This window comes from Zophobas morio, unplaced genomic scaffold (genome assembly GCF_036711695.1).
Source record: "Zophobas morio isolate AGI-343-1 ecotype UQ-CSIRO unplaced genomic scaffold, CSIRO_AGI_Zmor_V1 ptg000044l, whole genome shotgun sequence".
In the NCBI taxonomy this organism is placed as follows: Eukaryota; Metazoa; Arthropoda; class Insecta; order Coleoptera; family Tenebrionidae; genus Zophobas; species Zophobas morio.
Window position 1 is genome coordinate 8,083,348 of NW_026972149.1, and position 144,179 is coordinate 8,227,526.

The 144,179-nt window shown below is 37.9% G+C and overlaps 7 protein-coding genes across 14 annotated transcripts in view; 2 read left to right on the forward strand and 5 right to left on the reverse strand.

Annotated features, from left to right (window-relative positions):
• Positions 1 to 3,264: 3,264 nt before the first annotated feature.
• On the reverse strand, positions 3,265 to 6,652 carry LOC135141375 (EH domain-containing protein 3). The gene is made up of 2 exons (XM_064072432.1): positions 5,123 to 6,652; positions 3,265 to 3,854 (listed from the first exon to the last, which is right to left on the reverse strand). Exons 1-2 carry the CDS (start codon positions 6,519 to 6,521, stop codon positions 3,655 to 3,657), a joined length of 1,599 nt encoding a protein of 532 aa, XP_063928502.1. The 5' UTR covers positions 6,522 to 6,652; the 3' UTR covers positions 3,265 to 3,654.
• A 2,137-nt stretch (positions 6,653 to 8,789) lies between these two features.
• LOC135141872 (solute carrier family 41 member 1-like) lies at positions 8,790 to 12,763 on the reverse strand. Of its 2 annotated transcripts, XM_064073440.1 has the most exons (6): positions 12,639 to 12,763; positions 12,415 to 12,576; positions 11,090 to 11,408; positions 10,781 to 10,960; positions 10,440 to 10,731; positions 8,790 to 9,718 (listed from the first exon to the last, which is right to left on the reverse strand). In XM_064073440.1, the coding sequence occupies exons 2-6, from the start codon at positions 12,423 to 12,425 to the stop codon at positions 9,012 to 9,014; spliced, it is 1,509 nt and encodes a 502-aa protein (XP_063929510.1). In that variant the 5' UTR covers positions 12,426 to 12,576; positions 12,639 to 12,763; the 3' UTR covers positions 8,790 to 9,011. The 2 variants fall into 2 exon arrangements, with proteins under 2 accessions (XP_063929510.1, XP_063929511.1); XM_064073441.1 differs by lacking the exons at positions 12,415 to 12,576; positions 12,639 to 12,763 and adding an exon at positions 11,458 to 12,400.
• Positions 12,764 to 12,863: 100 nt separating this feature from the next.
• LOC135141873 (solute carrier family 41 member 1-like) lies at positions 12,864 to 14,676 on the reverse strand. Its single transcript, XM_064073442.1, has 3 exons — positions 14,526 to 14,676; positions 14,357 to 14,479; positions 12,864 to 14,309 (listed from the first exon to the last, which is right to left on the reverse strand). The coding sequence occupies exons 2-3, from the start codon at positions 14,456 to 14,458 to the stop codon at positions 12,963 to 12,965; spliced, it is 1,449 nt and encodes a 482-aa protein (XP_063929512.1). The 5' UTR covers positions 14,459 to 14,479; positions 14,526 to 14,676; the 3' UTR covers positions 12,864 to 12,962.
• A 972-nt stretch (positions 14,677 to 15,648) lies between these two features.
• LOC135141871 (SET and MYND domain-containing protein 4) lies at positions 15,649 to 17,885 on the forward strand. Its single transcript, XM_064073439.1, has 4 exons — positions 15,649 to 16,013; positions 16,058 to 17,228; positions 17,278 to 17,614; positions 17,663 to 17,885. Exons 1-4 carry the CDS (start codon positions 15,731 to 15,733, stop codon positions 17,867 to 17,869), a joined length of 1,998 nt encoding a protein of 665 aa, XP_063929509.1. The 5' UTR covers positions 15,649 to 15,730; the 3' UTR covers positions 17,870 to 17,885.
• Positions 17,886 to 18,000: 115 nt separating this feature from the next.
• On the forward strand, positions 18,001 to 20,534 carry LOC135141417 (prion-like-(Q/N-rich) domain-bearing protein 25). Its single transcript, XM_064072497.1, has 9 exons — positions 18,001 to 18,103; positions 18,522 to 18,593; positions 18,647 to 18,922; positions 18,970 to 19,377; positions 19,426 to 19,578; positions 19,630 to 19,746; positions 19,792 to 19,914; positions 19,964 to 20,101; positions 20,148 to 20,534. Exons 1-9 carry the CDS (start codon positions 18,061 to 18,063, stop codon positions 20,345 to 20,347), a joined length of 1,530 nt encoding a protein of 509 aa, XP_063928567.1. The 5' UTR covers positions 18,001 to 18,060; the 3' UTR covers positions 20,348 to 20,534.
• Positions 20,434 to 107,311, reverse strand: LOC135141416 (protein eva-1 homolog C). 7 transcript variants are annotated; one of them, XM_064072493.1, is made up of 9 exons: positions 107,067 to 107,311; positions 24,874 to 25,082; positions 24,421 to 24,459; positions 23,388 to 23,526; positions 23,182 to 23,331; positions 22,494 to 22,637; positions 22,187 to 22,441; positions 21,389 to 21,583; positions 20,524 to 21,285 (listed from the first exon to the last, which is right to left on the reverse strand). In XM_064072493.1, the coding sequence occupies exons 1-9, from the start codon at positions 107,131 to 107,133 to the stop codon at positions 20,906 to 20,908; spliced, it is 1,578 nt and encodes a 525-aa protein (XP_063928563.1). In that variant the 5' UTR covers positions 107,134 to 107,311; the 3' UTR covers positions 20,524 to 20,905. The 7 variants fall into 7 exon arrangements, with proteins under 7 accessions (XP_063928564.1, XP_063928566.1, XP_063928563.1 ...); XM_064072492.1 differs by having other exon boundaries at positions 24,874 to 25,094; XM_064072491.1 differs by lacking the exon at positions 107,067 to 107,311 and adding an exon at positions 29,331 to 29,516 and having other exon boundaries at positions 23,388 to 23,511; positions 24,874 to 25,094.
• A 33,850-nt stretch (positions 107,312 to 141,161) lies between these two features.
• Positions 141,162 to 144,179, reverse strand: part of LOC135141426 (organic cation transporter-like protein) — a 3,565-nt gene continuing 547 nt past the window's right edge. Inside the window, exons 2-5 of the mRNA XM_064072521.1 lie at positions 142,756 to 143,108; positions 142,450 to 142,708; positions 141,949 to 142,354; positions 141,162 to 141,897 (exon numbers count right to left, since the gene is read on the reverse strand). Of these exons, the coding sequence (XP_063928591.1) occupies positions 141,261 to 141,897; positions 141,949 to 142,354; positions 142,450 to 142,708; positions 142,756 to 143,067 (1,614 nt within the window). The 5' untranslated portion in view covers positions 143,068 to 143,108 and the 3' untranslated portion in view covers positions 141,162 to 141,260. The remainder of the gene's footprint in view (positions 141,898 to 141,948; positions 142,355 to 142,449; positions 142,709 to 142,755; positions 143,109 to 144,179) is intronic.

Here is a 144,179-nt window from a genome sequence, read left to right on the forward strand (position 1 = left end):
CTCTACTTAATTAATCGTTAAATGTCGTAAAAACTACGCGAAAAAACTAATCGCAGTTAAATCAAACTTTACCTACTTTCTATGCACAAAATGATTCAACACTCATCGAAAAGAAAAAGTAAAACACTGATGACCTAGCTGTCGCTGGTGACTGCCGCTCTTTAAAAGATAACTTAATCAGTGCTCATTTTAAAACCCATCATCAAAATTAACACGGAAATGTGCTCCTGTTTTCGTTATTTTTGTAATATTTAAAAGCTTCGAAAATTGGCGGCCGCTGAAACTCTGCCAAATGATTCATTTTCCTACAACATTACATTTTACAGAATCATTGTTTGGAGGACCATTATCAAGAAATGGATAATAATGCAACAGGCGTTGTTTTGCATTGTCATTTTACATTAAGCCTCGTTTACACGATGTGTACACGTGAGTGGAGATTAACAAATTTCACACACTGGAAACCTCCACAGTGAAACTGCTTTTCCGACTTTCACCTTCTCTCTCCTCAAAATCATCGTACTTACGCTAACCCAAACAACAAAATTATGTTAAAAATACGAAAATCGGATCTCCTCGTCGGAACTGACAAAAAATTGCTTAACAATAAAAGTTTTCGGATTATAATTGACTGGTTTAAAACAATGTAGAACGCTTAAATTTCCCCGCTAATTAACCAGCTAACAATAGAAGATAAATCAGCGACGACTTCTGTAAAAAAAATTTTCTTTGTAAATCGGACTTCAGTTCACGTCAGCACGCTCAAAGTATGAACTTACAAATACTTCATTTATCGTCGTTTGTGTAAATCTGGTTTTAGTGGCCATTATGTAATTAACGTTTTAATTGTCTCCCCCACACATCGTATTCTTGTTTCAATTGTTCTGCCTTTACTTGTTATTGTCATTGTGTCTGTATTTGTTCTTTTAAATAATTATGTTGTTGTACACTGTCATAATTAAGGTTTTCGTTTATCCAGTGATTACTTCCTCCAGGCAATATTTCCTTCCACATTTCAACGTTTGCACTCCCTTTGCTGGTTATTACTCTACATCTGTGTTTGAGCCCATTCAGTGTCTCGTACTATCTATCTCCCTTTCACTCATTCCTATCCATATCGTCTATTCTTTCATTTTTCTTGTTATTGTTTATTATATATTTTTTAAGATGACTTGTTTGATAGTGTAAAGACATTTTCACAAAAAATTGATTAATTAAATTTTTGAAAAAGTGATAACAACTTTAGTGCGAACTATGCGTTGTATTCCGTAAATAAAATTAAAAAAAGACACCGACATCACTTTCTGTTGGGAAAATACAACCCACAACGCCGCGCAGTAGACAAAGGTTAAAATCACTGTCGGAAATATACATTATTACGTCAACTTTTCTGTGATTTTGATAGCACTTGGTAGAGATAATTTTACCGTTATTATGGTGGTAATAGTAAAAAAAATCGAGAACCAAGTTCAACATATTTTTCCATGCAGCAACGTCGATTATGATGATCAATAAGTAGTAAAAATGATCATAAAATGTCAACGTAACATTTGATAATTTAACCTTGAAACATTTGTCACTAAGTCATTATTACACAAAACACATAAAAAGTACACAAGAGACTTTTAATTTACAAATCCCTTGCAAAAGTTTATAGCGTGCAAGTAACTACTTAATCTACAACAAATTTTTTCAACATTACGTTTACACTAGTAGTTAGAATTTATAATTAACTGTAAAATACTTTATTTTTAAATGCAACCTTAGCAAATGACTGTATTTATCAACTTTGTGTAAAACACAAGTGTGTGGAAATTTTGATTTATAATAAGCTTATTAATATTGACGTTTTTATTTTCGTAGAAGAACCACCGGTTTTATGAACGTACAGTAGGCGTAAAAAAAGCCGATAAGCTCGTGCAGTGAGTAATAGTTCTTGTTTTTTACTTTCTATTTTAATAGGCGAAAAAATAACGCGCACTTATTGTGGACGAAATAGAAGATAATAATAGCATTTAACGAGTGACTTACATTTTAAAGGCTGGAAATATTATCATTATCACTGTTCAATGTTCCTGATAGCCGATTACTCATCAGTGTAATAATAATAATAATAGTAAACAGTATCAGTGACCCTTTTTAATATCACGATGTTAACGTTAATCGCTTATATAAATATATCTCCTTATTGCATTGTCAAAAAATCCCGCTGGTATATTATTCGCGGAAACATGTTTGATGATCTCACTTCTTGTTCTCATAACCACTATGTAAACAAATAATCGATGTGACATTAATCAGTGCCGTAAGCGGAACTGGATGAAAGCTTTTTTGTGCTTGAAAAGCTAATTTATACACGTTATTCATTTAGGGTTCATTGCAGTTACAAAACGTACTAATTTTTTATTTTCGTGCTTTACAACTACATTATCGTTAAAGAATTTTAATTTCGAGGACAGATAAAATTAATAAAAAGCGTAAATATATATTAAATTTTTATTGAAACGTTAAGTCCTTTCTCTGAGTCATACTACTACTGTAACGCAATTAGAGTATTTCAAAACTCGCATTTTATCAACAATTGCTGCAACATGAAGACAGCTTTACAAGTAAATTGTTTGCAAATCAATATACCAACAAACAACTGTTCTCTGTTGTAATAAAATGATCGGGTTAATTAATATTGTTTTATTTTGTAACTATACGTCCATTAGATTATACAACGTTTGTTTGGCGTTTAAATTTCGAAACGACGGTTTCTTAGTACAGTGAGATAGTAAATGGGGATTTTATTGAATCCTGACGCAAGATTGATTTTATATTCGATTTTGTGGTTTCCAATTGGGAGCAACAATGCTCAAAATTTGCGCCATTGACAAGTGAAACGACTCTTAGGTTAGGCAACCAACAATACACAATTTTGCGTCACTAGTTATAGCACATAATGAGAATGAGTGCATACAAACCCACGTATTAACGACGAATCTAAAACAGGTCTTCAGTGTATTGCACTATTTTCTGGAGGATAAAAATACTACATGATGCCAACAGTGTGGATAGATTTATTACCAAGACGAGTGCACGTTGGGTTGCCTAATACCCGTAATTAGTCTACGAAAAGGATGAGAAAGATTACGTCTAATGTACGTGGGCAAAATGCAAATGACAAAATCGTCGTAGTAAATTTGTCCATTCACCCTTGAAGTTGGCGATATGATTAAAGAAAACGGAAGTTTTTTAACTTAAATATTTTATTAACTTAAATACAACAATATAAATTGAATTCCTCAAGTGCCTATAGGATTCTATGAAGTCAATAGTAAATACATAAATAATAGAAACAGAAACCGATTGAAATCGTACGAAATTGTAACTAATGTCGTTTATAGTTATATAATACAAATATATACAGTACGCATTTTATTATCACATGTTGATATTAGACAGCTTTAGTGTTAGTTAATTGTGGCCATTCCTTACATTACGCTAAACCTAATATTGCAATATAAAGATAGAAAACTAACAAAACTAATTTTTTTGGTATTGGAATCAAGAAAAGCAAATATTCTCTTGAATTTGTACATTCTTGACTGAAGAGGCACACAGAGAATAATAATATATAGCACTTGTGGATGATGGTAAAATAATACTAATTTAACGCTTGGATGGTGGTAGGAGATGGGTTGGTAGCTCTGCTGGTAAATCGTTCCCGTCGATTTTAATATTAATTAGATGCATCGCTAAAGCAAACTCTTCGTTATCCAGCATGCCATCTTTATCCACGTCCGCCAGTTTCCAGATTTTGCTCAAAACGGTATTAGGCAACTTCGATTTTTGCATCTCACTCTTTGCAGCTGGAAAAGAGTTGGATTTTAAAACAAATATTTGAACCAATTTATGATGTCATATCAATAAATTCTTAATAACCAGGTAATATTTACTTTTGATTACTTATCTCGTTTGTTTTAGCCTCTAATCAAACTACACCTTTGAATGGTTTGCTTAAAAACACACAAACCTGGAGAAAAAGTATTAATTTAATTTAAAGTAATACATAGTTTAATTTGAATTGCTTATTTTCGGTGCACAACCAGGCCAACCTCACTCCTCTAATTACTCTGATTTAATTCGTCGGAAAATGAAATACTGTTTCGGCAACTATTATCTCCGGGAATTTTAAATCAGTCATAAACTTACTCACAGATTAAATAATTGGCTAGAAATGTGGAAAAAGTTATAAACATTCATCTAGGCTTGGAAGTGAGGAATTTCAGTGTAGCTAGCATGTGAATTTTTATGACTTTTTAACTCAGATTTTACAGCTCCAAATATAAACAAGTTTTATTAGGATATTTCAGGTGGTGAGGCTGCACATGTTCGCGAAACGCTAAAACCCTAACCGGCAAATTAATGATTCACCCGAAAGTAGGGAATGTCAATCTCGCCCATTCGCCCATTAAAAGATTCATTACGGAGGAACTCTGCGTGCCAAAACGTTTTTATTAACGTTTAGTCGACTATTTTTGTAGCTGCTGGGATCTCGCTATCACTAAAAATATTGGCAAGAAGGCAAATGCGAAAAACTTAAACCATAGATGGTTTAAAGTCATACATCGATTTGCTGTATTCGAACCCGGCCATAAATCGTCATAAATGTGCCATAAAAATTCACGTCCGACATCAAAATCGATGGATTTATGATCCAGCGCGTTTTCGATAAGTCGAGATCACGAGTATTGTAATCGTCAATTTTAAGAGGCAAACAAATCTGGGTTGATATGCAATTAAAAAGTAGTGGTTCGCGTTACGCACCAAAGATAATCCTGCCGCTGCGGTTTGAGTTTTTGTTTAAGACAAAGTGAGGTCAAAAAGCCTGGTCCAATGAAACTCGTGTCCATGCTAAGTGACAGATTTTTAGTTTTTAGTACTCTTTTGAGTCATGTCACTCCCGGACCGGCGATAAAAGCTTACGTTACAGTTGCGTAAACGGAAAGTGGGAAGCGCCGGTTTGTGGGTTTTTCATTCCAGTTGAGTGGTCTGATTAGAAATTTCGTTGAGTCAGTAATCAAAAGTACAAATTCGGTTACATAACGCTATAGATATCGGCGATAAGTAATCTTACCCATTCCTGTAACCTTCCCGTCGGCGGTAGCGATTTGGTCAAAAATTTGATCATATTTCGGTTTTTCCCTATTGACAATCCAGTCAATCTCGCCTGACCCGGCATCAATCCCTTCTCCTTTTTTGTATCCAAATGGTGACACGGTGTCCTCCACGCTAACAAAAGCCCCGCCCTTAACATTGCCCATTGTTTCCTTATTGTTGTCTTCCTCTAGCGGTATTTTAGCCATTAAATTGGCGATATCGTCAGCTAGCATTCGGTCGACGATTTCCAACAGCTTGGGTTTAAGCGGGTGGAACTTGGTGAAGTCCTGGTTAGCCAGGGTTTCTTGCATCTTCTTAATTTCGGGAAAATCCCCGGGGGAAATTTGATGTTCCTTTTGCAGTCTTTCATATATCACGCCCAGACTCTTAATAAGCTCCTTCTTTTTGGACTCCTTGCCTATGAACGAAGGCATTTCTTTCCTAAGCTCGGATATAATATAAGCGTGGACTTTGGCTAAGCGAGCTCGTTTAATTAAGTCGTTCAGCTTTCGCAAAGCCGCGTTCTTCGGCAGCGATTGCAAGTCTTTAAACAAGTCTTGTTCCTCGTCCTCGAACAGGCGTCGGTTGACGTCGTAGCGGAGGGGTTGGTCCCAGAATGAGCCTATGTAGACTCTGGCGACTTCAGGGGTCTGCAGGACTTTGCCTAGTGACCACATCAGGGCGCCGTACACGCGCATCAACTGCTGGTGGTCGATCATGTCGGCCTTGTTCAGCACAATACGGATTTTATCGTCGTGCCCACGTAAAGCTTCAATTGAACGCCTGAACTCATCAGAAATGTCCAGCTTGTGTGCATCAAACAGGAGGATTATTCTATCCACTCGTTCGGCGAACCACTCCAGAACCCCCGTGAAGTCGTAACCCCGGTCCACTCTCTGTTTCTCGCCGGAGAGTATCCCGGGGGTGTCTATGATGGAAATGTTCTGGAGCACGGGGGAGTTGACCAGGGAGCACTGCAGGCGGTTCAAGAAAGAGTTGCCGAACTTGGAAAGGGGGCGGAATTGCCTTTTGGGGTCGACAACTAGAGCATTACCTGGAATTATTCCCTCTTTGTCGTCGTACATTACGGCGATGAACCTATCGGTGGTGGGCTCCGGGCCGATTCGGATTCCCGGAAAGTCCCTCTCGAGAAGGTATTTTATAAACGTTGTTTTACCAGTCGAGTACTGTCCCACTAATAGTATCATCGGCTTCGCATCGAAATCTGAGTCTTCCAATTGCGGCGAGTGAAAGTCGTGGAACTGATAATGTTGCTCCAAAGGCAGTAGCTTATTTTTGTAAATGGTCTTAAGTCCTTCGACCACATTTGAGTACACTTCTGTCTTATTATTGTCCCTGCTTAACCAACTAAACATTTTGACACCGGTTATTTCACTGTCTAACTAATAAATAACTCTATACGACGACAAGTCGGGCCGAATGACATATCTAGTGAAAAATTAACTGATGTGATTACACGCCTGATGCTGGTGGGAGGGGACCAATTTCACTGCCAACGTTGCACTTTTAACCTAACGGTGCAGCCAACCAAACAGCAAGGATTACCCCAGCCGATCATACACTTCCAATAGGATTCCATTCTGATTTAAAAAACGATAAATAAAATAGATACAATTATGAACCGGAACTTAGGATAGGCCACCAACTATACACACTGAATGGTCCGCAACCAGTGGCGTAGCAGACGCTTTTCCCACCAACAACGTTCCAAATTTAAACACAAACAAAGTTGCCACCACTATTAAAAAGCCAAAACATTAGTACCGAAGAATTCAGAGAAGCTACAGCTTTGACACTGATTCTAATTTTAAGCTATTATGGAGAACATGTTGAAATTCGCATTCAATGTGAAGCGAAGATGAATAAATTGAAATTTTAATTTTTTGTTATAGTCTTGCAAACAACTGTCGGTACAATTTTTATGTAAATTAGGAGCTCAAACGTCAAGCTGTCTTTGGTAAAAACGGTTTATCTCCGGAATGCCAAATTTTACAACTTTAAATGATTATAGATAATATTTATTGTATTATACCCATAATTTGTTACATAAGCATATCGTTTTATTCACATCTAATGATAACACTTCCCCTGTACCTTTTTACTGATAAACAAAATGGAGTGTGAGTATCCTTGACTTTTTATTAAGGCAGCTCCTATAGAATATTGGAAAAAATTAGTCTAAAATTATCTAGAAAGAGCTGTCCTCACCTCTGACGGTGTGATCAAAAATTTTTCTTTTCTTTGGTTAGTGGGGTAAACTTACACGTCAAAACACAACTTGCCAATTTAAATTTCGACTAAGATTATGATTGTTTTCCGAGTCATGAACAACGGGCGGAATTGTGTTTCATACGCTAGATCCAGTGCTGTCGCGGCGATAGTTTGATTACAAATATATTTTTCTTTTGGACTATATCAACATAATATAACATTTCAAGATCACAAATCTGTGGTCCTGTGTTTGAAAAATTAAAAAGGGCATCGAGTATTGTTTTTTGAAGTAATATAGTAATATAGAAGTAGTTTTTTAACAAGCTGTAAACACTCCTAGCGACGCACTGGCTACGACCTTGTGGACCAGATCAAAGCGTCCCCGCTACTCGCCGTAAAACACACCTTGCTTCAACTGGGGAATTGCATCCGTAAGATAAATTTCCGCCTACTGGTCATGAATGATGGATTGACTGGCGAAAACACCGAAGGACGTTTCAATGGCGGTAAAAATTTAATTTCAAATCCACTGTTCCACAATTTTACAATTTTAGCAAAGTACGAAACTGATTGCCTTGAATTTTTTCACGTGGTTTAAGATTATTGTGATAATAAATCGGTAAGCAAAATTCAACTTTTCATCATTTCTAATAACTTGATAACGTTATCTTATAATTTTGCGATGTCAATCCGATTCTAAGTAGGCTGAATGTGCATGCACTTTCTTAACAAATTCTTAATTTGTGGAATCGTTTGTACAGAATGTTTAAACAAGAAATAAATAAATAAAAAAGAGACAATTTATTTTAGTGACTAACTTATAACGGGTTTATCCCAATTTCCTGAAATTCTTGGAACACAGTAATCGTTGCTATTAGAATTACACACAAAATATGTTGCTTCGCTTGTGCTTCAGCAAAGACAAAATTTCTCTCTAAGCAATTTTACACCAATTTTTGCAAATAAACAAAAAAAATATTATTTTTCTTTGAATTTGAGTGTTTTTTAACGTGCTTGTCATTTTATTTCGTAAAGAGATTTCAATCTTGTTGCAAAATAATTCAACAATCTATACATAGATTGCTGTTATCTTTCTTTCCACTGAATTAATCAAAAATAGCGTATATCTTGAGAAGTACTATTGCTTGCGTAAGGTTTACGTACGCCACTGGTAGGGTTCATTATATTCACACGATTTGCATAATTGTCTCAGTTTATTATTTTTTAAATAAACGCGAACCTCCGGTTCCTGTCCTAGTAGGAGTAGCAAAACGGCCTTCACTTAATTTTTAAATTGCTTCTTCAAGGTTACAGTTGCTATGATTGGGTACGATTTTGACAGCCGGCAACGTGCATCTCTTGGTGGGGGAAGTAGGTGGGGGTACGTTAGTAGGCGTGAATAACAATGCATGTGGTTGCCATTGTTTATTCTAAGAAAAAAAAATACATTTATAATAGTTCAAATTTCATCTATAGTAAAATAATATATTTAAGACATACTCTCTTCCTGTCGTTTCGAAGACAATACTAATTAACTATTGTCATTTGTGTTTTATCACAACAAAGAAGTTTTGAAAGAGGTATATAAAGGAACGGCTGCCCGAAACAACGCCTACTTCTATTTAATACTCTAATCAACGATCACCTGGTGTGTCGTGATCGGCAACAAGATACAAGAACTGAAAAGCAATGGCCAACAGTGAAATCCCCAGCAGGTCCCCGATTGACGTCAGATACGGAATAGCCGAATTATCGGGGTCGATTTTCTTCTTCCACATCCAGTGGATCATGATGTACGCCACATACAACAAAGTCGCCACTTGCATCACAGCTGCACATAAATATACTACAACGAACAGAGAGCTAAGGGATGTGTCTCCACCCTTCATGTAATCTATGGTATATATGAAAATGACGTGTCCGGGGATGACCATTGACATTAAAACGCGCGTCGTCCGCGCATGTGCTCCTTTGCCACAAAAACTCGTTACGGGTGATATGAAGATGACCGTGTCTTCGTCAACGTTCGACTCTGAAGTGAGAATTCCTAACTCGGCTTGCTTATGCAGTGCTGTGGAGATGCGGCTAGCCTGAACCGCCACCAGGTTTCCGCCAACGCCGTTGATCACCGGCTGGAAAACGGCGATACCTTCGAACCGGGACACCATAAAGTCTAGGATTAGGCCGCCCATTGAACTTATCAACATTGCCACCACCACGGGAGTCCAGCCGTGGTACAAGACGTCTTTGGTGTGGATGTTTCGTTTAGCGATCCATACCCACAGCGGAATGGCCAAAATGTAACCGGCGATTATGAGAGGGGCCAACCAGTCCTGAGTACCTGGCAAGAAAACACAACGTCAGCACCAGTAAGGCACGTAATAAAAGAAATATTGCTCATATAAGCATATAGTTAAATAGCGGAGGTTCTGATCCACTTTTCTCTGAACTAAAAGATCTACGTCCCACTACAATTTCAGACCTGTTCTGTCAGGGGCAAGAATATGAATTTCCTGACAAAAGTGGTGCTGAACCGGCACTATTTACGTAGCGTGTAAGATATATAAGTAACTATTTTAGTCTATTTAACACTGTTAAGATATTAACTCAATTTATTCCACTTTTCAAGATTCCAACTAACTATAGAGGGTCAAGGTCACGCAATTTTTTCGTTGCAAACTTAATCGATATCAAAATAAACTAGTAACGATAAGGTAAAAAGATCTGAAGGAAAAAATTCATGGCAGTCAAGTCTTGAATTTAACGAACTTTTATAAAAAATGTAAATATAGCTTTGGTTTTGTAGAGATTATCAATAAAACGCTTAATTGTTTATTATATAACAGTTGCGTCAAATGTAAGCAAATTGCTGTGATATTAATTTAATTCTGACCTTTTGTATGATATGTATATCTAAAACACGCATGGATGAGAGAGAGAGGAACGATAGAATTATCATGTTTGACATTCATTGTGCCACGGCCTCGTAACCCCTATTAGTAGGGTTTTCAGTGACATGTCAAACAAGCACATCATAATCGCACTTCTTACGGTGAACTTACCAAGAGAATCGTATAGAAGCGTCGATACCCATGACAGTAACGTCAATGATGTAATATCCCCTAAACTTGCAGCTATTGGGGTTGCAACATTATCGGGGTTGATATGACAATGCCTTGAGAAAACAATAACGCCAGCTGTTATTAGACCTAAGACGAAACTTGCTATGGATACTGTTACTAAACTACTGGCACATAAAAGATAAGCACGATCTAATTCGACGTCATAACTTTTAATGGCTCCCATTACAACGGCGACTACGGCTCCCAAAAATCCTACGACTATAGCCTGACACTAAAAAGAGGGATTTTAAACGAAATTTGTGCAAATGGGAGGTGAATACCTGGATAAGTATTAAATTGCCTACAATAATACTTATTTTTTGTTTGGCTGTATCCATATGGCCGAGATTGGCTTGTGTGGATAACCTGGATGCGAGTGTCATTTCTAAGTTGCCTTTTAAGCCCAGAAGTGCAGGAATGAGTATTACGAGTTCAGTGATTTCTTCAAATACTGGCCAATGCTGAAATATTCGTGTTAGCGAGAGTGTAAGATGTGGGGTGCGATCCCGTGAAGTAGTAAATCATGGGTGAAGGTTTTGGGTTGCTTCAGAGGATCGCACGAAGAGAGAGAAAGAGAGAGAGGGATTTACCTGTATCCTGTCTAGGACTAGTCCTGCGAACACCATTCCAAACCCCGCGATAAGGAAAGGGATAAAAACTTGTATTGCGATCGAAAAATACGTCTCGCGTATTTGATCCTCATCGTCATAAATCTTCGCCTCAACAACAACATCTGGAAGTCTTCCATTATCATCGTTATTATCCTGTGGAGACTTGACGAGGGTTATTTCCATATCTATTGTAGGACCGGTATCGAAGGCACTTGATGGGCTCGGTGTATCTGAGGATTTCCGCGAAAGTTGAACATGATTGGTACTGCCCATGGCTTTTGATCCATAGTTTTCTTCACTAAAACACAATAGAATTTGAAAGTGGGAAAAGGGCGAGCTTTGCGTACCTTGGATGATAAAAAGGGTCTGGATTATGTTGCGTTTTGGCAATTTTTTAGGCTCAACGGCCCATCGGACATACACGCGACTACATCATGTGACGAACTGAATGTATCGATTTTGTCTACGTCTAGACTCATGAGGAACGTCTCGACGGTGGTTGTTACCGGCAACACGACTGCGCGAAGGGCTCTTTTGACGTAAACCAAAGGTCAAAAGGGTGTTTGGCGGGAAAGGGTGGGGTCGCACGCAAGGACTAGTTTACGGAGAAGACGTCACCCAATGATTAGAGGAACACGTTGCGTAACCGTCTAATCCTACATGGAATTTGAAATCGCGGATCGAACGATAATCATATTTTTAAATTGACCTTATACCCTCTGATAGAGACACCCTAGCGATAAATTACAGAGGACGTATGTTAATTTGGGGTTTGAGTAAAGTTCGACGGTGACATTATTACGAAATTCGAGATGACGATAGTAATTACTTTTTTCTTGAACGTCTAGCGGAAGTAATTTGCTGTTAAAAAGTAATTTATTACGTATGCTGATAATACCTAAAGAGCCGAATAATTTCGGACCGACAATTCCATTAAACTGCCTTGACGATACTTTACTGTGTTAAGTTTGCCCGTTTTTTATGAAATAATTAGCTCTTTATCAAACGCGCCGAAATTTTGAAACGAGAGTAAGCAGCGGTTGTGATACAACATATGATGGGATGTTGGGAAATGTTGCGCTTTTCAGGTGTATGTTTAAATCGACAGGCGGGTAAAAGTGACTTACATAATTTGAAAGCGCCTATTGCCTAGGTTAATCTTATTGAATATAATAGCAAATTTCCGGTGCTCTAGTAAAAAGTAAGTCAACTTCTGACACAGACCTGAAACTAAATCTAACTTGGAAGCATCGTGTTTGCAACTAAGCTTACTCGGGATCAGTGGTGGAATTTGAAAAACTTACCCCGTGGTCATCTGCAACTCTTGTTGTTTCTTCTAGTGTGAATTCGTCGCTTGTTTTGTTTAAAATCCATAATTCTCGTGGGAATACATTTATACTCACAAACACTTAAATTTAATGATGATATTTTTCTACAGGATGCTAATTAAGTGATTCGGTTGCGAGCTGGAATAAGACGTGCTTTTTTCGTAGAAACTTGTGATGTTTTGAATTTTATTGCACCTTACAATTGTAAGTCTTACTCCAAACTGCTTTCTGCGCAATTGTCCGGCAATAGCCACAAGTTATTATGGTCATTATACTATTACGCCCTCATAGCGTCGTTTAAATGCGTGAAAATGGCCCATGAATTTGCTATGAGCGAGAGCCTTGAGTTACACTATTTGCAATTGGTGTCCGGATCTACTTTACTTCCGTAATAAACATCGCACGCCCTGTATATTAAAAAACGGTTACATGAAATAGAAAATTTATTTCTTCTTTTTGTATATGTATATGTACATAAGGATAGCACCAATGAAGCAAGTGGAAATTGATCACGTACGTCATTCTTAGTCCCCTACGTCGCTGTCCCGGTCCCCAATCAGGAACAAGAACTGGAACGCGATTCCAAGAAGCAACGTGCCAAGAAGATCTCCCAGTGCCGTCAAATAAGGAATAGCGGAGTTGTCCGGATCGACGTGGTGTTTCCACATACTAAGGGTCATAACTTGGGCTATATACAATAGGAGTGCCACCTGAAGAATAGCGGCTATCAAATAAACAATCATAAAAATAAGTGTAAAAGAAGTATGACCGGCTTGAAGATAGCTAATAGTATAGGAAAATATCAAATGCCCGGGTATAACCATCAACATGAGCATGCGCGCAGTACCAGCATGGCTGGTTTTGGCACTATCACAGAACGCGGAGCATGGGCTCACGCAGACTTGCATACTACTCGGTAATTGGCCTGGTTTTGCTTTACTATGAAGTTCCGTCGAAATTCTACTAGCTTGTACAGCAACCAAGTTTCCACCAACTCCATTAATGACTAGCTGAAAAACTGCCACACCCTTATATTGTGACACAGTAAAATCTAGAATTAACCCCCCCACGCTGCTGATGATCATAGCAGCGATCACAGGTGACCACCCGCTGAACAAAACGGTACACGTATATTCGTTCCGGCTGGCGATCCAAGCCCATACTGGCACTAAAATCAGTCCTATAAAAATAATAACTCTGGTAAACCATGGATGACTATCCATTGTGTTGTAAAATAACGACGCTAGCCACGATAGACAAGCTAAGGTCGTCAGATCACCCAAACTAGCAGCAATCGGAGTTGCCACGTTGTCTGGGTTAATGTTAAAATGGCGCGAAAAAAGTATTACACCGACCATGATTAAACCTAGGATAAAACTCGCCCCAAAAGCGGTCACAAGACTACTGGCACATAGTAAAAGGGCGTGGTTTATGTTAATCACCCCTGATGGCACCCAACCGAAGATAACGGCTGCTAGAGAAGCTAGGAACCCCACGACTATCGCCTGGCATAAAATTAAGGCTAGGTTGCCCACCACCAAACCTAGCATTTGCTGGCGTGTATCCAAGTGACCTAGATTGGCATGGGTGGAGAGCCTTGACGCCAGCGTCATTTCTAGGTTGCCTTTGAGGCCCAGCAATGCAGGTACAAGTATGTATACTTCGGAAACTTCCTGGTACACAGTCCAATGTTGTACTTTATCCAGGAGAAGACTCGCAGCCACCATCCCGAAACCGGCAAGCAGAAACGGGATGAACATTTGTATCGAAGTCGCCCATAATGACTCTTTTTGTAGTGTCACTACTTCTGGCTGACTTCCGCTGTTTTTTTCAAGCAATGTGCATGTATCTGAAGCCCCTTCCTCGTCCCACTGTAAAAGCCACATAAGACAAGCAAACGAACAGAAAAACTACTTACGGCTTCTTGGTATTTTTGATTCATGCTTACTGAGCCATCTAATGGTTTTCTGCGTTTTTTTGCTCTACGTTTCAGATTATGTCGGCCGGCACTTGACTCCATTGTATGTAAAAATTATTGCTTCTATAAAAACCAAATTATTAATTTATACGAACCGATAAAAACTAACCTCAAATTCAACATTCTTTGCATTTTGATTCTACTGTTAACACTAGACGTAGTTAGGACTTAGCACTTGAAGACTGATTTTAATTGTGCATTAACACGTACACAAATTAAAATCTCAGTAATCAAAAACATTGCCACACTAAACGTCAAAAGCCAATGCAGGGCTGCCAACCTTGGGTGCACAGATTGCTGAGAAAAGTCCAAGTCCAAGATGACGCACAAAATTTAAATAAATCTGAGATTGTTAGCCGAATTTACATAATTTATTTTCTGTTTAAAAACATTCTATTTTTGGAACACAAAATCATTAGAAAGTATAAAACGGGCTACGATACAATTCAAGAACATCTGATTCGACCTTCGTTTATAAATTCATTAAAATTGTCCACAGTTTATCAGTGTGGCTCACATTTTACTTATGATAACGAATAGCTCACATACAAAGGTAAATACCTGTTTGCAACAAACCAAGTTCAGAGTGTCGTTAGCTCGACTTTTTATTTTTAATTGCAATTTTAAACACAAAAACAAGCATTCCAAATAAATGCGCCTGGTGTTCAAACCTTATACAAGACCCACCTGAGGCCTGAGCCTCAGGAACAACTTATCAAAAAGAAACACTGATTTGTACATATGTGTGTACAACTTTCTGGTACTTGAATTACTTATAGTAAATCTTAAAGAACAAATAATTTCTTGTTTTTGTTGAATATAGTTATGTAACACTTTTGCCACCATCTTTGTTTCCCTAGATGCTGTTCAACATGTTATCGAACTCGGTTGTTATCGTGCATCCAGTCAGATAACGTATACTTATTGTCGAACGTGAAATCTGGGACACCGCCGTTTATACTACGTGCAAGTAACTAACATGTGGTCACGTGGACAAACAGTTTCGCATGGTTGTAAAACCTACATAAAAACCTTCACTGTAAACTAAAACCAGCTAAAACTACTTCCCCACCGCACGTGGGTTTTCACACTTTACAAAGCAAGGAAAGGGGTGTAAAACTCCACACTCGAAATACCTTCATCAATCTAAGTGACTTAAGTCCCGGTTGCTTATTGTATGATTGCAATAAAGCAATGAAACCACTTCAATTATCGGCTTAAAAATAGAGCGCTTGGTGTCTAAAAATAAGTAGCCGGTTAACTGTACGAAATCAGACAGAGTCAGTAACAGGTCATCGTATTTAGTACAGCGACATGACAAAAAGTAGTCACTTTCAGAAATACTGTGAGAAAGCAATTGCGAAATTGTCAGAAGATGATGTTGACAAGTTCAAAGCAACTACACGCGAAGAGGAACGAATTAAGTTGTTGTATGATGTTGCCAAGACAATCCCCGTCGTTCCGGTGAATAGTGGGAAGAGTTTCGACCAAGCCCAAGAAGCTAAAATAAACGGGAATAAGTTTTTCGCGGCGAAGAAATACACCGAAGCTTTGAATGAATACAATCGGGGAATTATTGTTTGTCCACAAGATACAGGTACGTAGTGTTTGTAGCACCCCACAACTAAACCATATTTTTAGATAAAGGAAGAGAATTGTTGACTATTCTTATATCTAACCGCAGTGCTACCTTTTTCGAACAGGACGAGTTTCGGAAAGTTTTCGACGACATAGATTATGTTTTAGCAGTTGGAAGCTACCCCCAGAAACTCCACTACAAAATCTGGTTAAGAAAAGCCAAATGCTACGACGCGTTAAACAACGAAAAGTACGCCGAAGAGACGTACGAGTTAGCCATCAAAAGCTTAAAACACGCAGAGTTAGACGAAAAAGGCTTAGCAAAGAAGATATCAGAAATACAAGATTTGCAAAAGAACAAAAAACCGTCGTCTTTCAAAAACCATGAAGTCATTCCGGTTTCAAATTCTGACGTTTTTACAGGAGGAAACAAGGAGTACGTTGCCACCCACAAAAACATATATTTTGATTACGACCCTCTGTTAGGTCGGTTTGCTCGTGCTGTCGAAAATATAGAAACTGGTGTCATTATTGTTGAAGAAAATCCCCACTGTGCGGTGGTTTCGCACGAAAATACGCTCAGCAATTGTCAGTTTTGTTGTTCGTCGACGAAACAACCATTCGCTTGTCCTCATTGTGGTCACGTGGTGTTTTGTAGTCTTAACTGTGAAAGAAAAGCTAGTATGACTTTTCACAGAGTGGAATGTAAACTGCAACCAATTTTGTTTCTATCAGGGGCTTCCATAAACTGCTCGATGGCACTGAGGATGATTTCGCAAAAACCTCACGGCTTCTTCCAGCAGAAGAAGAAACTGTTGAAAGACTTTTTAAAAGATAGTTGTAAGAAGGTTCCAATAAAGAATCAGATTTACAGATCTGATGACTACGTGACGGCGTTCTTTCTCTGTAGAAATGAACAAATGCGGAAGAAAGGGGAACTTGTCCACTACTCCGTAATGGCGATTTTTTTGCTACGCCTTCTCAAATTTGGTGGCTATTTTGGCCCCACAGTTAAAGATGACGTTGTATCAGAAGAAGAGGTCTTCATTTCAAGCCTAATTTTACGTCACCTACAGATTCTTCAATTCAACTCTCACGAAATCTCCGAACTTCGTAACATGGTAGAGGGCGTGGTCGATGGTATACAGACTTCCTACAAGAGTGAATGTATAGGTGCTGGACTCTATCCTACACTGGCACTTTTCAACCACTCATGCGACCCTAGCATAGTCCGGTATTTTCACCTTTTGTTCTAAAAACATAGTTCTAGTATTTTCTTTTAGTTACAATATTGGTAATCGGATGATCGTCCGAACTATCAAACCAGTCAAAGCAGGGGACATAGTTTACGAAAATTATGGCCCCATATACACCAGCATGGATGTGGATGAACGACGGACGAACCTTCAAGAACGCTATTGGTTTGAATGTTATTGTCCACCATGTCAAGAAGAGTGGCCCCTCTTTGACAACATGGACCCCAACCAAATAAAAATCGGTTGTCAAACTGAAAATTGCCCTTTCGAGTTTACTTTGTACAGAGACGATTTCTGTCCATATATGCAGTGTGATTATTGCAACAGCGTTGTCAAAATCTTTCCTTATCTTAAAGGGCTTTCGGTGAGTAAGGTCGTGATGTTGGATTTTGTTGAGATCTTTGATTTGTAGCAACTAGCACTGTTGCTACCCAAAGCTGAAAATTTCTACGCTAAAGGAGAAAGCCGTGAAGCTATGAAACTGTTTATGCAGTCGCTGGATATACTGTACAAGTATTCAAAACCCCCATGTCCAGATATGGTGAAGGTACAACAACGCCTGAAGACACTTTTTGTTCATTTAGGTAACAAACAAGTTGGTTATGTACAAAATTTGTAATTTTTTAATTGAATAAACACTGATTGATATCACTGGTGGTTTATTGCTACTTAAGTAGGAATGGTGGGGAAACGTAAAGATTACATATCTGGATCCGTTTTGATTAGTTATTATCAATGACCATTGTATTTATTGTTTAGTTACACCTGAGCGGTTAAAGTGTCACTTTCCTGGAAGTTATAGTGTGTATCATGGTTTCTAATAAGGTTCTATTGCTAATTACCGCAGTAGTCGGTAAGTACTAAAATACTTTAACAGTAATTAAATTGGCAACTTTCGTGATTAATTTGTTTCAATTAATGATGATTAAATGATATGAACGAAGAATAATAGTTAAATATCATTTACAAAATTTTGACAATTGGTAGTAAAAAATTTACTTTGACGTAAACATTTTATTGGTACTTGCATTTAACAAAAACCGTAATTCCGGGTTGGAATATTTGTAAATCATAGCAGTAGTACTCAGGCTGGAGATAATAGACCACCTGCTTTAGTTAATGCTATTCATCAGAGATTGAGAAATATCAGTGTCTGGGCACAATAAATAGCAGGTGTATGCTGCAGGTGGTTTCCTAATTTGATAAGATAATCCTTTACAATTCTCAGGTGTTAATAACAAATTTTGAAAAACGTATACCTACACTTACAGGTTTAGCGACATTTTCGTTAGCTGATAGTAGCTGCAATGGAGACGATTCTTGCAAACTAAAAGATTTACCTTGTATGTATGTTTTTGAAGTATGAAACCTTGTTATTCTCACACTATTATTTAAGATGTAACTGAATACTACGGAGAATGCTCAGATAATTCTCAGTGTGAGTGGTTAGGAGAAAACAGTGAGTGTAACTACGTCTGCAGGTGTAAGGAAGGGTACCGATGGTACTTAGGTAAATGCAATAAATTTGTCGGTTTGGGAGAAGAATGTTCAGACAGTTTGGACTGCTATGATGGATATAACCTTCAATCTTTAACTTGTCTTAGTGGAACTTGCGAATGTACCAATGGTTACTACCGAAGAAACGACACAGATTGTAGGAAAATTGCTTCTAGTACGTACTTTTTTCGTTTGAATTTGATATATAAGTAAAAATTTCAGACGTTACTGATACTTGCGCTTTGGATATCGATTGTCAAGTCAACGGAGTAGAAACTGTTTGTGTTCTCGGAAAGTGTCTACCTCCAGAAGAATCCGGATCAGAAGAATATTTGGAACAAGTCGAAGAAAGATTTTTTTCTTTCAGGGTTGATGAAACAACATGTACAGAAGACGCCGATTGTAAAGCCATTAATAATTCCTATTGCTACGACAAAACAAATACGTGTATTTGTCAACCACAATACTTCTTTAACGACGATGGTACTACCTGTATACCTGAACTGGGTGTCGAAGCTGGTTGTACCGAAGATAGTGACTGCGTTATAAAGCCTGGGAAATGCGAAGATGGCGTTTGCTACTGCCGTGATTACTATTTTACAGCCGAAGGAAACAGAAAGTGTGTCAAAAGTAAGTAAGAGATAAACAGTGATGTTTGTTTCTAACGTAATTTGTTAGCAATTAGTCAGAACAACTGGAACTGCCTTTCCAAGGAATGGTGTTATGCATTGGGACCTTACTCATATTGTGAGTCCGCTGGTGTTTGCAACTGCAGCAAAATATCAGACTATGACGAAAAGAATAACTTGTGTCTGTGGAATGGAGAAAATGGTAATAATACTTACTATTTTAGATTTTTTTTTCATTTTACTGGTTCCACAGATCCAGATATGTGTACTAATGATCTTGAGTGCAAATATATTCAAAATGGCTACTGCGTTGATGAGTTATGTGGGTGTCGCAAAGGCTATGCCTTGCAGGACAATAGATGTGTCCCAGGTATGTAAAGAAATTTAAAGAAATTAAACGATGAGAGAATTTTAGATCTTGGCTCTCAATGTGACGGAGAAACGGTAATTTGTGAAATTAAAAATTCAGAATGTCGGGACAATATTTGTCAGTGTATTGAAAAATACGTCGCCCTTGAAGATAAAGCCTGTTATTTACGTAAGTAATATTTCTAAGTGGTGTGCGAGATTTGTAATTTAAATTGTAGAAAGCACTCAACTGGGGGATCCTTGTGAAGTAGACATTCAGTGTTCTGCAACGGTGTTATATTCCAAATGCATGGATACCACGTGCGGCTGCGATGATGATCATTTAGCATTTAACGAAACATGTTACGCAAAGAGAGGTGAGGCGATAAAAATAAAGATTATTTTTAGAGCTTCGTATTTTAGAATATGGTTCTCATTGTACAAATCTTCTGGAGTGTACTCTTTCATTGGGAGATTCGATTCAATGTCGTAAAGGTGTATGTCAGTGTCCCACAGGTGAAACGCTAGATGGCAATACATGTTCGTCTGGTAGTTTTATAACAGGAAATGTACTTATTCTAGTGGTTGTATGGTTAGCAAAAGGTGTAGTCCCAGTCAGTTAATTTTCTTTTATTTATACAAACACAATATTTTATAGAAACAACATAAAGACATGTGTACACGTATTTAATATCTATACGTACTCTGTTTCTTTTTATATAAAGGTCCAGTTTAGTATATAAACAATTTCTGATATTAATTAGTCATTTAAAATATTAACAAATTTTGTAAATTATAATTACAAGCTAACGATTGTTTTTATCCACCTTTCAAGATATACAATAACAATTAAGAACAACATGTCTACTGGGAAAAGGTGCAACAAGAGGAGCATATATAATATCGAATGGCACAGTATAGGTTCAGCAGTGGTAGTCCTCTGCTCGTGATAACTCCTAGACGTCGCCATAAATAAGATACTGGAGCTTGTAATTACAATTTGAAAGAATTGCATAACGAAATAATCATTCACATAGTCTTGAGGTGAGGATATCAGTATCTTTGGTCTGGGTCACTGGTCGCGGCACTGAGCGTCACTAGAAGCAATAGGTACGTTGGCCCGGGCACGCAGATGTAGTAGGGGAGGTCGGCACAGCCGATCCGCGCCCCGGGCATTCTGGTCACCCATAATAATAGTGACTATTCGAGCCGCTGCTGAGACTCCTGGGGACATCGCTGTCTGGGGCCGGCCTCCGCAGGGTGTGCGAGTGAGCGTGTGGGTACCGCACCACCTCGGCGATGCTGCCCACGGGAACCGCCGTAGAGTGTATGGCGACCGTGGGCAGCGGCGTCGTCAGGTCAATGTCGGCATCGACCTCGCTGATGTCGTCCGTAAAGCCGTTGGGCAAAGAATGGTCAGCGATGTTGGTGGCGTGGAACTTGGCCTCCCTGCGGGCGCGGTGCCTTTGGACGAGGAGCCGCCCCACGAGGATCGTGAGGCAGAGGAGGATGGCGCCGGCAATGCTGACTATCAGGTACAAGTAGAACCTCTCTTGGTTCTCTAAAAATGAGCACCGGGGTGAAAAGGACGCTAAGAAGGACAGTCCGGCATGCACGCGGGGCTTGACGGGGGCGCAGCGATAGCAAAGGCCGGCAATACTTACGTGAAATAAACGTGTACGCGTTTATCCATTCGGAAATGAAGCCGACCACTCGGGTTTTCTCCGTATAGACCGTGATCGTGCAGTTGGGATCTGGGATATCGTCGGCTTGCATGTCTTTAGTAGCTTTCTGCACGGCGGGAACTCGGGATGGGCGGAACAGGTTAGTACGAGGAGTTGTGTAAGGCTGAAAGGACGCTGCAACCAAATATCAGATGAAGTCTATTCATTTCATTGCGGATTGTGTGTATCTTGTGTTCAAGCAAGCTGCAGTGGTCACTCTGTGGGGACAGTTGTTAATAGACTCCACCCCTAATTTGTCCGGCTATATACACGACCGCGGACCATCGTAGGATATCCTCCGTCCGTTGCATTGCACCAAGCCAAATAGCACCGTAGGAGCCCAAGCGAGGTTACGGCGAACATGCATTAGATCAACATGCATACCGACAAGACACTACATCGACTTGTGTGACGTTTACTCATTACGTATCCTAATTCTCTTAAACGACACTTACAAATATACACACACACATCTCGACTGAAAATTTCGTGCTTTAGAAAAAGATGAAAGAGAACGATAGGAATGTGGTTTATTTACAAAGTTCTTTTGTGTCGGCCTTTACAGATGTCGGGGATAGAATCGACAAATTGAAGAGTAGCACCTATATCTGGCGCCGAGGTAAAAATGTGCATATTTCAAGCGAATGGTGCTCGAAAGTGACGAACCTCATTATTTATCTTTACACACAAGTCGAGGTATTTGCGCCGTTACCACCCCAAGTAAACATGCAAACTCACCGAAATCAAGTCCGTTAGACTTGTGTGCAGGACTCTTTGCGTTAACATTGGGAGAGTCCTTGGTTAGATTATCTCCTTTTCCAGCGCCTTCGATGTTGGGGGCGGGAGGCGAAGCGGCAGATTCTCTAATGAATTCGTTGCCGGCATCGTAAGTATCAAAATCGTCGTCGTCGTCGTTTGCAAATTCTTGGTCGGCTTCAACTTCGTCCGGTTCTAAACGGCCTTCGTATTGTTCTTTTAGAACTTTTCTTGGAACTGTAACGTGTTCGTCAATCCTTCCATGTAATAACCTGGCTGAATTACTTACCGCAGGTGTAGACTACTTTTAGATACATGCGCGACTCTGGTCGACACGGACTGCCAAAGGTGCTTATGTCGGCCGACAATTCGCAGCTCCGTTTACCATGGCAAAGTTGCATCACAGTTTCAGTAGCGTAACTAACCAAACATGCTGCAATTAAACAACGGATTAAAGCTCGGTTGCACGCACAGCGAATGCAACGTATCAAATTCGATTATAATTTTAGACCAGACACACAATACGAAGCGTGCGTCGAGTTACTACCTTCGGGCACGGTATTTTTAGGAGAATTGAACTTCACACGTTCTCCATCCACCTTTTTGAAGGGGAAGGTAAAGTGGATATCTCTCGTTGCATTAGTTAGCCAGAAGCACGGTAAAGAAGCAAAAAGGTCTACGACATAACCTCAGCATAGCTTTTTATTGGCAGAGTTTCAGTTGCCAAGAAATGCTTCTATAATTTACGTTTTCAAAACAAAATATCGCATCATAAAGACAGAGATTCTCGCGTTGATTAATGAGTTTCTGTAGGAGATTTGCTGACCCTCTTGAAATTCAAATATCGACAATTTGTCAAGTTAACGATTATAAGGATGCGATATGATGGCGACTGAAGAATTGGCCGTTAATCTGCTTGTGATGTTGGGCCGTCGTGGCCGGGCCTAATTTAAATAAAAATAGAATAATCAACTTACTTTCCTCGCGTACGCCTTGAGGCTGCGGGCACTGAATGCTTTCGTATTCTGTTCTTCCGTAGCTCGCGCTGTATACGGCAACCCTTGAGTTGGGATTGCACTTCAATTGAATTCGTTCATTCTCGCAGGCCACTTTACTTCGAAACTCATCTGAAAAATCCCTCTCCGTCGGTTTTTGTAATTTTCGATGCACTCCTCATACTCACATGGCCTACACTTGTAAGCTACTTCGACGTATTTTCGAACGCCCGGACAGGGATCTCCTCCGAACGTCTTCGGGGACGTTTTAAACTTGCACTGGCGTTTCTTCTGGCAGGCCTCCACGACAGTCTGCAACAACGAGTACTAGGTACCGTCAGTCAGATCGGCTGTATAACCCTTCCGATGGTTTGAATAAATCATTGCCAAAAGCTTTTGCGAAAACATCACAATCCACATACCTGCATGCTTAATGTTAGTAATGTTAACAAACATATACATTATTTACACTATAGCTACCCACTTCCGGGGCGATCTGCCAAAATTGCACTTTTCTCACTCGACAATCAACAATCACTTCTGACTCAAGTCGAAAGCCTAGCTAAAATAAGTACGAATAATCAAGCTAGAAATAAAAAAAACAACCAGACAGATCCCAAACACTGAAACGTTCCTTAATGAAAGATTGGTTGGCACGAACCTTATTTCCTTAATAACGATCTTTATTGAGTTTTACAAACATCTCTTCTCAAAAACCGGTTACATATTTTATGACGTCATGCATATTATGTTTCGACTGCGTCGTCAGAAACCTCGGTCTTGTTTTTCTACTCGAAAGGAGAGCGGTTTTGCTAAAAGTGAATTTAGAATTTACTGTCTGCGGGTATTTATCTAGATTTGTTGGAGCACATCTAGGTACGCCGAGATATGCGTATAACGGTATAAGAGAGATTTTGATAAACCGATTAAGGGATAAAGTTTTGCAAAATAAATTTTATTGGAAGAGTAAAAATTGAGGAAAGATCCTTTGAAAGTTGATTCGTTTTTATTAGTGTAATAAAGTCGGCCACCCGTGCGTCGTACTGTAATTGATGATGTGTGTGTGGTGAAATGTAATAATGAAAAAAGTAATGCGGCAACCAAAGCGAAAGTAACAACAGCCAAGAGCAGTGCTCTTTTGATTGCTCTAGTCGCGCAGTGCCTTATATTCTGCCTATATAACTGAATACATATACATTATTATACATAATGATCACTTACTCTCCCCCATGTTCCTTGCGCTACTTCCTCCCACTTGGTCTGTAAATAAGCACAAGCTAAGCTTTTCAAATGTTTACTTGTATCTCTACTGCTCTATTATACATAAAGCTCATATTCAACAAGACTTTGTAAGCGGATTATCCCGCCTGCTTATTTTCTGCAACAGTTTCAGTTTCCAAAATGACAAAAAGGATTTAAAACATTAATTAAAAAATAAAAATCAAACAATTTTATACAATCGTCAAGTTTAGATACCCCTTGATATTAATCAACTGGCGGTTAATGAAGCAAACTCTGCAATAAAAGATTCATTAGTTTCGTAGTACACTGTACATGCTCGGTGATGTTAATTATGTTACATGAATTGTTGCTGAAATTTAAACCTAATTAGCACCTTTAGAGGCTAGTCAGCTCTTAAGTGCCATTCAAGAAAACACTACTTTTAACACTGACCTGCAACGAATTGGGCCACAGACAGGACACGTTGTAGTTGTACGAAGTCTTCGAAATCGACGACTGGGTTGCTTTAGGACCACACAATGATTTGGACGGAGCCGACTTGCCATATTGGGCTAATTCGATCGAAATGCTTGTTCCGGGTGGACATCGGAGAGTCACTACTTCGTCATCACAACCGGCTCGCTGGTACGTCCTCAGAGTCCCTGATAACAAAGCTGTACCCATGAAGACCAGACGGACACGCCCAACATCACCACCACCACCACAAGAAAGAGAAAGAAAACACCAAATTAGCCCATTGTTAAGAAACATTAACTTAAGGAAAACTTAACACTAACTTAACAGCTAACGACATGTATGTACAAGATAATTACACAGCGTGTTTATTTATTTATTTTTTAAACAAGAGCAACTTATACAACAGCTAAATGTAATCCCTTTCAGCGTGAATTACGACCGGGCGGAAAACGTTTACTAAGAATCGGAAAAGAGGATTTTCCAAAGCCTGCATTAAAAAATGCAGGAAGATTCCAAAGTGGAGACGAAGGAGTGACTTCTCGAAAGTTTAGGTAGACGTCGGACGTAAATTCGAACTGTCTAGACCTTCACAAAATCTTTCAGGATTATGCTATTAGTGGTTGTTTCCGAGCTTTGAAAATTTCACAAACGGGTCAAGCTCGTCTGTCGGTGACAATTTAACGTCAAAACGACGAAGAGGTGCTTACACAATAATGTATTAAAAACTTCTTAAACTGGGGAAACGCGGCGGTTTTTGAGTATGATGGAGTTCGTCGAGTAAACAAAAACGAGTAAATTTCGGGAGTGGACTTAACATTTACGCATCTATTAGCATTTCCCTCCTTATTAAAGTAAAAAATGCAAACTGAAAAACTTCTTAGCAGGAAGTTTTAATTTATGTTGTCTCGTTTGGAGTCTCGCATTACATTATACTTTTAATTCCAGATGTTTCAGATTTTTAATTTAATAATACGGAAGGGCGGATCCTTAAGTATTTCCTTTCAAACTTCATAACATTGATTGAATTTCTTTCAAACCTGATCAAATAGGTGGAGTATAATTCAGTTTTTCAATTAAGATTTAGCAAATACTTCCGTGTGTCGTTTTGACAATCTGAATGATTACTCAGCAATTTAAATGGCACGACGCAGTTTTATAGCGTCCATTAATCACATTCTCAATTACGAACTTATCGCGTGCAAAGTTTAAGTTGAACCGGAAAAACAGTTTAGGGTTGTATAAAAAGCAGTCAATAATTCCGATTATTGTCTCCGATCTGTCTGTTCGCTGCAATATATCACACAAGCGAGATAAAAGATTTTCGGTAATGTTACAAATGTTTCGCTTAGTCAAACACGTTATGTGCAACAAGGACTGTGATACATTGGTGTAAAAGATCCAAGCGTCAGAAGAACCGAGAGAGAAAATTTTTACACCCACAATCAGAAGATAGTTCCTATAGATCTACAGGATACTTGATGACGTATATTTTAAAAACCCAGAGCCTCGCTACATTTATCCCGTTTAACTCCTCTGAAATATCGAGCGCGGTAAACATGAATTTAATTTGTGTAGCGTTTATTTTATTTTGCCACTTTATTTATTTAAAGTTGGGGCGCAGAGCCAATTAAGGCATGCATCAAGTTGGAAACAAGTTGGAGTGGAAGAGTTGAAGAGAATTGGTTTTGGGTTTAGGGTGGCGATTGTAGCGAGCTGGACCAAAAATAATTACAAAGCCCGGGACAGGATAAAAACGAGGAAAAGTATGATATGATAAATGAAGGTATAGTTTTTTGTGGAAGTTATTAGGAATGATATAGGGCGACGTTTGAAAACGCTTGCAAGATACTTGGGTGTGTAATTATTGCGGAAAATATGTGAGGTAGTCGGGAGACGGGACGCAAGCTACTAGAGAATAATTGCCAAAATTCCAAATACAATTATAAAACTGTCGCTTGAGGGATGCTTGCTCTTGGTCGATTTGATAAACAGTGGAAGAGGGAAACAGTGCCGGATTAAGACGCCGGGATGGATACTTCAGGACAATTCTCACAACTCTGATATTGGATCCGTCTTCGTTTTCTCCGCATGTGTGACGCGTCCGCGTAATATATTTTTCATTCTGGTTGTTTGTAACGTAATAAATTGAAAAATCGAATTTTGTGTATTAAGGGTTGCCTATGTAAAGCTCCTAGAAAGATCACAAATCGCCCGTAAGCAGACGTTCAGTGTATCTCTGTAAATAAATCAAATCTCCGTATGTAAATTACCTATAAAGGGGTGACGAATAACTTCCCAAGTGCTTTGTTAATGATTAAATGCGGTATTTTGACAAAATGTATGACAGAAGGTTGTATTTATGGTTAATCCCCGTCCTTTTGAGGTAAGCGTCACGTTCGCTAAGGAAATTGTGGTCCCACGAGGCGACAGATTTGTACATAGACAGATTACCCGTGATAACTTGCTGGCGCCCTCGTGACTCAGCTGAAGCCCTCTGTCACGTAAACTGCGTTTCGCACAGTTCTTGAGTTCACGATAGGCAGAGTAGAAGTATCGCGCATTAATTAAGTAGGTAGACACTTTAAACATCTGCTGCCGTACTACTTTAACGTAATGGGGCTGTATTTTTCCGGATTCCCACCCCCTTTCTCATCGGACTGAGTTGGGGTCGTCGAGTGCGCCCGAGTAGGACTTTTTCCTCAGTTCAATGTCCTAATTATCTACCTATTTGTCACCGGTTGCAACTGTGTGCTCTGTTTTTGATTAAGACTAGTTAAATCGGCATCATCGATACGATCCTGCAAATGCAGCTTTTGTTCCGACATAACAGGAGCAGTGGGAATTTTAACAAAAAGCCAGTAAAACGGCGCAATAAATCCCCCGTGAGACAGGGTACATGTATCCGGCACAGCACTGAAAGCGCATATATTAGGGAGGCGCCCCGATCAGCTCGGCACTCCTGGACGACTAGGACGCGACGCCGACACCAGGACCGACGCGGTTGGACACTTTTACTGTTAACCACGCTTTACTGGACAACGAAAAAGCCCATTTCCGAGCCACTTTTTCACCCGCAAATTTTACGCTCTCAAAGGGGATGGGCTCAGATTGAATGCTAAACCTGTATAAACTCACGCTTCGGAAAGGGATGCTAGATGGCTCCGCTGCCGTTTTTCAAACGGCGGAAACTAGTGCCATGCGAACAGAAGGGCTAATTTAGAAAAAATCTTTACTTTTTAGTCGTGGTAAGAATGAGGATAGCAGAAGATGTTCGAGAAAAGCTACGACAGCAGGATATGTAAGGCGCTGTTATGAGTACACGTGCGATACTAATTACACGTTCAATTTCACAGACGCCCATTTTTGCTCATTCCGCTACTTTACTTATTAAAGACTGAATAATTGCATTAATTAATTTTCCAAGTAAGGAGAGAATGTCCCAGATAACACGCTCCTAGAATAACATATGTAAACAGCACATACAAAGACTGAAAAATGGGGTATAGAAAAACCAAAAGGTCCTGTGCTCCTGTCTCCAGGTCAGGTCAGGTCAGGTCAGGTCAGGTCAGGTCGGGTCACGAACAATAGGGATGTTACAAGAACGGTGTATTCTGAGAATTTTTGGAGCGAGCGAAGTGAGTTGTATCTGATTTTAGCTATTTTTCGTGTAAACATGGCAAAGCACTCAGTTACAACTTTCCGGGAATTGTAACAATGTCGTGTTTCAGTTTGCATAAATCTGGCAAGAGTGGAGATGAATTATATATTTGAAATAATCATAACTAGCAAGCGTAGCGAGCCAAGTTTAGATGTTTAGGCAGGATTCGCTTCAGGTTTGACGTGATCGATTTTAATCATTGTAATTATAGTAATTGCGTTAAAATTTTCATCTCCTCATTTCGATAAAGCCCAGTCACAATTAGTTATGCACCCCTTTGTATACCGCATTATGAATTTCTTAAGCACTTAGTGAAATAGATTACAAGGGATGGTGCAAATTAAAAGCACACAGTGAATCGAGGAAAAAAGGATCTGATAATAAAGCAGAGCAATAAGTTGGTCCCTTGGTGGTGATTATGGATTACGAAAACAACATCGATTGGGACCAAAATGTCAGAGGGGTAAAAAAATAAAGAAAAACCTGAACCCGGGAGCGCGTTGAAATTGTCGAACGTACAAAGACTTCTGTATTTGAAATTTGCTTTGTTCGTGAACGGTGTATACTTCTGTATGAGACCTATGTATATTTAATTTGTTGAGTGCTCATAAGTAGGCATTCCGTGCGCACATTAATATTAAAATCGTCGCCATATCGCGGGGTTATAGGTTAGAGAAACAAACAGCCTCCTAACCGCCGAGCAATCCTCATTACATTAGTCTTCAACCTTAGGAGTCAACATAATAAATCGCGGCCAAAAATTAATAAACCATACCAAACACGTTCACCCTGAGAGCTGGCTGGGGCGCCCCATCGTCTACAACGCAGACGAACAACACTAGCATCAGGGCGGCAAATCCCATGCTGGCACATGCCTAGCATTAGCACTAGCACTAGCACCGGCAACAGCGCATCGCGCACGAGGACCCGCCACAAACTGTGCCGACGCCGGTCGACGGATTGACGGATACACGAGCGCGCTCAGAAGCCGTCGCAAATGGGACAATATAGCCGCCAGGGGTGGATTGACCTAGGCCCAAAAGCTGAGTCGAACTAACAATCCCAAGAATGCCCAGCGCTCCCATTCTCTGAGAATTTATGACACCAATTCCAAACATTTATAAATGCAAAACTGCTGTCGTTGGCCCGAAGGTAAGATGTTCCGCCCCGACAAGACGGATTCATCCGAATTTTTCTCTTTCTTAATTTCTTAATAAAACGCGTCGGGGCGGCCTCGCCTCGGGCTGATACAGCAAAAGCGGGCTTAAACCGAGCCATTTTTCCAGATTGCGGGTCACATGACCGTCGCACGGACGATGCATGCGATTATGACTTAAGTGCGATTGTTGCAGGAATTGGGCCAGCCGGCGGTGGTTCCATTAGCCGATTCCTAGGGCAGTGGCCGTCTTACGCGTGTATATTTAGCGACTTGCTTTTACTATACGGTTGTCTGCGTCGCAAGCATCCGCAAATAGCTCCCTCGTAAAAACTGCAAATAACAAACGGATGATTCTGTCGGTATTTCAAACATCTCATTTTGTTGAGCGCCACCGCGTAAATTATTCACCGAAAATACCGCATTCGAACAAATCAACATCGTGTACATTAGCGCATAAAACACTGACTTAAGCTTAAAATATATATGCGCAGAAATGACTTAACGACTTTCCAGATAAAGGCACGACAGGTATCACCTGTTTTTACGAAATACTTCAAAGCGTACTAGAACTGCGCCTAAACGGAGCAGAGCGCCCTAATTGCACCAAGCCGGCTGCCAGGAAGCCATGGCGTAACAATTTTAAACAAAGTCAATCTTGTGCTATAACAAGCGCGGCAGCAAACTCACAAAGTGCCACCGCTAAATTCGACCGAAATTAATCGTGGAAAAATTTTCACTACATTGTAACAGTACGAAGAATGAAAAAAAAAACCGCCACAGTTGGCCGAGGAACTCAAACGTCGTTTTATTTGACAGGTAAATGACTCTGACAGCTGTCAGTTCTCAAATGACGTCCGAACGTGCAATTATGACGTTCTTTTGTTTTATGAACGCCAACATGGATTTTAGGTTATTTATAGAGTTTATGGGTGAGATCAAAAGGGAGAACTTCACGAATATAAACTATGCACGACAGTTCCAAGTCTTGATAGAGGTTCAAATTCCAGATGGTGCCGAAACTAAAGTTCCACATTCAATCCTTCTGAAATTAATCGGTTTACTCTCAAGGTCACATATGGTGATTGCGGAAAGAGAATAGATAGAGCCATCAAAGTTCGTGCAGGGAGGACGCAACGTAAAATGAAAAAAAATACTTTATTTATGAACGTGTATGTGACAATCCAATTATTCGTAATTTTTTCAACTTCAAAGAGCTCCACGTGACCGTGTAATCGAAAAAAAAAAAGAATTAGAGTTGTGTGTGTTTTTAGCACTGCAGTTGGCAATTCTGTTCCGTAAGTGTCATGTTGTCCACGTGATTTATGTTTTGAGGTTATAATTAACATACATATGTAAAGGGTAGTATGATTCTCTAAGTAAAATAGCTAAATGACTTCAGAAATAGGCGTTGAGGTAAAAATACAGAAGGATCGATTCTTGTGTGACAAAAATCGTTTTATCTAGTCACTGAAAATTATCGTGCAATCTTTTTTCCAATTTCACGAGAAACCGAATACACTTTTATAATCGGGACGAGCAACAAATGAGCTGTTGAGACATTTTGAGTTATCTTTAACGAATAAACACGCGAACACAATAGAAAGAATCAGAACGTATAATTTTCGTGGAAACAAAGAAATAAAATCATTGGAATGATTTTAGGAAATATTTTTCGTTGTGTTTTGTCAAGGCATATGTTTCTAAGATATATAACATGAAAAATAATGAAGAGGAATGTAGCGTATAAACCTTATAATAAGAACAGAAATCAAAATTTTGTATCTCTTTGAGAGTCAGTTTTTTCTTCTGTGGAAATGATTGTAACAACAGGAAAAACGGTAAACTGATTGAATTACTCCTTCGCTTGTTCGATCGAAATTTATTAATATTAAATTAGCTGCGATTCATATTTCCAATCGGTAAGATGAATGAATGCGAGATTGGCGGGGTCGATATCAAATGTGACGTTAAAATGTTTTTTTTTTTTATTTCGTAGAAAGCTTTCGAGGATATTATATTATTAACATTCAATTCTTTTTCTTGAAGTTGATAATGGAAGGTTTTGTGACAAGTTGTAGGTAGAAAGAAAAATGGAAAAATGTGCGTATTTTGCTGCGGTGCGTTTGTGTTCTGTGGAAATATTTGGCAAAGTTCGAAGGTTATTGTCATTTTTGTATGATTAATACATGTTGAAAGTTTTAGAGGTCGCGACGCTCTAAGTGGTCATTATCGTGTGTTTAAGAGACATAAATAAATGGTCGTCCACGAAGATTAAAATAGTTGGTCGTTCTATTTTGAGTGATATCATAGAAATTCAAAGAGTTCTGTAAACAGTTCGAGAGAATACAAAAGAACGCTTTAAATAACTTGTCCAGACTGTGAAAAATTTTCTATCTATTTCTGAAGAAAAAAATTCGTCGGGTCGTCCTTTTGGTTTTATGTAAAAGAGTTCAAAAATTACAGAGTGGAGAAGAAGATGTGAGTAAACATCGGCTTATTCGAAAAGTTTAAATTCTTTTCACGTCTCGAACTTTTCAGATCAATGTCCGTAAATTTACATTAATGATGTGCGTTGAAAATTGAACTGCTTCAATATTTCACATCTTAATAGTTCCATTTCGAACTTGTCAGCAACTGCTATTATTTCAATTTAAGAAGTATGAATGAATCGACAGATACTAAGAGCCGTTTCCTTAACATTATTCGCGCAAATCTACTTCTTTTCTTTCTCTGTCTTAATTGGCTCCGACTTCCCAAACCGGAACTCTAATAAATTAATACAAATTTTAAAAGTTTCCGTAATAATTATTGCAAACTCCACTTCAACTTCGGCCTAATTGCCGAAAAAACGCAAATTTCCTTCAACGGGCGCTCGTTAAAAATGTGCATAACTGCAGCTATATACACTTTCCTGGCGCACGAGGGCCATTAACTCCCTCTACTTCTTGTTCGCGATAGTGCCCTTCGGAAGGGTCAATGGGCCGATGACAAATCGGCCGGTTTTGTCCTGGAACATGTCCTAATGCTGTGTAAAACATCGGCACGCTCTACGTCCTTTGAGCAATTAGGATTATCAGAATATCCTTCGGCACTGTTTATGCAATTTCTTTCCGGCCAAACGACACGTGCGGAACCTCCATTTCCGGCAGTCCTGTCTCACTTATCACGTGCTTCTCATCAGGACTATTGCGTAGTCAAGATACGTGACATTCTTTCCTAATATCACTCGTCCATATCTAACGCAACTCTCATCTGAATCTGCTTAAAGAGGAGAGCCCTTTTCGCCAATCAGATTAGGTCAAATTGAGTTTGACTTATCCGTTTCGAAGGTGTAGCTATCCTATTTATATCCAACTTCAGACTTGTCCAAGTCAACGAAATCCCGTTAGTTCCACGTGTGGTCCCAATAAATATCACAATGGTCCCGGTGGAAACACTCGACTCCAATTAAACCAGTCAAACATTAACTTCTCTTTATCAAGGCCCAATCCTTCAATCACACTTCGGCGCAAATGGACCCCTTCACAACCTCCGCATACAACATTAAGGGATTAACAACTTTCAAAATTACTCAAGGCGTTATATAAAACTAGCACTAATCGATTTAGTGCCGTCACTTCGCACCAACATTTTCTCAACTGTACACACAACCTTTTGTCTGAGGTTATGTAACTGTCCACTCTATATTATTAATTCGATTAATAACTTTCCACTTTTGCCGCTTGCCTTACTAGTGAATTTTACTACATTGAAGCAAAGCTATTGGTTGAGATTTGACAGTTGTGTTATAAATCGTGTTTGGACAAGACGGCTATTGTCAACATGTACCTTCACGAAGGACTTCTTATCGAGGAAAACTAATCAATCTAAGTGCGTTAAGTATGAACTATTGTCGCAATTATTTTCTCGAGATTCGCAAGCACTGTTATCCTTTAAATTTTTGAAACGTTGCAAACTTACGTGACCCATAAAGCAGTGTTGTTGTTGTACTTATTGTTGCCCGCTTTGAGCAAACATATATTTTTAAGGTGCCTGATTAAATTCCTGGGTGTAGTTGTTGGAAGAGCTACTTTACATAATGCAGTTTTAGACAGTGATGTGTAGCAAACATTGATTTTGTGTTATCTCGCGCATTTCATTCTAAGAGCCGACGGCGAGGATGTAAAAATTGAAAATTAATTTAACTTAATTACTTAGTCTACGTTAAAAAAATAACTGTTTGACAATGCAATTTCATCACGCTGCTCGATTCCTTTGTACTTTCACCTTATAAATGTGAGTTCTAGAATCTGCGGTTTGAAAAGTTCGCGGAAAATGACTCAGATCTCGATCTTCCTTGAGCAAGGTACAGTTGAAGCCGCGGGGTCTTTTCCATCTCTTTTCAATACACTTGTTAAATTAATAAGCGGACTTTGTGTACGAGACTGTTAAAAATTAGATGGCATAAGTTGATTACGTTTAACAAGAATAATAACTGGAAAAAATGTAATTAGAGTTTCGTGTAGCTTGAATTGAATTTGTTTAAAAAGCCTAATAAGTGTAAAATGGCCCTTTGATGTGTTGAATAACAACGAATGCGTCCTTTGAAAAGAGATAAAACGCGGTATATGGGCAGCTGCCCTCCGTTATCCTAAAACAGTTGAAGGCGGCAATGAAAAAGTTATTTCTTAAGCGAATACTGGCGAATACGTGAGATAAATCGCCAAAACGATATTTTAAGTGGATGCATCATGTGTAAAAAGGCGTTGGCAAGGAGTACGTGTTTTGTGTTGCAACCGAGTGTGGCAAGTTAAGTTAAACTGCATCCTGAGTGGGTTAGCGTAGATTTACCGAAGTAAGAGCCAAGTACTGTGTTTCATATTAATATTTGGCAGCAGCTGTGGTCTTCCAGAGTGAACCCTCGTAATTAAAGGTTGACTGTTAGTCGGTATATGCTAATAAAAACAAGCGACTTGTCGCTGACAAGGAGACAAGGGTCCGCGCTTATACTTCTAAGATCAATGTAACATTGGTTGCATAAGTTGTAGGCGCTGCGGTGAGCGCTCACTCGACCGGATAAGTGTATCTTATACAAATTAATTATTATTTAGTGTCAGTTGTAACAAGAGGTATTAACTCGAGGATATGATACATAAAGGTGATTTATCAGTCTCGCCAGCGAGATTTCTAATTTAAGTTTCTCCAGCGTCTTGCTTTGTCTTCGGCAACAATAGTAAGTATAAGCTGTCTCGGGCTTACTTATAATAGCTTTCCCCACAACATACAATATTTGAATAAACAGAAGTGGCAGGTAATGTAATAATTGTTTACTTTACTCCATCGAATACTTGCTATTTTCCACCAACTTCACCACGTAGATTTAGACAATAACGGGCACGTGTAAGTAGAAAATATCGATTCATCCCTCGGGGCGGTATAAATTCGCTTCAATTTCAACCCTTACATTAATTTTTAACCCTTCGACGACGCCTGAGGCGTCGCCAATTATTCCCACGCGATTTCCACGTCTAGTAGAAATCACTATGAATCTAACGAACTTTTATGCCATTAATCACATCACGTGAACAAACAACCACACCAACCATCCGCATAAATACAGGTTGGGTGCGACCAAAACCACCGCAACGAAAATTATTCGATTGCGATTGTGACAATGTGACACTATTCGGTTCAAGGTCGTGAGTGTCATCCGTGTTGACCGTGCGGAAGCCGCAGATTGAGACGGCTACTATGACTGCACGAGTCTTGTTTTGCTCTAATTAATTAATTTGTATTAGAGACATTTGCAGAGTCGAGATACTCATAATTATGTAAATTCAATCTGCTAAACTTCCATCGTCGTAGCTTTAAGCTGTGTACATAAAATATTGTAAAATTTAATAAATTTTGTTCGGTAGTAATACAGTGTTCGTTTTAAGAGACTGGAAATCGAGTTATAAAAAGAATTTTACGATTTGTGATATCTGAGATATAAAAGAAATACGAATATGAATGTTTATATATTCCAAATTCCTTATAAGGTAGCGATTTCCAAGTTTTATTGCCGACGTTGCCACATGCTTAAACTTTCCCAATTTTATTTTAATTTAGATAACCGTAATTCCCTTTTCCCTCCAATCTGATTTTGACTTTTATCAATAAACAAAACTTTCCGCTTCTTCTCCCTACTCAATCCGTTTTATCCCATCTTTATTATTTTTTCGTTTCAAGTATTGCGGTTGTCTCCTTTAAAAGCGTATTTGGGTCATAACATTTTTTAAACGGTTTCACTCCATAAAGCAATCGTATAGTTCCCGGACGCCGATAGCTTTACTCCAATTTAATTTCTTACAGAAAAACCCACGATCTGGAACACGAAACATTTCCTGCACTACGTAAAAATCACATTATCTGATTTTAGAATACTGCGAACAGACCGGCACCTGCCATAAACGGCAAATTTATAATGCGGACGATTGCCAGAAACATCCTGAATTTAAACAGACCCCGTTTAGACAAAGTCGGTTCAAAAGTCGCACGTTTCGCTAATTACGTCGTTCGTATACAAAAATAAAACGAGACCCGAAGGTAGAACCCTGCGGTGCTCTAACTAATCTCAAAACATGTGCAACAGCAAGGAAAATCAATTGCGGTGGTTATACCCACTCCATTCCCGCTCCTTAATGAACAATCTAGGCCCTGAAGTAGAACCCTGCGGTGCTACATCATAAATCGTTCCCTGATTAATTGTTTCGAGGTCATCTGGTCTGGAGACACGGAGGCGTCTCGGCGACTGACAGCGCCAGCCAGAATTCGTCGGCTGTGGCGGATTGCTATCACAGCGTCTTTTATTCACTTAAAGAATAAATAGTTAGTTTACACATGCTTGTAAAGACTGCTTTTCATCGCGTTTAAATTTATGGCTAAACGGTCTTGTGGAGAAGTTTAAGTGTTTATTAAGCAAACCATATGGTCACGTGTTTCTTGTTGGAGCCCGTTCTTCCAGCATTTTCTTAAATAGTTGGACTTGAAAGCGTTTGACGATTACGCTGCTGACAGATATTTTCGATGGTGGTGTTACAGTTTCCGGGTTTTTGGTTTCACACTCCTTACGGATCCGAATGAGCGTAAAAATACACAGAATAAAGAGGTTCTCAGTTTACATGTGAGCATTTCGAAGTCCATGACAGTGTTCTAATTGTTGAGCAAACGGATTGAAAAAACTGTTTGATCCAGCGGAGCGTAAACGTCATATTAAGTGTCAATGATAAGACGAATGAAGTTTATTAGACGTTTCGAAAGACATAGACGGGATAAAATTTTTCCAGTGCCAATTGCGAGCTCAATTTGACGTGGTGTCACGTACGCCGCTTGACGGATCGACAATTTAATATATTGACGTCCCACTATTAGCAAATATAGAAATTCTTGAGGATAAACGACTGCAGGATTTTCGGTGTTGAATTTTCTCCAGCATATACACTCTCTAACAAGCTTACTCGGAAGCGTTTCCTTTCTCTGATATAGGAGCTTAGCAGCGTAAGAAGAACGGCCCTTAAAAAGGATAATAAATAGCACCACAGAACGCCATCTCTATTGTAAACTCGTGTCGCGGTTCCACCATACCTACGTGCAAAATTTTACTTATTCGCCCACATATTAAACTGCGACGACATCTAGCGACGCAACACTGTAATGAGGTAACCGTATCATCAGGTGTTTTATTGACAAATGAATGCATACAATGCAGTTTTTTATAATTCATTGTTGCAGGGCGGATTTGCGAGCACACGCTATACAAATATGGTAAAAGCATCATTCCGTGTTTTGTTGATGAATGACATATAACAAATGTAGGACGAACAGTGGATTAAAATAATTTTCGTGCTTATAAATGGCGCAGTCATGCGGATTCGCAAGCACGTGTGAAAATATTCTTAAAACAAGAACCTTTTGTTGTGTTCTTTTGTGTTTCGTGGACGAGTTTGGTTACGGGTGGGCTTCTACCCGTTACAGAAAAATAAGTCGGTATTTCGGCGCCTCGTGGAAAGTAAGTCGTTTAATTTTCCGCTGTCAATAAGTTCACATTGTAAATAAGAATGGTGAGTCAATATTAAATTTCCTTGACGCTGAAGATCTTCCCACACAATTTCGTCATTTCCATGAATCCACCACTAATGATGAAAAATATATTTATTCGAGGTCCGCTTTCAAAATTCAGCAATTCGTAGCGGCCAATTAAGGAAATACTCGCGTTTATCAATGCTCGTAACACAAAAGAAAGTCCTAATGAAATACCTTGATGGCGTAATTCGGTATCAAGTAAGAGCCAGATAGTCAATTTGGGTTCATAAAGTGGTTAAAAACAGTGAGGTCGGATGGTCGACCGATATCTCAGCAACGAAAGCTTGAAATATCGTCGATATATTTTATCAATAGCGCTACATGAATTTTGCGAGTTAGATCAGATTGAAGTACGACTTGCGGCGAATTTTAAAATTATGTAGACATTCGAGTCGTGGTCACAATTCAATTATTTCAGTCGAGTGTTTTATCGACATCCGAGCGGTAATTAATTTACGAAATTCAGGTCAAGTCTTGCAAATTTGGGGTTCATCGAGAGGGGTGTTTGCAGGTGGCAATAGTTCATGTTGAACGAGTTAACAATAGATATGCAGTTGTTCATAAAGTACAAATCCCATCAGTGGCCGAACTTGATATGATTTATGGTGGGGCTTAATGACCGTAATGCCTTGTCCACTACCGCCATCTACGAACAACGACCAAGAAGATCGCGAAAACTCCTATCTATATTATATGCCATTTAGGACCGCTTAATTTACTTGTGTTGCACAAAAAGATCGTTAAACGGAAAAGTGAATTACATTGGAGTAATTCTATCTTTATGGGCACGCATTCACTTTTTCAAGCGTTAGAAGAATGACAGGAAATGGGAATAACACATCAGCTAATTTTTCTAAAAATCCTCGCACTCACAGATAATTAAAAAGTTAAAATCAGCGAGCTTTGCGTTTTTACGACCGTATTGCAAGACTCGTAAAACGACGCCATTTTATGCACCGCTTAATCCGAAATCGGCGCATCCATCATTTGCCACTAATTCCTCTCATTTCACATCATTGTTTTAAAATTAGAGAGACGATCTTACATTTCTCGTGAACTCGCCTGGCGCATCCGCCATTTTTCCACAAGTCATCTACAAAGACGTAAAAACCTCTCTCTTTTCATCAATAATAACTTAAAAATCCGACTTTTTTTAGAGCGTGGGTAAGTGTTTACATAACGACAATCCAAACACCAACCCTTGTGTATTTTTATCTCACGAAGCCGATTTCTAAAATCGTTTTTGGTGGTACCGAAGGTCCGGATTTGCGTCAATTGCCGGTTTTTTACGTCAGAGATTTTCTCTCGGTCGGTGGAGGCAGAGAGAGGCCGGTAATTACTTGAAAATATAATTGTGGCAATAAAGCGTGTAAAAAGGATCTCAAGAATGTGTTATGGCAGAAAGAGCATTCTCAGAAGCGCCCCGACAATAAAAAATTTAATATTACGCGTAATAAATTCTTTAGGTTTTATGATTCAAAAGTACAAATTAGTATATTGTAGAAGTGGTGAAATAAAGTGAATGAAATTAATATGGGAGGTCGTTTTATGAAGCCGGTTTTGCTATTTTGTTTACATGTAACAAAGTTACTAGCTGCGTTATTGCCTTGAGGGTTGCCGTCTGCTCAAGAAAGTTCGACGTTTATTTCCGGCTTTAGTGAAGGGAAAAAATCGTTACTTTATATAAACCAGCTTCTTAAGTACTCCATAACCCTTAATACTTTTTCTTTGGCGTTTTCAACTATCAATCAAAATTTAAGTCCTATAAAATTAATAATTGTTAATGAAACTGCCCCAAAACTGTCACTTAAGCTTTTATATTCGCCATGTATAAAGCCATCGAATTTTAAGATAACGCTCAAACGACATCCCTAAAATAAAAGCGCAGCTACGAACATCAAAAAGGAGGCTAAAACAACCAAAAAATAATAGTTAAACTCAGATATTTTTCTCGTTCGATACGGATTCTGCTAAGATTAGCGAGTCGCCTTTTCTACGCGATAGCTTGTCCTTTTTAGCTCAGAAAACGCTCGTAAAGACGAAAAGACGAATGCGAATATAACGATAACTTTCTAATTATAAATCGAAGCTTCGATAACAGCAATTTTTCTTGTAAATTCGGCTATATTTAGTAAACTAAAGTTAAATTACAAGCGACGACCCGGCGCATCCACCAATTTTTCAGCAAAACAAAGCTGCATTTAATCTTCGAATTCGCGAAACAAAACCCAATGAAAGCAGCATAACTTAGTTGAACCTAAGCAAGTTGAAGTCTCTAATGGTCATAAATAAATCGTGGCAAGAGCAAAATAGTCGGCTTGGAAATTCAATAGGTAAATCATGTTGAAGTTAGTAATGTCTTTGCGGTTAGTCACAGCTGTCTCAGTTTATCTCTCAAATCTTGCTGCACTTATAAATTATCCATTCTAATTTATGCAAAGCAGAAAGAATAAAAAATTACTAAATTAAAAATGACGAATCACTTCTTACTATTCACTTTTCTACAGTTTAATCGAAAATTGCTAAAAAAACAAGATTTATCGCCGTCGTTATCTCCACATTATCATTCGGGTAAAAAATGTTTCAGGATTTTGCCTGTCGACACTCTCATGACGCGGTTCGAACTTTTTCGAAATAATACGAATGGCGCAGTCGGTAGGAATCCAGCAACGCGAAATTAATATTAACCAAGAGTTCAGCATTCACATAAACATGAAAAATCGAATGGTCACTTCCATGTCCATTAATTTATGAACTTGAAGACGCCATAAAAGTTGATCACAAACTTTATCTTCATACCCACACATAAAATTGCTCCTAACTTCTTTCGTTACGAACTTTATTTGAAGAAGTATTCTCTACAAACTTTTGCAGTATTTATTCCGTATCATATTTTAACCAACAAGGCACGCTCCTGTATTCCGCATCTACTCAAAACTTTTTAACGCCTAACCGGACCGCACGTGCTCAAAAATTACTTTCGCTACACAACAGCTTCTCCCAACTTTCCAAAATATATTATAATCGCCCTTGACTCCACCTTTACAAATTTACCAGCACGAACGAAACAATAAGAATATAAATAAACAATGCCAAAAAGGTAAAATGCTTCTTCGCCGATAGCCGAATATTGATTTTGCTAAATAAATGGCAGAGACAACGAAAGAAATCACGGTCACGTAAAAGATTTGTTTTTATGGAGGGATATGTAAGCTTCACCATACAAGATACAAATCACACGATAGTTAAACGAAATCAAGCAGCTGTGCAACACAGGCAAGATGTATGTAGATTTTACGATCGAGACGGAGTAAAAGTGGAAAAATAAAGGTTTACTTAAACTTATACTAGACGCGACGTATGGATGGATCAGATTTTTTTCGTGATTCTTCATTTAGTATGACACATTGCTATTTTTGGTCGTCCACGTCCGTGTACGTTGGCGCGTGTCCGTCATTCCAAGTGTGGAGTTACGTCAGACACTATCGTTCCTTGTATTAAAATATTCACAATTATTTTTTCTATGCAATTTTCTAAGCCTAGAGATTTTTTTATACTCGTATGTGTCGGGGCTCCTGGACGAATTAATACCTAAAATTGTTCAATATGTACAAAACTAGTAAATCAATACCGTTCTGCCGGCAATAAACCGAGGACTGGAGATAATCCGAATAAAATAAAAGTGGTCCTAACATTTGAACCGAGGCTCGTTGTTTACCATTTTAATGATTACGGCGTCGAAATGAGTGTCGGGTCTCTTTATGCTGTTTATTAGAATGCAGTGAGCCAGGAAGGTAATCGAACATGGATTTCGCTTTATCAGTAAATTGAGTCGCATTGCAAAGAGAACCATTTAAGATAAAAGGAAAAGATTATTGAAAAATAACAGGGTCGTCTGCTTGCGTACCGGATTCTGCATAATCTAAAACGACATGGAGAAATCTCGATAGCTGCGAACTGTCCGAACGACAGCTTATCGGTCTATTGCAAAAACACCGAACAAGGATTTAGACACTTTACACCAATGGATCTTCACTTACGAGATACGTTTACAAACACCAGCGACGGTATCGTCGTCATTCTGTATTTCCCCCGAGAGAGAAAACAACATATAATTTGTTCTATTTTTTTCATTAAGACTTAGACGCGATGTAATTACAAACAAACAAAAAAAAACACCAAAGTAGCACTTTTATATACAGTTTTTGCTGCGACGACGGAAAATTTAAAAAGGTTATTATAAGTTCGGCGCTTAAGTTTAATGAAAGATGTTTTAAGAACAGCAACTTTGTTGACAGGCATATACTAACAAAAAAGAAATCGTAGCTGAGAAGGGCAAAAATGGCTACTTATTTTTAAGTCGAATTATTTATAGTAATTGCGTCTGACGCGCATTCGCAATAGCGAATTTCGACAACGCAGTCGCTTTTTTTCATTAAAATGTTTGATCTTGACGGAAGCGACTAGGATTGACATCCTCGTGAATCAGTGAGGCGTCGTCTCGTTATTAAGTTCAGATAGCGTGGTCTTGCCTATAACGTTAAAGTGGATGCAAAAAGTGACAGCTTTGCTGCGGCAGTGTTATGATTTTCCCGTGTGGCGTTTGAAGCTTGTTTCAGCGTTGCGGCTGAAAGCTCAACGCGTGTGAAAAGGAATGCTTGTTTAACCGCAAAGCTTTCATTGTTTTTTAAAAGCAATTAACAAAATTTGTTAGGATTACGTTTGAATGGTGTGCGGAAAAAGGTGTTCATCCTTTAGTAAAGGTGCTCGTAAATGAATTGAATCTGAACAACTGTATTTAAACATTCATTATTTGATTAAAAATTAAACCAAATTTGACAATAGCCGGGATTTTATTAAAAAATACTTAAAAGTGAGCTGCTTAACATTTAAAATTATTCCGAGGAATTTATTAGAATATTCTTGAGGCCGTCAGGAATATGTAAATTTCTTTTCATTTTCATATTTTCAATAAGAGTAAATATTAATATGCAATTTAAATTTAAAGCGGACCACATAAAACGATAAGTGAGACCGCGAAAAAATGCATTCTAATGAAAGAGAAACGTAACGTGGGAAGATGCCATTAATACTTGACAATGAAGATTGCAGGGGTATTTATCGACTTAAACGCTTCACTCAACACGCCTAAAACAGACAAAAGGGTTCGATTAAATCAAATGAATTTTTTCAGGTGTATGCTAACGTCTCTGTTGCGGGACGTGGGGGATTTATAGAGTTTTGTGGACAATAAATCCCACGGTCCGGCCAGTTTACAAAAAATGTTCTAAAGAGCCGTTTTATTGCATCTAGGCCGTTTCACAAAAAAAAAAAAACTGAAAAAACAATAGCTTTTTTTATATTACTCAGGTTGTCACAGAGAAATTTATGCATTATGGACACAGTTATTATGAAAACAATTGCAAGGACTATACAAAGCAATAATCGACTAATCATTGCGTCAGTCAACAGAACGCATAGCCAAAGGCTTTTCATTAATTATTATTTAATCAATGGCAAAAGCCGGGAGATCAAAGAAACTGTTAGATTTAACACAGTCACAGTTGAAGATGTCCAGTGATTGAATTGTTAATTTATTGCATTCAAAATGTCAAAGACTTTTATAGACCTTTGTTAACACAAATACGATTAATAAAATATAAACATCCAGTATTTACGCTTTTAATATAGTCAAAAGTGAAATACATCCGCTTTCGTTTCGGTTTCCTTAAGTGCTCGTATTCACACTTTTATTTACTTTAATCCCTTTGCATTAATTTCCAACTTCCTTTTACCTTCCGCGTCGCAATTTTTAAGGGTCTTTTACCGCACACCAAGCTTCTTTGCTTTCTTTATTTTACCGCTACATTTCTTAATTGATTATTCAATCTTCAACGTCATGTCTGTTACATTTCTCTTCCTTTAAACACAAAACGCTGGTTTAAGCGCTTTCATCTTTGATTACATTATCAATTATCATGCATTAAAAACGTTAATTATTCTCTTTAATTATAATTATTCCTTTAATCACTTTTCATTTCAGACTAAGTAATTTGTTTTTATGTCTTCTCGCTTTATCTTTTATAGTGTTCCTTTCTTATATATTTATTATACGCCCTCTTAATTGTTTCGTATTATTTACTCTTTTTCCATTTTCCAAAAAATTAAATAGCTTAAAAATATACAGAGTTTCTATAAATGATTATAGTAGAAACGTGCCGTCTCTCAGATTTGAAATGTACTAAATGCCCACGGACGCATGACAAAGGCCACACGCATCTGTATAACTGGTTGCCTAAATGATTCATATCTTATTAAAAATAAAATTCGTTCATTACAATAAAAAGAAACAAATTTATTGCGGTTAAACATCACAGTAAATGTTTTTAATTTAAAAAATGCTCTGTAACATCCTTTCTTCAATGTTGTGGACTCATTGTTCAATTTCATGTTGCAACAGGACTGCTAAGGAAATTTTGTCAAAGATGTTTGCAGATTCTGCTCAAGTCGTCTCAAAAAAGGTCTTCCACGAGATTTCTCTTTGTTGATCGTGCCAATTCGAACAAATCTGTTGATTACATCTCTAATGTGAGCCTCTAACGATGTTTCTTGAATTATTTATTAAATCACGGTATTTGGCCAGATGTTCTTGCTTACAAGGGGTTACAGAATACATAAACACTTCATTTACGTTCCATTGCCATAAAAAGACATAATGAAAACGTCTTGTTCAACAGCATAAACTATTTTCACATGTTCGCTTTCTAGCACAAAAACAAAATTTTCGTACACAACCACCAAGAGATTTGAAAACGGCTCTTTTGTTGTTTTGCGCTTGGATCAACGAGAATTACTGTAATGCACATTTGAAAAACGTTAAAACAATAAAAAGGACGACTTTAATTGACAGATTACAAAGTGACATTAATTCAGCGAAGCGGGATTTTTGAAATCCATAGCCAACTATGCCCTTTGAATCATTTATAAAAGCCCTGTATAATGTACGCTGAAAACTGTAGCGTTGGGAGAGTTCTGGTGATTGTCGGCTCGGGAAGCAAAATAAACGAAATTTGAATTAGGGTTCACAAAAAGCACGAAACGAATTCGATTATGTATGTAAAAAATATGTCAAATGTAAAAAAGTGGTTTTTCATATTCAAAGTATTTTTCTTTTTGACGTTTCAATTTAAATGAGTTCGATACCGTCGTTAAACTGCTGTATATAAGACGTGACTTTTCGTTGATCGAACAGAGGAAACAAGATAATAAATATTTACTCTCCGTAATTAAACGAACAAAAATAACGAGGGATGAAAGTAATTATGTAACTCCAGGTACGTTTCGTAAATACTTTTAATAATGTGTGTTGTGAAAAAGAGAAGATTTGTGTACAAATTCGCTTGTGCAGTAGTACCTCCAACAACCGGAACTACTTATGTCTGCATTTAAATGCATTAGACAGGTCCTCTTCACGTTGTAGTCTGCAGAATAGCCAACAATGCCTCGGAAATTTGAGTAACTTAATATGGACGCAATTACTTGAAATTCTATGAATATCTTAATAATTTTAGTAATTTCGCTGACAAGCAGAGCCGGTGTTTGCAGTTTGTGGTCGTCCATTATAGTAGAGTATAAAATGTTACTTCTGGACCAGGGCATTTGGCGTGTTAAAAAACAGGACAGAATCCTACAAATTTAGCTGTTTTTCCAAAAGCAAACAATCAAAAAATGTGTTAAGTTTCAGTAAAAGAGATTAGTGTCCGATTGGGTAGTAGACAAGGAAATTAATGATTTAAATAAATGTGCACAAGCAAAGAATATGACGAGATCACTCGTTAAATATTTAAACTTTACAAATCAAGAAATTATTGTTAAATCACTGAAAAAAAAAATAAAAAAAACTGACAATACAAGAAAATACTCCATGATCACGGGCTAATAATCATGCTGATTATGATGGTGCAATTAATAAATTACATATTAACACCACAATTAGAAAAACATATATTTTGATTCTTAAAATATCTCCTCAAATAGAACCTATTCTGCAATTGGAGGGCAGGAATTGTTTTCATTGTCTTATCTTTTATTTTTATTGAAGTTTTATTTATATTTTATTTATATTATATTACTATTAAAACAAGGAATGCTGTAAGGTTTTTTGGATGCTTTTAACGTTATTAGGTTTGATTTTGGATGATTTACAACAGTTTTCTCATTTGTCCAATTTCTGATGGGCTATTGATTTACAAGAAAATAAACTTTTGAGTATTTTTTGCTCGCATTAAAAATTATTGTTTTTGAAGGATTTTATGTCTTTTTCGGTTGTTAACTTTTGGGAAAACATAAATTTTTCGGATCCTGCCTTGTTTTGTAAGGCGCCAAATATACCCCTTTGATTTGGTGTTGTTTTTATTTTTTTTTGCATGCGCCAATTGGTCTGGTCCAGAAATACAAAGCCATTTGGAATGTCTAAAAACAACGGATTTGGAAAGTTTTTCAGAGTGCTCTTGAGATAATTTTGCATGATTTTGGGAGATTTTAACGGTTTTTTCGTGTGCCCAATTTTTGGTGGTCTACAGATATTTGGGTACTTTTGGGGTGCATAAAAATTAATGCTTTTTAAAGGGTTTTAGCCCTTTTTTGGTTGTTTGCTTTTGGAAAAACAGCTAAATTTGTAGGATTCTGTCCTGTTTTTAACACGCCAAATGCCTTGGTCCAGAAGTAATATTTTATACTCTACTCATTATACACAAGTACAATTACACTTGGTTTAAGGCACACTCCTCGATTCGGAGGATTTAGTGGGGACCGAAACTTGATTGATATGTTCTAATTAACCAGGAGAATTTCGCCGCCGTAATTTATTAATATGGCGGCCGGAGCTAATTATTCTTGCAAGCTAAAGTCGGGCTTTTTCTGCGCAGCTCAAGAAGTGACATTAAAAAACGAAACAGCTTTCGCCGCATTTCCATTTTCATTTAACTTTATATAAAAAACAATAATTCATGTGGATGACGGGTTCAAGGAACGCCGCCAGATGCCGGATAGGCAACCCGATATACGCATCAGGAAACCCGGAACAAGGCTATCTGATGTTTCACGGACAATAATATAATTGCCGCCATCATTAACAGGAGCGCGAGCCGACCATGTTTGTAGGATAACATTTTCATTTTGACCGGGGATTCCGAGCGTGAGCGGAATAAAGTTTTATTTTCTCAAGAACTCGCCACTTCGAAAGATAAATAGGTAGTAGTTGGAAAAACTATAATCCCACTACGCTGTGCTGCAAAAAGAAATTGCAACTGCCATTTTTCAACAAAATTAACATTTCGCCGCTCAAAATGCCTCCGCTGAGGATACAACAACAACTAGGCTAAACGTCGTCCCAAATCACTAGCAGATGCCAAACTCAAACTCCGACTCCAAATACACGTATTTAGTGGTGTAAGGAAACAGATCGGCACTAATTAACCCCCGATCGCAGATCGTGTAGCCCCAGCTTTAGCTGTAAACGTCACGAAAAGAATGCCGGCATTGTATTTTTTGTTATGTTAGGGCGCAAATACATTCCACCGTTGTTTGTCGAACCGCCTGGGAAAGTAATAAATCATGAAGACCTTTTTAGTTCTCCAATCAAATGATCGCTTCAAACCGGTCTGTACACACATTACGGCAGCGTTTAGACGAGATGCGAATATACAACTACATAATCTATATTTCTGAAGCAGAAAAACCCAATTTAACGGCGTTAATCTCACAAAGTAAGCTAGAAAACTCCTTTCCGTCCTTTTGTCTATAAAACTTTCTTCGTCCTTTTTCCAGAAATACAGTCATTATCTTATGCAGCTTAGCAGGAAGTTATACGGGTCGTGACTTTTATTTCTGCGCACTTTTGGGAAAAATAGACTTAATCTAAGAAATAATTTATGACGATTTAAATGTAGTGGCACGCCCGCTTGGTGCGTTTAAATCGTCGGAAATGGACACCTCTAAACAATTCCATTTAAATTTCAGCGTTTCAAATTAAACGCTCTCGTTAACATTGGTTAAGACCCGTCTCGACAAACTTTTAAGCAAATTTGTTTCATAATCAAGACAATTTTAGTTTCGCTTTACGACTTCTTGCCGCTGCAAAATCACATAAGAGCCACAATTAATAGTTTTACTTTGTTTTGTCTAGTTGAGCCGACGTTACGATATTCGTTTATTAATTCCACTGTTGGAACGCCCGGCTTTGTGGGGACGTCTATTAATACGTGGCCTGTACAGACTTCTGTTGAAATACTGGCGTTCATTACATGGTTACAAGTGACACGGTTTTGAACAACCGCGGTCTCAAAATATGGTATGTAGTGTGGCTTCTGGCTCAACTCAAAATTTCCCGACAAGAAATGAGCTAGAACCCGCACCATATAAGCACTAAACTAGCGCGGATTGTTGTAAAGTACAACGATGTTAATTGCATATGAGAGGAGCTTCGCTCGCTCGTCATGACCCTCCCCCACGTGATTTTATAGATACATTCTCATTATGTTTAACGCAATTAAAAAGTTTTTATTATGCGCCATCCCGCGAGTCATCATATTGTTGTTAAAAGTGTCGTCCTGTCCGCCGGAAAAGTTTGCCCTGACGATTATTGAATGGTTGCGTCAAATTTTTTCTATGCTTTTTAGAGTAATGGGGATTTGCGAAGCAAGGTAAGCCAACCAAAGCAGTCATTAATCTTAATTTACCATCATATGAGGGTCGTAAAAAATTGGGGATAATTAACAAGTCACACGTAGTTATGAGACGAAGATGAATATGCCGCCAATACGTAATTGTTGTATATATTAATGGGGCCGTATAAATGAGCCCGAGTTAAGTATTCATACCTTTTTTGAGACTAGCTTAAATCGTTTGGTTAGGGAAATCAGCATAAATTTCCATTAGATTAGTATTTGTGATAAAATTGCGAAGATGTGGAAAGCCAACGTGCAAGATTTTTTGCGATTGCGACGGTATAAGGCCGTTATGACCCTTTATTTGCAGCTTGAGGGACCGCTATCTGATAACTTAAACAGATTTTCAACCGCGATAATGAAGATCGAGAGATGTCGCTGTACGCCGTGTCACTTGACTTCGCCGCAAACGTCAATCACGAGTTTTTCTAGACCGAAGTACAGGGTCATTATAAAATATTGTAGTCAACTCACCTATGAAAAACAAATGAAATTTTTCTCGTGCCGCTAATCACCAAAATGATTTGAACTGTTTTGAAATGTCACGAACGTCCAAACAAATCTGTCAGATGTGTCAAAAATTGAAATGCCCGGTTCGCGGTTTAATTTCATTTTAAATAGACACGAAAAGACGCCAGACCAGAGCATTAAGGGTTGCAGTGTTATCGAGCATTTGTGAACGCCACTGCAATACATTTCAGTTTCAAAAATTGTAAATTGTCAGAAAAACGTTTAAGGGCTTTGTCATGAATTACACCTTGGAAAGTCGATTGGAGTTGAACAGAATAAATCATCTGGTCTGTTTTGCAAAGAAGCAATAATTTTTCAAATAATGAAATCCAAAAGTGAGGTTAAGTTTGTCGAAACCAATGAACACGGTAATTATTTAAAAAATTACATTTTTATAGGTACCCTGAAGGTAAAAATTGTGAAAAATCACGTAATGGACAATGGCAGAGCAAGTCTTATCACAGTTAACGAACACTATGAGTACCTAATGAGTTTTTGCAGTACATAATTTTGCCAAAGTTGTGATCCCGCGAAAGTTCTGTTTGTAAATTGTAAGGAATCGTCAAAATATTGGTGCAGACATGGTTTGTGACCGGTGCTTTTCGCTTGAAAAAACACAACTGAAAGCCTTGATCTTCATCCCTACAATAGGTGAAAACTGCTATGTCCAAACATTACCTTCAGCTTTGCAGTTTCTAGATATCTGAAACATGCCAGATCTGCATAACAGGAATGTCAAAGAGGTTCTACCCAAAACACGCCCACATGGCCATCCTAATATCAAGATTTTTCAAAATTTCTATAACAAAAAAGATGAAAAAACCAATAAAATTTCAGGAGCATAGTGTTAAGAGTTCTGTAGATGATTATGAGATCTCTTGAAACAACAGAATGTTTAATAAAGATTTTTAACTTTCCTAATAGTAAAATTACAATTATTACTAAACAGTAAGTTGAAGTAAGTTTTAAATTAAGAGAATGCAACTAACACCGAAAGAAAAATGAAAGTTACTGAAAATAAAAAACTTTATTGCAGTACCTACATACACTTTCTACATCTAATTTTGTTTATTGATCACATTCATTTACTTGAAAAAGTATCAGGCCTATGAATCGTCGTCTGGAAACAGCTAACCACACACCAACCTTCATTGCGTGTGATGGTGTTTCTTCAAAAGCGTGAGTATTTTCTATACACCAAATTCTGAAGTTCTGTCAGTTGACATAATAGCCTAACAGATGAAACCAGGCTTCATCAGAAAAGAACGACAAATCGAGAATCCCGTTATCGTCTATATCAGCTTGAAACCAACTACAATACCCAACGCGGCAAGGAAAATCAGCTGGTTGCAGCTCCTGAACCGACAAAATCTTGTATGGATGCATATGTAACTTCTCTTTTACGATTTTCTGACATGGGCTGTATGGTACTCCGGACAGTAAAGATTTTTGAGAAAGCTTTATTCGGACTTTGTTCCATTCTCATCCTTAAATCTTCAACAACGTCTTCACTAACTTGAGGTCTTCCCGTCGGTTTTCACTTAGAAATGCTACCAGTGTCGTTAAATCTGGCCATAATTCGCCATATAGCGTCTTCAAAGATTCTTCATCAATGACAACAGAACATTTCACTAGATACTCGTTTTTAGACGCCTCCACAGAGTACACTCCATCCCCATCCTCATTTAACACCCCATTACGGTAATAGGCATGATGATTGCGCCAAAGAACTAAAAAAATCATTTGTAACACTGACCATAGTTATTCCTCTCTGTTCATTACCTGAGATTATTCGACAATGATCTGTAGTTTTGATAAAAACTGTTTTTTGAGACACTTATTAAAGTTCTAACAAAGGGGAAGACAGCAAAAATGAAAACAAGACAAGTCAATTAACGCACAAAGTGAGGGAAAACGTACCAGTACAAACGAAAAAATTATTGACATCTGACAGAATTTGATGAAGCGTTGAAACAGTGCAGCCGCTAATGTCAACTAATGTGGCGTTAAAAATAAAAATTCCAATATAAGTGTAATCCTTTCCACAAAACTGAAAAAGGCGGCACAAAATGTCACCAAAATCATGGCCTTCTTCGACTACAATATTTTATAATGACCCTGTATAAATATAGTTAGTTGCGGTGTGAGGTGCAATTTTGGTACTTATGACGTCGTGTCATAAGAGCGCGCACTTTTCGAAAAAAAAAATGAAGTATGTGTTGTCTACTTCGGTCAAGTATTTGTTGATAACAGAGTAAACACGGAAAGTCAGATGAGAGGGTTGTTGCGACCACTTTTAGTTTGTTTGAAGTTGCTAAACGTGGAGCATTTGAATTGTAATTTATAGTAAAAGGATTACGAAAACTCGGAAGGGTTTAATGAAACGGACGTTGTATGAACGTCGAAAATGTAAAAATGTAGAGTTTTAATTAAATTTTTTTGGAGATAAAAGGATGTGCAATGTTGAAATGGCTCGTCTTCATTTTATGAGTCGTGATTAAATTTGTGCGGGAGTGTTGTGGATTATGATGTATCATCTGCAGTGTCGTAGGTTATGAAGAAATTTGGTTTAAAATAGACCCGGGGCTGGATTTAAATAAATAACGCGTGTGTAAGTAAGATAAAAGATGTAACATTAGCGGTGGCTCTCAACAAAGTGTATTTTTATGTGTTGTACGTTACGCTGTGGTTGAATGAAGCTCTTCAATACTTTCCCTGATATATGAAGCCATTTTTATTTCGTTCGACGTTTATTATCCACGAGACTCTTAAGTCGCGACCCTTGGGCTTCCACTTGAAGCTTCTTAGGCACACATGTAAGCCACCCTTACGTAATTTAAGAGCTTATGGATTTATGTCTTCTTGACTATAACCCGCCTCCACTAATACAATATTCAATATTGTATATATATCACATTTCTCGATTTTTTCCACATCATTGCCACCACGCCGATATAAAAATAACAAGAAAGAACTGTCATGTCCAATAGTTCCCGAAATAAATAACAGATAGCGCACGTTCGGGATTGCAAACCTCCTTTGAGACCTCAAACTGTACCGGATAAAAATTGCCATGTGCCTGCAAATTAAGCCACAACGGTCGAATAACTCTGCCAATCGATATGTGGAACGCATCACTCGCGCAACTTAATCACCGATCGAAAAAAATCCACCAGGAACGGAACTTCGAAGAACGAAGACCGAAATCGGTGGTGCCAAAACCGATACTACGAACAGAAGTTAACCGGAAGGAACGTTTCACGTTTGCATGAATTTTTAATCTCACATTAGCTGCAAAAGCTTTTCACCACTTTTGGCTCTGCCTTTTCTTCAATTACGCAATTTCTTTGCTCGTTTCTATGCCACAGACGCATGAATATGGAGATGGCAGAAACATTTACTTGAGCCGAACCGTGGTGTGTTGGCGCCAAAAACCGCGCACCTTCGGTAGCTGCGACCGGTGTAAACTAGCTCAGATCACCCATTATGTGGAGCGAAGTCCTTCGTCAATCCGTGACCTCAGTTGGATTCAATACAGACTGGAGCAAACCATTCTTGTTCGACGTTTGCCGACTGACAAGGTTCGTCTTTTTTTTGGAAGACACACGGTATAATAAGATATTCAGCATGACGTTGTGCTTCCACGCCCATAACGTGTTTCCTTTATAGTTGGAGAAATTTATTTTGGTTTTGTTTGTGGTGGTATTTGGCATTAGTGGGCGCGACCACCCCACAGAGGGTAATTAGTAGAAGTGAGAACTTATCGAGGAGTTTTATTGTGATGTAGGGGTGTGTTTGCCATGTCCGCATTTAATTAAAATATTTATGTGTTCCACCCTTTGTCGGGAACTTCTTTCACCTGTTTTATATAATTGAATTAAATGTATAAGCTATTACCGCCTAGAGGGTGAATAGAGGGAATCCTACGCAAACAATTGACCTAAATACTGGTCTCAAAGTGGTAAACTCAAATCAAGCACAAGCTGTTAAGTGCCCTGAGGCGCAAGTAAGTGCCTAACATTTTCTTAATGACTACGGTCGGATACACCAATTTGTGTACACTTTGAATATTACGGTGACTTACCCCCACTTTTTGCACGTGGGTGGTAAAAATGATATAAGTGACCGTAACTGCCGAAGAATGAAATCTACCCCATTAGCACAACACTCGTGTTTAGGGCGCCATTTACCCGACCAATTTGTTCTCAAACATTAATTCCTCACTAATCCTCACCGCAATCCGAAATAATCAACAGCGTAATAGCAAATATATACCACACTCAAATTAATATCTTGATTCTGTAGTGACATCGCGATAAAAGTGTTAAGCCGCACTTTTCGGCTTAGGGGTGCTGTTTTAATATAGTTCGGAAGACACGGGGTCGATCTGTTTAATTTTCTTTTAATCAGCGAACTGGTAGCCGAGAAGATTAATTGTCTGTTTCGTGACAGAGAGACAATGGTAACGCTAAACGGACAGTTATTGGGTATAAATTTAGATATTTGACGATTACAATGAACGCGGATGATTCTTGGCACGATTTTCGTATAAATCGGGGCTTCAAACTTAATGAAGCAGCCGATGTGTGTAATTAATTATTCGAAATTTTTCGCTTCGGCACGGACCGTTCGCCGATATTCCATCGGGAGATAAAAGAAGCTACGTGAGCGCTAATCCCGCAAACCGGTTTCGACGAGAAACCGGTTGCAGGCGACAAGTCGCCGATAAAACCGGTTCGACGCGCACACACGCGGATCTCCGACACGGAATAAGGAAACTTGGCACGTTGTAGGACAGAATTACAACAATAATAAGGTTTAATAAACCAGGGAATATTTTTCTTGATGAAATTGCGGAATGGGCCGGGTTTGCGCCCCGGAATTGCCGCGCGTTCCTTGCTTAATTATTTCCGCGATCTAAAAATATCTCCGGCTATCGATTCTAGATCTTTCATTGTCAATTCCTTCGTAATTACCGTATGGTGGAGTTAAAAGCTGAACGTGGGTTATGTGGTTACGTGCTCAAGTTTCTCTAATCTAGAGGGTTAATCGATATTTTACGGTGGTTAAAAACCGGACGTGCAATTCAGCATCTTGTGATATTTTGTGGTTAATCTGGAAATGTGTCAGTTGCTCTTCCATGTGAAATGTCGTTTTGTAACATCGCGTTCGGGCGTTTGAGAATGTATGCAGCGTTTTAGTTACTGGCACCAAAAGCAATAATCTTTGTGAAATGTTGCGCCACTAATTTTCAAAGTGTAATCGGGCGTATAACCACGTAAAGGAGTTAGACTTACATCTAAAGTTACACCGACTTGATCGAAACTCGCTAAGTTCTCTTTGCTAATTTCGATGCGTTTTTTATTGATAACCTGCTTTCCTTCTTTGCATTAGCGGGTTCAGATATTGCGATTTTCCGAGTTCGGGCAGGAACCGGGAATGAATATAAATTGCCGGAAACAATTTAAGGATTATAAATTTTTAAGCGTTTTGATGAAACTCCATCACATGGCGGCGGCCCGTTATCCATTACGTTCCATTATTTTACGGGTGCGTGGACTGTGTCAAAAATAAATTAGCCACTTTGAGATTTCCTTTCTCGACGGCACGCACCGAACATCCCCAACTCAACGACGTACCATATGTTGGAACCACCATCGCACCTTATCAGCACGTGCAGCTACATCTTTAAGTACCCCTACTTCTAATTTTAAACACTATCTCCGGCTTGTTTAAAGGGCTGCCAACAGATGTTCGCTACTGTTGGAGGGTCATCTCCCTTTGCCAAATATCGTAGGGGAAAAATCAAACCTTCCGTCTTGGAACGCCACGGAAATTAATGAACTTTTAACAGTGCGTAATCCTATCGTGTATAAATTGGGTTAGGTAATTCGAGAAGTTCTCATTTAGTTTCTTGACCAAGTTTTAAGCCCCAAAGTAAGCTCGCATAGTTTGATATATACACACACAGAATATATCCAGACCGTTTACCAAGCCCAAGAGGGGTGGAAACCATGTAATTTATGTGTCCGAAAGAGTGAATATATTTCACTTGCACAAACGGATCCATCTCACTTGCGTTATGGATTTTTATGTTTGCTCTTTAAATGCCAGTATTTTACCCCTCAAACTTGCTTACTCGACGTTAATTTTTCCCTTTAAAAAAAATAAATTTCCAGGGCTCACAAAAAAGGCACTTTTCGCTTTTATTATTTCTTCAAATTGAGATGCGTAAGAACAGTGGATTCTTTAACAAGCGCACACTTCATTTTACGCGTTTTTTCCTTTTCGTTTCACAATAAAAGCCGCACGTCACAGAAACAAAAAAAATCCACTTATAAGAAAAATAATTCTATTTATTTCTTTCAGCCTCAATTAGTCCGTAGTAACGAAAACGATTTTCTCCCAGGTCGGGCAAGCAACAGGACATTACCGGTCGCTCCGCTAATACAGACTTGGCTCTAACCCCCTAAGAGTCTTTTTTTCTAATAAGTCTTACCGAACTTTATTAATTTTTTTTGTGTTATCATATCGACGATGTAGTGGCTAGAAGGAGAACGAGATTCCGTTACTCGGACGAGAATAGCTATAATTTGGCATTTGTTGTGTTTAGTGGAGCAATAAGAAAATATTGATTCAACTTATGAAACTGGAAGCAAAATATTATTTTCGGTGTGTGTCGTTATTAATTTTAATGACACAACGTTAGCCCAATGGTGAGGACAGAAAGTTAGAAGGAGTAGAAAAGCTGCTCTCAACAAAGATTATTAGGTCGAATCGATCCTTGTCAGGTAATGCAAGTCGAAAAGAGGCAGAGCAGTGTTTAACTTACTAAAACGTAATAAAAAGAAAAACTCGGTTACAACCGGACCTCATTATTTACTAGCAGTTTGGATTAAATCGGAAAAATTCTCCCGGAAGAGGCGGTCGCTAATGAATGCATCGAAATCCCGGATTATATTATTTTCCGCTGGTTTCATTTGTGCTTACTAGTTGTATAATAGGAAATTTTATTTTAGTGATTTAGAGCTTGGAGATTACTCTCCCAATTCGATTGCCGGTTTCGGCGTAATCTGATATCGGATTGAAATTAGACTACAAAATGCCATTCTGGCTTAATGTACAATTTCACCATCATCGCGAATTCTCACCGAGGATTGTTATCGCGAATTAACTCCAATACTAGGCATGTTTTCGCTGCCATAAATAAGCCGTAAATGTTTAAACGAATTCAATTTGCTTTCTTAGATAACCCTCTATTACCCGCCTGAAAGAATTGGAAATGCAACGAGGCCAATTTGCACCCCAATTTACTGCGCAGACGTCCTCAATAAACTGCATCTTATAATGGAGCAGACTAGAATACTATTTCAATGCAGAAACTGAATACTGGCGTGATTTCCGAAAGAAAAACGATCCGACTTATTTCTACACCGAGTATGGTAAATGCGCCCAAGAGCGAACTCTTACACCGGATTGTCTGCAACCTAGGTTACTTTAAATAACCCTATTTAGAGTGACAACCCTGATGCTAAAAGCGAGATCTGAAAAGCACATTTTACGAATTCTGCAACGCATCAGTTGGTTTTATAAAATTCCGTTGCATTAAACATCTGATTCGGGGACGTCTCTGTACTGGAATTTTTGACGTTCGTTACCATAATTCATTGAATTGGTTATGACTCAAACGCGAAAAAAATTACGCTGACTCAGCAGACTCCAACCATAAAATATTGTTACCCCCTTTCTCTGTTAAAAAATGGATTTTAATTTGTCACTAAATTTTCGCCGACAAGGTTTCAGAACTCGAACGCAATTTAGTGAAGTTTTAAAACTTCAGTCTACGGTAATTAATTTACGAAAAGGGCTTAACGCACTCATAAAAACCCGAAGCTGTTTTTTCTGTTACTGCGGCAAGGTTCAAGATAGGTATGAGAAGAACACAAACCAAATTTTAGCGGTAAATTTAACAGGAGGTAATATTTTATGGCACGCAAACATTCCGCTTTTACCGAAAATCTTTGGGTTTCAGCAACATCCACGGGATACGTTTGGCAAAAAACAAAGGTTAACCTTAATACTGATATCAACATTGCTAAGCCGGTGAAAACAATTACGCTGAGTTAGCACGATCAAACATAGTTACGATTATGTGTTTGTGATTCTTATTGTAATTTTTGTGAGTCAAAAAAATTATCGGTTCCGGTTTTGGGTGCCGAAGATGAACGCACGCACAGAGGCTCACGTTGTCGGCCAATTTCCCCTGTCTTCCTGTACGTCTAATGCAATATAAATAGTCGTAGCGATGTAAATTAACGTGGGGGCAAATCATCGACGATTGACCGCCACACCCGACCGGGGAGAGTCAGATGAATTCTAAATTTGTAACATAAATCCAGAATTACGTGGATTTCCACCGAGGAGAGTTTTTATTCAGAGGCTGTAAATTACCAATTTAAATCTCAAAAATGTATGGAAAATCACGTGTAATTTGAATAAATTTTGTTGTTTTTATTTTGGTGGTGTATTTACCGGCATTGTTTAAGCGGTAACTTGACAAATGCATCGGGACGACGGAGAAAATGTGCTTGATTAATGTATGAAGTTGGGTACAAACCGACCGATTAAATTCTTACGTCTTAAAATATCTCGTGTTTGTTTTAAGTTGCGTCAGGCGTTTAGGAAAAAATCCTTTATACCACGAAATGAACTTTTAAATTTAGAAATTACGTTGTTCGGAGTGGAACGCCCATTGTTTATAACGGTTTTGTTTTATTAATTAATAAAGCGTGGCGCGCGTTTGTTGATTTCGAGATACTGCTCATGGAAGTACGTTTGCCGAAATAAAATCGAAGTGGCTTCGGAAGTTACGACCCCATAATAAAGTTATAGAAACTGTGTCTGCTACGCTCTGACTTTTACTATGTTTGTAAAAAAATACGACTGAGGAGATGCTCGCGGTGGCACTCGAAACAAACCTCTAAAATATACCGAAAACGACGCCGTGACAAATTACACTACGTGTACTTAATAATTAAGCTCGAGACGGAACATTTTTCTTACTTTTTAACCCTAACGTTTTCCTATCCGTACATATTTTAGCGGCTGATTTATTCCAACGCCTGACAGCACTATGTTCGAATACAAGAAAAATATTTTTTACCTCCTTTACATATTTCTTTCGCTTTTACTTTTTTCAACTAACATCCCCTTTTTTATTCCTCATTCCGACTCTTTATGTCTATTCTATCCATTCGAATGCCAAATTGCTCCGAATTCGTTCTGTTCTCTTTAAGTTGTTTCCACGTTTTATTGCATGCATTTTCAACCTATTTCACTTAATTAAACGAGTTTGTTGTGGGAATACGAAAAACGCGACGAGGGGGCGCGGAAACGTTTTTCTCGACCATCCGCGTAGAAGGTGATAATTCCTCCGGACGCGATTAGCGTTTCTTCACATAGTAAACCTCGATCGTTAAAGTTGTGTTCGTTTTCGAGAATTGAAATTGCGGCGTGGCGGAGTATAAAACAGCAATTAAGTCCAACATCTTTAATGTTGGCTTCTTGGCCGGTCTTCTCGGTTATTGATAGCGACGGTAGTTCGCAGTTTATGCCAGTTCTCACATATAACTTGTCTACGAGCACGCCCAGAAATGTGCATTGTAACCCAAAGGAGTTCACTTCAAATGAAAATTGTTGGAATTGTTGTTGCAGACCGGAAGGAAAGACTGGACTCAAGGAGCTTTTTCCGTTTTGAATATTCATAATAATTTCGTTTTACATAATCGGTTGGAATTGTGTCTGCAAATAATCGTTAATTATGGATTAGTGGCGTAAGGCTAAAATGTGTAGCGATTATGGGTAACAAAGAGCAGGGTGCTGATATATTGGAGTAAAAAAGTAGCCGGAGCGTCGGATGAATAATTAATTTGTACTTGGGTAGTGAACTGGTTGAATGTGTCTGTCTGGAAATGAGCTGAGCGGCGAACGCGGAAATGCACTAAAACTTCCATTTTAGGCATTAGGCCAACTAGAGGAAGTGGGCGTAACCGATGCCGCTCTTAAAATAATTGTACCTCGCTTAAAACTTGACGTTCAGCGAAAGAATTACGTCGATACTGTAATCCGACTGCGAAATTAGCCTGATTGGTAATCGCGAATAAAATGGAAGAACTTAATTGCACAACTAGAATCAAGCTTCAGATGAGATTCTTGCAAATTGAGCAATTTAGTCGAATTCAACTGACGCATCTGTTGTGAAAACGATTTTCTAACTTAATTGGTTACGGGGCTACAAATAAACTAATTTACTCAACTTTTAAATACCTATCGTTACCCAAATTTACTTTTTCCCTTCCCGAGACGGCCTCTTGAAACGACTAATTACGTTTTTCCCTCAACATAATCTTATTACTTATAATCGAATTTAATTGTCTTTTTCTGTCTCGAAACAACGGAAGAATTACATTATAATATCCTTTCCACGCCCCAAACTTTTTTGCAATAATAAAATTCGCTCTCAAGAAACTTCCCATCTGCTCCTCGGGAGAGTACTCCAAAATACAATAAATACCAACAAAAAGTTTCACTCAATATATAAATTTAACGTTGCATAGACCAAACAGATAAATGTGCTTTATGGATATTGGAAATCGTGATTGCGCTTCGAAAACTACCTATTCCTGCTACACTGGTCACCCTGATCGAAATTCTTCCAGAAATTCCATTTACGCGACAGCTCTAAAAATTTACATCAGACGCCACAATGTGATTCATTTAACTTGACGACAATACACCTTTCTAAACGCACACTTTGAGTGCTTTCAACGTCACAATCCACTATTTGGACTCAAATCCAATTAATAACCACCTCAAACCAACTCATCCAGAAACAATATGTATTTCATGTTATAAAACAACAAACAACTTCCTGAAATGTCACACTCACACATCAACGGAACTCGATCACCGGCTCGATAGCACTCAAAAAGCTAAATTTTATAAATGTAAAACAAAATTGCTGTTGAGCCCAATTAATCTGGCAGCAGTTCACTAATGAACAACAGAGCTTAAATATTTCATAAAACGGTGCATACTTGATGGACCCTTAACGTGTTTGGCCTGTGCACAATTCTGATTTCACCCACAGCGCCCATTACTTTTCGACCCCAAATTTCACCACGCGTTGTCCTCACACAGGGCCACCGCACACCCTGGAACAAGGGTTTAAGCAGGAGCGGCTGGTGCCGGGGGGCACAAGGGCACGTGTTTAAAAAATTATCAAAACTAATTTCTTTACCTCGCTCCACTTGTACAAAATGTATCAAAATTTACATCCACTTACATCGAAAGATGTTGTGTCGTGGATATATGATATGTTATTGCTGATAAAAGCCGGGAACAGAGAGCAAATCATGGTTGATTTAGTCGTTTTGTTGCCATGGAAACCACACGTTCTAGCCGCCAGGTAGCCGCCTCGTTCAACGGGACTGCGGTCCCGTTCTGACAGTGCTCAGCACGAGTAACTCAATCGCGGCTTTTAATTTTCATGCTGCGCGAGATAGACGTAACACAGGTACGATAAATATTCTTGGATAATATTCTCGGTAATACAGACATTCGGAAACAACTACACAGCCCCTATATCAATATAAAAAATAATTTTGTATTTTTTTTTGTAAAAGCTTGATAAAAACGTGAATTGTGCAGCGAGTTCAAGGTTGAAGACAGCTATATGAAGAAGACAAACCAAATTTTAGTGGTAAATTTAACGCCAGGCGATATTTTACGTCAAGGAAACATTCCGCTTTTACCGAAAACCTCTGGACATGTGGGTTTCGACAAAATTTACAGGAGGAAAGTTTGGTGGAAAGATAAAGGTCAGAAGTATAAGAAGGATGGACGATCTTATACTGCAGTTGCAGACAAAACCGCGTTAAAAATTATGCTGACTCAGTAAACTCAAATGAAAAATAGTGATTAAGTTGTTTATTTGTCATGTTCTTTAAAGTATTTTTTTAATATAAATAGGCAAATCAATGCGGTGTATGAAAAGGGCGGTGCAGTGACCGGTACAACAACAGTATCCACTTGGTTGTTTTTGTGTTCGGTCGTTCGAACTAGAATGTCGTCAGGGGGGTGTGCTGACATCTAGTGTTGTTTTAATGACGCCCAGTCACAGTCGTGCGGTGTACCGCATACCTTGGACAGTGATTTCGGAGATTTGTATTAGGAAAACGCTATAAATTTGGATTTCATCATACGCGGAGTGAATTCAGTTGCTTCATAATAGCTCATAGTCTGCACATTTTGCAATTAGCAATTACGTTTGTTTTGCTAAAACGCCATTTGGGAAATTAATGGAAATTGTTGTAAAGTTCGAGGCTCCATTAAACTAATACGCATTGTTTCATTCAGCGCAAATCTGGCAACGTCAAAATAGTAAATTATATAATATTCGTCGCTTGTCGACCCGTTTTCATTATCTCATAATGGATCATTTTTCAATAAGAGATGACTCTTTGAAGTCTGGTCATTAAATTCCGAAGACAATAAATATTTAGCACGTACGCACCCAAACACGCGGTGAATTTCAATTGCGTACCGATTCTTCTGTATCGGCTAATTTTTCCAGGCTTTTCCCGTCGCGTTGTTGATTTTTATGATTATGTAAAAGCATACCGCATTCTTTAGAATATTCATGCTGCTTTATGGACCTTTTTCTTTATTTCCAACATATGTAACGAATTCCAGGGAAAAAACTGGAAGATATATCTGGTCTATTTCGAAGGGCCACATTCTTAGCATCAATTTGTTATAATAAAAGTTTCTGCGTTCATCCTCCCGGAAAAAGTACTCGAACGGAGTTTGTAATTAAACGAAATTTTACACCTTCCGAGCTCTTCAAAGTGGCTGTTCAAACCTTTTGTACTTCCTTGTTTAATACGAAACTTCGTCATTGATTTGCACTAATAACCCTTTCAAGTTTTTGTTGAAGAGGAACTCGCCACAGCATTAAAGCGAATTTGAATGCAACGATGTGTTATTTCATTGCTCTAACAGCCACATTGCACAAAACCTACACAACTATAAAATTTATGTCTGACTTATAAGGGGACATTGAGGGACGTTACTATAAAGCAGACATATTACGGGCTGAGTTAGCGAAATAAATTTCGCCGAGTCAGCCGAGTCAGTCGCAGACGAATTTTATATTGTATTTCGGTGCGCAAAAACGATGAGCTTTATTTCTTGGAAGCGGAAGAAATACTCGTTCCGTCGCTGAATAAAATATGACGGGTCGGTAGTGTCAAAGCTAATTGTAGATTGTGTTGGAAAAAGTACAATGAATTGTGTTGCGGAGTGGCGGTTTTGCGAGCGGCGTTCGGTTCGGAATTGGCCGTAAGTCATTTGATTTTAGGCGCGGGATTTACGGGATTGTCGGTAATAAAACTGTAAACGGTAGGAATCTGTAATAATCTGCGGGTTGATGGTCGGGCGCAGCAAAAAAAGAGGGTAATTCCAATAAACATCCGACCTGTCAAAAAGCCATTATCTCGTTTATCCTTTCTCATTGTCGGCAATCGGCAAAAACTATTAAACAGAAAAAGGATCAATAAGCAAAGTGAGGCTGGAAATCAGATGAAATTGGTTAAAAGGGCAAACAGACTGACATGTGAGAGACTATGTCCGGAACGACGGATATAAATAATGCCCTCTTCGGGTCCGATGTGGGTATTGGTGGTGGGCTAACAAGTGACACATGAAATACAGGGTTGCGTCATTGGATGTTTCGAAAGCTTCATAAATGTTTCGGTTTAGGAAGGACAATAAAGCTTCTGAGGGCGGGCGAAATCAAAGCGACGTTTTGTAAAAGCTAATCTAAACACGACAATAAACTAATTTAAATCAGCCATATCTTGTGGCGGCGGGTCGGAGTTCGACCAGACTTCCTATATCTACAGCTTGATAAAAGTTTCAGATCGAAATACGTGCAAATTAACCCTTACAGGCGATTGGCCCATAAAAAATTCCGAACCTTCGCATGCGCAAATAAATTTCTATACGAAAATAAAAAGTCCCGATTCAGCTGTGCAACAATAAAATTGCTAAACCATGTAATAAAACCGTGATCGCTGGACCACTTTAAATTGTTGTAAAAGACTATCCTCTCTTTTCCCAGTTGAAAACTTCCTTCATCGCTCTGGTTTATTGCCTGACTTTTAATTAATTCACTTCCTTTATTTTTTTCAATTTAATCAAACCGAAAACAATTTGTTAAGGAGAACCCAAACCGCAGGTATTAAAGATGTATCAGCACCGGATTAATCCGGGGACAAATAATGAAATAGATAAAAGAAAAGCGGGTCCTTGTAAAACAACCTAGCTATAATTATCTGCAGAGATTGGCGGTATGGAACACATCTACTGCTTCTTTCTCCCTTCCCAATTCGACCAAATAGTCTCTGGTTTCTCCGGATCTCAGGGGAAACAAACAGCCAACCTACAAGTAAAGCTCTCGAAACCAAATAAATAAAATAGATTGCTTACATTTTATCTCCCCAAATTACACATTCTGATAAAAGAATGATAGGTTGCGGTATAAACCACCACATTTGTCCGTGTCCCTATCGACCCCTAATTGCCCAACTTCCGACTCGGCATATCAAAGATCGTATCTTCCTTACGACACAAAAAATTACGTGCATTATGCACTCGTCGATTTATTGTCGCTGATTGATCAAAACTCGTCTAAATTTTGAAGCTGCCGCGCGAGTCAATTTTGCCATTTCCACGAAAACAAGATTACTCTATATCGAAACTTAATAGAAAGACTCCAAATACTTTTCTACCTTATAAAAGAAATACCGGAAAAAGATTGAGAAGTGCATCATTGAAAAGAAGGCGATAGAAAGAGATCCGTTGATAGTTTTCCGCGTGGGAAAACAAAACAACCAAGTTCTTGATTGTTTTCCTTCGTACATAAATGAGACGTTATTTATTGCCAATACAATGAGTTCCTGTATTAGTTTCACTGATTTCGACTGCCATTTTTTCATTCCACAGTTCCGCCGATTTTGCATGTCGTTTGCAAGCATCAAACAGAACATCAAAGAAAGCGGGAAATGTACCATTTCAAAGCGACAAAATATACACAGCGATTGTGTATCGCACGAAAACCTATTTATCCACTCACAGATATAACAAATTCATACAATTAAAAAAAAATATTGCTAAAATCGACTGACAAATTAAAAAAACATATATGAGCCGACTATGCTACTTTTGGAGTTTCAAGCCCAATTAGTTTTGTTCGAAAATAACAAAATCGCCATTTTAAAAACACCAGTAACAAACATAATCCCTAAAGCCATCGACAGTAATTTCCCCATTCGCCGGCGAGATCAGAAATTGAATGTAGATGTTCCATTGTAAAAGTTTGGGTTGTGAACCTTGAACTAGCGTGAATCGACAATCGTCGTTCTAATCAAGTGAGTTTATACAGTGTATGAAATTAGGAAAGGTTTGCTTTAGTTGATTCCCCTTTTCATCCACTATCACTACTCCGGTTTGTTCAAATAACATTACTAAGATCTATTTTATCGGACTCGTTGTGTGGTTAACAAAAATTACAAATTCTCCGAGGTAGCAGTATATTATGCCACGTTTGAATATCCAGTATCCACATATTGATTTTGCCAAACATATTTTCTCCACAAATATTTAAACAGGTTGGCCCAACGCATGGAAGTATGTCTCCTAAAAATTAAACTGATGCTTTGCTTACTATTTTTGAATAACACGAGCTACGTCCGCTCGAAAAATCAATTCCACTTGCCATCCAGAGCCTATATTAAGTAAAGGTAACACAAAAACATCCACCTTTCTGTTTGATTAAACTTTTCTCTTCCAATTGAAATATCTCTGTTACGAAAAATAATAAACATTGCGTTACGGAAAACTTGAATTAACTTCGGACAGAAAAATTTAATCCGCTCCCCTACTTTTATAACGTTTTTTTTCTCTTTTTAAATTTAATTAATTTCATGTTAGAGCTGCGACATTCTTACCGAGTGACACTCTCTTTACCAAAAATTGTTTGTAAACACCGATTTATTTTTTAATTATGTGAAATTACACTGCCGCAAAACGTGCGCGTCTCACGAATGAAGGATTTCACCGAGTTAATACCTGCGATGAAGATCGTGACTCGACCGGTGTGCCACGACACAATTATCGGGTAATTGAAACGTTGAAACCTAACAATAGAAGTGGGATAGGGGGGTTATGCATGTAACACATAGCCACCTTTGGATCGTAGGATGCACTGCGGAGTACCGTTTTTAATAACCGTCAGCGGTAGAACGCTAGACCATAAGCGGTAGACGGTAAGCGGTGTCGATCAGATGCAGCGTCAGTTTCGTTCATTGCGTAGGTGCGTTCTGTTTATATATCCCAAAACAAGTGTGTAGTCGTAAAAATAGACCTAGTTACGAATTAATGCATCGACAAAAGGTTTTGATTTATGCGTTCCTGTGCGTTTGTACCTTCGTTTGGTGAAAATTTTATGATTTGGAAGGCGTTCCGTTTGGGGTGCTTTTTAAAATTCTCTTTGAAAAAAAAAGTCGTCGAGGAAGTGCAAAACGGTCCACATCAGTAACTTAGCGTCATTTTGCGTTACGTTTTCCACTCATGCGTGTTAAATGCAAAACTTCCTCCCATCCATTTTGTCACGTCATAAATCGCACGGTGTTATTATCGTTTGCGACACATTAATGTCTGTAGATGTGTGTATTTGTGAATATTTTCGCCCGGGTAAAACTGGAAGTATATAACTTTTCAATGTAGGATTAGGGTCGGGATTAAACACGTGATAACGGAATGCGTGACTGGGATTATTACGTCTTCTCTCGCTGATTAATCTTGCCATATCTGATGAAGTTGGCGAAAAAGCTGGTGCAAAAGCCCCGAGTTTTGCATTTTTAATTATCGTAATTGACAGTGGGAGCATAGTTCGTCGGTGCAGCGGTCACCGGAGGATAGCCGGACGGATAAAAACAGGAACACAGATGCATTAATATTGATTTACGTCTAGGACAAATTCAATTGGGAGACTCGTAATGAATGCATAGACGAAAACCCTGAGGACGGGTGCGGCTACTCATAATGCATCGTGCACTTGCTACCGGTTTCCGGAAAACAGTCCGGAACTACCTCCGCTCAAGAAACACTAACAGTCGCATCTGCGAACGCGAATAAAACTAATAGTAATAAGGACGAACACTTCCCTAAGCGCCAGTTAATTTCACAGTAAAATGCGCATTCCGCGAAAACCGATGAGACCACGCTGCGAATTGGAATATACCGGCTCTTGGGAACGCACGGATAACACCGGCGTCAAAAGATACTGATTTCGAGGCTAGAAAATTGTCGAGAAAGATTAGCGCGCGGACGGACCCGCCCCATTCATCTAAACACCCACAAAAATCCAAATTGGACCCTGGAATGGATCAATTCTGGAGAGGTCAGGAAACGCAGGTGAAAAGATGGATTTGGTGAGGTTCGATCTGCGGCGAACACCTCCACTGGCTAAAATCTTTCGCACTTGGACGACGGCTTGTTTGCGAGAGGTCTTCGAGTGCTTTTTGCTGGTTTCATTCACATCCGTTCTTTGGCGTCCTCGTGGACGTACATTTTCATAAATATGAAACCGTTATCACCGTGTAACCAACGTCGTGGAAATCGTCACCGTTGTGGGAGTCCCTCACCTTGTTTCCAGCTACCATTTATTCTCGTTGGGCGAAAATAATTCATCCACGAGTTGCCCCTTCATTATAGCCTAGAACCGCAACAAGACAACAAATACAGAATTTCTTGGATCGTAGGTAGTGGTGTCATACCTCTGCCACCTTTTTCACCGTTCTCGAAGCATTGTCACCTTTTACAAAGTCTAGTATTTTGTGACGTTGCTGTATGATTATTTTGGTAATTATTCATGATTAAGCACTTTCGGCTCGTTTGACGTAAGCATGAAAATTCCCTTGGACTTGATACTGCATGACGTCGACTTATAAACCTCGTGTGGATCAAATCTTTAATCACCCCTCGGACCCTGTCAACTTGACTGACATGGGCCACTTTATCAGAACTATAATAAAATTCTGGCGGCGTGAATCATTTGATACTTCCGACGTTCCGAAAGTTGCATAAATGTATTATTTTACAATACGAACTTGACACATTTCATCTGTGGTAACAGAAAAAAAGTATATCCCTAAATGGAAATATTTGCATGAATTTGGTTTAACTAATTTTGTTGTGGGACGGCGGGACGTCGTTCCATGACAAATTTTGTAGTTCGGTCGACTGTGAAAAACATTATTAACATTGCCGCGCTATCTTGTCAAGGATTTAAAATTAAAATGTAGTGGTGTTTTTGAACCTTTTTTGTGGAGTAGTTTAAAATTTAAAAGCATCAAGACTTGATGATCAAAATGGCGGCCTTTGTTCTATAATCTCTTGCGATTGACTTTTCCGCAGCTTAAATTCCTTGCATTTCAAATTACGTATTCATGAACGTGGTTTTACGTCAAACAAATGGATTAAAATCCTGTGAAAACTTCCCCAAATCTTAAAACCCCAAGTAAAATGTAAATAGGTTAAAGACAACACGCCAACGTGGGTGGCTATGTGACGCGTTAGGGGATCATCCTCTGTCTTCACGTTTCGTTTTTTTAGCATTTGCCGCCAAATTTCTGCAGTCGTAATTACAGGACATTTGCTCTGTGTAATTTTATTCAAGACAAGCCTTTATTGCTCAATCCAGTGTTGCGAACGCGTTCTGTCAAATAAAGTTTGTCGTAAATCTTAATCGAACTTTTTTCGACTACTTATCAACTAACTGTTGGCAAATTATCCCCTTTTTTTTACAGCCCCAACTTTCCGAATGAAATGAGTGTTCAGGTTTGACCCACGGTTGAATATTCATAAAAACCGGTTTTACGGTGATGATTAAAGTTGTGGCCACTGGACCATTTCTTATGATGGGCAATTACCGAGCAGGAAACACCCTCACCTGCTGCCACACGTTTATATCATATCGGGCCCTGTTTTACGTTTCTATAAATTACCGGACCTATTATAAAACCTTTCGTAATTACAACCGGTAAAGCGTGACGCGACATGACAATTCTCCACCAACACACACATAAACACTGTAGTGTTGTGTGTACGCCACGATTTTCGGCACCTTTTTAGACGGATCGACATAAGAAAGAACTACACAACAAGATTAAGACCGCGCGTTCTATCACTATTCGGGCCAAAATGAAACCGCGCGTTTCATGCAAAACCGCGGCAATTTTTAGGCAAACTTGCATTTATTTACGCACACTCTTACCGTTCCGTCTGTCTACGTTCTGTGTTATAACATCCCATCAATTCTAATAGAACGACATAGTTAAAGTTGTTTATGACGTCTACGAGCATGGATATAAAAAATACAAAGCGCTACTTAAGTGCTTCGAGCGGCAGTAATAGCATTGTTTTGCGAAGAAAACTGCAACCGAATCGGTTATACTATTATTGTAGTATGACGAAAGGCATGTGAGAAAATAGTAGATACGAAGCAGCCGCAATGACTCAGTTCTATTTTATTGTTCGATTACTTGGGTAAATTACAGGATGTGCGCTGAAGACACAAACTACCAGCTTATTTTTAGTTTCAATTTTCAGTTTAAACTGACGTTATCTAATCTCCTTTACGGTTTTAGTAATTTCTAGTTCTGGTGAAGTAGAAGAGATAATGGTGCCATATAGTGGCATCATTGTTGCATGTAATAATGCGTGCACAAATACAATACACGTTAAGCGAGGCGACATTGTGAAATATGGAAAGGCCTAGCAAACGGCTCTATGACAACTTTATCACTTCTCACTACAGGATACAGTTCGAATTGATTATTCACGTAGAAGCGCAAATAACCAATACACGTCTCGGTAATGAAAGGCGTTTCGCATCGAAGCGTGCCGCGAGTGACGTCACGCTGTCTCTAAACCGGTTTTTAAAGAGCGCAGCCGGTTTGACGTAACTCGTACCTACGTAGAATTGGTTTATTAGGCGAGATTTCCCTGAATGATGCGGTTAGTAATGAACATGAACGTGTATTTTATAGGTAGCTATGTTTCAAAGAATACAGCTTTAGTGAAGGCTTTTCTTCCCATTAAGCGTGCTTTATGGCAACGAACGCATCATTTATTGCGGCAATAAGTTATCTTAGGTGCAACGTGCCTACAAATAGTCATTACGTGCACCTCGAGAATTATAAAACGTTTATTTCTGCACTTTGGCATTATTTTAGCCGAGATAATTGCTCCCATTTTTAACTCAATTTTGTAACGCGTCGTGAATCATAAAGATGGAAAAGGTAACTACCGATATTACACTAACCGTGATTCATTTCGTAGGTAGTGATTCATTGTTAATTTTGATTAAAAAGGAGGGGGGCTTCCTGCGTTTCTTAGAAAACCACGGTTTCGTAAGCTTTGATGTCGAACTGAAAACAAATTTCTTTAATGGAACTATTCATAATTAAAAACAGGTCGGTTGCATTAACTGAGTATGAAGTCAGAGGAGTGGGTAAATGTTAACTGCACTCCGCGTGCTTGATTTTTTAAATTAAAAAGCTCGCAAATTCATAAATTTGAAAAGATAAATGCGCGGCTTGTGGCTTTCATAGAGGTAATTATATCGGAAGTGAAAGAGAAATAGAACGTTTCGACAGAATGATTCTGTAAGGGTCATTAAAAGATTAGGGAAATAAATCAAGTGGTAGGCAAGAATTACGCAACCTCCCCATTTTCATGCAGTTTTTTTCTCTTCAACAAACACGATGAATTATTGCGACGTTCCCATTGTAAAACAAACCTACAGCTTTCTCGGGACAAATGTGCCTGATGAGATTTTAACAATTTCGGGATTTTTGCCTGTATAGCGGAACTACTCTATTAATTTAATCGTGTGTCGATATTAGTGTTTCAATTAAAAATTAACAAAAAAGGGATTAAATTTTTGATGAGAGTGCGTCGCTTTTGGCGGCGGAAGCTAAAGCGAAACATGCCGACAGAGGAACAAATGGCACAGAGGCCGGCCCACCAAACAACTCGACTTTTCAGAACACTCTGCTTTACTACTTCCCATTTCAAAAGCCATGAATGTTATATAAACTGTCTTAACACATGAGGCCAACATCTAAATAATTATACTTACAAACCTAACCCCGCTTTACGACCTTTTAAAGCACTTTTTCTGCTTAAGAGCCCTATAAAATGCGTCACATACAATGTAAACTTTCTTAAGGGTAATTAAATGTGATTTCCTACTTAGCACGTTCGCATCAAGCGTTTGCGGTGTTTGGACTGTGGTCGTATATTGGAGCCTCGATTTGTTTAACTAAATTGCATGCTACAGCATAGAGTCAATATAATCACGTTTTGTTGACGCTTACACATCTTCATCTTGCACCCGACACTGTTTGGTTTGTCTCAAGCAATCTACCCAAATCCCATTATGAGCAAAATACAAGATATACAACATGGAGTGCAAATCGGTAATCAAACTTGTAGCAAACAGAAGAATAGAGGATATTCGAGCAAACGATTATTGTGCCCACTTCTCACTCGCTCGGATCGACTTAGAAGTTTCAATTCCACATTCGCAAAGAGTTCATGACATGGATTTAAAGTTATCTGCTCACAAAAACGTTGCTGAGGTAGCAGCTTGGTATAGATATTCTATTATATGTGTTCATGAATGCATTGTCGAATGCATTTCGGTCAGTTTAGATAAAACGCTAGTGTACCTGTAGCTGCAGCAACGACGTGAGTTTCTTCGTAGATAGGTGATAAAGTATTTACAGCGGTTTGTCATCTACTTAAGTTGGTTTTTCTGCCGGTAGCCGTCTATCGGTAGCGACTAGCTCGCTAAAGGTCAACCTTTGACACCGCACCATTTACTTCTTCAGACGTCTATACGAGCGAAGTATAAATGACTTCCATCCATTTGTTGTTAAACGATTTTTCGCTCGGCTCTATAGGGGAAGCTTTGCATAATTTTATATCGTCTCACTATCTTCTTGTAGCTTTAAATATGTCTTACATCTCGAAGCTTATCTCGCGGAAGCCGATCAATCCTATGGTTAATTAAAAACGGTGGTGTGGAATGGGACAAGGGAGAATGTAATAAATGGGTTTTATAGAGTGGATGCGGTGCAGCCGGAATGACACTTTGGAACGGCTGCTGTATGCAAATGATTCAACTAACTTTTCACTTTGGATGTAAAATATGTAACTACTCAAATGGTTTAACGCGTTCTTTGACTCAGACGTTATTAAAACATTCCAAGTAAAATCAGAGACAAGGAAGATATTAAAAAACCCCTCGAGTGTTACCGAGTGTTAATATTTACCTGCACCCGACTCACCACCACCACCCGACATCCAGAATCAACATAGCTCACCTGAAACAGACAATTCAATCAAATTAACCCAAAATCTAATAACCATCAAAATTAATGAACAAAAATCGCACAACAGAGCAAAAGCCAGTTATTACGTTAGGGTTGTTAACATAAGGCCTACGAGAGGGTGCCGTAGCGGCAACTATGAATGATAACAATATCAGGGTTAATAATTGGAACACTGTTAGCAGCGCCGGTGCGTACTGTTATGCCAACCGAATGCCGGAAATATCTCTGTTTATTTGGATATTAATATGGCCGCTCTTCGCGAACACACTCGCATCTACTATCGCATATCAAAATGTGCTCCGCATGGCTATTACGCTATTGTGGGAGCCGGATCGATACCCACTATATAATGCACTTTTACTATCTATCGCAGGAGCGATTCGCACCCCGAAAACGTAGCAATTCCCACGATGGACCTGCCTGACGCTCATTAAAAAGAATAGAGACGTGGCCGCGTTGCCGGGATTTAACATTCCGGCGTACCCCATGGGACTTCTCCGGGACCGTTATTATTTTTCGTTTACGGGCGATAATTTATTGTCGAGAGTTGAGAGTCCTTTTATCTAATCTCTTGGATGCGTCGTTATTGCTCTTGATGGTTATCAAGTTGTCGAGAGGGCGACAATGTAGCGAAATTAACGATGTTTATTCAACGGTGTAGTGTTTGCTAAAAATCTATAGAGGGATGTCGGCCCGTGCGGTGAGGCGCAAACGCGCCGTTAGATATAAGATTATGTAGCTTACGACGTTCATCAGTTTCCTTTTTAGTTAACGATTTTGTGAAAGTGAGCCGAAGCATGTACTCCCAAAAAGTTCATTGTTCGAAAATGAATTTATTTAAAGTTTAAATTGCGTCAATTAGGACCGAAGCTGCTGTATCGGTATAGTTAGATAATATACTGCTTAAAAGTAACATCGAGCTTAGAGCCTTATAATGAATTCTTGGCTCGAGTTTCCTCGCATCATCGTAAAATTCTGATTAAAAGGTAATTGGATCGAAAACGGGGAAATCCGCGTCTTGTAAGACCGGTTAGTAAAAATGGCGGGAGGGGTTAGTTTTGTTCGTGCTTCGGCGAATTCCAAGCGTAAATAAAGAGCAAAAGCTCGATCCGGGTGAGATACAATAAGATAAAGCTCAAAAGAGAAAAAATAAAAAAAGTTATACCCAATTACATCGTTATATTATACAGAACTTCCGACTTCTAAATGAAGACTTCGTCAAATGGCCACGAACAGAATGGGTGTGTGACACAAAATTTAGATAGGGTATAAAGAGCCGCTTCCTGCTTTATTCTCAAAATGAAAAATTAAACGCCGCGTATTGTGCACAATCCCGTATTTTACTCAGGCGTCTGCACAGCTCCTCGACTCCCCACAAATCACACTTTTAATCTTCGCTTACATCTCGGTCACTTATTTTAAAACAAACAACGACACGACTAATTTTTTTCCACGCTTCCGACCCACCCCACGCCGAAATGCAATTCAATTCCTAAACGCAAAAAGCAAACTTTGCATTGTTATGGATCTTAGTGATGAACCCAGGTTTCCTCACCAGTTCGGAAAAGAATTTTCGGTTCTTTCTCCCGAGAGGACAAACTTGTTATCGGAACAAATTTGTTCGGGCGTCAACAGTCTAGGAACTCATTTTGTTGAGACTTTACCATCCCTTATTTCTCATGTAAAATACATAAAACGACGCCAGTCTTTAAGCACCATAGCCTTAACTTTTTTATTAGGCACACACATTCTCGACATTGTTACGCCCCGCGCGACGAACTGTTAGCGCCAATCTTGATTCAATTTCCACCGAACACAGCAAATTTTGACACACTTTCCCCGTAACGGAAAATATTCCTACCAATTATCAACGTCTCCTCCCTCACGCATCCACGACGTTTCCACGTCAATTTCACGTCCCGCTGGTCAAACAGACACGACTTGGTCCCGACGTTACGAACGTCACTTCTCTGACGCCGCCACATCTGTCAACACGAACCACAAACTCCAAAAGTAACCGAAAATCACACGACACTGTGTCGAAACTATATAGTTATAGTGTGAAAAATATCTACAACAAAGAATACGTTGCAAACACGTCATCGGCTTTTACGTTAATATATTTCGTCCTCTAGACGTCGGGAACACGTTATTAATGACGTTTTATTCACACAACACTTGGAGGTCTTTCGCCTATTATTTTGTTGGTCTTTTAGCTTGTATTTTACATATTTCTAATAATATACAGTATTTGGAGGGGTCGGGGTTAAACCGTCTCTACCAGCGCCTCGGTTTGCGGTGTCTGTGGAATACATTACGGTAAAAATGCACATAGCATACGCCATCGTTGCGACTTGTTTTTGACGTTGACGTGGTTGAAATTTGTAGCTTTTTGGCGAGTGTGAAAAAAGTGGAGAGGAGTCTTTGCGAGATCTATTTCTGTGGATTTGGTGGTTGTTTTGCTCTCCTTTGGCAAACTCACCGTCGAGAGCTGTCGTCTTGCAATTTTCCCCTTTGGTTGCTGGGAATATTGATGGGTGCATGTTTATGCGGAAGAGCTTGCGTTTGACGTAATTAGGAAGCTGTTTCGAGGGCGAATGCATTGCGGGAAATGGGTAATATTCTTTCGATATAATTCATGGCGGCGAATTTGAATTTTAAATTCGACATAACGAGCTCTCTCACGATGTCAGACGCTGCGCGTTAAAGGGTTGTGTATTGTAAATGTTTGGAAATTTCATTTAGAGCGACTTTCTGAACATGGAAAGCAGAGTTCCGGATGTAGTGTAGGGCATCTCCAGTAGAAGATCTTGATTAAGCTGAACTATTAAGAGTCGGAAGACTTAATATTCGTTAAAGCATAATGAAAATACGTCGTCTATTGTTTATTTTGCGCAGGCTAATTAATATTTCGAGGTAATTTCATCTAGAGCTGGTTATATTTAATTGGAAACCATGCAGGTGGCTTTGTACAGATTCAAGATTAACAGTTCAAAGCCAGTCTCGTTGTGGTCTAGACTTGGAATTATTTCAATTTACCGACGTTAATTAATCGACCTATACCCAGGACAAATCCTTCCTGCATAGGCTTAACTTAATCAACTTATCGCGTCTGTCCGAATCGGATTGCCCACCGAGAAAACTTGTTTGGGACCTGACAGAAAAAATGATTTATCTTGAGGGTCTCGTTCAAATTGTAGATGCGCCGGTGAAAAACCAATTCGATATTTCTACATCCAATCTAAATTCAATAAGTTATGCGTTAAAATAGCAAATAAGTGCCTTTTGGAATGCAGGTCTTACAATTTCGTTGATATTTATTGGCACCGAGAGAAACTGTAAATCCCCGAAGATCGAGTTCCCCGAAAACTTGGAAATTGTTTTAAAATTCAAATTTCCCGAATAAATTTTAAGGCTGTTTATATTTTTCTCGACGACGATTGGAAAACGTCCACCAATATTTATATTAAAACTCAAATTTACGGATGATGGCAAACAGATAAGAGCTTAATGCTCGCAATAAAACAAAATCAACTCCTTCCTCCGCGCCGCGCGGCGAACGCTGATCGGAAATTCCCACCTGAATTATTATGACAAACCCTTTATTCCGCATTTTTAATGCCCGCTATCTTGCAACCGCTGCCGCCATTAGCGTCACCCGACGCTTGTTATTGCATCCCGCTTCTGCATTATCCGCCAACTGATCTATTTCGAATGGACTCTCGAGGTGCAGCCTGAATTTCCCTAGTGCTCAAAAATACCGCAATTACATACAACTTTCCCTAAACGAAATAATAACGCCAGCAGATAACTCACGCAAAATGACCACCACACAAAAAACCCGTGAAGATAACAAAATTAAAGCTTCTTCGGACACAATATCCTGTGGCTGATTTTGATATTCCACACTTGTCTCGTCAAATTTGGACACTTTTTAAATTTAAGTCCACCTGAGAATACACTCAGTGCCACGTTATTATCATAACCTTGCAGAATGAGAACATTTATCCGTATCATTTCATAATCTAGATTGTTTTGTATGGTGTTCAGCGTAAGAAGTTCGTTCTGGTTAACAAAGAAATTGTCGCTAGACCGTTGTCGGTGGTGTTAATTATTAATTGTTTGGATGCGTTTGATGTATATGATATTAAGTGTGAGTTTTTATGTTCTTGACGCGTTGGTGATTTATTATGAAATTTGGTGTCAGGTTCGGTGTACATTAAAGCAGGAGATGTTTTCTACAGGAGAAAAAAAGGAAATTGCTGGAAATTAGATATGTCTGAATGTCGCTGATGATTTTACGAGTTTTCTTTATCCATGACGCCGTCGGTTATAATTGATAATTAAAAGACATAATAACAGTATTAATTTAGGTGTTCATCCAATTATTTTTGTCTCCGATTCGTCGGTCGCGATTTTCTGTAATAAATAGCATGAATAATTATGACAGTGTATTTATAAAATTTTAATAAAGTGAATTAATTAGGTTTTTTGTTATTCTGATTAAGTGAAAAGCCGATAATTGCTTGTAGTGTCTTAAACCCTTTAACAGGGTTTGTTTTTCTTTATTCCGTGATTTAAAACGATTTGGGGCACGTTAAGCCGATTAAATCCTAATAAAGGTAAATAAACGGAATCGATTAATCCTAATAAAATGTAAATGAAATTTAAACGGGTTTCGTTAAAGCTGATTATTTAGAGACAGACATTAAACGTAACATCCATTTACAGAAACTTATTTTTGACTCAACTCCCTTGGATGATAACACCCTCTGATATGGCTAATGCGCAGATGAGGACACGACAGGGGAAGGTTTTTTCTCTTTTAAATATTGCCCTTCGCGCATAAATCACCGAGATAATTTTAAAAATTTGCTGAATTTTTTACACGGCTGGCGATCTTTCTTTTCCGATTATTCTATTTTTACTACCCTTTTTATTACTTTCTTCTGCATATGTTACTTTTATGTTATATTACGGCGATAAATGCTCAAGGTACATAATAAAAAATTCATAAATATCATCTACCCTCCATAAATTTTATATTACACACTGAAGATTCGCATTTAACATAGTTAAATTCTTTTACTGCACGTATTGATACTCGGAAGGAGCTTCAATGTGTAAAACTCGGAAGCGCTAAATTACACAACTTAAAGCTCGAACTGATGAACTTTACAAGCTTCCAATCAGGAATACTAGCTTGCCAACTCACATTACTTACACTGTTAAGCCACCGTCGCCAAATTTCCACCTCTACTTTCCTTATACTAAACCATATGTGTAATAATAGAGATTAACGTTTTTTTAACGTTGCAGACGTCGATGTAACGTTAATTTGTAAATAACTATTTTAACAGATCTGCAACCCGTACAGAGCCAAACCGCGCATTACAAAACCGTTTACACTGAATACGTTTTGGCAGCGGATTTGAAAATTCTGCGATCTTGCGAGCTTCCACGGTAATTAGTTTTCACGATACATTACGTTGTGGGTTTACGTAATTGCAACGTGAGTTAGTCCGTTATATTTCGCGCTGAAGCCAGTTGTGAAATTTTCAGCGTGATTTTAATGGAATGCATTCCGGAGTAAAATTCGCCTCTATCGGGTCACCCCGGCAATCAATGCAACTAAACCGCAACCTAGAAAAATTTTAGCACAGACGTCGAGGGAATATTTTAAAACGCAGCCAAATCAGATAGTTTCGAAAACTCGAAATTCGTTTCCGGCAATTTGGATCACTCAGAGAAAAATTGTACAAACAAGCAGTTTCGCAGAGAACACAGAAAGCACATTTTAGAATGTAAATCTCTAAAGTAGCACCGAAAAATCGAAGCGACGTTATCGCGAAAGATTCCATTCGAAATATTTGCGCAAAGTATAAATATCGTACTTCAAATATCGTAAATTTACCACTTAAATCTCGAAGATTATAAGCACGCTGAGGTTTCGTTCGTTTTGCCCTTTCCGCAAACAGCAAAAAGAAAATGTATTTAGCATATTCAAACACTAGTAAAAAATACATTAAATATTAAACAAAACGCTCCGAGCACTTGCGCGGAATTTATAATTCAACGGAAATTATTTCGCCAAAATTTCATCCGAAGCTAAATGGCGACAGTAAAACTATTCTTAACCTCGGAACGAGAAAGGCGAAAAATGTTGACTTAATTTATAGCTGTTGCAAAGACGTTTACTCCATTCGGAAAACGGCGCTGGATAGAATTTTTATGAGGGACAAAATTTTCAACGAATAAACAGCTTAATTACGCACATAAGCGCTACTGGAGCCAATGAAAATAAATTATGCAACAACGAGAGGTACACTGATACTCCAATTATGTGCAACACTCTTATTAACCTACGTTAAAAATCGTTAAAAATTGTTACGTCCGTCATTTATATTCACCTTTATTCGTAACGTCGGTATTTATCTAATTAATTTTAATGATATGGCTAATTTGAAACTAAACATTAATTAATTTGACGCTGCGATGACATATAAATCATCCAATAAAAGATAGCGTGGGGGAAGCAGAGTTGGATTTTATCTGTCGTATTGAAAGTTATTGAAGCAAAAAATACAATTCCGGGATCTGACCGATTTAATGATAGTCGATATACATCAAGACTAATTAAACGTACAAAATCGATTCTCTTGCTTGTATAGCGAGCATACAATATATGGTTAATTCAAAAGTGATTTAACAGTGACAATAGTTAATTGATAGTTTTGATTTGATGATGACGACTTGATGATTGTATACGTAATAGTCTATGACGAAAAAGGCAACGGTGAGGGGAATTTACGGCTGGAGGTGTCTATTTCCCGCCTCCATAGAGCCGAAATCGCGTCTCCTTGTCTTTGTTTCCACCCCCTTTAAGACGATAATTGACTTATCGTAAGCATTGTTCGCAAGAATCATTTATCTGAATGAAAATTTTGAGTTCTTTCGCAGATTGAATCTTCAACCCATTTATCGCTTTTAATTAGGGCGTGTTCGTATAATTAAACGAAAAATATATTCTCTTTAATGAGAGACGATTCGGGTCGTTGATGGAGAATTTTGAATTTGGCCAGAGGCGATTTTGATTTTATGAAGGCGGCCTGATGGAACAATTAGGTAAACGATCTGATGATAAGACTATATTAAAAGTCTCGAGTGTACCTAACCTCGTTCTAACCCGAAAGGAGCGAGAGGCCCCGACGGAGAGAGAAAACTTTACCAAATTTAGATGTTCAAGTTTTGTTTGTACCGAGTATTGTTGCGTTTCAGACGACGTCGAGGCTTTTCCCTCTTGGATTTCTTAGCTGATAGCTAACTTGAACTTTGTATACACTTTGCGAAAATGATGCAATATATTACCCCATTTTCAAAGCAATTTGCTCAATTGATAAAAACGCGCATCTCTTTCTGCGCCACGCCCGAACAAGATCGGACTTGCCGGTGATGATGGATTTAAACTTGCGAAGAAGTTTCGCAATTAACACAAAAATCCCGCTCATCGGCTGGAAAAACTTGAAACAAGAATTACACTTCTATCGGGCGCAAAATAGTCGGAAATCGCACACAAAGGCCGGGAGGGAACACGAAACCCCTCGGTTATGGCTTTTATAGGGGCGCAATGAGGATGCATTTGCTGTGGACTTCTTGTAGCACGGCTCATTGAACACTGACATGTGCACAACCGGGAAAAAATGAGTGCGCTTTGATGCAACATAAACGGAACTCTGGATAACCAACTATCAAAATAAACTGCAAATGAGAAAACAATTTACTCCGCGCCGGAAAGTCGCACTGACACTTGCGATAACTAAGATCACGCGGTTCGCATCATTCAGCTCCTGGAAATGTGTGCCAAAAACTCCAGCCAGAAACAGGAAATTGCTCTTTTAGTTGTTGCAGTATTAAATGCGACCGTATTAAACGTGCATGTTCCACATACGCAGACCCAATTTCACCCGTTTTCCGCTACATCCAATAATTGTCTATATTGTCGACACAGTGAATTTTTAGCTGGAGGATTAGTAATATAAATATAGCTCGCTTCCCTCGCTGTCTCATTTGTACTTAAGTAAAATATAGCTATTGCAGAGGCACAAATTGAAAATTAGTTTATTAGACCCTGACTTGACTTCATCTGATTTGATTTGATCTGATCAGACCTAACTTGACCGGGTTTGGCTTGGTTTAACCTGACTTGACCTGACTAAACCTGACCTGGCCCAATCTGAGCGGGCGTAACTCCACCTGGCTTGATATTATCTTATCTCACCTAACCTGACCTAACGGAGAAAAACTGAGGCACGAGTCGAGAGAGACGACAAACCGATAGACAGACACAGAAAATGAGAGACGCCTGTGACACAGCGCCTGTCGTTTAATAAAAATGAAGATTAAATCGGCTTTTTTTTTAAATGAGTTTGGTATTTCAGGCAAAAGGAGTAATTTGAGGCAAATTGACGGGAATCGACTTGTTTGTTCGTATAAAGGGAATCTGCAATTAAAGCAGCGTCTGCCCAGACAATATTAATAGGTAGACCAGTAACGCAGGAGTATTATTAAAAGGGCGTACGTCTGCGGTCAGCTTAGTGCCAATTACCAGGACATTAAGTTTACAGTCTGGGAAATCTGGTGTTTGAGTGGAAAAAGCAGCACCCGGAGAATTGAGTCGAGGAGTTCTTTATATTTTATTATCCGAAGGGCGTTTTCGTTCATTTAAATATGTATGCAGCTAGCAAGTGGGCCTTTGAAAATAGAAAATTAAATTTACAACGCATCAAACTTAAACGCCTTCTTAAATTTTCGTCAATACCGAAAGTTTGAGGTAAATTTAATTTTCGTCAAGAAAATAATATGATTAAGCATAATAGACCTGGGAGTAGCTGAGTTTAATCAAAACTTCACTAAGCCACAAACCGAAATAAGTTAATTAAAACGATTGATGTGTTAAACAAGTCCGACGATGAGTATCCGATAAGAGTGCATTCGGAGGAAGCGCAGAATGTTGACACCCTGGAGTCATTAAGGTGCACGTGACCACATAAAAAACTAATTGCTTTATCTGTGGGTAACCGGTTGCGGTGATGCCCCAGCGGTCTTTCCGCGGCCCTCTGCTTAACGCGATTAGAATAGCGGATCAGTAAGCATGAAATTGCCACTAAATTAAACATGCAGCTGATAATAAAAAGGTGCGGACTTGGTGAATTAATTTCATTCATAATGCGAGCACAGAATGCTGGTGGAAGTTCCGATGTAATGCAGATGGTACGTTCCGGGCAAATTTATGTTTCCATTAAACGCTATCAACTTTTCTCGTTAACCACCCATGAAACACTTTTACCTAAACTCTAAAACTTCTAATTACGGTGCAATATTAAACCGGTAAATATTCATTCCAGCGTCATAGTGGCTGCAAGACTCACCCGATAACTCCTCTCCTCCGATGCACTTTATTTAATATGCAATAAGACATTTTTCTTATCAATCCCAAAGATTGAAAAGGAAGAAAAAGCCCGTGAGGGAAATAGCAATCGCTGAATGTATAAACGGGCCAGGTTCTCCAAATGGCCTACACGGAACTCTCGAGGTCAATCCTATAACCTCGTACACTTTGCCCAATATTGAATTGAAATATCATGTTACAACTTGAAAGAAAACATGCAGGTCAGAACCGACAAATCTCGGATCATCTTCAAAGCCTCCGACACTTAATTCATACGTTTCCCTTTGTAAGGAAACCGTATTCACCCCATTGTTTCGCAAATTACGTTTTCGGATGAAAGCTTTACAGATTTAGGAAAATTTATGCAATATCACTCTTACAAACAATATATGCAGGCTTAAACTTTATGCCAATCATGTTCAGTACACCCATCCGACGCAACGCTTCCCGGTGGATATTGAATTTCACTCCCGACATATCCAATAATTTTATCTCCAACAGAAAAACCCAACTTCTCCCCACCGCAAACAAAAATCAAAAACAAATTTCAAATTCTTAATATCGCCACAAAACACGCGACCCTAAAAAATCCAAACAAATAATATTCTCAGACTTCAGTCCAACTAAAGCCGATTATATATACTGAAAATGGTTAGTTTCGTAACAGTTACAACAATGTATAGTTAATTGCCGCGAAATACTCATTTGTACAGAAATGATAGTTACATATAGACAAGCGACATTGTCGATCGTACAATTACGACATTAACTATAACTGAGTTTACTTAACTATAATCGGAATTTTTAAACAGGTGCATGTTAAATAAGGGGTACAAAAGATAGACATGTGTATCAGTTATAGTTAATTGTTAAAGTCGTCATAACTATAAACAGACGAATCAGTGTAGTAATTAAAGTAACGTAAAGTAGCTATAAATTTACTTTTATAAACACATTGTTGTACGTTGTATCAATAAAAAAGTATAAATGGGTGTGTCAACACATTAAATTGCACACACTAGCTATAATTTGAGTTTAACAATGACTGATACAATGTGTAAAAACTGTGTTAAATGATGCTCTAATTTTATTATCAATATTGACATTTTATGTAGCGCACTTATACGATTAGCGTCAGTTGTATATTTGCCTCTCTTTTAAATTGAATTGTTGTGAATAACTACATATTTGCAAACATGTACTGTGCTTTTTTCGCTTTTTAAACACCTACATTAAATTCTGATCGATTAAAAGGCGCCAACAAACGTGACTTTATTTCAAATATTTTCCGGTTTTGTAAATTTCAATCACAATGGTTATTGGTGGTGATCGTTTGCTAAAAAACGAAACGTTGACATATTCGCGTTACTGTTAACAGAGCCAATTATATTATGCAAATCGTGATGTTTTCAAGTAAAACCAATTTGGATTTTAATCGTCGGAAAAGAAGAAAATTTTATAAAACAAATTATCGAAACAATTTACATTAATTAGTCACCTGAGACAAAGATCAAACGGTCGTGCTAACGAAAAGATTTTTAATTTCTCATCAATTAGCCGACGCGGTCGATTTTAATTTACACCAGGCTAAATTGACATTAAAATTGTTTCGTTAAGGGCTGGTAGCAACGCACGCATTCGTGAAATTTCGCATTAGGTATGAATTAGACCGGTTTAGTTACACTAAGCAATTATTTATCCCGCAAATGTGGGTTCCGTAAACAAATATTTGCAGATGAGTAGCGACTGTGGATTTTTCGTGGTCCGAGTTAATGAATGTCCATCAATATTTATTACGAAGTTAGCGACAAGCAAATGAATGAAACGTCCTTGGAGATACTTGCACAAGTTCTAATTGAAATTGACCTGGAACATCTGAGGGCATCCTCTCACCCAGATCTAACTTTAATCACAAAGTTGCAAAAATTTGCGAAAGATAAAGAGACACACGGTGGAGAGAGACGACCGCTGTATTTCGACCAAATTACGTAGACACACAACTTTGCTAGATATCAATTTGGTTAAAACATCGAACCGTAATCACTCTTCGCGTGACAACAATTTAATTTGTTTCAAATTAAAACGAAAAAAACTTTCATTTGCTCGTTTCAACATTACATTTGTTCCGAAAATATTTCCTTCATACATTTTTTTAATCCGAGGACAGAGCACCAAAACAAGGTAACGGTAAACAAAAAACATTAGAAAAATAATAAACGAAAACGGTTGCTTGAAACAATGATGTAGCTCTGATGTTGTTTGCGTAGGCGCTCCAAGCCAATTTTAAACACACAAGTTACCCGAATCACGACGAGAAAACAGTAAATTCCAAATTTTTGTATCCCGTTTATATGATTATTATACATAACACACACGCAAGTTATTTCATGCATTTTACTCAAAATACAAACTTACCTTACATACCTTCACTGCATTCTGTATGAATATGTCATGTTATAATCAAGTATACCTGGTGCTATAATTTGGCACTAATTACCACGGAAGTCAGAAGTGGAAACAATCATAAATTTGACATCTGCACTTCTGCTAATACAGTTATTATAAACACCATGCAGCTAAGTTAGTCCTTAGATCTATTTTATCAAAATATCATTTATACGTTCTACTGTAATCTATGCGATGAATCCCGCAACCACATTACGTAATGTGAATAATGCGCTGTCGATGTTAATAGAGCTACAAATTAATTAAATAGCTTGTTTGTCCGGTAGACTTTTTTTACTGTTACAAACCGAGTTGGCATGGGGCGATTCGTTTTGTCTAAAAAATACTAATAATTAGTCGAGTGTTTGAAGTCTTTGAGACTGATTTTTGAAATGTTGGTGGCATAATATTTCGTCGGACGCCTGTGAAATCAAAATCCGAATGTTTTATGAAATTTCTCGCTTTGATGATTTGCTTTGAGCGACAGTTGCTCTTTGAGATTAGTGTTGACATTTTTCGTTTGTTGTTGGCTACATCGAAACAAATAAGAATGAGTTAATTTAAAGTTAATTATGAACAAATTAATTAAGTTTCTAGTAGCATCTTACGTCGAATTAATTTAAACTTGATTCAAGTTAGGTTGAGAGTCTGTTTCGCAGAAATATTTTCACGGGGGTTTGAATCTGAAAGTTTATTAAAAAGCAAAGGATTTTTAAACCGCAGAACTGAATTAAAGCACTGGTAACGAAAGGAAATTTAACTAAATTTTACAATGGTGAAACCGCTTCAAGGTGCATTTTGTCGTCTAATAACTAAATTTGATAAATTGCGTTGACTTTGCCAGTTCGTTTGATAATGAGGAGTTCGCGTAAAAAGTCCGTTTCCCGGTGACTGATGGATAGAACGCTAACTTTTTGGTTGAGGTCAGTGTATGGAGGACAAGAACCGAGCTGTTAGAGAGAGGTCTTTATTAAAATCTTTTGTTGGATAGTTTTTGCTCGCAAGGGAATATGTAAATTCTGCTGACATGCCGCTGTGTAAATCATACCTCTACAGGGATTTTATCTATTTATCAGAGAAGATGTTTGTTCACAAACCGATGCCGTAATTTATCCAAATATTCCTTTACAAATCTGCTTGTTTAATTAACGAATGTCAAAGGAAAATCCAAACTTCATAACGGGCCGTTTATGAAGTTCGAAATTTAAATATCTTCTTTGTTGCGGGTTTCTCTTTTCCGCTTTTCATGGACACACGGTCTGGTGGAAAAATCACGGGGTTTGGAACGATTGTATACTTCACAATTAAAAAAACACAAAAAACTCAAAAATTCGTTTATTTTTATCGTTTCAACACATTGTAGATACGTATAATTTGGTAGAATTAACCTCAAAAGAATATCGTGTCGAAATTTCTCCATTTCACCCAGTGTCCGAATTGATTTCTCGTAGAATGTCCTCAAACTCACCATATTCCACTGAACTAAATTTGCCTTGAGTCTTACGTTTCCAGATTATTCCACATCCAGAGCGCTTCCAACTACGCCCTGTATACTTATAGCATTTGCTCACGAAACACTACAACCAGTTTATTTTCACCTGCTTACCAATTGCACTATGCTCAAACACACTAAAACATCTTTGCTACTAATAAACACTGAACATCAATGTGATACCTGCTATGCGCAGGTTTTGACAAGTTTAACACGTATAAACATGCTTATTGTATATAGTTATGCACACTAAACAAGTCTACGCATGCTTGCAGCCTATATTAACAAGGACTGATGACACGTCCAGACTTTATACTATAATTTTAAACAGTTATATAGTGGGGGTTCAGGCCCACTTGACAGTCACATTTCCTGATAACTGTAGAAAAGTATTTAACTTTATTTTTCCGAGTTGCCCCGGTTCTAATCCGGTTACGAACAAATCGCAAAGTGCGAGTACAAATGGAAGTACTATGTGCAAAGAAACATCTTGTAGTAATTGCGTTCCGTCGGTTTGCTCAAAATGTAGAGGGCACAAATCCATCGATAAGTAAATAAAGACTTTTACGATCAATAGTGCAGGTGATTTATTTGGTTGCAATAACAAAAGAATCAATTTAAGAGCTCTTGTAAGTTGATATAAACATGCTTATTATATATAGTTATGCACACTAAACAAGTCTATGCATGCTTGCAGCCTATATTAACAAGGACTGATGACACGTCCAGACTTTATACTATAATTTTAAATAGTTATATAGTGGGGGTTCAGGCCCACTTGACAGTCACATTTCCTGATAACTGTAGAAAAATAGTTTCACTTTATTTTTCCGAGTTTCCACGGTTCTAATCCGGTTACGAACAAATCGCGAAGTGCGAGTACAAATGAAAGTAGTATGTGCAAAGAAACATCTTGTAGTAATTGCGTTCCGTCGGTTTGCTCAAAATGTAGAGGGCACAAATCCATCGATAAGTAAATAAAGACTTTTAAACGATCAATAGTGCAGGTGATTTATTTGGTTGCAATAACAAAAGAATCAATTTAAGAGCTCTTGTAAGTTGATATAAACATGCTTATTATATATAGTTATGCACACTAAACAAGTCTACGCATGCTTGCAGCCTATATTAACAAGGACTGATGACACGTCCAGACTTTATACTATAATTTTAAATAGTTATATAGTGGGGGTTCAGGCCCACTTGACAGTTACATTTCCTGATAACTGTAGAAAAGTATTTAACTTTATTTTTCCGAGTTTCCACGGTTCTAATCCGGTTACGAACAAATCGCGAAGTGCGAGTACAAATGAAAGTACTATGTCCAAAGAAACATCTTGTAGTAATTGCGTTCCGTCGGTTTGCTCAAAATGTAGAGGGCACAAATCCATCGATAAGTAAATAAAGACTTTTAAACGATCAATAGTGCAGGTGATTTATTTGGTTGCAATAACAAAAGAATCAATTTAAGAGCTCTTGTAAGTTGGTATAAACATGCTTATTATATATAGTTATGCACACTAAACAAGTCTACGCATGCTTGCAGCCTATATTAACAAGGACTGATGACACGTCCAGACTTTATACTATAATTTTAAATACTTATATAGTGGGGGTTCAGGCCCACTTGACAGTTACATTTCCTGATAACTGTAGAAAAGTATTTAACTTTATTTTTCCGAGTTTCCACGGTTCTAATCCGGTTACGAACAAATCGCGAAGTGCTAGTACAAATGGAAGTACTATGTGCAAAGAAACATCTTGTAGTAATTGCGTTCCGTCGGTTTGCTCAAAATGTAGAGGGCACAAATCCATCGATAAGTAAATAAAGACTTTTAAACGATCAATAGTGCAGGTGATTTATTTGGTTGCAATAACAAAAGAATCAATTTAAGAGCTCTTGTAAGTTGGTAGCTTTTCAAGTATTTTAATAGTGCCAACAACCACTAACCGCAAGTGGGGAAAGTGTTTACACAACAATTGCTATTATGGAAGTTATTAAGCATCATTAAGTTAAACACGAAACTGACACGTAGATAATGTATAAACAGTAAAATGAAAATAATGTTGAAAAAAATAAATATCGTCAGTATTAGATTTCTGGGCGCCTGAAGCACTTTTTTTTAATTTAACTGCTCCTCGCAGCATCGTTAGTTACTCTACATTTATCAAATTTCACAATTAGCTCGAAGGAAATTTGCAACAAAAAAAGTTCACGTGTCGTGGGGTGACTGGTTTGTTTGTTTCCACCATCATACATATATGCAGCATAATGTGAATTTAATGTAACGGAGAATTAAAATTTAGTGTGATTTGGGTCAATAATGGTCGAACGACCTCCCTGGTAAAGATCCTCGTCAATCTCTGACAGATGAGGCCTGCCATTTTGAAATTTACCTACATTTCTGGGTTACATCAAGGGAAATAGTTGTTCATCATAGATTCACTCGGTTAAATGCTGAGATAATTTAACTTCCGTGTGCTGAAAGCCAACTCATACCAACCTACTAACACAAACAACGTTAATAATGTATCACCGTACGCAATCCTTACAATCCTCTCCATCAAATTTCATTCCAATCGGAGTAAAACAAATACGTCTCTGTTTAAAGTTTGACGACCGACAAGCTCCAACCGAAGGTTATCAATTTTCGATTTTCTTTTCACTCGTAACCCGGAAGAGAAGCCTCGTCGCCCCCGTAATAGAACTCGCTGTGCGTGATAGTTTTAATACAGTGTCGCCACAACCCTTCTCAATGCGTAAATCAGTGTCACAACTAAGAATCGGCTTGCAGAGTAATAACAATATATTCTTATACATTTGACAAAGCCATATGCGGTTTTGTTGTGAGGATTTGGCATGTTTCTTGGGATAAAGAAATCAATGCAGGGAAGGCTCGGCTTGACATTATCCTGCAGGGTGTGCAGATTCCCGCCAGCGTGGCGTGCAAAATATACGCAGCGAGATGTGTGTGCACTTCTTCGTGGCAGAATTCATTACGCGTTCAATTCGAACAAACACGAAGTGCACAATGGGGCGAAAGCAGCTCGATCGAGCCGAAGAGGCGGAAGAGCAAATTTGGACGTCGCCGAGCCGGCTTTTGTGCAGCAAGCTGCAGACAAATATCAGCTCCCGGGCGCTATTTATTTAATACCTAGAGATGCACCGCGCTGCTGACTTGGCCGAGATTCTTCTGTCAGCGCTCTCCATCACAGCTACTGCCATATACGTCGAGGCGTGCTTGAGAACACGGAGAAAAGTGCCTGGTTTTAATGCGACATTATTATTATTATTATACGGTATCGGTAGTTATGTGGTGGGGCTTCTGCTCACTTTCGGCGGGAATGTGAATTTCGTGCGCATGCGCATATTTTATAATAATCACGTTCTATTTAGACAAATGCTTGTCTTGGCGCGGTCACTCTTGTGGGGGTTGCAGCCGGTGCGGACGCGAATGCGGTAATTGGCGTTTTATAGCGTTTGTTGCGGGGAGAATGCGACACAATGTGGTCTTTTTCTGCGTGTAGTGGTCGCGTCCAGCGTCTTCGGTTCATCGACTCTTCGGCCGTTTGTTTAAGGGATCTAACTGTTAAGACTGTTTTCCGGTCTTGATAAATGTCGCCTTTGTTTGGGCCGCGACTCTTTGACCCCCTATTTCGCGACTTGAATCATAATTGGACCAGACGCATAAATTACGCCACAACTAACAGCACGCCAAATTTTGCCAAGGAGAAAAATTCCGGCGACGCAACAAAAACGGAAACTGCTCACCGGGCCGCCGTTATAAGAACTAGCAATTTATTGCCTCGCAAACTGCCACCTATGACCAAAAACTATAAACTATGCTCACTTCCGTGACTACCAATTCGGGATTAACAACCTCGTTAGACAATATGGGACTACTCATCATCCGTATTGTTGATAGAAGCAGAAAAAACGTAAACGAGAAAAACGCACCGTTGGCACGTAAACACGATTTTACACCTGCAGTAAACACACGTTTAATATACACCGCGGACAAATCCGGCCATTAGATGACGGCCGAATTAGTTAGTCGCTTGTTTCACATGCAAGAGCTGACATTTGGACTTTTTACAGTAAATGTTATGTGTACATACACAGTCAGTTAAAAGATTAGTTGTGTAACACTGTTTATTTTTCAATATTTTACTTTGCTTTTGTCACTTGGTGTTTGTCTTCGTTTTTCCGATTGGTTTATCAAGCAAGAATATCCTCACAGTGGTATTTTAGTTGACATTTAAATCGATAATAAATTGGCACTTGCGCGATGCGTCTAGCGTTACGGATACTTTTTTCCGGTGTCACATGCTCGTCACTTGGACGCAACACGGCGTATCAATTTACCGACCGACGACTTCTAAAAAACAACCAAACTAAGCCTTGAAACTCTCAAAAATCACAATAGGACGTGCCTGCAGTCTGTTTTTAAACAAACCTCTCTAAATATTTTACTACATTTCTACAAAAAGCAAATCCGTTCGTAAATGGCGAAACAAATAAAACTTTAACGTGATCGCCTTAAATATAAATCTGGCTTGTTTGTGGCCAATGTTTGAGCTGCTTGCTACATAAAACATCATTTGCTATAAATATCCGCAATCACTACCACGAATAAATCACATAAAAACATTATTGTCATATTTTTACAAATTTAGTACACCCCTTCGCCCAAACTGCTTTTTAATGCACATAAATTTGTTTAATAAATACCGAACCTCCGAGGCCGTAGATTTTTAACGATAATCCCGAAATCTTAACAAGTTAAGACGAAAACGGGCGTTAAAACACAATAAGTCTGATGGTTTTCGAAATGCGAACTCGTTAAATATTTAGCGAGCCCATTAAATATAGATTTATTAAAGTCAATGTTGTTTGTCGGCTTTTATTCAACAAAGCGGAACTGTCATGTCTTGAACTCCATAAATTTTAAAGCACGAGATACATTTTTATGTTATTAGATCGCTCCATTGAATTTCTCTGCAGTGAAATTAACTACTCGCGGTGTTCGAAACCGCTTAACTAAATGTGTATTTAATAGCCCCATCTCTTATTCAATACTCACCCCACAGGGCTGCGAATTGAATAAGAATCACCTCTGTAGTTGACTAAACCACCGACGTTTTTCGAGAACCGCAAGATTATCGTGGCTCTGGCACACTTGTTCTCCACAAACTCCGACCAGAGAACAAAGGCCATTATTATTAACTATAATTGGCACTTTTCTCGGTAAAACGGCGCATCAACATCACTCCTCACCGCAAAAAGTCCCGATTAAACCGTTGCCGAGATTATTAATTAACTATAATTAACTACAGAAGCGGGAATTATAGTTAATTGGCGATTTTATTTACAAGTCAGATACAGACCCAAAAGAAATCGATTCAAAAGCTCCTGCTTAAATTCGACACCTATTTGTTTGCTCTCTCACAAGCTTAACCACAATTAATCACACAAATACTAACCCCACACAGTTAAACGTCAATCGCAAATATAGTTAATTAATACAAATTATAGCTAGTTGTACGCTGTAATTGACAACAATACATTTTAATGTTATTTACACAGTCAAAATAAATTATAAGCTTAAATTGTTAATTACAACTTACAACAAAAGCTGCGATTATAGTTAAATAGCTAATACAATTTAAATTATAGTTAGTTATTTTTAACGCGTAAACTAAAACGAAATAATTTATTTCTATTGATGACGGTAATTATAAATGACACTTGTAACGAAGATCAGAGCACTAATGATAATTAGACCTCTGGGTTAGTGCTATTACGTGTAAATGTAAATAGTTTTTGGTAATTATAGTTAGACATTTGGTGATACGGGTCGGTTCATTTTTGGTGGTCCGTGGGCCGGTTTTGTCCGCAAATTTGGCCAAAAATGTGTAAGCAGCGTCGCTCAATTAAATAACCGTGGACCATAATTCGAGCCGAAATCCAGGACATCCTGGCGGATATGTAGGAGAACGTGCTCGCAGACATACTGCAATGCAATAAACAGTATGCCGGAAAAGGTAGAACGCTGCGCAGGAAAGCAGGAGACACTTTACTAGAATCTAAATCCTTCCAGGATGACAATGCACGAATAATCACCATTTGTTGTAAAGATAATGGAAATTGTTGCGAAAAACTATGTCACAACAAATAAGAACGAAGCCGAAAATAATAATATTTAAGAAAGTTTGTGGGGTCTTAGCATCAACACGCTTCAAAATAATTCAATTTTGTCAGAGTTTCTTTTCGAGCTAACTTTCCCGATGTATCATAAAAGTTGATATTTAAAACTGCCGTAAGAACAGGAGCGCGGGGTTTTTCCAGACGCCATTTTACTGCATGTCGACAAGGAATTTATTTTCTGGAGCTAAAACAGTCCCTACGCCGAACTGACATTTTCTTATCCTTCAGTCAGCGAAAGCTGGCGATGATAGACCGAAACAAAAAATATATCAATCGGGATTGACAACGATTGGATTATTCGGGTTTGCAATTTCGGCAGGAAATGAATTTAGGGTCGGAACGGACCACGAAACAAAGGGATGGCGGGTGCCATTAACTTGTTAAAGTGGATCAATCGCGATTAAATGCTATTATATAATCTGTCAAATTAACTTGTGTGTTGTTCTTCGTAGCTTCGTACATACATATAGTGCCACTAGGACCGACGAGACACGAACAACTGTTTTGACGTTTCGGACGATACAAGACGGGCGGTATGTTAGTCGTTTGTGTTCACCTAGATAATTGTGCAACTTGTTCTTGAAGTTTCTCTGATACGAGAACTTGTATTAAATTATACGTTTCTATATTTGGTAGCGCATATTTGCAATATGGGTTACGATGAGTGTGAGAATCCGACGGTTTAATCTGAACTTGCAGATTATAGTCAAGGTGAGTAATTTTATTAGGTAACTTGGTGTATTGATTGCATGACCTTGCGTACGAGAAATGCGCAAACTTATTGCAGAATGTGTGAGTGAGTTCATTGTTGTCGAAAGTATCTACCTATAAAAAATATCAAAGTTCAGAATTATTAATTCAGTTTATGAAGGAAAGCAAAATATTTAATCGGGTTTTTTGTTAACAATTTGTCATTGTCATGTCAAGTAACGGATTTTCCTTATGCTTTGTACGGATTAGTAATGGCGACCTTGGTTGTAGGCAAAAAATCTCCTAAATAAGATTTTTACGAATTCGATACGTTTCCAAATTTGTTAAATCGTTACAAGCTAACGGTTAAAAAAGCGCCGGGATTGAATCGACATAAAATTTTAATACGCGTTTTATAGCGCCATAATTTTAAAATTCAATGACTTCAATTTTTAAGTTGTTTTGGCGGTTTATATTACTAGTTAGTTAAACTAAATTAGGAAGTTCCATAAAAGGCGAAGTATACTTATAAAACGAAATTATTTTAGTCTAGTAAAGTTGCAAGAACATTTTTATTAAAGGAACTTGCCCAATTTATATTTAAATATTATTTTATAAAAATGTCACGCAGCTCCCGTTTTACCCTTCGTCGAAATTTTACATAAAAGTAGCACTTGGAAGGGCATTAAAACCTTTAAGAAAACTTGGAGTGACGCCAAAGAAATATTAAATAATGACAGTTAAAAACTATAACAGTGCCTCGTCTGCTTTCATAGCGCTTTAAATTAAGACAACGCGCTAGCACCAATTAACAATAATTTACTCAATTAAAAAGCATATTTTTCGGGGGCAAACTGCAAAAATAAATTACAAATTTTCATCGACATCGCTCGACCTAGCCGTGACAGTTGTAATTAAGTTACTTTATTTGGCTATTGATAGAGTGTTGGGTTTGAAAATGGCCATTCCACGTAGAGGCCATAGCTGCGGATGACAACTCTGTCAGCTGTACACGATTTACGTCGAATATTGCACAAACTCGCTATGGAAATCACTTAATCCGTCACAATGTGACCATTTCTGACTGCATGGGACTTTTAACACTCAAGAAAGCACTTCGAGCCGCGGCATTAACTTATCGTACGATCCATTAAGCAAATGAATTTAAAACCGACTTACGTATTCAAATCATCCTGTTAAGTGTCATGTCATACACCAGAACTCATTTACGAAGTTATATCACACGCTGTTCAATATTTGAGGACGCGATTCAATTAACGCTGCGCGTTTTTCCTGCAACGTCGATGTGACGTCGTCCACTATCCCACTTCTGACGTGTCGGAGCGACGTCATGTCACGTCACCCCCACTTATCGGTAACGACACCAGAATTGGTTAATAATTGTGTGAGCTAATTCCACGTTTTCTTCCTACTCCTGCGAATGACATTTGGGTATTTTAAAGCAGATGTTTCACTCGGTACCCTTCATGGCGGTGATTTCGTTCCAGAAATTGAAAAAATTTATATTGCGTTATTCGTCTGAGGGATGCTCGGCACAATAAATATCACGAACCTCGTGACCCTTTGATCTTGTCTTTTTTATTTATTTGTGTACGCACTTTTTCAAAGGTATTTATTAATATAAATGGTCTAAGTTATTTCTGAGAGAATATAAAAGGGACATGTTTTTCGCTACGTGTAAATTAAATTTGGAATTTAATCAAAACAACCCTCCTTGCTTTGTCGTATGAGTGGATTTGATCCCTTTTATATTTTTTAAATTTTATTAAAAAAATTTAATAAGTGAGCTTGCTTGGGAATAATTGAAGTATTTATTTTATCCGGTTTGGAAGATTTTCGCGAAACGAAATGCAACCCTAAATAAAAGAATCTTTGAAATTTATTTTGTTACCCGAAACCACCTGCAAAATGTATTTTTCGTTACAGTTCGTTTTGTAAAAAAACTCATAAATTATAAGCATAAGAAGGACCTTTGTGTAAATCCGGTTACTATCCGGATGCGTGTTATGACTGCGCTGGCCCTCCAAAGTCTGTTCTTGTCACGACCAATATCTCTCTATCTTATTGCAAGGTCAACGATTTTGCAGTGTAGGTACTCATTAGTTGAAGGCGAACCGTGTACCTCCTCCCTTTTCGTTTTACACCACATCAAACTTGTACTATCCCCGTGTACTGGCAGAAATGAAACACAGAGCTTTTAAAGAAAATGTACTCTGTTAACTAAAATGGTTAAGCTCTACAACCGTCAAGATCTATTATCGGCACTCCCATCCATTACGCTCAAAGTGCATTATTAAAACTAGAGTACCTCTAACTGCACTTTGTAACAAAGACGCGGCATCGACACTCAAGAAATATTTATTTTTTGAACCACACTTGTTTCAACGGAGCTTTAATTCTAACAACGAAAAACTTTATTGCAAAGTTAAATTAAAACCCATTTCGTTTAGAGCTCACTTTTGCGCCGGTTACAGATAATTATTTTTCTCGCTTTTTCACTCCACGCAAAAAACACTGATATACACCGAACATACAACAAAAATCTTCCAGCTTTACTCTGTTCTATTTATTGCATTGAATGTCGGATTTGCGACGATTCTTTGACGAATTCAAGCCTCGTTTATGAAAAAAATTTCAAAGGGTTGCGTGCTTTCACAAAAACGGTGACTGTAGTTATTTGAGGTAGACAAACCGGTTTTGAAAGTAGCAAAACCGGTTTGGAAAACGGGTGTCGAAGTAGCAATCGCGGATAAACGGTTAAATGATTGGATTAATTTAATGGCACCGCAGGTTTAACAGCACGCAATAGATGGTAAAGCCCTTTTGAATAATTTTCAATAAAACGGCACATACTTCATGGCTGTCGAGTATCACAGTTGGAGATATTAAAAGTGCGGATGTAGGCGCGAATTCTTTGTTCTTTAAACTCGTTTTCTTAGAGTGAATAGCTCTAACGCTCGGAAACGCGGCTGCAGAGAAAATCTATCGCTATTGATGAATGAAAATTGTCGACAAGCAGTGACCTGAATATATCATTATTTCACATCTTCAAATTCATTATACAAAAATTCAGATTGCTCGTTGACTTGGAGAATATTTCTGGTGTAATTTGGCTATTGATTTTTTTATGTTATGTTCGAGAATAGGGGTAAATTTTTTCTGGGATTAGGGGTTAATGGAAAAATTACGAGGGCTTTTACACCGACTGTAACATCATTAAAAATTCAAACAAAACACTAATTATTTGTATACAGCAAGTTAAAAACGTCTTATTCATAGTTGAGGAATTTTCGAGTGGGTGTGTCTGTGTCGTGCACCTCAAATCGTGCAAATTTTATGATAAACTCCAAAATAAATTCATCTCATGTCATCAAAAGGAATTTTTATAGCCACTTCCTACTGTATTAATTACGAAAAAAACCTTTTAACTTCTTAAAGATGCAAACTTTAATTAACTCGCATTCTCGTATAACTCCGCTTCCACCTATTTCCGCGCGTGAAAATTCTCTTTTCCAAGATGCAACAACCAACGACGTTGATAGATGCAATATTTGCAGTACATAACAGAACTTTCGTTCTACATCGGGAATTTCCACCGCACAATACCATCAATATACCCGTAACAAGAAGCCATTTATGCATGCGAATAAAATGGATGAAGCAAAAGCTTCACGACAGTAAACACCTTTTTCTATAAACTAAATGTATCGATTTTAAGCATTTTCTTCCCACGATAACAAAAGTTTATGAGCCGCGTTTGCTCAAAATATGACATGTTATGACTCCCGCAAAAACACTCCAATCGTCCTTCCGGTCGTAAAAAGGTCGTAATTGCCGAAAATTGCAAATTCGCCAAGAGGACTTACATTTCACACATAGGCGACGCGATCTATACGCACCGAAGTAGACAAAAGAAATGAAGAACGTAGGTTTTTTGCAGTTTACAACCGAGTCGTTTATGTGATGCTCTACACTTGTTCATTCCAGTATTTGACACACTAAAAACCACGCTGTTTGTGGGTGCGGCGTTTTTTAAACCCTCGCTGATTGAGGTAAGCAATGAAGTTTGATGCCGCCTAATTGCTTCCGCTTTGTACTAAAGCAACATGTACCATCTGTATACAGCAAAACCTTCCTTAACGGACACCTCTACATAGCGGACACCTCTAATCGGATAATTTTTAAGAAACCGAAAGTGTGTTTAGCAAAATGTAATGAAGTAAAACGTCCCAACAACGGACCCTCTCAACAAAATAAAATTTAGTACCATTTTAATAAATTTCATAGAAATTTACCTCTACACAACGGACAGATTTAAGTATTTGTTATAGTAGCCTGCATAGATATTGTAGCCGTCCATAGAGTCGAAATTTGCGAATAAAAATAAAATAAAACCGGTTCAAACGGAGCCGACGGTGGCTTGCAAAATCTGACGTCACTCTGGCACACGTTGCACAGAGACGTATTTAATATTAAATGTCATTTTTTCCGTTATGATATAATCTGTTTAATTTCTGAGCTGAATCTCGTCAATAAAATCGAAGCTCTGTTCACTGTACACAAGTTGTGGTATGGTATATTCATCGTTGCGGAGGCAGGTGGAGCGAAAAACCTAGTCATCTTAGCAGCAAACACGCCTATAAACTAGTCCACGTGGACTGTTTGTTTCCTGTCATATTTTAGTTTGCTTGAACCAATTGTGTTGCACCAAACGGTTATTACACTTGTTGAAATAAATTTTCAAACTTCCATCTTTCTCTAGATCATCGGTTTCGTAGCTGTGTGACAAATTGTTTATCGTAGATAGAAAATAGCAAGATTACAGTGACCGTAAGATTTTGTGCAAACAGCCTTAAATACACCCCTGTGTGAGGTGACGCGTGCCGCAGTGACAGAACTTGCAAGCCGTTGTCGGCTCCGTTTGAGCCGGTTTTATTTTATTTTTATTCGCAAATTTCGACTCTATGGACGGCTACAATATCTATGCAGGCTACTATACCAAGATTTTACCTGGTTAACAGCGGAGGTACTGTTAACGGATTAATTAATTCTGAGTACCGCCCGCGGTACCCTATTATGACATACCAATGGTTTTCTCGTTATTCCGTTTAATCCATTGTAGGGTTTACCCGTTTTCCCAAAATGAATTTTAAAATTGTCGGCAGTACTGCATCAGTAATTCATTATTTGCTTAAATTCTTAAATCTGCTGAGTTTTTCGAATCTGATAAGCTTCTTATTGTTAGGTATGTTAGGAATTTCCTAATGAAAAAAATGGCGGCTATTTCACTTAAGTGAGAAAGTATAAAAAGTATATGCATACATCAAATAGGTTTTCAGTATATGTATATAACAAACATATTTTTTTTTCAACCTCTCTCCAACGGACACCTGTCACTATCGGACACTTTCTGAGTCACCACGGCTGTCCGTTGTACACAGGTTTTGCTGTATTACATACAATGATTCCTAAAACTGGATTTTCACGGCACGTGGCCCGCTATCCCGATTCCACTCAAGCTTTGTACAATGTGTTATTATAACGTTTGCTATGCACACTGCCACATAATGACTGTCAGTGTCTTCTCAAATATATGCGTCGAATTTTGTATTTAAAATTTCGAAATGTTAACATTCGGCATAATGCATTTCTTGTAAATCCTAATCGGTGACACTTTCGTCATCACATAAACAACGATAACGCTGTCAGATGGGCTATTTAAGTTTAATGGCACTTCGTGTAAAAATAAAATAAAAAGTCCGCAGTTCGATGTGTGTTACTACATCTGAGGGTCGTAATTATTTTACGTTCTTTTTAATAGCCACCCCTAGAGCACCATCACCGTGTTTTATTACAGCCGGCTATTTTGCATTAGCGAAATCATAAAAATGCATATGTTCTTTTATGAATAAAGATGTTATTCATTGTGTGCATCCCTGTTTATACATGGAGCCATTGACGAGAAAAGGGCTATTAAAACGTAGTACGAAATGTGAGTAATTAGGTCGTTTTAATTGCAACTCCGGGTTATGATTTTAGGTTAAAGTTCAATTGTGTCGACTTTGTATTTATCATACCATGAATAAGATGTTAATTAAATCACTATGTATCGTCAATATTCTATCAACTTTATGGTGCCGTGCGGGTGCGCATGCTGACGGGCCGCCGCTGATTTTTGCGCTCTTATAAAAAACACGTTGAAACAAATTAAACACGTATTTGCTTTGGAACCTCGAAAAAAACATCAGCATGTTTGAACACACACATACATATATGAAATTTGCGTGTGTAAATTTCGGGAAGAAATAACGAAAATGAAATTCGCAAAAGTCCAATGCAAATTTGAGTGGGGTTAGATGGTCGAGGAAGGATCAATCATTTTTATGAAATTATGCGTCCCAAAAACCGACGAATTTGAACCTATTATCCCATGACTAGCGAAGAAGCTTTTGTTGAATTAATCGCCCATTGTCTTTGAAGGAACGAAATGCCAATTTAAGTGAGGAATTACTAAATTGCTCGGATTAATAAATTCGTCGGCTTTAAAAATATGCAAAGCTGACGACGGAGGAGGAATCGAGAGGGAGAGCATGCATTCGGCGGTCACGATAGAGTAATTAATTTATTTATGTGTCGCAAGGCGGTCTTAAATAACGGTTACCAACAGACCTACGCTATTATGTTACCGAGTTACAAATATGTGAACTGTAACGGGCTATTAATTTGGTCTGAGGCACTTTTCGATCGGCACGAGCCTCATCGCTTACATCTATTGCCGCGACTTCGCTAACTCTTGATTTATTCATGTTGGCAATTGTGTAAGTTGTACTTTAATTACTAAAGGTTTTAATTAAAGTGAAATTCACTAATTATGTTAAAATCTCGCAGCGGCTCCGATCCATCCTTGGTGAACAATGAGCAGACCTTACCGTAAATAAGTTCATTACATCATAGAGCAGGTGCTAAAAAACCTCCGCTTTGTTATTACTATTATTAGCGTCAGGTAAGTACAGATGTCATAGCTGCAATGCGATTTCGAAACAGCCTTGACAAACATGAATAAGACGCCTACCTATACCTACCCAATCAAGGTTACCTTGCGTAATGCTAATCTATTCCCAAAAAAGAATCCTTCCAAGTAATTACAGGCCCACATATGGTTTGATCATCACAAATACCGTTGCAAGCCGATGGCGCGCCGAAAGTAGCGACACCTGCCAGTTCCGCTTCGCATACACCCCCTATCTGTCACCTGAAGCGCCCTCTGCTGTCGCGACGTCCCGAGCGTCAAACAAATTCCACGAATTTTTGACGTTTCGCTATTTTTCGCCTCGATCGGAATTCCTGCGGTCACTACGCCACTGGATCCTCGAATTTCGATTCTATATCGAGTGCTCACTCCTTAAACACCTACGCCCTCAAATTTCAACATCGTACGTGGAAACGACAAAGGTCGCTGTGTGTTTACCCGACATATTGGAGAAAATCGCATCCTTTTCAGTAAAAATTCCCCCATAACGTGTTCCATAATGCTCGTCTATAAAGAAGTACCGACAGAAGCAGTTCGAGTTATAAAGGAGTTCGTAAGAGGTATTTACGGGACTTATAAAAGATTCTGTATTATTTTTCTTAGATATAACTTCAGCAATCCTCTTTATACTGAGGCTAAATTAAATTCTTCATCATATTGTCCAAGAATGTGTACAAGTTTCCTGGTTTAATTCAATTCGGGCTTGAAATGTCATTTTGCGTCGGTTTGGATATTTGTCGCGCGTTTTAACGCACGTCGATGATAAAATCCCCTAACTCCGAGTGGGCCAAAAGCCGGGCAAAAGAGCACGTCTAGTCGAACGCAAACACGAAAAAAGCAATCCAATTGAAACAACGCCGATGAAATCAAATTAAAAATAAATGATGTAGCACATCACATCGACAGCAAATTATAACCATTATTACAAATTGTGGCCTGCTTGTCAGCATTTTACGACCTGTTTCCACCGAATATCCAATATTATTTACTGTTATGCGTTGTTTATTTGCTGATGCGCCGAAAATTTGAGACGAACTTCACCTGCAAATCGCGGGGTTGAGTTAAACAAGGCCATTTCGAGTCATTATGAGTAGGCAATTTATAAGGATAATGCGCTCAAAGGGGGTTGGTCGGGAAGAACGGCAAAGGGCGCGGACGATTTTACTAAATATGAATAGTAATTTATGCATTCCAGCTTTTGAAAAATTCGTTACTTCGACGAAATACTGTTAGACGGAACAGGTTTAACGTGGTCGTTAGCTCAAATGGTACATTGTACACTTTTCTGGTTTTGATGGACACGTATTGTCTCTGCAGCCACGTATTTTAGAAACTTCGCAACGACCTGTATAAACGTTGACTACACGTAGTTTGAAACTTCTTTTACTAGAGATATCGTCGGTATTTTTGTCAGGCTTGCACAAGATTTTCACAGCTTTGTTTTAAATTCTTGCGTTGGATTTTTAACAAGCGGCCGGATCGATAAGTCCGCAAAATGATAACATATTATTGCAGATAATTTAAATCCGAATTCTCGCGCTGTATTATTTGATTAAACTGCGATTCATCCCGGTCCGGATATGTATCTACAAAACTCAAATATTGACTTACCAGTTTTAAAGCTAGAAAATGGTAATTAAGTAGATTTGTGGATTTATCTTGTCTATTACGCTCGCAAAAGAGAGAGCAACTTTGATACGAGAGTTAATTCAATGTTTTACTACTTTACTAAGTACGTTTTAATATATCGTTTAATAATACCCGGTATTACCGTAATAACATCACTATTAAACCAGCCTACATATTGTTCGTGTCAAGATGAAAGCAAATAAATCTACAACACATTAAGATTTATTATGTGCGGTTAGATATATCTAAGTAATTTTAAAACTAGACTACAGTTATAGATAAATGGATGATAAGTTATTACATTTTAGACATAGGGTCCATATTAATACACAAACTCAACTTAAACCCAACCTTAATGACATTACGCCTCCTGACAGTAGCACAAAATTTTGCCATCATTAACATACGAACGTAAATTACAAAAAATGTATACAATGTTCCAAAAGTTTGATTATTTTTTTATACACGATATTGCGGAACAGCCCATTAAATACCTACACTAATCATATGTGTATAAAGCACTATAACAAATCTGACCTTTGATTTATAACAACTGGCATTAAATTATTGAGGTACACAAATCATGTTAACTGTTTCCTAAATGGTACATAATTAAGTAGTCAATTACTGCTCGTACTCGCAGACGCAACCATATAAAAAGTAAATTAACGTACACCAATGTTAGAGGAATGGAAAGCTAGACAAAATTCCATATTAAGTTAATATAAAATTCAAATCATACTGTGCAGATTTTTTTACCTTGAATTTTCCATCGTAACAATTTTTTCTATGACGTCATCGATTTTGTGAAGGGCACGAAAAAATGAATTGTAGATATACAGCATTATTTATATTTATGGGTGATGAATACGACCGTATATATAATTAGGAGTAAATAAAAATTTTTATAACTAGTTTGACAAGAATTTGTCACCAAATAGGCAAAATTCGAATAGATGATAGCATAAATGAATTAACGCAGACATGAATGAAACTAATTGACAAGACCAAGCTCCCCAATACGCGTATCTATGAAATTATGAATCCGCGGAAAGCCTTTGACACGGTTTCAAATGTACAGCTGCTAGAAACTTAAGGCAATTCAGGTTTCCGAGATATAGCTAAAATACCACGAGCAAGTTAATTACAAAGTAGAAAACTGTACAATGTACATAAACAGAAAATATTGTGATAGATTTCCAAATAAGGTGCACCGCAAGGAACCGTCTTTATACCTACATTGTGTAATAATTTATGTAATGACTTAAAGAATCTCAATTCTTTAGACTAATTAATATTTAAGTATTGTGTGTATGCAGAGACGCTTGAAGGTTGATTTCTGTGTCTCGGTTCCGCTATGCGCTCTTAAATGCGTAAGTAGCCGTAACTGTATTTTTGAAAGATCATGAAATTAGTATGTGTTAATTAAACGGCAAAGCCTCTGTAATTTCCGGTCGCAACCGTATGGTTTTGTCGGTAGGCACATCAACTTAATTTTTCAAAGCCATCATAAATAACTGGTGGTTTTGGCGGCAGTGCCGTTGTATTATGCAAGCCTAAGTGACCGAGCAATTTGTAACCGGCACCTCGACTTAAATGTGGTATAATTAAGTTTGTCAAGAGTAGAATGAGCGATGGAGTGAATTTCGGTGCGTTTGAAAACAAATTGTTAAAAAGCACAGCGTCCCCAAAAAGGCCATAAATACAAGGGACGGACAGCACAATTTGGCGGAGAATTTCGGAGAAAAGAAGTTTAAACGGTGGCCGAGTAATTTAAAACGGAGTGCATTCGCCGGTGTAAATTGATATTTTTAAAGACGTATACGTGGGAATCGGCAGCAACGGCGACGAGGGTCAGTTTGTCTTCTGAGATGCCGCAAGATGAAATATGCGGCATGCACCAGATACAGATTGTATTGTAGTACGTGAGCGGAATTCATAGCGGACTTGTCTCATATACGTGTGGAGGATACCTATGGCAACGCCATCTGATTTTAAACTATAAAACAACATCGCGAATCAACCGATCGATTGCTGCAATCGGAAGTACCGTTAACACGTTCGATCACGTGGACGCATAAATTGATGCGATATAAATCTCTATATAAAATTCACTGAGAGCGTAACTTCAATACCGATTTAATGCCCTCTATACTGAAGAGATTTACATAAAGCAATAACGAAAATTTTGGCAGCCTGCAAAATGAGCGATAACACGTGGGGCTAAAATGGAGCGTTGTCCATAAAAATTCACATGATTATTTACATTTTTCCGTTTTGCTGACTAAGACAAATCATTTCAAAGTGATAACGGATGATGATCCCAGCTGGTCCTACCTATTACACTTAACCCTGTTAGGTACAAACACCAACTGACTGAATGATTAATTTCCGAAATGTTGACATCAACGGGTACTTTTTACTACCAAATTAATTAATTTTTTGTTTTTAAAGCCCAAAGAGTAATCGAAGTATTGCTGACACATTCTAGGTTCATCCTTCAGCCGGTTTTAACCGTAGTAGTTTTACACACTGATAAACTATTTGCACAACGCCGGAGCTTCCGGTGTACGTTACTATCAAATCCAGACACTTGCCGAGTCAATTTACCTCAGCCACGGGTTTCGGCGCTGCTTCACCGATCATATTAACACCACACAAAATAAAATTGTACTGAAGAAACGATACTTCAACCGCTTTATTGCATTCGATGATCACCCGCAAAGAGAAAACTTCGAATTTATAGATTTCGGGTCTGATTTTAGTGCTCTATTTGGCGCTGCGGGGATCGCTTCGCATTATTTTCAAAACTAAAAACAGTGCTCATAATGTGCACGTGCATTTTAGGGGAAACCCGCAACCGCTGTTTTAAACGGCACTCAGAAAAATGGAACTTAAATCCCAGGCGTTAGTTGAGGTAATTTTAACTTAAGCAGTTTTCGATGGAAAAATAACGTTTAATTTTGTGCAAAATTTTATTAATTACGAGAATTTTGCTAATATAACGTAAAATCGGCGTAACAAAATAAACGTTAAAATAACGTGGAAATATAACGTCTTTACACTAGAAACTCTGTCATGCGACCAAGAACAACATAACCCACGTCCCAGTAATGACAAGGTAACGTTAAATAAACGTCACCTTTGGACAAAGATTTTTTGAAAAAAAAAAATCAAAATTTTTAAGATTATCGCAAAAATTGTAAATAATTTTTTATCAATTACCACAAAAACTGACAAAGTCATCACAACATTTTTATCTGTAATTTAACACTCCACACCAGCCTATCTTTATTTTGAGTTATAGAGGTTATCATAATAAAAATAAAATTCGCAGAAGACAAATTTTATCATTTATTCTAAGAAAGAATGAATTAATAAATCAAGAATGGGTTACTAGATTTTAATTATCATTCAAATAACACAATAAACGTTAAAACAACGTGAAAAAATTTCGCTGGTTAATTATAATAGCAATGTTGTTTGGAAATACTATTCTGACTCAATTTAGATTATTTTTAACTAAATGAAACGTCAAAATGACGTTAAACACGCGTCAATTGGCCGACAATATTGATATTATTGCTTGAACCGCGTCAAAATCTATCATTACTGGACATGTGGGAGTAACGTAAAATCAACCTCAGCGTAACGTCATTTATATTGTGCTACATATTTTGAGCGACGTCTAATCAGTGGATTTTCCGAAGTACATCTGTTGTATGTTCCATGACGACGTCAAATTAACGTCAATTTTTCAAGTCTTGGTAGAAATGCAGTGGCAAGCGCAGTATCTTAAAACGCTAGTAATTTGAGGTTGGGTCATAAAAACAGTGATCGTAATAGCGAGACTAACGGAAAGTTCATTAAGCCAGAAACCGAATGAAAATATTTTGTTTGAAAACAAGAAACATAAAAGCAAAGAATGAGCAAGCAGCTAGAACAAAACGACAGTGGCAGGAACATAAAATAATAAGATTTTAATAGCTCGGAACATAAAGCTGTAGAATTCGGCTTATCCAGCTAAAAACTAAGAACATGGAATTATAAAAGTTTAGGTTGTATGTGGAAGTTTCTTATTACCTCGCTTGTTATAAAGTTAGAGTAACAATAACGTTATGTTCTGAACTATTACATGTCTGTCAGAAAGACATGAAAGAAATTATGTAAATTTCGGTTTTATGCGCTGAAACACTTGAAGAATTTTTATAGAGCTTAAACGATGGCGGAATTAAATCGCGATCGTGACTCTAGATACTTCCATCTGCAATATATTCGCAATTACACCGAATCCGAAACGTTGTGCCAACGCCAACGTCAAGCCAAAAACAACAAAAAAACAAAATCGATAAAATAAACAATTGAAGAATTTGTTATTACATAATGAAAGAAAGTTGCCGCAACAGCGGGCTTTCTCGACCTCAGAACAATCTACATACACAAAAAGCAAACAACACAAATCAGCGCCTTTTTCGTAATGCTCGCATAAATGTTTACATTAACTTCTCCAAAATATTCCTTCTCAATATGCCCGCCATTTCAATACGGCCACCATCATTATTTTTTATTGCACTTCTTTCAAACTTTTAATGCTCAAGCTCGAAACAAAAAGTTACCTCCTTCAAATTAAAACACGAAATTATCTTCAAGATTGCAAGATGGAATTTATGCTCGGGTTAAACTCAACCTGTGGCCCGAGATAATTGCATATTGTATTCGTTATTAATTACAACAATAAAACGAAAAATCGCGCCGCGCGCCCGTTTTGCCGGAAGTGACATCAATCACGTTTGCGACGGGTTTAAGAAAGAAACTGCACCGTGACCATACATACTCGAGAAAAAACTTACAAAGAGCCATATTACCAGAATTCATATTAAATTTATTCGGCGTACCGTTTTCTTGTTTTTATCCACGTTATGCAAGTTTCAATTTAGCCAGTCTGTCTTGTGTCAGCGCTATTCTCTATATTGTTTCCTTTTATTCAAGTCTTTTGTTAGTATTTTATTGCTAGGCCAAGCATATTTTGCATTTTCGCTTATTTTAATTCACTCTCGTACGTATATACTAGGTTTATTTCCAACTTTTAATCGACACGTTATATAATACACCTATAAAATTAACTCCTAATCTGTATTTAACGAAAACATAAAAACAACGGCGTTTACAAAATTATGTTAAAGGCATTACGTGAATTCAATGAAGTACGTCGATTTTACCCAGATAACCTAAAATCAACGTTAATGATGGTCAATATTGCTATTTTAACAGAAGAAACGTTAAAATGACGTCAAAACTACACCGGACGCTAAAATTTTGCAATGACGTCATCAAATTTTTAGTGGGGATAAATATATCAATTTGGATACGTACAGTTTGCTTGGGAAGTTCTGCGTTCCTCCCGCTGTTCCATCCCGCAGTGACGTTGAGGGTGGTAACAGGATTACAAACCAAAGTGTTGTGTTCATTATATTGTACATTATAACACTAATAACATCAGTACTATGTGTATTTCTTTCTGAGATATCCTGTATAAACAATTCGAAAAAATGAGGTAACGTCATCAAGATTTGGAAGAGATAAACAAATAAATTTTGATTATTGTTTTAAATTTATATATGGTTGAATAGGAGTACCTACTTTTTCATAATCTATAGGAGCAATGAGTGCGAAATAATAAACTGAAATTTATTAATTCAGTAAAATTTGGCATGCACGGCGGTTTAAAGTGCCTTTATGACACAATACTGTATTCGGTGTTATTATCGATAAGAGTGAAGGAAAAATTGGTTGAGCGGCGGTTTTGCTGGAAGTGACATCAATCACATTTACTAGGGTTTAAAGGAGCAAGAAAATTGCAGCGTGACCATACATGGTTGCGAAAAAACGTAACCTTTGCTTAAAAGCAGCATTAATCAAGCGATTTCCTCTAATTGAAACGTAAATCCTTGGCGTGGAGGTTCGGTCCGCAAAATTGTATGCATGACGTCAGGGTGTTTGAAATTTGGAGGTAACGGTGTCCCGAATTTGGTATACGGAAAAATGAGCAATCGGATTTGTGAAATGTCCGTTTTGGGTATTTAATTCTTACAATAGCGGTAATTTATAAATAATTAATGAGGCACACACCTCTCGCCTCGCGATGATGTTTCCATGAATGGACTAGTCGTTAATGTTGTAAGATGTCGGTTTTCTTATGAATGAAGCCGGTGTTTGCCGAAAAAAATCGGATTAAAATTCCGGTAATTATGCTTAAGCGTCATGCAGGCGGGTCATTCAAGACGGTTTTTGTCAAAAATGCACAAAAAGAAATTTATTCCGGAGCGAGTAAATTAGGAATGACTTTAATTACATTTCTCGAAATCTTTTTCAGTTAAGTTAAGCTTGCAATTTTCTTGCGTCGAAATTTACATGGAGAACACCTGATTAAAAAAGTGCTTTAATAAACATCAATTTGAACCTTCCACGTGAAATTTTTTAGGTCCTCATTTGATGCGAAACACTGAACGCATAAAAAATTTACCTAAATTATCCGCATAAACTGCGAGGATTCCGAACAGGATAACCGTAAGGACGATCCAGGAAGTCATTTTAAATCACTTAGGCATCACGCAACACAAACAATACCATTTTCTTCAGCACTTGCTTTTATCCGGTTACTTCTTCAGAGTCTGCAGGAATTTTCACATTTTCATTTTCGGAACGCGAGTTGTTGCGAGCGTGTTTTTGGCCTCTCCAATGTCAAGTTTACGAACTCCCTCTCGCGGCGGTTGTATCAGTACTAAACTGATTCTGTAAAACCAAGTCCATGTTACGAATGGACCAAGAACGCACGAACGGACGCGGAAACCGCCGAAGCGACCGGCTCGACTCCCACGATCATTACGAGTTTACAATAAACAGATTTATACCCCCAATATTTTAATGTATCGTAAATATTTCTGACAGACATCACTTAGTTATTATCTTGATTTTCTTTCCTTTTTCGACGATATTTCCAAGAAATGCGATTTGCTTATGTTTTTATGTCTCGTTCCATGGAGATGCTCCGCTCTAGCCGAGGAAAATATTGTAATAGGGTCACTTGGCGAATGCCTAATTTCATGTTTTTTTAACGTCTCACTCCGTTTCCCGTTTCTTAACAGATAATTCACGAACTACTGAACCGATTACATCCAAATACTAAATGTAACTTGTACACAGGTTGTAAAATTTATTACACAACGATTTTTTGTACTTTTCCTACACTCATGTTTTACAATTGTTTTTTATAAATGTTAAAAAATTAAAGACGACGCAAAATGATAACACAAGAACAATTATTTAGTGTCACATTGTGCACATCACAATTACTATATTTATCCCTACTTCATAAAAGTTATTTATTAAACCACCTCGTCTAACACACATTGATCCAGTAAACGCTCTGCAGCTTCTGTGTAAATGACTTTACGGCTTTTTGTAACGTGCTTTTGTAATATGGCGAATACACGTAATATTTAAATTACCTACACATACAACTAGGGTGATTCGAGTATGAAATTATACGTGACATTTAATCTTGTGAGCAGCCCGTAAATGTCGACAAACTGGAATTACTACGTATTTTGTGAATTTGTTTCGAGGCATAAAAAAACTCTAATCGTAACAAGTCAGACACATTAACTATTTTGGTTATAATGAGAGCTAACGTAACATTATTAACGTTTCCATGATTGGATGTGTGACGGTATTTTGTATTTATTAATTCAAAATAATGTATTTTTATTTAAATTTGTATACTTTGTTGTTATTGTTATAAAGGGCTACCATGAAATCTATTTGTTTTTATCAGTTTTTGCTCTATAGCATTCCGCATAATATTAATGTTAATGAATATATTCATTCCAGTTTTCCATAGTTTAAATAATTTTATAATTTGGTATTAAAATTCAAACAAAAATTTGATCATTTTACAAAACTAAAACTATACAAACACACTGTGATTCTTCCTCTTTCATACCCAGGAAACACATTCTAGAAATAATATAAAATAAAGCTGCAGTTAGTTTTTTCCCTAACCTCTGCAAGCCATCATTTTATCATCGATTTTTTCGGAAGACCGACCGCCGCTGTTTTTTACCCCTTTTCACGTAACCCTTTAATATAATATGTTCACATTTGTACAAATCGTTATTTTTGTATTATTTGATTTTCTCGGCAGCACGCAAATCAATAAATACGTGCAACTATGAATCATCAATCTTCTCGATATAAAACTTTATATTGGAAAATTTTACTTTAAAAGGTTTACACCAGCAAACATTAAGGTGTAATTTCCGGTAAAACGAATATAGTTATTATAAAACTTTCAGGAACGCCTGACAAATAATTTTTCCATAGAAATAAAATATGTATTCACAAAGCGCGCACAAAAAATTGGTTAACGCAAAATTTTTCAGGTGTAAATTAAACAGAATTTTAAACTGCTATATGTTTTGGAAACGATATTAAACGATGAGACATACTCAAAGTTTTATAACGATACCGATAAAAATTCTGCGAAGAGTGACTATATTACCACTTTGTCATTAAAAACTATTAGAAAATTAAATATATCAAATCGATATTTTTGCGATACAAATGATTGATGACGTGATAGTGTCATAACGAAGCTGTACAGTTTTTTTGTTACATTATATTACTCGTTTATTTTTTGAAAAAAGTTCTTTTAAAGTTCGAGCTTTGGAAAGAATTTGCATTCAAGCTTTAGACACCGCTCACTTAAGTTATGGTTATCAGATTTACTATAAGGAGAAAATTGGTTCTATTCATCTGAGCGCGTTTGAAGAATTTATATTCAAACAAATATCATGGTGCGTTGGGTTTCTAGCAGATTATCATCAAAGCTTTGGAAATATTGAAACTCAAGAAAAATATTCCTTTTAAGAGCAATTGTCTTCTTTCAACTTGAATACATTTCGTTGTTCCTTAATTTCTCTTCATTCTAAAAATTTCGTAATTTTCAGAGAACACCGTTCAGCTCTTTCTCGAGTAAAATTGATTTTAAAGGAGAGAATTTTATTTAGAATAGTTAATACTGAGGGCTCCCAGGAGAGTACTCTGTTGAAATAAACAATTGCTACTTATTCGAGTCCTGGCGCAAGACGACAGAATATTTTCTTAGCTTTTGTGTATCTTCAACAGGTACCTGAAGTCCTCACGACCGAATCTAGAGCAGCCGGCCTGTCTATCGACTTCTTTACATTATTACCATAATATAGAATTCTAAATTATAATCAATTTCGGCGACATATGGCAAGTGAATATTTTTTAAATCGATTTTGTCATAAGCGATATGGGCTCGTACGTTACATGTATAAACTATTCAAAAGTCAATATCGAGTGTTTCGCCGCCACACTTTCAACTCAAGCAAAGAAAAAAATTCTTTTGTGGCGGCACACCACCTGCACAATGCCAACCGACAAAGAGTATTCGACAAACTGTTAAAAATCAGCGGTGGGAAGTTAATTTCACTTCCTGTAAGCCTCTCAAGCGACCGGCTATTATTACAATTCAACAAAGAGTGGGAATATTGTGCGCTCAACGACGAGTCAGATTTTCCCGTTTAATGATGGCTGGGAATTCGAATAAAGGAGTCAAAGTATAGGAACGAGGAAGCAGGTTATTATTTGAATTATAGAACGTTACCTACTATCGAAGGATAGCGACGCGTCTGATTACGATTTTAATCATCGCCGTAAGACGCAGGGTTTCCGGCAAATCAATCGCCGGAAACACCCACCGAAGAATATTCTCGCACCACCCTGAACTTCGCGCGAATATATTCTAGTAGAGAATTTTCTTGTTAATTTGATTTTTTTGATTAGTTTTTAGTCTGATTACTTCTAAACTTGGAGTTTTTGTTCTTTAAGAGAGTGTGACTTTATTACTCCGAGGGAAGAATATTCTCGTAGCTGGCGCGAATATATTCTTCCTATAATCCCTTAATATTATAATACATTTTTTGGATTTGGATTGGCCACTAGATGGTCAATTTGTGGACTTATAAACGTGGAGCTCTCCATCCTTAAAACAACGTAATCTCATTAGCTCGAAATAACAATGCAAAAAGGGCGTTTTGCTTCAGTTAAAATCACGGTTGAATTTATTCTGGTCGAAGTATAAAAAGTGTTCATGTTATTTAATACTTTATTAGTAAACAGTGATTAATCTGCTTTTTACTGTCAGTTACAACCACCAAAATACGAAAATGTTATTACTTCCTGAGTGTAAGCTAATTATGTGTGTGTATTAGATCCGAGTCCATGTCAGTAAATGGCGTCATTTTTGTGTCATTTTGAAAATTTTGATGTAGTCTATGCTGTATTGACGCTTTGCTAGCAGTATTAGCATGCCCGCAGTGTCAAGAATGACAAAACTAAAAAAAAAGGTTACAAAACGTAAGTGTGTTTCACACTATGACGTGGAATGACATTGAAGTCCAAGATTTTTTGGCCGCGACTGTATATTGTCCACACTTGTGCGAAACCGGGGTGTTAATGCGCCACCAGTTTTTACTTTATAGAGCAAGTTGTCACAAAACGCAAATCGCAAAATCCAATTTTATGATATTTTAAAAAGGCGGGATTTGCAGGATTACACTTCAAGGGTGAAGGGGAATTTCTGTTGACATAATCTTTGTTTTTTTTTTTAAGATTGTGGAACCTTCCCGGGAGCCTCAACTCCATTTTCTCTAAGAAGGTGAAACATTCGGGGGGGGGGGTCCTAATTGCTTCTTTTTTTTTTTAAGAAGGTGAAACCTTTCTCAGCATCCCAACTGTTTTTTATTAAGAATGTGAAAACTTCTCCGGGGTCCCAACTGTCTTTTTTTTTAAGATGATGAAAGCTTCTCGGAGGCTCCAGTTGCTTTTTTAAGAAAGAGAAACCTTCTCAATGGCCCCAATGTTTTCTTAAGAATCTGAAACCTTCTCGGACGCCACAACTGTTTTTTTTAAGAATATGAAACCTTGGGGGCACCAAGTGCATTTTTTTTTTAAAGTGAAGCCTTCTCCGGGGCCCCAACTGTACTTTTTTTTTTGAAGAAGGTGAAACTTTCCTGGAAGCCCCAACTGTTTTTTCTAATAATGTGAAAACAACTTCTCGGGAGTCTCTCTTTTTTTTAAGAAGGTGAAACCTTCTCGGGGGTCCTAACTATCTTTTTTTAAACAAGGTGAAACCTTTTTGGGGCCGCAAGTGCATTTTTTTTAAGTGAAACCTCCTCGGTGATCCCACTTGTCTTTTTTTATAGAAGGTAAAATCTTCTCAGGGGCCCCAACTGCATTTTTTTAAGAATGTGAAACCTTCTCGATCGCCCCATTGTTTTTTAAAGAATGTGAAACCTTCTTGAAGGCCCTAAATAGATTTTTTTAAAAGAATATGAAACCTTCTCGGGGTCCCCAACTGTATTTTTTTTTTCAAAAAGATGAAACCTTCCTAGAGGCCCTAACTGCTCTTTTTTTGAAGAAGGTGAAACCTTCCTGGAGGCCCCAATTGTTTTTTTTAAGAATGTAAAACCTTCTCATGAGCCCCAACTCTTTTTTTAAAAGTGTGAAAACTTCTCAGGGGTCCCAACTCTCTGCTTTTTTAAGAAGGCGAAAGCTTCTCGGAGGTCCCAATTGTTTTTTTTTAAGAATGTGAAACCTTCTCAGAGGCCCCAAATGCATTTTTTTCAAAAAGGTGAAACCTTTTCAGGCGAGCCAAATGTCCTTTTTTTTGAAGTAGGTGAAACCTTCCTGGAGGCCCCAACTGTTTTTCTTCAAGAATGTGAAAGCTTCTCGGGGGTCCCAACTATCTGCTTTTTTAAGAAGGCGAAAGCTTCTCGGAGGTCCCAATTGTTTTTTTTTAAGAATGTGGAACCTTCTCAGAGGCCCCAAATGCATTTTTTTCAAAAAGGTGAAACCTTCTCAGGGGCGCCAACTGTCCTTTTTTTTTGAAGAAGGTGAAGCCTTCCTGGAGGCCCCAACTGTTTTTCTTCAAAAATGTGAAAGCTTCTCGGGGGCCCCAACTGTTTTTTTTTAAATAAAACCTTCTCCGGCGCCTTAACTATTTTTTTTTAAGAATGTGAAACCTCCGCGGCCCCAACTGCCCTCTTTTTGAAGAAGATGAAACCTTCCTGGAGGCCCCAATTGTTTTATTTTTAAGAATGTGAAACTTTCACATGGGCCCCAACTGTTTTTTTTAAGAATGTGAAAACTTCTCATGGGTCCCAACTGTCTGCTTTTTTAAGAAGGCGAAAGCTTCTCGGAGGTCCCAATTGTTTTTTTAAGAAGGTGAAACCTTCTCAGAGCCCCCAAATGCATTTTTTTCAAAAAGGTGAAACCTTCTCAGGGGTGCCAACTGTCCTTTTTTTTGAAGAAGGTGTAACCTTCCTGGAGACCCCAACTGTTTTTCTTCAAGAATGTGAAAGCTTCTCGGGGGCCCCAACTGTTTTTTTTTAAATAAAACCTTTTTAACTATTTTTTTTTAAGAATGTGAAACGTTCTCGGGGACCCCAACTGCATTTTTTTTAAGGTGAAATCTTCTCGGGTGTCCTAACTGTCTTCTTTTTAAAGAGGGTGAAACTTACTTGGAGGCCCCAACTGTCTACTTATTTAAGAAATTAAAACCTTCTCGGTGGTCTCAACTGTCTTTTTTTACAGAAGGTAAAACCTTCTCAGCAACCCCAATTGCATTTTTTTTAGGAATGTGAAACCTTCTCCGCGGCCTCAACTGCCCTTTTTTTGAAGAAGATGAAACCTTTCTGGAGGCCCCAATTGTTTTATTTTTAAGAATGTGAAACTTTCACATGGGCCCCAACTGTTTTTTTTAAGAATGTGAAAACTTCTCATGGGTCCCAACTGTCTGCTTTTTTAAGAAGGCGAAAGCTTCTCGGAGGGCCCAATTGTTTTTTTTAAGAATGTGAAACCTTCTCAGAGGCCCCAAATGCATTTTTTTCAAAAAAGGTGAAAGCTTCTCGGGGGCCTCAACTGTTTTTTTTAAGAAAGTAAAACCTTCTCGGGCGCCTCAACTATTTTTTTTAAGAATGTGGAACCTTCTCGGGGATCCCAACCTCAACTTCATTTTTTTAATGTGAAATCTTCTCCTAACTGTCTTCTTTTTAAAGAGGGTGAAAGCTACCTACCAACTGTCTATTTTTTTAAGAAATTAAAATCTTCTCGGTGGTCTCAACTGTCTTTTTTTACAGAAGGTAAAATCTTCTCAGTAGTCCCAACTGCATTTTTTTTAAGAATGTGAAACCTTCTCGGGGACCCCAACTGCCCTTTTTTTTGAAGAAGATGAAACCTTCAAAGAGGCTCTACCTCTTTTTTTAAGAATGTGAAAACTTCTCGGGGGTCCCAACTGTCTGTTTTTTTTTAAGAATGTGAAAACTTCTCAGGGGTCCCAACTGTCTGTTTTTTTAAGAAGGCGAAAGCTTCTCGGAGTTCCCAATTGTTTTTTTTTTAAGAATGTGAAACCTTCTCAGAGGCCCCAAATGCATTTTTTTCAAAAAGGTGAAAGCTTCTCGGGGGCCTCAACTGTTTTTTTTTAAGAAAGTAAAACCTTCTCGGGCGCCTCAACTATTTTTTTTAAGAATGTGGAACCTTCTCGGGGATCCCAACTTCAATTTTTTAAGGTGAAATCTTCTCCTAACTGTCTTCTTTTTAAAGAGGGTGAAAGCTACCTACCAACTGTCTATTTTTTTAAGAAATTAAAATCTTCTCGGTGGTCTCAACTGTCTGTTTTTTTAAGTAGGTGACAACTTCAACTGTTTTTTTTTAAGAATGTGGAACCTTCTCAGGGGCCCCAACTGTTTTTTTATGAATCTGAAACCTTCTTGGGCGGCTGATTGTTTTCTTTTTAAGAATGTTAAACCTTCTCGGGCGCCTCAACTATTTTTTTAAGAATGTGAAACCTTCTCGGGGCCCCAACTGCATTTTGTTTGAGAAGCTGATACCTTCTCGGGGGTCCTAACTGTCTTTTTTTAAAGGTCAAACCTTCTTGGGGGCCCCAACTGTTTTTTTAAGAAAGTAAAACCTTCTCGGGTGTCCCAACTGTCTTTTCTTTACAGAAAGTAAAACCTTCTGAGGGGCCCCAACTGTTTTTTTTTAAAGAATGTAAAACCTCCTCGGGGGTCCCAACTATCTTTTTTCTTTTAAAAGGTGAAACCTGTTTTTCTCTTACAGTGTGACTAGTATTTTCTATATTGTTATTACTCCACACAAGTTATCACAATTTATAAATTTTCCAAGAAGCATTCGACCATTTTTTTTTACAAAATATAAGAGCATTTACAAGCAAAATTATGGTGTGACGACATCAAGTTGTTGGTGGAGATGATTAAACTGGTTAGTGTTTCACGATCTAAACAATGCTGTATGCTGTAATACACACAAAATTTGACAACAATCGGTCCGTAGTTTTGAGGATTATCCGTTCGTAGGGTGGACCCCTTTACAATACTTAATTTACGAAGTAAAAATTTACTTAGAATCCGTGTTTGAATGTGTTTATGTATAGAAAATGTTACCAACGGGAACATGTTTACAGTCAAACTAATCAGTACAGAAAAGACACAATTTTCTAACTTTATTACTACGTCGAACGTCATCCGCACGTCCTAACTAATATTGCCAATATTAAATTCTGCTTTGATTCTATTTCCCGGCATGTCAGCAATTCCGAGCAATCGTATAAATACGTCGTGACAGTGCTACCAATATTCTCAGTGGTGGTGTGCCGAAATGAATGTATTTAATTAGAATGTAGAATAGAAAGGGTAATTTTTGGCTACGGCTTCTTACTTCACACAAAAACGATATCATGTTACTAAATATTTCGACATGCACGCGGCGTTGTCGAATAAAAAGGGAATTGGAGTTGGCTATGAGGTAAAGACGTTGGCATTCTGCTCAGTGTTAACAATAAAAATGATAATAACTGTTCAGACAACATAAAAGTTAACAGTATATGAAGTATTAGTAGGTATTAGTTGCCACCGGATCTCATTTTAGGATGAAGGAAGTTATTATTTCAACCACGGAACGTTACCTGCTATCTGGAGACAGCAACGCGTCTGATTCCAGTTTTAATCACGCCATAAGATGCAGCTTCCCCGGGAAATCAATCGTGGAATGTATTCTGCGGATGTTCGCGAAGAATATTTTGGCATAATTGCGGCGCTTGTAAAGCTTGTGAGTGACATTGCCTGCTTTTCCCTGTTTGTAAGAATATATTTTATGTTATTTGGAAAGTTTGGTAGGGGTTGACTGTTGAAAAGTTTACATTCGATATGTGTTTTTCCTAATGGCAGTGTTTGTTGGCGCTTCCCTTTAAAACGGGGTGATGTTTGTTAAAAAAAACACAGCTACTCATTGAAACGTTTCCCAAATGTGGGTATACAGCGTGCCAGACATTTTTTCACAAAGAGGAAGTGGTTGGCTTTCAATTTCCGAAAAAAACGATTCAGTTTGCATTGTATTTTTTAATCGAATTTTAATGGATTTAGTTCCAAAGTGTGGTTAGTAAAGTTTGTTTTATTACCTCGCAAGTTAAACGTTATCAGGGGTGTATTAGGAAATGACTACTCTCTCTTTAATTGCTAGGATGTACCCTTTTAAACCGATCAGATATTGATCGGAAGGGTTGAACGGTCATGCATTAACATTAAAAAACTTTATTGTCCTCGCTCTGTCAACAGAGCAAGGTGGCGGTTTAAAACACCTCCCTTTTACTCTCAAACGAAAATTCGCGTCATCATTTTTCCCTCTGTTGATCGTGACTACCAATATCCAGGAATAAAATCTTCGTTATCTAAACAACAAGTAAATATAAACCGTTCGATTGTAGATCTTTTGTTTGCACTGTAAACAAAAACAGACGAAAATCAAATAAATGGCAACAATTTCAGGATCAGCCCATTCAACATGGGTCGGTATGTTTAATCCATTAATAACAACGTGAGTACACAAATAAATTTATGTTCGTCCTTATTTCCCGGCACGTTGAAGGACGATACAGATGGAGGTATTGACTGACTATTCCTCTGTTTATATGCGATACGTGATTTAACTCGCTACTGCATTCAATTTCTCAATACCGGGATCAACAGAGATTTACTTAAACCTCTTCAAGCTTTCTCATCCAATTCTCTATGATTATTTTCACGCCAAACCACTAAAATGCACCACGCCCAACCTCCATCTAGGGACCACATCAAGATAAATCAACCCTTAAACTCACTCATGAAATTCGCCACCTTGACCGGCCGACCTTCAAACCTGAGCTTCCCGAGGGAACCCGATCACACTCATCCGGTCAAATACTCGCAGTGGACAAATAACTGTGCATTTGGAACGAACTACAAAATTCACTTAAAAGAGCGCACTAAAGTTTTATAAGATTGTAGCCGCACAATGTAATGCGCAAATCTGATCTCGCCGTACAATCATGCAAAATTAATTATAATTTTTTAAAATCGCATCAGGATAATGATTAAAATAAAGTAGGATCTAGAATGTAGTAGCAATGAGGTAACAATTCACGGTTTAAAAAAAGTTCACGCATTTTTACAAAAACTGGATCCCGAGAGCGTTTCTTTTTTGCATATTTCGAGCGTTCGAGTGTATTGGTGGCGGACAAGAATGGTTGCAGCGTTTACGTTGTCATTGCACTGGTGAGTGATGCCCAGCCCATACCCTCGTAAGTAAATTTGTCATTGAACCCGCATAATAATGCATATTGTGACGTTTTCCAATAAACACTGGCGCAATACCATATTTACCCCGTTAATTAATTCCTGTAAACTCATATGCGTGCCTAATTACTCCAATTGAATCAGTTCAAAACACGTTATCGCTTCTCATCGATGGACTAAAGCCTCCGCAGACTAAAATACAACGTTAATTTCCTGCAACACATCGACAATGCAGGGAAAGCCTCGCCTCGACTAAGTTCCGCTCACAAATCGTTTATCTGATAGGTCACAAAACGACGGAAAACTGACAGCTACAAAGGATAAAAATTTCGTATAAAAACGACAAGCCACCTTACTTCCCGCCGACGTTATATTTGTGAGTAGTTTTGAAAAAGGGATCGATATGTGTTGAAATATTTTAATCCCCTTGTGACTTTCGATGCAACTTTTTTTATTAATTTAATTAAGGAGGGAGTGTTCTGTGCATGTTTACAACAGTTGTAGTTTTATTATGGTATTTATTAACGTTGTAAAATAGTTATCTAGCTTTATATCTTGCAAAATATTTTTACGATGCACGGTGAATTTATGGGCTCGGTTTAAAAATTCGGCCGTTTTCCGCGTCGATGCTAAACAAACCGACTCAAAATAGATACTTACTTATTAATTTACGGCCTCGCTGCTCAGTTTTCAGTTTGGAAGCTGTGATTTATGATGGTGCTTGAGCACGCCTTGTCTTTAGGTCAACTATGAGTCGCGAGCTTCGCTCTCTTTAGCATACTTATTTTAACACTTCAAAACAATTTTGGTTATATTAGCTTGTTATGTCGGTCGATATGGAGGAAATTGCCTCAAGAATCGAATTTAAGATATAGAGATATATCGGCAATTGTTTTACCCGAGTAGCGGCAGAAAAGGCCACATCTGAGGGTAAATAACCGAATTGTGATGTTCCGTGGACAAGCACTGAATAAAGTTGAAAGGAGTAATGACTAAACAAACGTGCGCCGATTTCGGACGTGACACCTGTATATATTATTGAAAGCGTCTATCTGTAGTGTGGAACGGAGAAGTCATAAAAGCTTCGCTTCTGTGTAATATTATGTTTCTTTAAGCTCGGCACACAATAAGCCCTACAAGCACGGTTTGACTTCTTATGCCAATGGTCGTGCGGCATCTTGTGCATTTTTATGTAGCGATATTGATACAGAATGAGGCTTTTGACACCTCATAAGTCGATTTTGTGTTGTAAGCTTTAACGTGACACTGCACTGCAAGGGTTTATTTTTTCATGAACTAGCAGAATATCGCCCTAATTTACTCGTCCAGTGGCGTATATAAGGCGGTGTTAAAATTTTACGATTCACCGGACTGTTGTATCCCTCCGAAAAATAACCTACATCCTTCGTTATACCTGGAAAAATAAATAAATAAAAAATCTTCGCCGTATGATGGGTTGTCGAGGGAATAGAAAAATTCAGGCGGATGATTTTGGCACAAAGGATTTTTTTCCTGTATTGGGGAAGGGGAACGGGATCAAATTTTATCACGACAAATTAAGCAGCTATTCTTGGAAGATGAATCGGTTTATGTATAATTTAGACGATTACGCTGACAGCGTGATAGATTAAGAGCAGATGACAGAAAAAAATTAAGTCTCCGTCAACAATTCAAACGGACGTGGCAATAATTCAATTCACTTCTCATTCATCTCGCCCGGTAAATTACCCCACAAAACTTGCTAACAAATTACACCAAAAATATATATAAATAACGACGCAATTTATAATATTTTTGCAACGCCTGCGGTTATATTGACGAAATGAAAACTATGCCCTGTAGATTCGACGGTATCCATTTCTTTTGTAATAATTATGTTTCGCGTTTCTTTTTCAGATTGTAACGGTAGTTTTGCATGAAGTGACATCAGATCTTTTCGGTCCACGTTTACAGGGCTCGTTTACGGCAAAGGGTGTAGATACTGTGGTTAATAAACTGGCAAAACATCGATCCCCTTGGACGTGAAAGTTAAATATCTGACATAAATGTTTAGTTTCTGCACATTATGGTTTCAATGTTGGCTATTATTCGGACGATATGCTCCTCGTTCGGACGTAGAAGACGCATTTAGTATATACTTTGATTCCCTGCTATTAGATTATTTTTTGCCTGGGAAATAAAGGTCAAAGAGGTCATTACTTACACAACTTAGAACGACAAATCCATAGGAGAAACGTAAGAAATTTTAGATCTCGTTGTTTACTAGCTTAAGGCGGTTGACATTTCGAACAGAAAATTACACATTCGACATTCGTATATTGGTGGCAATGCAGGTGAAAATTGTATTTAGAATCTGTGTGTGTGGGAAAACAAACAAAATTACTAATTACAGCTAAAATACGCAAACGAACAAATTCAAATAACACTAATAATTATAGTTTAGTATTAATATTTGGTTTCATTAAAATGTTGACTTTTGCTAGAAATGTGTGTGTACATAACTGAACATTTTGCGACTCCAAAAACATACAAAATACGTATTTACAACAGCTGAATACTAAAATGTCCCATATATTAACTGTTATTATATTATTAAGTGGAACTTGTTAGCGTTTTTAAATTAAATAATGCGGTTTTAAAGTAATCGGTTCGATAGTTAAATTTCTAACAATAATTCTCAATGTTAAATAAAAACATAGACCACGCCTCCCAACATCCAGGAAACCTTACGGCGCATTTTTTGCAAAGTTGGGCTTGATTTATGACTAACCCCAAGCCTTTGTCAAAATTTTGACCCCGGCGAATTAGCCCCGAAATTCACTTACCCACTTTAGTTTAACACAAATGCCGGGATTAATTTACATCCCTTGCTGTGCAAAGTTGGTGTGTTTTTCGGTAAATATTGACGTTGCAGGGATTTGTACATACCTGAAGTTCGCGCGCGGTGCAAACTTCACATAGATTAAATAATGAGTCCGCCATCTATAGTTCGACGGCGACTTTAATGTGTGTAATAGCGCTGCATCGTGTCATTCAAGAGCACCAAGTTCTACAGTTAATGCAGGCTTATGGTGAAATTGGCCCTTATAACAGTCGAAATGTTGGGATATTAGGACGCCGGCTGTGCTTGTAATCTTACACTAGGACAATTGCCGTGTCCTGATTTATCGCGACAGAAACATTCAGTAATTAAGAAAGAAGTGAATACGGAGATGTGTTTTATTTATTGCGGTTGCGTGAATTTAGGGTGACTTTTAGCTGGTTTTGTGTACAAAAAGCGATATCGAATGGTAATTTAATTTCGAAATTTTATGTACTTTTTGAGAGTAAAAAATTTAATTAAAACGGAAAGCGTGTCTGCGTGATGCCCCCAGGCCGATGGACTTTGTATTGTCTACTAACAAAGTCAAAAGTCTGATAATTGCTGGATTAAACGGATATTGGTTGAGAGTGTGGGTGGAGATTAAATGAGTTTTGTGCGTTTACACGGTCTGTCGCAAACACAAACCAAACTAACACGTGTGTGCTTATGTCAACCACAACACGTGTCGGGGAAGTCGTTCGGTCGAGATCTCCTCGCCCGTTACACAAAAGTGTAAAAACAAAATCCAATTATCTTTCCTCAGGAAAGATCAAAACCCTCCTACAAATTCATACATCGCTTAGTCTTTTGATTATCACATCCCGAAAACAAATCTCTGTTAATTACGATTTTTCCCCGGACTTTGTACACAAGTTCGCGCATTCATTTCACATCTAAAGAACCTTAAAGCACATCGCCGCTTGATTTTAAAATTAGACGACTCAACTCGAAATTTTCACACTTTAATTAAACGTCTTACGGACCTAAATCTGTGACGTGACAGTCGATGATTTTTTAAAAACGATGTAAATTTCCTCCCGACAGAGAGGGTAGGTTGTTCATTTCGAAGTCTTATTAAAGCTCGATGCGGTTCCAACAATAACCAGAATTCATTCGACTCTTTTGATCCTGGGTTTAGTCCGCTTTCTGTTGTTTTAAAATGCTTCGCTTAAACGTGCTACGGAACATTAAGCTCAAAATGAATGATGTGCGTGTGTGTATTTGTGTGTTTTTGTCTGATTCTACAGTTCGCCATGTGTCCTGCGGCCCGTTTCGACGGATTTGTGTCAAAGGAGAGGTGCAATTAACTTTAGAATTAAATCAGCGCCGACTGTAACAAAATTACAAAAAGGGGAGAGCTTTTTATAGTTTTAGGAAGCTTATAATATTCAGCCAACTTTAATCAAAAATGGCGAGATAACAACAAACTATTATCGCTTACCTCAACTCCGCGGGGTAAAAGTACGCGCGTTTGGTGATTTAAATCTCGAGTTTTTTGTCGACGTAATTAGCGTGACATGGTGTGCAGCACGTGCAGAATTCACGATATTTCCGCTGGGTGGAAGGTTTTCGTCGAGTAAATACCGGCGGCGAAAACCTCTTTAATTAAAAAAGGATAACTGTATTTTTTCCGCACATATGAACCGATTTAATCTAGTAGCCATCAGCTCTAATAGCTTTATCCTAATTCCGCAGCTTTTTCGCATTTAAACAAGCCCAGCTGCGGATGCATTAAAATCTTGTTAATTTTTCCCACATTACTCCCGATGTTTATCAACACACTCCAAAACCTTAACAATTTCGCGCAGTTTTAATTGTGCTTATGTTGTAGGCAGCGTACTTTTAATTTTATACAAACCGCCTATTCTGTTCCCCTTACTTGCTGATAACACGAGCTGCTTTCATAATTTTTAGTTACGATTTTCCTTTCGTCAGACGTGGCCAAGGGTTCACAAATCTTTAAGAGCATCAGCTGCGTCCCCATTTTCTTATACGGGAAATGTAATTCTTTTTTGCACTGTGTTGCGCGACCTTTTCGTGTTATATCTCATTTATTTCAGGGTCCACGTGCCTGATTTTGTTTTATTTGGGTATGAATGTGTAAAGTTACTATTGTGTGTAGCGTTTCATCAGAAAGCTCGAAGAGGTTATCATTTTGATACGAACAAAGAGATTTTTTTTGGAAAAAATGCGGAGGAAGATCGTTTGTACCTGGGCGTTTAAATTAATTAATTTGGAGGAATTATCACCTGGGTTGTAAAAAATGGAATAATTTCGCGGTTGTGAATTGTTAATTAAACAGTGTTTTCAAAGCTCGTAAATTTGTGTAAAATCATCCACGCAACTTTGAGGTTGTTGTATTTACTTTATTTTTTCGACTATTTTCGATGTTTATTTACGGCGAAATGTACATTACACATTTAAAACAAAACAGACGGAGTTGTTGATTTGTTGGTCGAAACACAACAGAGGGTTGTACTTTTCGACGTTAGGTTGAACATTTCGGGCGTGTGTGGAAGACAAGCGACTAATTTAATTATCAGATTTTCACTTATGATTGACAAAATGAATTTCGTACCCTCGTCAACGTTCGGAAGACACCCCTCTATTTATTATTACGAAGAGATTTGCCTAGAATTTCCGTCGTTTATTTAAATTCTTAAACGGATTTTGTGAATATAAAATGCAGAACTCGTATAAGCGTATAGTTCTTCAACTTAATGAGTTTAATTCGGCTAACTAAGTTCATTTAAATAAAAGAAATTGTCTCCGAATGCAAGAATATTAATTATAGCGGATAAGGTCTTAGCTGGGTAATATACAATTGAAATCTACGTGTACAGCTTTCGAAATATTTGCATCTCGTGCACTTCTTACAGAATGTATTTTAATAATTCAGGGACGTTTTAATAATAGACAAAACGACGACTTCACACCTAGACGCTCTAAAATATAGACCAGTATTTGTTACTCCACTTCTCGTTTACTCCAACTCCATTTTCAACTCAACGGATTTTCATTAAAAATGCAACGAATCGTGACCATGACCAGACAACAGGTATCAGATATAACATTACATCGTGCCATCTTTATCTCTCCAATCTTGGAATGAAGCGCCTGAAAATTTAATTTTCTATTTGCTCTCTTTTGTCTCCCGAAAAATAAACAATCGGAAATTCAAAGCATAAACCACACTTTCTAATGTGAAAAGTTTCTGAGAGCAGGGCTGATACTCTTTTCAATACTTTAATTAGAAAATCGAACAGATCTATTTCTGAAAATTGAAATCGCCGAAGTTCGCTGAGAGAAATGGAAATTACACAAGGGCGCAGAAATGCCTCTTCATAATTGAGTTTTTTAATAGTAAACAATGTTCGCTAAAGTAGATTTGTTGTTAAAAGCGATCGGTATCGGTTGCTCACTGCGATTAATTAAAGTTGCGCGTTCTACTTAGCGGTGCAAATTTTTCAATCTGATATCAGCGCTTGTGCACGTACATAGCTGGAACTGGTTGTTAAATATTAATTTTACAAATGTCCTCTCCTGTGGACATTTCCAAATAACGCCATATAATATTTAAAATTTATGATATGTGTCTGGGAGTGTGAAACCGCGGCAGCACCTAAACATAATTTATTGTTTTGTTTAGAATTTTTATATAAAGTGAAAAATAAATTTTTACGGCGATGCGACGACGCGAACTTTATGTATTTGTCGTATACACGTTATAAAACATGGAAGGTTTCGAGGCGTTCAAACAGTTAATTCCTCGGAGCTCAGGACGCAGAAGCAAATTAAACTTTATTGGAAGGACTTACATAAATAAAATGTTACATTAGAAGTAATACGGTTGTGAAACTTTTTATAACTGGTAATAATAGACTGGATTTGTTTCGGCGGTCGTTATTAAAGCATAGAGAGAATCAACAGACTTTTGTTCGGTGTTTGTCTTTAATTTTTTTATTTGACGTCGTAAAACAACCAAATTTGCTGACGGCGGTTGAAGCTGTTAACAAGCTGCCGGATATAATGTACTGTTTTCTTATTAATCCACGTCGAAGCTGAAACTACAAAATCGTTACGTGTGTGTCACAAGGGATTGTTTCCTTAGACTGATCTAAACAACATTGTTATTTGGAGCAAATATTTGCCCACGCCGTTTTTATTTTCAGTTGTGGGAGTTGTGATACTATTACTCACTTTCGCAAACTGTATAATTGCCAAGATTGATGTCTAAGAAAATATTTTTATACCTGACACAGAATTAAACACTATGTAGATTTTATATCGTTGCTAGATGTGATTTCATTAAAAGTCTTCGTGAAACTTTGAAACATTTATATTCTTAAGAAAAAATTTGGTTCTAGAGACAGCACGACGGTGATGAAGGAACGACGGGCCGGTTTTAATAAGGTTAATGTAAATATTAAGTGCTTGATGAAAAAGCTTCATTTGTGGGTTGTGTTTATATAACGAGATTGTGTCAAGTGGGTGAAGTCGACCCTGTGACTTCCTTAAGCGCGAAAATCGAGTTGTAAAACAAAAAAATCTAGATTTATAGGTTAAAAAATAAAAGCGGATTCATAAACCACACATATTTATTATTATTATTATTATTATTATATAGAATATAAATCTGATTTACTTGGATAATAACGTTTGACCCAATCAGCGTGGATTTTTATCCGCTGTACTAGGATTAAGTAAATATTAATTTCCTACCTAAACAGCTCTATTAATGGGTCGTGTTTATACAGTAAGGTTATCCCAAGTGGGTGAAGCCATGCCCAATTTGCCAATTTCTAATGCACAAGTTGGGATGGTTTCGAAAGTTCGGATTTCCGCCCACCATATCTCCGGACGCTGTTAAAAATGGCTCAACAAAAAAAATTGTGTATGTTATCAAATGGCAGTTTTTTATTTCTTTTTTAATTAATAACAAGGCAGCGTGGGCGCGCTTTTATTTAACTGGTGGTTGTTTGGAGCAATACAACATTTACGGTAACTCCGGCATATTCCCCGGGAAATTAGTGGTTTGGGTCTGTTGTCTGAGTCCGCTTCTCTTTGGAATCCTCCGCTCGGAAAAGGAGGGTCCTAGACGTCCCATTTATTGTTCGCTCGCTTATCAAATTACCAGATAATGAAATTAAACAATAAATTGAGTAGGTAAGTTGGAAGAACATCTAGTATATAGAATTTGACGGGTGACCAGCACTTATACACATAATAGCACATAATAAGGTCGGTCTCGCATGGGGCCTGACCTATCTGACCTATCTAAGTGAGCTCAGAGTTTGGGCCAACGGACTCAAGTTCGCATTACGGTCATTAAGCTCCTCATAAATCATATCATAGCGCCAAGTAGTGATAGGATACCAGTCTGGGACACCAACATACTACACAAATGCTCATTCATTACGCAATTTCTAGATAACACTTCTTAAGATAACACTTCCGATCTCGAAACTAGTTCCCACCAGAGGGGAATCGATGCCCGTTCGCGCCCCATTACGCCAGCTTTACATTAGCCCAACTATCCCAAAAATTTACTCGCATGCCTGCTCGCGACCCACGTCCCGGACGAAAAAATACAGTCGCAGCAATGATAACAATAATACGCACTCGGAACAAGGATTCCTTTCCACGAATCGTAATCTACTTCACATACGTGTTTATTTAGTGCGGCTTTCGACCAAATTTCATCTATGCGATTCGCCGCACGTTCATTAAAACAATTTCTACCAAACTTTCACGAGTTATTTTAGTGTATAACAACCCACATACTTCTGGATGAGCTCTATTTTTTCGACTCTTCGTTTTATCCGCATTTCAAGCGAACACATTACATTATCCCGGCGCATCCACCATTTTTGAATTGCTCTTACAATAACGAATCGACATGAAACCTTTTAAAATAATTTGACTGAACTCCAGGCGTTTCTTCCCGGTTTTGAGAAATATGCATGCAAACGCTTACCTGCAAATTACTACTTTTATAAAAAATTACGTGCCCCAGTAATTCTATACACCTCAGAATATTTACTTACGTTATGCTGTAAGTACAGAACGATAACTTCACTATTCCCACCAATAATTTAATGACGTCACCTTAAAATTTTGCGTGGTAAATACTATTTAAATTTTATAAAAAAAAAATCAAAATAGCATGACAACATTCGCACAATTATTGTTATTATTATTATGATTAAATTTTGCTTTCTTTTTCGACCCTTGCAGCAACAAATCGACATGAAATCTTTTCAAATAATTTAACTGAGCTCCAGGGTTTTCTTTACTCACGTTTGGAGAAATGTGCATGCAAACGATTACTTGCAGATTGCTGCTTTTGTAAAAAATATCGTACGCAATATCGACTCGCCGGTAAACTCTATACACCTCGGAATATCAAAGCTCTGCTACTTGATTGTTTATTTGTTTACGTCTTCTACAGTTAGAAATTACGTTGCACGTGCGGAAAAGAGAAAAAATGACTAACGCGCATACGGCACGAGGGTTGTGAAGACGAGTCATGCTATGTTTTTTTGACGAAATGCGTATACTTGATTTCGGAAAAAAAGCCGCAAGTGAAATCGTGGAACCAAATTCATAAAAAATTGACACGTTAGCGGTTTATGTGTCGCTAGCGCGTATCCCTTGAAGCGGTAAGCTAAAGCTGAAGTTTGAGATGGCGTTTTGCGTTATTTCGACATCTTTTAATGTACCCTGCTACGGAACACCGAAGTGTGTGGGAAAATGTAATTCGCGCAAAGTGAGATGACCGGAGAGGAAAACGGCATACAAATGTAGTGCAAAGAGGCCTTTTATTATTGGATTATGCCCAGTGTCCTGAACATAACTCCAGGACGATTTACGCAAAATTGAGCGAGTGGATGTGTGCGGACATCGGATCCGACTTAGGCAAAATCAATGATTTAGCTCGGGGTGAAAACGAAAAAAGTAGCGGGTATGTAGCGGAGGGATGCAGCAGTTTCCTTTGTGGTCTTATCGAAACGGCGACCGGCAGGACCTGCGGCATTAGCATTCATGTCGCAGATTGCCACAAACGTAAATCGCTAGCATCTACAGGGGCGGACTCTTAATTGCGTTTTAAATAGCGTCAAGTATATCGCGGTTTCTTCATTTGGTACATTTGTTACCGAGGGTGGGATTTTTTACACCGCCAATGTTTCGGGAGACCGAACGAGAGAGGAGATAAGTCGATAAGTGAAATGCTCTCTACATCCTAGTACTTATTGCGTTTTGATAAAAGGAATTCGCCGAATCGCACTTATCGTTTGACCTAGGAAGGATTTGCACTTGAGTCAATAAGACTCAACTCTAGGATAACCAGAACGAACTCTTTGAAGTTGCAATTTAATTAAATGTTGATTTTATAAGGACGCTTGTTTGGACATTGACAGGGTGCCTTCTCCTACTTGTTAGCTACTATTTTTAACTTTGATGGAAGTTTTGCAAATAAACAACTTACGCCTCAAAGGGTAAATTAACATATAGAAGACACAATTTTTATTCACTTCGTCGTCTTAGATGTCGTAGACGTTATTATTTTAAAAAGAAATTTCATGTTCTTACTAGAATTTTAATTACCAATACGAAGCAAAGAATGTCAGTCTATACTGTAACGGTTCTGTTTGCTGTTGGAAAAATTGCTCGCATTCAGAAACGTATTTACAATAGTGTGTTGTTGGTGTTGTATATAAATCAAAACTAGCTGGCGCCCTTACCCAGTTAATCATTTTGTTTCCAACTGAGTAACTACGCAATTTTTAATTTTTTTGAAAAAGCTTGTCTCGTTTTAAGGTTGCGATCAGTCGTAATCGCATCGGTCGGTAGTTTGTCGTGCAGTTGAACCCGTTTCTGCTGTCAACTGGACAAATGTGTACAAGTGTATGCGGCCTGCATTTGACACATGTTTTTGCAGTCAAAGGGTGTGTAGTTGGAATTCATAACGAATCATTCAGCGTATTTGTCGACAGACTTCGTAATGTTTAATAAAGTTCGGCACCGGCGCTATTTTAAAACCAATATTAATCAAACGAACAATATACAACTGTTTCCATTTGTCGAAATTACGTAACGTGACATTTTCATTTTCTCTTTAACTACGCAGTTTTCCACTTCATCGGTCTCTAGTTATTTTATAATCAAAAAGCTCGGAGAAGATTGGTAGCCACTCGGGCTCTAATTGAATATTAAGCAAATATCGTTTTTGCTAGTGCATTTTGAAAATGAAACAATTATTTTCTTAATTTAGCCAGAATTATGTTTTGCACCGTTCTCATTTCAATATCAAATTCAGTTATGCAAGTTTTAAAACCCTTTCGTACAGCAGTTGCTTGTTTACAGGAGATCGATATTTTCACGGTATCATTACACAAAGAAAAAATAATTAACATTGAAGGGACTCGGAACAACAGTTTAGCTTCTAAGTGTTGCTCAAAGTAATGGTAAAATTGCAGACTTCTCCGCTAAATTTGTATCCATGTTGGGGTAATTTCAGTGCAGCGAATTTTAGAATCTCTAATTTCTAAATCATTAACTAGAAGACAAGATGAATTATTTAAAATTTAGCGGGAAATTATAAAGTTCTGCGACTTAATTCAAGAATACATAATCAGGAAGAATAGCGAATTTGCATACATCAGATTTTTGTTACCGGCTTGAAGGGGGAGCTTACGCTAAGAAAACCACGCCGAAATATCGACAGTTGTAATATCCAAGTGTCTCAACAAAACTCCGTCAAGTGAGTAATCGATGATCGAATATTTTTCAAACAGTACGTCGTAGTCAAAACGTGCTTTTATTTTTAAAATCGGTATAGGTGAAGCGTGAAAACCAACTAACCGTTTGTTGGTTTTTTTTTTCAAATGACGTGATTTGGAATTCATACTGCGGTACAACCAATAAAATATTTAAAATATTTCCTCTAACAATTTCAATATTTTGTGTTTAATTTTTGGAATACAGGACACAAACATTTTGCTTTATTAATTTCACACACATTACCGAACAACGCCATATTCCGATTTTCGTTATAATTCGTTTCTGTGGGTTATAATCGCAAATATGTATTTCAAACTAAAATATTAATTGCATTTTTACTCGTCAACAGTTTGAATAAAATTCCAAATTAACAATTTGTTGTTCAAATACAGAAACAATTATTTTGGCTAATTAATTTAAAAGAAACCCATTGAACCACAAACCCGTGTTTTCCTAACTGAATTATTGAGGGAATGAAATGAATCTAATATCTACACGGCACGCAAAAAGCATAACATTGTTTACATATGTTGGTCAATATTTGAAAGAGAAACAGTGTAGGTGAATGGTAAGTTTGCACGAAACGGCCAGATTATCTCAGAATCTATACAAGTTGCAAATTGTTTGCTTATGCCGGAACACAAAGCTCTAGGCAACAGAATTTTTTCGAATGACCAGGCGCACGTTTTAACGACTTTAATGTTTTAGGAGGATAACCGTACCCCAAGGCACAAGTTTGTGGAATTAAACGATTTAATAACTTCCCTGGTGCATATAAGCAAATCTGCAGCGAGAAACTGCGACAACGGCGCTATTTAAACTTTAACGAAACGTGGCTTAACATTTACAGAAAACTACGCTCTGATTGGTCACTTCAAGGTTAACTGCTCATGTGACTACACACTGGCTTACATATAATCAAGAGGCGGACAATAACAGTGCAAAAGTTACAAATAATGTAAATGCAAGGGTTTTGCTACTATTTGTCATTGAAATTAACGGTATTGATGCTAATGCAGCGACAATTTCGATTTTGTAGCAATTTCTGAGTTGGAGTTTACTGGAGTGTAATTATACGAAATCCTCGGGATGACTGATGTTTGTGTTGCAGTATGCATCGGTAATTTACAAGCTATGCGAATTCTGTTTTATGAGCAATAAATAAACCTTTTGTATGCGAATGTGGAATTGTCTAAAGTAGGTGTTAATTAAGTAAAGGATAAACGCGGTGGAAACGCTTCTGCATTGCGCGTCGAAAGTAAGGTGCAGTGGTATTTGTATCCCGTTTGTGTTGTTTACGCTTAATTAAAAGTTTTTGAAGTTCTTCCACCATTTCCGGTGCTTAATCTGGTTTAAGTGAGATCGATGCGGACGTCAAATCGTTGAATTTAAACAATAGAAGCACAAATAAATAAACTCGGAGATTTCAAAGTACAATAGTGAATAGAGAGCGAGTTAGCCTCCATGTGATCCAGCCGTAAATCTGGAAACTACCTAGCTCGGAGTGTGATAAGTAGACTTTTTATGAGGTCCGTGGTGCTTAAAAGGACCAGAATAGTTAACTAACCGGTTTCCGGCTTCTCAATTAAACCGACTTTATAAAAACTTTTCGGATTATTTCGGCAGGAAGGGCGGTTTTGTTTTATCAAAGATGGGTTAAGTTCGCGAAACCACACTTGACCTTTCTTTACTGAAATAACTTGAGAGATATTTACTGTGTGATGCGAGCTTTTTCACCAAGACGGTGAAGCTAAGCTTGATGGTGAGTTGGGAAAACTTCTTACCGTTTTAGGGGCATATTTAAGACGATATTAAACCGCATTCCTTTAATTAATGCACTAAACCTAAAATGCACCGAGATGCAAACCTGGATTTAATCAAAATTTACCTCCCGACGTTATTGGAACTGAATTTGCATCGCAGGGATAGAAAGAGGACTAAAAATGCTTCAATTAAAACGTGCCACTGACACTTTCAGCGTTGTAATTAGATTTAAATTAATCAGGAAAAAAGGATACCGACAGGCCTCATTGTAAAAATACCCGAAGGATTCCGCTTAAAACGGGAGTGAATTACAACATTTATAACAAATTTTGATCGATATTAAACAGCAGAGGATTTACACGTCGCGTTATATGCTAATGTTTACTTAGCTAAAATTAAATAAATGCAAATTTAATTGTTTAAACGGGTATAGCAAAGAGCTGGAGTGGGCGGGCGGCTGGCGCATGCGCGAGCCAGAAGCCGCACATGCGCTTTAAAAGCGGGCTACAACCGAGTCTGCGCAATACGGTGATCCATAAGCACCGCTACATCCGCCGAATTACTCCCGTTTATTAAAAATAATTCAACACGCGTAATGTGTTTGATGTGATTCGTTTGTAACAAACGCAGTTGCGTGTTCTACGAGTCGTGAAACGGCAAGAAACATGAAATTAGAGGCGTCGTAACAATACTTTCTTAGTTATCCCTCCGGAAGTAAAGAGTGCTCGTTTCTGACAAATAAGGCAATCGGTGAATGATTTAGAGATCGACTGAAGCGAGCGGGAAAATATGAAGTCATACGCGAAGCGGTTAAGTCTGAAAGATACGGCCCTTCCACTGATATAAGACGAGAATCAATGGTGTGGGATTATTGCAGAGAGTCATATCCATCGCTCAGACGCGAACATTTTGGTGAGCTGGCTGGAAGTGGCGTGTAGGTCAGCTAAGCTGGTCCGGCACCGCTGCCTACACTGCAGTTCTGCGAAATATTCGCGCTCATTTTTCAGGAGCTTTTGTATTTAGCCGCTTTATTACGGCCAGCTCAAGTCAAATTATAGCCGATTTCAGCCGTGGATGAATGTGTCAAAATGCTATCTTTTAATTAAACGATATTAGCAGAAACGGGAGATAACTTCATGTGCCTCAATTTTAATCAAATCGTATCTCTTTAAGCCCCAGAGGATCGAAATTTATTTGACAGTGACAGGGGATGAAACAGTGAATCTATGGAAGAGCTCGCTATTAATACGCATTACGACAACTATCACTTATTCATTTTTCGATATTTAGGATGTGGAGCTCGCGTCGTCATTTTGATGTAATCCCTGCAGCAAACAGGAATTTATAGCAGGATTTGCTCTTCCACACATTACTAAATAGTTAACCGCTTGATCCTAGCTCTGCGAACGACGGCATTTTTATTTTCCATCCAACGAACTTAACATTAATTAATTCCCAGCACGGACCGGAAATCAATAGAATCATTATTTGTCACGCTCAAATCTAGATTTCATCAGAACTACAAATTACACCTCAGTCATTTCGGACTGAATTTTAAAACGTCATATCCAAACATTTAGTTGATTAAATCTGAAAACGCTATTTTTTCAAAACACATTCGTCAAACTGACAACCGCGTTAAGCTCGATCAGCAAGCACAGCTTATTTTATGTGTATTACGCTAATCCTTCTATTTATTATGGAGATCTAAACTAATAATCTTGTTAATATATCGCCGGAGAAGTTCGTCTTAAACCTGACAACAGCATTAACGCCTCTAATCATTTATTTCAACGGCTGTTCCAAATATTTTATCCTTCACGCTTTCCACTAATTTATTTATCTTTAATTGACGTCTATGAATTTACAGTGCAAGTCAAATTGTACATTAGCTAGATTAGAGCCGCAAAATATCATTTTCCAATAAGCTCTAATCAATATCGCATGCAGCCTGTAATGTTTTGTTTTACATTTTAAACAGTTGGACTCATTTTCCACTCAATTAATTTTATTACGACATCATTTATAACTAACGAACAACAATGGGCCAATTTTCGCTCCTGGCGCACTCCAGACCAACGTCATCAAAAATCCTGCTTCGCTGAAATTATGCCTCATTTTGACAGTTCACACCTGTCATTGATATCATTTGTAACGTGTTATTTAAAGCGCGTCGTTTTTATTAACGTTTTTCAACAGATTTGTTCGAACTGGGAGTGTCAACAAAGAGAAATCTCGTGGAAGACCTTCAGTGTCTGAGGAAGTTGTTGATGATTTGACACAACTTGAGCAGGATCCGCAAACATCTTTGAAAACTTCCTCAGCGGTTAGGAGTTCCTGTGACAACATGAAATTTAACAATGGACATTGATGAAAGAATTACAGAACATTTTTGAAATTAAAAGGAGAGTCAACATGTGACTTGAACAAAATGGTGAACATTTTCAACATTTACTGTGTGGAGTGACCAGGTGCTTGAAACAGTGCTTGCGTTTTGGCGTATTTATTTTGATGTTGTCGGTTCGGCAGATGAGGGAAAAGTCTTGGAGTTTGTGAATTTGAAATGAAAAAAAAGGTCGGTAGAAAGCGGTGAAAACGGTTGTATCAAAAGAGTTCTAGGAAAGATAGGTTTTACGACATGCAGGTGGACGAAGAGAAAGTTTCGGGGTTGACTGGTTGGAAGTAATTAAATACAGATTATATACAAATATACAAATACTATACAATTTTCTGGGACTTGCCAGCCCCCACAACTGTGATGTTTAACTGCAATAAATTAGTTTCTTGTTATTGTAATGAATTAGTTTTATTTTTTAAAAGATATGAAGCATTTAGGCAACCAGACGCGTGTGGTCTTTGTCATACGTCCTTGAGCATTTAGTATGATTCAAATCTGAGCGGCGACACGTTTACATGACCTACAGCGACCCTATAATCATTTATAAAAATTCTGTACTTTCTTAAAACTACATGACGCTTTAGGTGACACACTACTGAGTTAGAATAAAATAAAATAAAATAACAAGCACGACAAAAAAATCAATACGGATTCATAAACCACGAGTGCAGGTGTATGCCATTTTATTCGGATTTCAAGTGGCAGACAGCAAAAATTGTGGATTTGTGACGGCTTAATACATAGTCTGCCTAAAACAAATGTGAGTTCTTGATGTTTATTTTGATAATACGGTGGATAATTGGACAATGACAGCTGCTGTCCAAACACCACAACTAAACAATAAACAAATTCTGCACTTTGATTCTTTTGGTGTAAACATTGATAAAATGGTAAAGTAATCTTGACCGCAATTGATTTTACGCAATAATTGTAATAGTTGGACGTCGTTAGGGTTACTATTCTGATAGTAAATAAAATAAGAAAGAAAGAAAAACAAAAACAGCAGCAGCAGCAAGATTTTTTTCCAAATAAGGCTCAGCGGCAACCTCTGCGTTAAATGGTCCTCTATCATGTCGTGCCGTCTCCTGCGCCTTAAAATAGCCGATTTAGTCTAAAAACCATTTTACACGTCCCTATTTATAGCGTCCCTCGCCATATTTCACTAGAGGGGTCTACCGTATCAAAGTTTTGTTTTGTAAAATAGGTTTAATTCCCCTCGATAGAAGATTCAGCTTTAAGAAAACACATTAACGTAGTTGATAATGTGTTTATCTTTTCCAACTAACGTGCACGTTTTCCTATCCGCTATATACGATCAACATTATTTACGATGCCCGTTTACCCACCGTAAATGCCACCAAGGCCACGAACGATTTTTTTCTTTTTTATTTTGTAGCTCTTAACGTCACAGCTTAATATTAGTTAATGGAATATACAGACGAATTCATCATTTATATCCTCTTCGCAGAACATCGAAAATCTTTCCAGGAATCTGTTGTCCGCGTTATTTAATAATGAGTCGAGGCGACAAAAAATGCAGAATATTAAAGACAGCTTTCGTTCCAGGATAAAAAATGCAAGATATTTGTTTGCACCTACGAGCTGATGTAATAAGATCAGTAAAGGTCTCGAATACCCAGCCAGACGGTCAGAAGTCAATTGACCTCCTTTAGGTTCGAGCATCGAATTAAGGAATACAGATCTACAAAACGCGTCAATATATTTGGCGGGCCCTTGTTCGATATTACGGGGGCGAAATTTTTAAAATACTTCGTTAGCTCAAATGAGTTTCTTATTGTCGGCGCTGAATTCCGATAGATTATCGCGCTGTGTACGAAAAATCGAACGATTTAATAAAAGCGAAATCAACAACAAAAATATTGCGGCTAAACACGGCGGGGTGATTTCGCCGCTTTCAAATCTGCTCGACTCACAGTCGGTTTACCGCAAATGCAACCGGCTAGCGCACGTGCAACCGGTTGCCCGGGCCGGTTTACGCCAAACCGGTTCTTTCGATTGGCGTGCAAGTGAATAAAGCACGTCGAGACCGCATTTTTGAAGTATGCTCGTTGTAATTACTTTAAAAAATGCTACAATAAAAATAATCACGTCGTTGTTGCAAGAATGCGAGCATAGTTCGGAGGCAACAATGTCGCCGTTTATGCAGCAAGCTGTAAAAAAAATACAATTATATGTGTGCCATATTTTTTCGACGGCTACACTTTACGCGGCTTTCGCTGTTGTTACGGTAAATGAAGCTATTATTTAACGTAATAATGAGAAAAACTTGTCATTTAAAACGCGTGCTTAGGGTGTTACAGATAGCAAAGTTTGTGAAACGTGATTCAATTCGCTACATTTTATCACACCGATTTAATTATACGGCAACACAGAATGCCTCATTTGCGTATACACCGACGGATGTATTTTTATGGTATTCGCGAATTTTACGTGTCGGGCTTTGTTTAATTAATAAACAGTTGACAGTTATTAATAGTTTACATGTAAAACGTAACTCGGATTGGTTTGTGTGCATACGGCGGTGAAACAAGGGATGCTGGCTTGGTAAAAAAATGTAGGTCAGTCTGAGTGCTCTACAGAGGAAAAAGTGTAAGTTCAGTGGGTCAAATCGGAAGATCTGAGTACTTTCCGGATTGTTTTCCAAGTATGATTAATGGGCTAGTTTGACGGAAAGAAAGAGGAAAATTATTTTTGTTTGGGTATAAAGCGCGCTAAAGAGTATTGCAATGATTGGCAGTTTTATTGATACAATTAAAAATAGGGGATAAGTTTTTATTAGTTAGTAAAGTCATTCATCATAAATTCAATTAAGAAGTAATTTTTCCTGATGACTCCTAAAAATAACTTGGAATATTATAAATATTCATGAGTGGGTTCTTAATAAGTCAAAACTTGGTTGCCTTTAAGCCCGGCTGAAACGAACAATCTATTAAGCAAAAAAATATTAACGCGGTTTATATGGAAAATTAATTGTTCCAACTTCAATCCTGTCCGTTCTTGTTTTAATTTAAATTGATTTCGGCGTTTCTTTCTTCCATTTTCGCACTTTTAAAATCGATATCAATTATAAAGAGATAAAGAATGAAAACTTAATAAGTTCATCTTATTCCTCGCAAATCCAATCGGGGCTGGTGTAAATTTTACAAGCGACGTCCCCATTTCAATTAAAAAATTAACCATCCCTCCTAATTAATATATTTGTTTTGTCACAGCTTACCCCAACTACAAATTTAAAATATTTACCGCATTGTCCTTTGTTTATCCCCGGGCATAATTCACCTGTCAAGCTAAAGATGCAGAAAGACCTCGAAAATTGTAACACGGCCATGTACAGTATCTATCTTAGGCCCGGAATTTACGACATGTTAATTATACAGCAAGATTCTCTCTTGTGGCGGATAAGATTGATGGTTGTTTGAATCGAACATTTTTTACTTTCTACGACATAAGCATTTTTCGACAGCTCCTGAAGGGTGCATTAATTTTAATTCAATATTTTCGCCTGTGTTAATTATATGTTTGCCACACCCTCTGCAACGTTAAGACCAGACTAGGGGACACGCATTCGTAGAACGCTTTACAAATTGCAATTCCAATTGTCCCTAATAAATAACGATGTTTACGCGTCTAGGGCAACAATTTTCAAATAAATTAGGGTCGGAGTTATCGCACGCAGTTTTTAATGAAGTGTCCGGGGAATCAAACGGCACGATGTAGATAATATAAATGTCCGCGCTATATACTGTCTTTCTTCAGTCTAAACTAATATAACCTCAAAATATGGAAAATACTAACTACTGTTGAAAAATATAGCCAACTGTAATTTCTTTTTTCCGAACGATTAATCGTTTATTTTTGCCTACAATCCAAGTTTTTTATTTATTTATCCTTTCGGCGTCCGAAAACATCTGTTATTGATTTTAGAATACAATATAACCTCTATAATCCGAATCCATGATTAGCCGAATATCCAGTAATTCGAACAGCGGCTGGTTGAAGTCGATGTCCCTTTAATTCGAACACAAACCCTGCAATTTTGCACTGACACACAAAAATTACGCAATATCATCTGCACGCGTTAATAATACTCATTATAATACATACAAAAAAAAAGAAATATATTAAAGTAGATAATCAGTGGAACCAAGTATTCTTAATTCCAAGTACTTGTTTAACTTTAACGGTTTTGTTTATGTTTATATTTCGGAAAAATTGGACCACTAGTACGGCATTGCACTACGCAACGGTGGCATTAAATTCATGCATATGTATTTGAAAAAAGTGACATTTGAATGATTTTGTCTCTTCAACACATAAGAGAAGACCAATGAATTAACATTTTGTACATTTTAGATAGGATTTATTCAGCAAAATTTTGGGATGACGTCATCAGTTTTTTATGGGGGATGAGCAAATACATTTTGATCAAAAATTTACCATACTTATAATAACTTTAAAACATCCCCAAGAAAAGTAAATACAAAATTTTTGACAACAATCGGCCAACTACTTTCGGAGATTATCTGTCTAATAAAAATCCGGGTCGGCAGACAGACAGACGGACAGACAAACGGAAACGGGAGACCTATTTCTTCGTTCGAAAAATTGATTTTTCAAAAAGTCGTCCACTAATTCTCAAAAAATTCAGGGTTGTAGATCTTGTCATGCCGATTCCAAAAATATAGCGTGTTTAGGCCCAGGGAGCAATATTTTCAAAATATTCGGAGTGAAATTTTACTTTTTTTCATTTTTTTTTAAATTGCGATATATCAATGGGTGATTTTGGGAAAACGGTTGGATTTATCGAACAAATAATGACGGAATTGGCTTCTGCGGCAAAATTCTTAAAGACATCTGGATTATAGATTTTGATGTGCTGATTCCAAAATATAGCGTGTTTAGGGTCACGGTGCAATATTTTCGAAACATTCGGTGTGAAATGCGAATTTTTTGAAAATTGCGATATTTCAACGGGCGATTTTGGAAAAACGGTTGAAATTATCAAAGAAATAATGCCGGAATTGGCTTCTGCGGCGCGAAATCTACAAGAAAATGTATTTAGTTAAATCTCGAAAATCGTTGATGGCTCGAAATTCGCATAAAAGTTTAAAATTAAATTTTGAAAAGGTGGTCCAAAAATTCTTAAAAAATTCTCAAAAAAATCAGGGGATCCTAATTTGCTGATTCCAAAAATATAGCGTGTTCAGAGTCACTGAACAATATTTTCGAAAAATTCGGTGTGAAATGGTAATTTTTTGAAATTTTTAAAAATTGAGATATTTCAATCGGTGATTTTGGAAAAATGGTTGGAGTTATGAAAGAAATAATGCCGGAATTGGCTTCTGCGGCTCGAAATTTACAAGAAAATGTATTTAGTTAAATTTTGAAAATCGCGAAAATGGCACGAAATTTGCATGTGTTTAAAATTTCATTTTAGAAAGAGTGGTCCAAATATTCTCAAAAAATTCAGGGTTATAGATTTTGACGTGCTAATTCCAAAAATATAGCATGCTTAGAGTCACGAAGCAATATTTTCGAAAAATTTGTAGTGAAATGTGAATTTTTTGAAAATTTTCAAGAAATTCAGGGATATAGGTCCCGACGTGCTGACGCAAAAAATACAGCGTATTTATGGTAATGGAACAATATTTGTGGAATACTCAGTATGAAATTCGAATTTTTCACAAAGGGACAATACTTTTTTCGAATCATCTTCTTCTTCTTCTTTCGCATGTTATCCATTTTTGCTTAAGAAAACTTTATATTTGTTTAATAAAATTAAGGTTGATTTCTGGAATTCTTAGCAATGTATGAAGTAGTTATTCAATTTACTTTCAAAATTTTGGAAAGTTCATTGATCCGAACAAATTGCAAATCCGAATACAACTTTTCACCAATTAATTCGGATTATCGAGGTTATACTGTATTATGTTTAATAACAGTCTGCTGCAATAGGACGACTTCGTCGAAGTGGAATGGTTACAATGTAAAATAATCACAGTTAATTCCCACAGAAATTGTTTATAATTTCATTAGAGATAATTTACATTGCACCTCACTTCCACAATTTATCAATTTCATGCACGAATGACAGGTAAAATTGCCCGGAAGTAAGCACTTCATGGATTAATGTAGATAATTTATTCAAAATGCAGCCATAAAAATATGTGGAAAATTATGACTTTTTACCACAAATAAATTCAAACAGTTTAATTTAATTGTGGCCAGAAATATAATTTTTTAGTTCAACAGTACCTAACCAATTTATGTTCAAAACGACCATCACGGACGCGAATACACCAAGCAACGCACTTCTCTCCCGCGAAGAGCGAATTATGCGGAGAGTCGCAATTCGACTTAACCCGTGACCAGAGGACTGCACCATAACTATATCAATAAACTGTTGTTTGTGCTCGGAATTGATGGTTGCTGTTGATGCTTAAAAAATTGAGCACGCGTAGTACAAGCGGTGATAAAGAAAAAAATCGCCTTTGACATATTTGTTCACTGTACGTCATTATTCAACAGTTTATAGTATTTAGGTAATAAATGTCGGTCGCCTTTGTGAAAATAATATTTTTGGTTGGTTTGAATTATGTATGATTTGTGTGTAAATAATGTTCACATTCGTAAACACTACGGAGTTATTTAAAAACGAATAAATAAATTTATTCAAAATGTATGTGTGCAATAATATAATAAATCAACTGTAAACAAAATCCCTTAATGGATCGACTGTCAATTTTTTACATTTTTGTTTTTGTGGAGAGTATGTTCATGAATTTTAAATGAGTCTGTTTCACGCTATCATGCATTTTTATTAGTAACAAATATTTTAGAACATTTTATTTATTATTTATTTGTTCGTAGAGGGTGAAAGGTTAAATAATTTCGCCCGATTGGTTCCAGCCTTTCCACCTCGATTTTTTCGAGAAAGTTATCATCAGAGAACTTACGCCCACAGATTTGTTTTCGCTAACCCTCTAGCAAAGCAGCAGTAAGTTTCAACAGACCAGTGTTCATCGATTATAACTAAACAGACCAGTTATCCACACATTGTTAATTTCGGTTATTTTGTTCAGATGGGGCAAGTTAATTTCACTTGAAATGAAACGACATTGTTGGCTAAAATATTCTGGAGTTTCTCTTTTGATTTAGTAAACTGTAGCGCAATTGCAGCGTTACGGCAGTAACGAACTTAGGGAAAAATATATTGCCTACACTCCACTTATTTTGACAAGCACATGAATGCTGTTCCTACTCCTGGAATTTATCTTATTCCCGTCCCGGCAACACAAGCAAAAGGTGACGGTTTATTTGGGCGAATTTTAAGATCCGGTTAAGCAGTTTTAGACATTTTTAAACAAAAACAGGTAAACAATCAAGTTGAACGGACCGAAAAACGTCCACTTCAAACACGCTGTTCCTGAAATAACTTCCATACACTTTCACCAAACAAACACATTTAGCGGCGGAAACAGGCCTGCCACCCTCCACAAACTTTCTGTTATGTTTTATATTTCAATTATATTATAATTACGACAAAAACTTCATGTTAACAAGCGATTCCGATTTACGAAATGCTGGATCACAATGGCGCTTCCGAAGCGAAAGTTCCAAAAGCTGAAATGTTTTAGTAGTTCTAAAATTAACCATTATTCTCAAAATGCACAGTGAAAACGTTTCAGAATTCGCTCCCTGAACACCGCTCCAGTCGCCAGTTTTATTCACAGATTATTGCGGTTATTACTACTACTATTATGTTAATTGTTGTTTATTTCATTCTGGCTTTTGAAGCCCGCGCCCTCCATCCAAACAGCTGTAAAAATGGAACTGTATTTATAGCAAGTCATTCTTCTGCAGATGTGGTAAATGTTTTGACAATTTTTAAAGTGGGGAATGCGTGAAATTTCCGAAGCTCGCTTGATGTTCCGCTGCATAAATTACTGAGGGAGAGACCTAAAATAAAAGACAAAATACAAAAAGTTTGTTTTGGTTTGAGTACAAAAGTCTCAGGTTTCATGCAACATTTGCGGTAGTCAGTCTTAATGACACGAAAAAAACAACCAAATCTACGATATACGATATTATATCACCTTTACTAACCCTAATTGTACTTTCAGAACATTCTGTCATTCTTAACCTTCTAGCTAGTACTTTTGTAATTACAAATTACATATACGTGCGCATGTTTCCAGTTGTTAGTTCCGTGGTACTTTCCGTTGGTGCTCTACAACAAGCAAACTCAAAAATTTTCTCATCCTCTCCAAAATCTTCGCCATCTTGCAACGTCACGGGTAAAGTCCGATTTAAAGTTTCTGGTAAAAACAAGCAAGCGACAGCGCCTAGAACCAGCAACACTCCTAAAATGACTTCAGGTGCTGGTTTCCAAATATTCGCTAGGTATAGAATCTGCGGGCTGAAAAAACTAGCGGCGTACCCTAGGACATGGATAACTGCAACCCCTTGTCCTCTCACCACCGTGGGTATCAATTCAACAGCATACTGGTGACCGGAATTGTAAGCCACGTTGATACCAAGCCTCGCAATGATGGCCAATACCACAATTAGGGTCGCACTAGGCGTTGGAAGAAAAACTTGAACAATAGCAGAACTGGCGGTGAAAATGCCACTCAGAAAAAGGGCGCCGCTAGCTAAAGCCTTGCGTCCCACGCGATCTTGAACTAATAGAATGAACAAACATGCCGGAAGAATAGTAGCTGAAGTAATCGTGAAAACGAGAAACGGCGAATATCCTGCACCGTTGACGTTTCTAGAGATGGCGTCATAACATAGAGTCAAAACCATTCTAAAAACAAAAAGAAAAGTTTGTTACAAACTTAGTATGTAATATACTTACGATTTGAATATCAAAATCAGCGTTTTCCTGCGAAGTTTGGGTGTGCGCAGAAGTCCTAAGAAACTTTCGTTCGTAGTTGTAGGGCTAACATGTTGAAAATAGTACCGCTCCAAAGCCTCGAAATGTTTACTACTGACGTTTTTCCCGTTAACTCTGGCGATCCACTGAAAGTGATGAATGGCATCTTTTGTGCGCCCTTTACTAATTAACCATTGGGCACTTTCTGGTACCAGTAGGTAGAAAAAGAGAACCAGAAGATGTGGTACTGAAATGACTATCAGAAGGAATTTCCAGTTTTGCAACAAAACGGCCACCCACGGTACCACCATGCACGCCAAACAATAGAAAACGCCAATACAAAGATTTAGCCCGAAGGTTCTCATACTTGGTCGTATGTATTCCATCACTAAGAAAAAGAAAATATCATTAGATTTTCTTTCACTCTGAGTTCTACTGAGCCTAAGTAGCGTAAATTTTCTAGTTTTAATCTCTTAAACTTACCAATAATATACATCATGACGAAGTTAGCATCTGTGGCACACCCCGCCACGAATCTACAAACGGCAAAAACCTCGACGTTCGTGGCAAAGTACGTGGCAATGTTGCCAACAAACGCGAACATGTTCGCGGCCACCAGAACATGAAGTCGCCCGATGTTGTCAGCCAAAATTCCAAACACGAGGGTCCCGATGACCGATCCGATGAAGAACACTGATTGGCCAAGCGCCGGTTTCCAGTCGTCGTCGCACACCCAGTTGAGCTGTACTAGACAATTTGTAAATTTAAAAAGTGGGGTTGTGTACAAACCTCTTCCACGATGCTGACGTATCCGTAGCTGTTCCTGTAGTTCCAGCCATTCGAACAGGGTATTTCTTGAACACTTTCGTTCTGGTATATTTTGTAGGAGCACGTGCCTGCTTCCAAGTAGCGCGGGTCTTCGTCCAGCAAAAGTTTGCACTTGTAGTCGGGCACCACGCCGATGAAGGTCTGACCGAAGTAGTGGAAGGCTGATAAGATGTTAATCACGCTGAACAAAACCATCAGAATGCACTGATATTTTCCGAAGTCTCCGACGTGCCATAGCATGGTGTCGACGTCGATCACGTTGTCTTCGACCATTTTGTCAGTTCACTGATGCGTCGAGAAAACAGGCTTCTTTCCTACGATGGTTAGAATTCATTGTTTGAGGAAGTAATCAATTGTAATAAATAAACGTTGGAAATTGTTTGACATATGTACGCACGAAATGGTGAAACATGTAGAATAGGTATTAAGTTGAGTTATCATAAAACCATTTATGAATCGCCAATTAACATGTTTTATTAGCTTGGTAGTTATCAGTGACTAACTACCGAGACAGTTTTATTCGCAAAGCAAAAGACGTTGATTATTTTCGCAAACAGTTTGATATTGTTATTTTATTATCAGTTAAGATTAAGTGTCCATTAAGAATTTTTCTTATCGGAAAACGGTTAAGTGTATGTTGCTTTGGTCATAAAATCGTTTTATTTTGTTGCATTTCGTACGTATGAAATAATGGGTAATAAACTAAATTTAAAAAAAAAATGTAAACTCATTACCAGTTCATATCTGCGCATATAACACGATAACTCAGTAAAAACCTAACAATGACAACTTAAGTCACAAAATCGTTCATTTTTTATGGCACGCGCAATCACTGAAAATTCTAAATATGTATTTAATGACAACATACGCAGGAAGAAGATAGTTTGAATAATTTTCCCTATGGCATTTTAATTTTTTTAATTTGTAGTTGCGCTTCGACGGAAGAGCGTTTAACTAAACGCTTGTTTTAAAAACACTTAAATAAAAATCGCTACTCAAAAGTAGTTTTTGTTGAAGGCGCTCATTTAAAACAGATGCTTATGAATATGCCATGAACAGAACTTGGTCTACACAAAATACACCAGAGTAGTTAAAATTTTGAAATGACGTCATCAGGATGGAGGTGAGTCACTAAACGCACGGTCCTCTGTGACTTTTGTGAACCCTTCCATTCCTAAAAAAACTCAAGAAGAGGTCAATCAAAATATGCAAAGATATATAGGGTGTTTAATTTAAAAAGAACTAAGTTTGGTTTTTGAGTTTTTTTCTATTTATAATCATTAGTGAGATATTGAGGAATCCACACTTAATGACTCACCTATATATAAATTTTTATGTACAATGTAACACTAATCAAATATATAGTATAACACTGAACTAATTTA

Excerpts from the sequence above, each read along its gene's own strand:
- LOC135141873 (XM_064073442.1), bottom strand. The coding sequence starts at position 14,458 with ATGGAGTCAAGTGCCGGCCGACATAATCTGAAACGTAGAGCAAAAAAA. Across the intron at positions 14,310-14,356 it reads ATCAAAAATACCAAGAAGCC|TGGGACGAGGAAGGGGCTTC; the intron begins GTAAGTAGTTTT and ends TGGCTTTTACAG.
- LOC135141871 (XM_064073439.1), top strand. The coding sequence starts at position 15,731 with ATGACAAAAAGTAGTCACTTTCAGAAATACTGTGAGAAAGCAATTGCG. Across the intron at positions 16,014-16,057 it reads TGTTTGTCCACAAGATACAG|ATAAAGGAAGAGAATTGTTG; the intron begins GTACGTAGTGTT and ends CCATATTTTTAG. Across the intron at positions 17,229-17,277 it reads TGCGACCCTAGCATAGTCCG|TTACAATATTGGTAATCGGA; the intron begins GTATTTTCACCT and ends ATTTTCTTTTAG.
- LOC135141872 (XM_064073440.1), bottom strand. Across the intron at positions 10,732-10,780 it reads GCAATTTAATACTTATCCAG|TGTCAGGCTATAGTCGTAGG; the intron begins GTATTCACCTCC and ends CCCTCTTTTTAG. Across the intron at positions 9,719-10,439 it reads GCTTCTATACGATTCTCTTG|GTACTCAGGACTGGTTGGCC; the intron begins GTAAGTTCACCG and ends TTTTCTTGCCAG.
- LOC135141375 (XM_064072432.1), bottom strand. The coding sequence starts at position 6,521 with ATGTTTAGTTGGTTAAGCAGGGACAATAATAAGACAGAAGTGTACTCA. Across the intron at positions 3,855-5,122 it reads CGGGAAGGTTACAGGAATGG|CTGCAAAGAGTGAGATGCAA; the intron begins GTAAGATTACTT and ends ACTCTTTTCCAG.
- LOC135141416 (XM_064072490.1), bottom strand. The coding sequence starts at position 29,418 with ATGGGATTTGCCGCCCTGATGCTAGTGTTGTTCGTCTGCGTTGTAGAC. Across the intron at positions 24,460-24,873 it reads TGTGGCCCAATTCGTTGCAG|ACCAAGTGGGAGGAAGTAGC; the intron begins GTCAGTGTTAAA and ends GCTTATTTACAG. Across the intron at positions 23,332-23,387 it reads AGCTTACAAGTGTAGGCCAT|ATGAGTTTCGAAGTAAAGTG; the intron begins GTGAGTATGAGG and ends GGGATTTTTCAG.
- LOC135141417 (XM_064072497.1), top strand. The coding sequence starts at position 18,061 with ATGGTTTCTAATAAGGTTCTATTGCTAATTACCGCAGTAGTCG. Across the intron at positions 18,923-18,969 it reads TTGTAGGAAAATTGCTTCTA|ACGTTACTGATACTTGCGCT; the intron begins GTACGTACTTTT and ends TAAAAATTTCAG. Across the intron at positions 19,915-19,963 it reads AGATAAAGCCTGTTATTTAC|AAAGCACTCAACTGGGGGAT; the intron begins GTAAGTAATATT and ends TTTAAATTGTAG.